Raw genomic sequence first — 144,179 nt, forward strand, 5'->3', positions numbered from 1 at the left:
AGACATATTTTTCTGAAGTTAATGATATGTATTACAATGCTCAACTTCTGTAATTTCCTATCCATGCCATTGCAATATGTTACATGCAGAACTGTTTTTGAAAACAGTTTATTTATTTCAATGCAGTCACATCATATGGGCTTCATAAAAAAATTGCTTGACAGTTAAGTATCCTCTTTGATCCTTTAGTTACTTTAAAAAGACATGTATTTTTATTTTATATATGATTTTTGTATTTTAACATTTTACTGATTTTGTAAGTCCCCATGGAATATTATTGAGCAGTGTATAAAATGTCTGCATCTATAGATCTACCTATACAGATACATTTATCTGTCATGTCCTCTCCATTCTAGTGGGTGTTTTTATTGCTAGCTTCAGCAATAATAACTATAGCCTGTTAATATGAAGGTGTGGATCAGTCAAGAGTCAATCTGGATTGAATATTTCAGATCCAAATTTGGCAACATTGACCAGAATTGGGTTTTCAATTTGAGGAGTTGAAAAAATTGATGAGGCTCTACTCCAAATCCATATACTTTTAATCTACTTTCCCATAATTGGTGGGATTCAAATTTTTTTACTACCGGTTCTGTGGGCGTGGCTTGGTGAGGGTGGCAGGGGAAGGATACTGTAAAATCTCTAGTCAGAGGTGGTATTTGCCGGCTCTCTGAACTACTCAAAATTTCTTCTACCGGTTCTGCAGAACTGGTCAGAACCTGCTGAATTCCACCTTTGCTTTCCAGGCATCCAAATTTTCTATAACTCTCTCCTGACATTCTATCACACAAACCTTGCTATGTGACATACCATCCTCAGACTTTATTTAACTAAGTTTGTATGCCAGACTTTACTTTACAAATCAGTGACAAAGCTCATGATAAATCAAAGCTTAAGAAGTTTCATTATGCTTATTTTGCCCCAAGCATCCATCTTATGCATTTTAAACAGGGCTTCTGAACAAATATTGTTGACCTGTTCTTCCCAAGATAGCAGGAACAGAAATTCAGCATAGATGAGTAAAGAAGATACTATGAGAAACCACCAGTGTATAAGACCAGAAAAAATTATAATAATATGTTGAGTGTATAATGTTATACATTTATAGCAGTGGCCAAACTACTTCTTATAATATAGGTAGCTTAGGTTTCTTTTATAACAAGCTGAAGGTTTACTTCCAAAATGTTTAAATACAAAAGTCATATTTTTCTATAAGGATTTTCCTTCTTGGTGCATTGCCATTTTTGAATAACAATCCAAAAGTACATAACAAGAATTTCAGGTTTGATCCTGCTATATACTCAAGAATTCCTCTTTGTGTTCTGAACTGTTTAAATTATGCTTCTTCTCCTGATTTAGTACACAGTTTTGTTTCCAGATTTATAGATCTTATAGATTTCCCTTCCATTTTTTTTTTTTAAGTTCTTGGGAAGTTTGATATATGCTTTCCACAAATCAGAATTCTGCTGATTTGGTGCTCATGTTCAAATAAACATCAATAAACATCTACAAAGAACCAACAGAAACATTAAGCTAATCAACAATCCACCTCTTTTATTTATCTTTTATTTATTTAGCTGTAATATTTTTGCAAAATTTTTGTTGTTCTGTAATAAGCATCAAGGAACACAGTAGGAAAGGTTTGTCTAATGACTTGATTTCATAGACTGTATAATTTCACCTTTCAAAAACAGCATGCAGGCACAAGTCCATGTTTAATTATTGTCAGACAGGTTTATAAACCTGGCTATGAAATTATGTTACCATATACAAACTAAATATCTTTTTTTCAATACTTCCTATATGACATTTCAAAAGAATATACCTCAGGGAAAGGAAATGAAAAAGAAGTAAACCGCTTCATATAATATATTATGTACTTTAAATATATTTGTTTATTTTAAAATATTAATAGGATGGTTGCTCAAAATCTATGTTTTAATTTGATTCATAAAAACCTTGATCAAAAGTCTTGAGGGGAATTATTTATTTGTTTGTAATTCATCCATATTAGTTTACTCTCAAGCAGATCATTAGCAAATACTGCACAATGTCTATGTCTATTAATTTGCAAAAAAAATTCCCTTGTCTTATTTTTTAATTAAAATTACTGTATGGTCACAGATTGCAATGTGTTAAATAGGTCCTATTCCAGCAAATATACTTGGTATTGTGGCCTAAATATTTTCACATTCTTGAAATGAAAAAGAGTTTCCGGGCATTTCACAGCTGCAATATAGTGTTCCCTTTGCCATTTAATCTTTATTACAGTCCTGTGAAGAGAATAGGCCAAATAAAGATGCCTGGTTTATAATTTGGCTGAACAAACATTTTATGATTGAATTTGCTTGTTTGGGCATCACAAATAGGAGTGCTAGAGCCTGTCAAAAACACTATTATAAACAGTGTAACATGTCCACATTATTAAACATCTGTTTTCCATCATAGTTTATTCACAATAGCACTGAGAAATTTAAACTAAAAGTATTGCAAGAATGTGTTATAATTTTTATGGGCAACCATCCCCCACCATTACAGTAATAACGTAGAGAATGACTCAAAATATCTATTATAGGTCCTTGCCATCAGACCGTTCTGATGTAAAATCTAACCCTGTTTTTAAAAGAAAAAAAGTCTAGATGATGATACTGTTATTGCATTTGGGAAATATATAGAACAGAATGAGGAAGTTATTGTTTCCATGGCAATTGGGTCTCATTCATTACACACAACTATAATGTAACGAATTATTTTTGAGAGAAAAAGTAGACGAGGAAGAAAGGAACAATGCTGTGTTTTTTTTTACCAACTAAGGATGGGTATCATTTCTTTTATAATTCAAATATGCTTCAAATTTAACCTCGAGGTATAATGAATACAATTTATATGCTGCATATATAGTAAGGACTCTTTAAGAGAAGAAGAGAAGATAGGTCTTTAGTCACATCATCTAAATCTAGCAAAATAATCTGCATATGCTAATAATGCTTTTGCAAAACTTGCATGCATGACCATTTGCTGCTTAATTATTTTGAGAACAACTGTCTGTCTGCTGAGGGCAAGACTATCTCAATTCTTCTTTTTGGTGCTGTCAGAGCTGACAGTACCTATCAGTTGTTGGGCAGCCATATGCATTCCTGGCACATCTATACAAAAGAAGGCATTGGATTTGAGTTATGGAGAAGCAGGTTTTTTAAAATTCCATTCCTTCATTATGCTTCAAATTAGCAATAGCTTTAAATTTCTTTGTTTCTTTTACGCCCTCTTTCCTATATGACACTTATATGACTGCATGTAGACAAAGCATTCCAACAACCTGATCTGCAATAGAGCAAACCTCCTCTTGCTCTCTGTTGTCTGCATGACTTATAACGATGTGCTAGTGAGCCTCTGAGACATGACCCAATGTGGCATCATTTCTACAGTGGAAGAAATGTGGCCATAAAAAGACTGCAGAGAAAGTCTCACCACTAAGTTACTGCAAGGGTCAGAAAGAGAGCTGAGAAAATATCTACAGACCCCTCACATCCTGGACATAACTTATTTCAACTCCTCCCCTAAGATTCGACAGACCAATGTATGCCAAAATGACATTTTTTTTCCTCCATGCCATCATTCTGCATAATTCCCACAGCACTGTCTTATGCCTAAGGATATCTAAACATATAGTAGGATAGTATTACTATTATCCTTTTCATCTTTCTTATTACCTCTTCCTACTGGTATCTTATGACTATATCTCCTTGTTATTTTATGCACATTGAGAGCTTATGCACTGGAGACAACCATACGGCCAATAAAAATTATTGTGTATTGTATTGTATAGCCTAAGTATGCAAAGGGCAGAATTTCTTTAATAGACATTAAAAAAAGGAAAATATCAGAAAACTCATAGCCATCTCTTAGTCTTGATGCAGAGGTTTCAGCTCTTGATATTAGGTATTATTTTGCCTGTTCTAGTTATCAAGCAAAATATATAGGATCTATTTTTTCCTTGTTGACCACTTATATTCTTCTATATAAGGAGAATTGCTGATACAGTTTGTCTAAAGGAAATGTGATATGTTTCCTATTCAGAAAATCTTCAACACAGTTCAATTGTTTGTTCACCTCCTTGCAATTCACATTTGAAAGGTCTACTTTGAACACATAGCCCAATCTAAGAACAGTAATGCTGGTGTTTCATTTGTAGTTGTGTGTAACTGCATAGCAATATGCCAGTAGAAGATATGCCAGCTTTTGAGTCAGTGTTATGGTTTCTCCAGATATTGTTCGCAAAGCATTCTGGAAACTTTGAATAAACCTGGCAGTCAATCTGTTGATAGCTGGCTAATGTAGTGCTTATGCTATATATCTGGTCCCATTTTTTTCTCCAGACCTGAAACTGTTCAGCTATGAATTGGAACCCATTCTCATTCTTTAGTTCTTGCACGGAGTTGTTGTCTAGATACAACCCTGGCCACTTTGAACACACTCGCCACAAAGTAAAAGCTAAACTATTAATTCAAGCAGCTTGTCCTTGTCTAAATGGAATTCCCCTTATGGCTTGAAGATTTAAAGTAGTGGTTAATAATGAGTGATGAAGGTCAGCTCTATTCCAGACAAGTAGGAGCTAAAACCTTTAAATCTCCATACCAATCCATGGCTTTTTTTTTTTTTTGTATATGTACAGAACTTTTCTCCACAGATATGAGTAAATATGGAAAGAAAGGAAATAAGTAACTGCAGTTTTGACTCCATTAATTGTTACTCTATTATAGGGGGTGGTGCTCATCTCCATTTTGAGACCATGAGTCAGTGCTGTCTGAAGACATTTCCAAAGTCAGGTGGCCAGCATGACGTTATGGAGTTTCCTCCCCACCGAAGTGGTACCTATTTATCTACTCGCATTTGCATGCTTTTGAATTGAGTAAGCATGAGGTATGCATTATTGGGCATTCATTTTCCTCTTTTATGATTAATGAGACAACTGTGCTGATACTTTATTGTGAAGCATCTCAAGTGAACTTCACTGCTAAGTGTGAAATTATGTGTGGATGTCACTGTTACTTTTGCTTATGTTAAAACTTGTTTGCACCATTTTGTCCCCAATCATTTTCTCCCCACTTTAAGTGAACTGCTCAAAGGAGCAAGTTTTAACAGCAGAAATCTGTTAAAATAATCAAAATTCCTAAAGGGAATTAGACCTGAGGCATATCATGTGGCTTCAAAATTGCTTGAGGTTGTTGTTTTTTTCTTTTCATACTTACATAGGACTTGTGCATCAATGGTGAGACCACAATGTATAATACTAGGATTAACAAACTCACCTTTGTAAAATCATACTGAAAGGTCATAATACACACCTTTCCCACACTGCTTTGAAATTTTGCAGGTGCACTTTATCATTTTCCTTAGTGACAATGTTATAATCCAAATAGCACCAGAAACATTTTGCTGAAATGTTATCTCCACAGCATGGTTAGAAAAAAAAATAAGAAAAGGTATTGCTCAATATGACACAGTGGATTAACAGTAATTGTAAAATCACTACAACTCATGACTGTTCTAACTGAGCTACTGGAACTCAGATGTAGCTCCTGGGCACAAATCACCTTTTGAAAAAGTATCTTCAGCTTCCATCCAACCCAGCTCAGTTTTCAATTTTTGGCATATCACATAGGGATTTGTGAAATTTGTATTCGGAATTCTCCTGCTACATCATTTTATTTTTGGTGTGCTTCACTGATCTGATGTCATCTTTGAAGACAGTGCAGTCTCATCCAGTGCTTTTGATGGCTTCATCTTGGTGAATTGCATAATAGGAAGTGTTACGTGCAAGTTGCTGATGGAAATCCCATCCAATGGAATCTTCCTTAGCCCGTTATGCTTGGCTAGTCCATTTCTCCACACAAAGTATTATGCAACAAGTCCAATATACCTTTCTGATCTTATATTGGCAATTAAAATTATCATTCCAATGAAAATGAACTTTTTATAATAGTATTTTTAATTGAATTTCTGATGACTTTTGTGAAACACCTCTGAAATGTTACTCAAATTCAAACTGTAATATAACTGGTATAGTTGAATTGTGCAATTGCATTGCTATGTTTTTGGCATTCACTTCTGGTATGAACCTGGAAGCCAAGAAAACAAATGGATCATCTAATAAGTCAATCCAGCATTCTCACTTGAGGAATAAATAGTCAAGCTCAAATTGTCCTACTTTAGACATATTTAGCTTTCCAGAAAAGGCCCTTATGCTGAGAAGAAAAAATGAGAATAACCAGAAAAAACTTGATAGATTCAGTTTCAGTAGAGATGAGTGCATACCATTGGTGGAGCTGAAGGACCAGGTTTGGGATGGTTCATGAAGAAAGTTATCTATATGGTCACTTAAAGTTGACAAAAACTTGATGGGGATCATCATCATTATAATCTGGTGTTTTGCTGATCTGATTTAACTTTTTATGTTATAGATTTGTGGATTAGCTATCCTTATTTCATTTTCAGTATAACATTCCTCATTTGTACCATATCTCATCCATTTCTTTTAATATAATGTATTAGTGAATTGTACTTATTGAATGATTTGCTTTTTCTATAATAAAGTTATCCAAATATTATATTTTCTTCTATTTTCTCTTTTAAATCTCCATTTAAAGGCGTTTATGGTGTGTGAACCTCTGCTGTGATGATAGCACAATTCACTTAGATCTGTGCTAAGTATCTGTATGCTACTGTAAGCCTATTTATATTGGTTTTTACTCCAGAATGCAACCCTATAGTATCCCTAGCAGCAGTATTTACTAAAATAGCTATTTCAAATGCTGTCTTAAATCTGCCTTTATTGTCTTTTAAATTTTATTTCATTTCAGAATTCTACCTTGCTAGTTGGTGAAGAGACTGCAGCATTGATCCTTTCACCAAATTGGTCCAGAATCCAGACATATTTTAATATTCAATCGCAGCAGGTTTTTGCCCTCTTTCAAGTTGTATTTATAAAAATTTAAAACTCTCTGCTATCAATAATAACCATCGATTTTGACACCAAATGTTCCTGCGTTATTTTTACTTGTTCTGCAAATGTGAATATGAAGAATTTTGTGACGCAGTTACCCTCCTTAATAAGATGTACACTTTGCCTCCCATAAACCAGTGAAACAAAAGAATATCTTTTTCAGCAACTATCTCATTTGCCTCAAAAAATACTCATGTCTCTGTATATAATGTCCAGTTATTTGTGATATCACCAAATATATTTATCTCTTCAAGAAAGCTAGCTATTATGCTGTAGATGCTGATTATATGCCACTGTCATTTTCAGTTTTTAGGTTTAAAAATTCCAATTTATTTTAATTGTATCTATATTACGTATGTTCATATAAATGAAAACTGTCTTTCTCTTTCCCTTATATATATTACACCCACACACTTCCACACACCCCATAAGTACCCACCTGGATGAACACAAAAATGCAGCAAAAAAGCTGAAACATACTTCCTCACTAGTCCAACACATGAAAGCAACAGTTCATAGCATTGACTTCAACGGCACCAAAACCCTAGGCGCTATAGAAAACCCCAGCCACAGAATTATCAGAGAAGCCATAGAGATTGGAAAAAAGACCCGAAAGCAGGAACTGAAGAGATGACTCCACCAGACTGTCAATTATCTGGAAGCCTGCACTCACAAATAAGAAAAATCTCCACACCACTAGCCAGGCAAACACCTGGCACAAACAGACCCCCCCGATACCTCCAGCTCAAACACACCCCAACCAGACACCCAGATGAAACCTAGCTTCATAATAAATGATAGCCGTCCATTTACTTGGAGCCAAGCTGCACTAAAAGCCTCCAATACAGGAAACACAATGTTGCCAGCCAATCAAGACAAAAGAAAGCTACAAAACAGACAGAAGATATTAGAAACACCAATCAAGCAGAACACAGCAAATTCCAAGACCAATAAACACAGACCAAGACTCCCAACCAATCAGGATGAAGAAAAAACTATTCTGGTACAGCAGTAGGCTAGCACCAAATTTAAAACAGAAACGGCTGTGGAAGTCTGACTCACAGACGAACACAATACAGAAGCCTGATGATGGCAGATGAGATTCTGCCGAAATGTTGCTACAACTTTAAAAGCACAACTATAATAACGTGGGAAAATACCTGAACAAAGCTGAATACCATACATACATACATACATACATACATACATACATACATACATACATATATGCCAACTTTTTGTAATATAAGTGATATTTGTAAAAAAAAAAACACTTAACATATATGATGACAACTGATATTTATAAGGAGTGAGAAATTTTAAGCTTTTGACATAAAGCAGTCGGAGATAGGGCTCAGTAAACAGAGAAAGCATACTTAATGACATTTGAACTTTGAAAAAGAAAGGTCTCAATGTTTAAACACAGATTGCTGCGTATTTTTCAAAAGTGCTTCCTTTCTCTGTGGGTGTAAATTTTACCTCTGTTGACAGCAGGTATAAATGGTTATTGTGAAGAATATGAATGTTTAAAAAGTGTAATTCCAGTTTCTTTCCCTATTGTACAGTTCATGATATACTGCAAATTTTAAGTACTTAGGAATAGAAGCTTTCTACAATATCACAAAAATGTTATTTTTAGCAATGCTTTGTTGCCAAAATATATACAAAACACATGGCCTTTTCAAAGAGTTAGTATTCTGTCATTTAAAATTCAGTCTTAGAAAACTGCTCTAAACTGATTACTAGAGTGTTAAGTGTCTTAATAGTTTACACAGAAATAAATGTAAAATGTATACATAATGTAATTCTCTGGATTATTCATACATTATTTTTTAAACAGATAGGTTCCACATTGACTTTGAGGAATGCAATTAATTTAGATTTTTCAAATGAAGTAAAGTAAATATTTAAACAATCTTCAGCTGTGAATGGGTTACGGTCTGCTGTGAAATGTAGACTCATTCTATAAGACATTTCATCTGTATTGTATGTCTTACTATCAAGCACTACTCCATAGTAATCTTCATAATTCAAAGCGAAGTCTTTTTAAATATACTTAGGAATGTACAGACAACATGCAATACATACATTTCTTTCCAGGAATTAATTTCTTTATTTGATTTATAAGCTAAAGGTAAAGGTTCCGCTCGCACATACATGCTAGTCGTTTTTGTCTCTAGGGAGTGGTGCTTATCTCCATTACAAAGCTGAAGAGGCAGCGTTGTCCGAAGATGTCTCCATGGTCACGTGGCTGGCATGACTAAACACCAAAAGCGCACAGAGTGCTGTTACCTTCCCACCAAAGTGGTCCCTATTTGTCTACTTGCATTTTTACATGCTTTCAAACTGCTAGGTTGGCAGAAGCTGGGACAAGTAACGGGAGCTCACTCCATTATGCAGTGCTAGGGATTCAAACCACTGAACTGCCGACCTTTCTGATAAACAATTTTATTTGATTTATACCCTACCTTTCTTGCAGAAGTTTCAAACAATATATACAGCACTTCTTCCTCCACGTTTTCTTCCAATATTAATGCTTTGTGGCAGGTTAAGTTGAAAGGTAATGAGTGGTCCAAATCTAATAATGACTTTTCATGGCTGATGGATAAATTAAATATCAAGTATAATCTGACACCTTGACCACTACATTACATTTCACTGTTTGTTAATTTGAAATGGCTGACCAAATACAAACATACTTTTCAAATAGACAGCTATTTAAAGTTACAATTGCCAAAACATCTTAAGGAGATAATCATGTGAGTGGATTCAAACAGCTTGACACAATGGTCAGATGTGAGAGATTCCACTCTATACCGTACAATGGACATCTCTGCATTTACCGAATACCAGAGGTAGAAAACCTGGCTCACATCCTATTTGATTGTTACCTGTATAAGAGGGTGAGAGACAGGAAGCTTGGTCTACATACTAAACAAATGAATCATTGGTATCCCTATATAGAAACAACTTTATGTGTGGCCAGAATCTGAAAAAAGCATTTAACACAGCACAGTACTTAAGCAAAATGGTTCAGCTGAGATCAGCATATGTGGGACTGATTGGGGTAGATTGTAGGGATGACACAGAAATATAATTTTATCATATTTTATTTATCTCTATATTAAATTATTGTATTTTATTCTAATTTAATTTTAAACTGTATTTTATTCTAATTTCATTTTAAATTGTTTTTATCAGATTTTAGTAATAATTTGTGTCTGGAACTCTGCACTTCGATATGGCCCAAGGGCTAATCAATAAAATAAACTTAAATCCAATAAAGTAAACTTAAACTGTTACCATTTAAGAGTGTAGATGGGAAGGAAAGCAAGCAACATGATTGAATATTCTTTTCAGAATAACAGCATGTACATTTGCTTTCTGTTTGCAGGGGTTTCGTCCCATTTTATGATGAATCAAATAAAAAAGGCAAGCCTCTGCCTGCCATTACAATCTACAATGGTTGGTAATCTATACTGAAGCTCAGGTTCAAGTTGGAACAATGCAAATTTAAAATAATTCATGCTACATGTGTACTTACAATGTGATACATGAATAAAGACATATACTGAGCAGTACATAAATTCCAGAGAAACTACCTCGGCTCTAAATCTGAAATCCAATGCTTTTAAGATCAAACATTTTTAAAAAAACCAGCTAAGAGGTCTGCCAAAGAACTTTTATAAGAAAAATGTACCACTAGTGATAATTGAAGAGGGACACCAGGAACTTTATGCATTTAATCATAAGGGGTGGGTTGGTATAAAGCCCCACACACACACTTTGTAGGACTGCAGTCAAGTCAAGAGAATTACTAGCCAAATTAAAGGTGAGGGCTGACATTTTTAAGTATTTCTAATGTTCACCATAGAAAATGTGGAACTCGGTGATTCTTGCTCCTATTAGGTTCTTAAGTTGTTTTGAAATGTTACTACATCTTTCAGCTGCACTTTAGAAAGCCAAGAATTTGAGTCTGAATTTGAATTTGAATCCCACAAAATGGGATTGTGGTTACATTTCCCAAGTCCAACAGCAACAAGAAGAGACACAGAATAAAATGCAGGAAGCAGTAGCAGAGTCGAGTTATGGAGCATACAACTGTACCATAATCCAAAACCTAGCAGGCTTGTGGTTCTCTATTTATCTTCCTTCAATATACATTTTAATTTGCTTAAAGACCAGTCCAACAATACAGTCAGCCAACAGAAACAAATAAGAGCCCATTTATATTTTCTTTTCCACTAGTTGGATGATATAGCATCAGTAGAACCGCAACAGTATGGTTCCCACCCTCATGTTCTCTTTATCTAGCTACAATCGTGTCCAAAAATCCTGCTCATCACAATTCAGATCCTGAGCGACATTACTTTGCACCCAGTCTAAAAGATTGAGTTCAGTACAAATCTCTTATCAGCCCCAAAACTAATTTGATAAATGGTAAATGTGATTTTATTCCCAAGAGTTGTTTCTTTGACTGCAATTGCCAGGATCCTTTTTATTTAATAAAATAAAAGACAACAAATTATCAAAAATATGAATCATTATAAAAATATAGCAGAAATTTCACAACAATAAATATTTATAATGTACACAGTTCAACACACACACACATGCACACACACAAATATGCTAGAGAATCTATGATCCCTTGGACCCTGGTTTCAGAGATATTTTCATATTTAAAAGGAGAAAGGGAAGGACCAAAGGCGGGCAAAAGAATCTGAGACTAGAAGAGACTACCTACTTCCTGCCAGCTTGAATATGGCTGACTACCCTCTGGCAGGCAATGGCAGGACCAGTTTACCTGACCTCCTTCCTCACTTAATGATCATAACTGGGACCAGAATCTCAGTTATTGAGCTAGATGCCTATGTAACTGCTTTGTTCAACAATTGCATTCCCAACACTCTCTGTTATGCTCATTAAATGATATTCTGAGTCATTAAGCAAGCAGGGCGAAAGAGTCCCTTGTTGAAGGATTTCAGCTCTTCTCCCTGAATGGAGTGGACATCCTTTGATAGGCTTCAGCCACGTTGCTGAAATATCCAGGCTATCAGTAGCTTCAGAAGAATAATTACATTTATCTTGCTTGAAACCAAGCTAGAATTTGTAGCCATTTTTCCCCCTACAAAATATATTTTGCAGTTGAAGGTTTCCCATTAATCTTGTCTCTACTACCTCATTCTTTGAACTGACATATCTATCCACTTATTTAAACACTGAACAACTAAAAAATAGGTGAAGTGGATCCCCACTCTTAAAGCTCCTTGAAAATTCCCAGGGGAGCAAATAATTACAAATAGCTCTGTATTAAAGAGCGTAAATTTTGCCCTGGAGCATCACAGTTTTATCGAGTGATGAATTTTGTAGACTTTGGAAGTAAATTATTTATTAGTTGTAACTTTTAGTGATTTATATGAAGCCAATAATATTGGCTGTTGTTCCACGATCCATGTAATGATTACCTCAGTCATGTACACAAAATGATAAAAATATAGAAATCTGTCAGGTTTTCTGATTCAGGCTACAAACTCAACCAAGTGCCAAGGATTGCTACTGCAGTGTCAAGCTTCACACAACTGAATAATCTCCTTCACTCCTTCTCTCTCCCTCCCTCTCTCTCTCTCCTTATTTACCTACCAATGTACTTACTATGTACTATGAAGCTTCAGCAGAACCAACTCTAAGTGAGTTATAAATTAAATAATAAAATAACCACAAACAGAAAACACAATGTCATATATTACAATAAAAAAGTAACAATTAGCACAGAGCCTCTCAATAATTGGGAAAATATTCCACAACATCATTAAGATCCTTCTCCAGAGGCTCTTTAAATCCACCAGGTATTCACCAACTTCTTAAAGATCATTAGGGAAATGACTGGTGTATGTTTTATAGGCAACTATTCCACAGGAGAGCCTTCCCCAGATAATGCTAATTTCTAAGTGCCCTTTTCCCCAACTTCCCAGTTGAAAAGGACTGTGAACATGCACTGTCTGCAGGCAGATTCTATGTGGAGCTCTCAGTCTTGGAGATAACCAGGTTCTAGTTAAAGGTTCTATAGATGGTAAACAGAACTTTAAATTGCATCTGGAAACAAACTGGTATCTAGTGCAGATCCATACGACAGGTGTTATGTGACAGGAATAAGTAAGAAACAGGAAACTGAATTCTATCTCAGTTGAAATTTTTGGATGGTTTTTAAGGACAGCTCCATGTAGATAATTTTGCAGTTGTCTAAATAAGAAGCAATATAGCAGGGCTGTCAAGCTTCCGGCCCTCAGGCTGAATGCATCATGTGCTGGTCCCACCCACGTTCAGTTTAGCAAAGGGGAAAAAAGTACTGATATGTCATGTGACACAGCTGTGATGATGTGACTTTGACACCCCTGCAATATAGGAATAAGGGCCCTGTGCCCCTATCCCAAGACAGACCTTTTTCCTTCCACTTCTACATATTCTGTCCTTAATTGAATTGCTACAAAATTCCCTTAAAGTTTGGTGAAACGTATGCAACAAAATAAGCATTCCAATTCATGATTGCATCTTGGTGTACCTTATTGTTCCCTTAGGCAGATTGATGGAGAATGATCCTTTACCCAACAGATTGAGTTCTCTTCTAACATTTTGGTGTGTTTGAATGTATCTTGTTGCCATGCTCAGAGAAAAGGATACTGTATATGTGCCCCAAAATAAGATGTGTATCCAGCTCGAAATGAATAATTTTTGTACTTGCAAAGGACCCTGAGCTTAGTTATGAAACAAATTATATTAAAATGTATACAAATCAAGTTGATTCATGCATGGAACAGAAACTAAATCACTACAATATAACTAAAAACTCTCTCATCTATAATTCAATTTTTGGTGACCTCATGGGCATATTCAAATGTGTTTTTATTTTTTTGCAAAAATGCAAACGTAGTTTACCATTGTTGCCTTCACATTCCCAGTCCTGCTGGCAATCTCCCATCTAAGCAGCTGTAACTCTGCTATGTTTCTCAAGATCAGCCAAGGTCAGTTAGATGCTGTCACTACAAATGCACACACACATAATTTGCAGCATATATGAAATCACGCCAGAATTCATCTCCCAAATGTTTTATTGTATTACTGAATGAATGAATGAGATTATTCATTATGAATCTGGGTTTGGTTATTTTTTATACAGATTGATGGCTACCAAGAAGAGATCAAGTTTTATTACAAAAAGACACTTTATTGCATAATTATATGCAAAATAGTATCAAACACACTATTTCAATCATTCTGAAGCTTTGTTTATTTATATTTATAACAGTTTGTTCTTTACTTTTCAATATTAATTAATCCCTTTTAGTTGGACTTCACTTTGAAAGTTACTTTATTTGTCTTTAAAAACTTTGCCTGAAAACTAACCTCACCCTTCTTCACCTCACTCTTCTTATTCTTACTTCTTGATTATTTAGCTGTTATGTCTCCTCTTGGAAATTCAAACGAACAAACATAAAGCAGCCGTTTCACAATCAAATCAAACTGAAGGAAATAACAAGATAACGACTGGCAGAAACTGTTAGGACTCCCCTTCGAAATTCAAACAAACAGAGAGCTCATTGCTGTAACGTCCTCATTCAAAATTGTCATTTTGTTCCTGGCGAAAAGCACCAGCTTAGCTGTGTCCTTTTATACCCATTAAGGCAACGTGCTAATTAACTGGCTTGCCCTTCAGGTTAACGTTTCCTGGTTCTGACGTCAATCCACGATCTAACAGTCATCAGAGTCAAAACTCCCAACAGGACCGATCCTTCCAATCACAACACTATCCCCCACTGCAGGGCCCTTCCCCCGAGTCTGATGATTAACTTGACGATGTTTCGTTGACAATCCCACTCTGTCTCCCACAGCCAATGGAGGCGTCGCTCGTTCCAATTGTCTCAGGTGGTCTACACATTGGAGACTTGGAAAAGAAATACCGTTCTGCGACCAAGCCACCAACGGATTGTGCAACCGCAACCAGGACATTCCGAGCACCAAAGGGAGATGAAGGTTCGAGGTGATATAAAAACTTATCGCCTCCTCATGATCCCCAATGATCATACGCACTGGCTGGGTGGCGAAACGAATGGGCCCAGACTTGAGCTCACGCCCATCCACGGTTTCCACCTTAATGGGTGGATGTACAGCAACCAATGGGATCCCATAGTGCATAGCAAAAGCTCGGTCCATAAAGCTGGTTGTAGCCCCTGAGTCCACCAACACAACAGCGGGAATTCCCTCCTTCTGTGACTGTAGAAAAATTCGAGTGTCCAAAAGTAAATGCTGAGGAGGGCCAGGATTTACTTCAGCAATTTGAGGTGGGGATGTGAAATGTGTCCGACCAAGGGTTTCCTTGAGGTCAGGTCTACCCTGTTTTCCTGACGAGCCAAGAGTGGTTTCAGGTACGGGTCTGCGGGTCCCTCTCCATTTGCAGGAATTAACAAAATGTCCCAGACCCCCGCAACAAAGGCACAAGCCTTCCTGGAACCTTCTCGAACGTTCTCGCACCATTAAGCGAGGGTGGAGTGCGCCTAACTCCATCGGCTCCTCAACATTAACCGTGGGTTGGAAAACTCTCGGTGGCGTGGGTTGTGCACGAGGAAACGAAGATGGTTCCATACCTAGCCGTTTGCGTCCACGTTGCTGTAAATGAGCTTAAATTCGTAAGCACTGAACTATCAATGCATCCAAAGTTAAAGCCCTCTCTGCATGGACCAGCTCATCTTGGATGGCATCAGACAAGCCTTCCTGGAATGCAGCCATATGAGCCGGTTCGTTCCAGTTAGAGTCCAAACACAGCAAACGAAATTCTGCAACGTATTCCTGCAGGGAACGTTTCCCCTGATTAATGTCCCATAACCGTCTGTCCACAGTTTGTATCTTAATTGGGTTCTCAAACATCACTCTCATTTGTTGAAGAAAACCCTGGAAATCATTCAACAACGGGCTATCTTGAACTAACAAGGGGGTAGCCCAATTAGCAGCCTGCCCAGATAAAAGGCTAAGAATAAATCCTGTCTTAGCCCGATCATTTGGAAAGTTTTCAGGCCTCAAGGACATAAATAATTGACACTGCCCCAGAAATGCTGGAAACATGTCCATTTGTCCTGAAAATTTCTCCGGCATGGATACTGGGCTTTTCCTCTCAGGAGGGGCAGGGGGAACAGCAGCAGGGCTTGGTAAGCTGGAAACATAATTCAGCAATTGTGTTACCTGATTCTGAAGCGTCACATTGCTTTGCAGTAGCTGATTAATTTGTTGTTGTTGCTGCTCTACCAAACGCTGCAGTTGATTTAAATCCATCTTGCTTGAAAGATGGTTTGTTTGGGCCAGGAACAATAATGTTATGTCTCCTCTTGGAAATTCAAATGAACAAACATAAAGCAGCCGTTTCACAATCAAATCAAACTGAAGGAAATAACAAGATAACGACTGGCAGAAACTGTTAGGACTCCCCTTCGAAATTCAAACAAACAGAGAGCTCATTGCTGTAACGTCCTCATTCAAAATTGTCATTTTGTTCCTGGCGAAAAGCACCAGCTCAGCTGTGTTCTTTTATACCCATTAAGGCAACGTGCTAATTAACTGGCTTGCCCTTCAGATTAACGTTTCCTGGTTCTGACGTCAATCCACGATCTAACAGTCATCAGAGTCAAAACTCCCAACAGGACCGATCCTTCCAATCACAACATTTAGCTGTGTCAATGCTTTCTTAATTGTTGAATTATTTTTGGAATTCTCTTCTCTCACTTTCTCCCTCTTCTTCCACTTTTTCTCCCCTTTCCAACTTCTTCCTTCACTTCTGTTGTTTCTTCCATCTTCTTCCTTCAAGCAAATGAGGTTGGTCCACCTAAGAGAATAGTAATTGTGGTTCTTTTATCAACATTCCTGTCTATACCAGCCTTCATCTTTCTCCTCTGTGGGAATCAGAAATCTCTCTTGATGTCTCTTGTCTTCTTATCTAGCTTCTTGTGGATTCTACATAGCTTTCAATTTTCTCCTTTGTCTAGCCCTGGCAACAATATTCATTCTTAATGGACTCTACCTAATAATGGGTTGGATGAAATAACAATACTAATTTCTTCCTCCAACCTTGTTTCCCAAGCCAGCTTTGCCTGGAACATCTAAGGCATGGTTGTCCAACTTTTTGGTTTGCCTGAGCGAACTAAAAGTGAAGAGGGAGAAAGTGAGTGAAGAGGAATTGTCTTGAGCCACATATAAAATATATCACATAAATATATTAAAAGTTTATGATCTTTCAGGGTCCCATAACTAGCTGTTCAGGACTGCATGTAGCCCATGGGTCATGGATTGGACACAATTGCTCTAACGTTTTCAGACTGCTAGACTGCTGATTATATCTTCTTCACACTGGTCTCCTTATTTACATCCATACCTCCAACAGCAATCTTCCTTCTCACAACTTCTTTCTCTTTTTTTTTCGGGGGATGTCTTATGAGCATTTTTTTATTAGATTTATGATTTCTAGTCTTCTGCATTCTATCTACCTTTAATTTGCTCTTGTGATATTCTTACAACCAGCAGCCTCTTTTTTAAAACTAGCAAATCTACTTAACTGCTAGGTTTCAGCTTTCATTATTTCATATTCCTTAGCTGCTTCTCCTTTCTAGAAAGGTGCTTATCCATGGGCTACATGGCATCCACCCTTGGTAGGAAAGACCAAGAATAGCTAATGATTTTGTTGAGAGATGTGTAGAGGCTTACAGAACTCTATTTATAGTTAGATTATTTTATTTATTTTTTTAAATTCACTTTGTGTTTACATGCTGTAAATATGAGTGAAGGAGTTACCAGGACCATTACTGCTTTCAAACAGTTTCTGGATGTTACTATCTTCAACAGATAGCATTATTTGATCTTATCCAACCAACACATTCCAAACTGGGGAAGTCACAAGGTTGCATCACAGATGCTTCATTGATATATAGTGGAAAACACTAATGTGCAAATTCAGGATAATCATGCAGAACACCTAGCCAAAGCATTGAAGCTTGAAATATAACATGTATGTTCTGTTCCACATTTAAAATAAAAGTTCAGTGCCATCATTTTGAGTATTTTGGATTGTTCTGAGCAGTGTCGCAGTATTTTTATTTCATATTTTCAGGTTTAGATTTTAAAATCTCTCTGTCCCTTTTTTCAATATTCTCAACTTAGATTATATAAACCAATGGTTAGTAAGGAGATGGTTAAGATCTGAAGACATGTTATAGGTCCTGCTGTATGGCTGCTAGCCGTAGGCACAAATTCAGTGGCAAAATTTGGGTTAGGGTTAGGTCAGAATCTCAGAACATACGGACCAAGATGGTTGAAGATGGGGTGAATTAACTCTGTGTTCCTTTGTTATTTATCATTTTTATGATGTTTGTCTACAATATGGTTAATCTGAGACATGTTCTTCTATCATGACCTATTCTTGTTCTCTCTTCCTGGTAGGCTAGCTACATGATAATCTTTCCCTAGCTCTATAAAACATTTCTTATAAATAACTATTCTTTCTGTCACAGTTGTATTGTTTCCTTTGTTAATCTTTGCTCCAATTCCAGCTCTCAGGAGCATTGACATACACATATAGAATGCTTCAATATCAGCATTCAGTAAATGTACAAGAAGGTTTCATAAATAAAACAGTGGGACTCTCATGAGCAATGAAGAAAAACTTGGAGAAAAAAAGCAAACCAAAAAGGAATCAAGAAATTTTCAGCCTGTTTGGAAGGGGCAAGGATCAAAACCCTCCCTCTGGTCATTCAGAGTGAAAATACTCCTTTGACATTCAAAGTGAAAATACTTTCTAGGAATCACCATTGTGCTAGACAAGGAGAGACGCCCAATTTAGGAATAAAGAGCCTGGGTTGCTGGAAAACACAGAGCAGCTAAGATTATCTGGCAGCGAGTGAAGCCGTTCCTCTGAATTTAAAAGATTTAGATCATGCCAAAGAAATTTGGAAAATTTTCTCAGACTTACAGAAAAAAGAATCCACAGTCTCCAAAATGCTTTTCAGAAAGCAATTTGAAACAAGTGTCTGGAGAATATCATTATGTACAATAAATCAAATAATAGATATTGCAAGTCAGCTTAAAAGGAACAAATGCCTCTAATGGGAGGACAGTTGGTTGTCTTCATTTTAAGTTCATTACCATTGCTATGGTACACGTAGTAGATGTGAAATATGAATGTGGGTATTATTTTCATCATAGTAAATCACTTGGAAAACTGTAATATGCATAACTATCCTGGGCAAGATGAAGTTCTCAGTCAAGAATCTGGCTGTAAAGCCAAGAAAAAAGAAAGAGATTAACTTCGGTCCCATGAAAATGGCCAAAGAAGTAGATAGAACAATTAGTATCAGAGCAAATAGACCTAACAAACAGCATCTGTTTTTATCCTGCAACAATTGTTAATTCTGTTAAAGAGAAAAAATGATCTATTGAATTCAGTGAGTGTACATCTTTTTATTTGGCACTCTGGGCAAACAATTACCACAACACAGAGAGGTCTATACAATTCTACTCTAGATTAGGCAAACAAGAAAGGGTGTAGTAACTATAATTTGTGTCACTTTTGTTCTGGATTTAGGTCTATCACACAAAAGGCAACAAAAACCGTTAAAAAAAAATAGCTTGCACTTGCTAAGAAGGTAGTCAGGAGTGGTAAACTCCATAAAGGATTAAAAATATTTCTTTTGACTATTTTTAATGCAGGTTGAGTCGCAGTCAGTAGCCATTATAGACAACTTCACCATATCCTTTTGTGGCTTTTTGAAAATGAAAATAAAAGGATCAGGGAGCTTATTCTGAGTTTCAACTGATTCCCATAAATTTAACATTTTATAACTTGTAACAAGTTGTTCAATTCTATACACTGAATTAGCCTTGAGATATAGTCCACCTAGAACGTTCTGATGGGAAATTCCAGGAGAGGGTCTTTGGTTGCACTCTTCAAGTAAAATGTTTTCCATTTCGTGGACTTCTAAGCTACAAAGTTTCTTATTTTTATTTTTTTCTTATTATTTTTTTCTTAAACAAGAATAAAACTATAAGAATCCCTTTGAGCAAAATAACTTAGCAAACAATTTGACTTAGTTCTGTAAACATAAAGAGAACAAAATATGAATCTACATAGGTAAACATCCTATTTAAAAGTATCCAATATCTTGACTGTCAATCTTTTAAAGTGTCATAATCAGAGGTGGTATTCAGCAGGTTCTAACCAGTTCTGGAGAACCAGTAGCAAAAATTTTGAGTAGTTCAGAGAACTGGCAATACCACCTCTGACTAGCCCTGCCCCCATCTATTCTCTGCCTCTCGAGTCTCAGCTGATCAGTTGGCTTTTCTTTTGTTGCCCTGCACAGGAGAATGGAGCTGGAAAGCAGGTTAGTGGGGTGGGGAGGGAATGGGATTTCGCACTAACTTTTCCCTGCTATGCCCACCAGGCCACGCCCACAGAATCGGTAGTAAATTTTTTTGAATCCCACCACTGGTCATAATCTTTGTCAGCCATTCAGTTGTTTCAACCCTCAGCCACTCTATGGATCAGCATTCTCATGCCCCTCTGTTTCATGTTGCCTCCTTCAGATCTTCCATAGTCATTGTAGCGTCATCTTTTATAGTGGGCAGCCAGTGGGGACTAGGGTGGCACTTCTCTTTTTTCTGCTGATCACTCCCAACATGATTGACTTTTTGAGTGAGTCAGTTCTCATGACATGACCAAAGTGTGACAGCCTCTGTTGGTGATCTTGGTTTCAAATGGTATTTTTTGGTGAAAGTCACTCTAGGGCTTATTTGTTATTTTGCAGTCTGTGGCATACTTAATAGTCACCTCTAGTACCACAGTTTAGATGCATCTACCCGTCTCCTTTCTGTCTTTTCCAGAGTCCAAGTCACGCAGCCATAGGTAGCAATTGGAAAAAAATATTGTGTTAACTAATCTGCATTTGGTTGTGAGATTGATGTCTTTACTTTTCCAGAAGTTATTCATGCTAGAGATGAATGTGGAGGGTGTCAAGGGTGTTAAACTCAAGGCCCACAGACAGGAACCAGCCCGCAGGGTGCTTAGATCTGGCCTACAGGGCCACTCTGGAAACAGTGAGGGACAGGCCCACAATGTCTCTGCCAGTGAAAACAGAGCTTTGTGTTTGCTGGCAGAGGGCTCCAGAAGGCCATCACAGTCTAAAACGGAGCTCAGGAGGGCCACACACAGAACCGGTCAGAACCTGCTGAATACCACCTCTGGACTGCAGGAGCTGTGTTTTCACTGGAAGAGGTGTGCAGGAAGCAGTTGCCATCAAAAATGGAGCTCTCCCTGGTCTTGCCTTCCTCCACTGGAGACAATGCATCCCCCATGCCCCGTCCAGGTCATCATAGGTGTCCCTGACAAGAGTGATGATGAGCTGGCCATGCCTACCCTGGCCACATCCACCTGGCCTCCAAGGTTAAACACAACTCTGATGCGGCCCTCAATTAAATCGAATTTGACAACCCTGTTCTACGTGATATATGCCTCCTGATCTCAGGGCTGCAGTCACCACTTTTGTTGATTTTAGAGACCAGAAGATGAATTCCTTCACTGTTTCAATGGTCTCATTGAAACAGCCAGGAGGTCACACTGCTTGGTACCATATCTTTGAACTGATCCATAAAGGGTTTTTTGGGAGATAGAATGGAGTAGGTCCCAAGTCTTTCTCCAGGACAGAGCTGTGTTGGGCAGTATAATAAGGCTTATACTGTTTACCCACCACCATTACATTGAGGTTCAATTGGACTTTGCGGGGGGTGGGGGGGGCTTTACAATGTAGTCCTATGCATTTCTACTAAAAAGCAATAGGCTTATTCTCAGTTTATTGTGGCACAGGCACAATATTAGTCTCTCTCAGATGTTAAGGGGACAGACTGTACGAATGAAAAAATACCACTTTTCTATGCTGATGATGATCTGCACCTGTTTTCTTTCAAATGCTTGAAGGATAATAAGCATTTTCATGAGTCTGCTTTCCTGTTTTCTAGAACAAGAATGCAACCTTCATGTTCTGCTGGAGATTCCGGCTGCACCAGAGGAGAAAACATTTTTCCATTTCTTCTTCAGTTTCGTCTGAAGAAGAAGTAAACACATTACTGTCTACACAATCCAGGCAAGACAAAGGACACAATTTGTAAAAAGGAATTGGATACCAAGGCTTGTGGCCAACTCACTTTCTGCCCAACCCCTACTTTATTGAATAAACAATGTCCAGACTCAGTATTACAGCAGCATTCAAAGACCCAGAATCTTAGAAGCCACGAGTTTAATTGAATTTTTAATGGGGAGTAGGGAGGGGGCAAAAGTGAGGGGGAGAAAAACAATCTCTTTAAAAGCTTGGGATGGAAAAAATCACACCTGTCAAGTATGTCTCTTTTCCTATATGCCTACATATGTGTTTGACTCTTAAGCTCTGCTGATCACATGAACTGTAGCTGTTTTCTCCTCCCTCTGCTTCCACTCCACACTCCTATTTCATTAGCTGCAACTTTTGCAAACTATTCCCAAAGCAGAAGCTCTAATTGCAGACTTTGCTCTTCATCTTGGATTTTACTAGCAAATAACTTTTTCTTTCTTTCTCTTTCTTTCTTTCTTTCTTTCTTTCTTTCTTTCTTTCTTTCTTTCTTTCTTTCTTTCTTCTTTTTCCTTGCTCACTTGCTTTTATCTTTCTTTTTCACTCTACTTAAAGTTAGTCTGGAAAAGTGCTACATTGTTTTAGCACAACATAAACATGATGAAAAAGGTTCCCATTTTCAAGAAATCCTTTCTTCAGTTCTACCTTGTCTTTTGTTATTTTGATCTGATACTGCATGGCTTTATCACATGGGCTCTCCCCATGGAGGACCAGGACTACTACCTACAAGAAATCCTCAATAGGAATCACTATTATTCTTATCCGGATCCCAATGAGGACTTGTCACCTTTCACAGAGCAACCAAGAGAAAAAGACTTGAAACCTTCTGCAGAAATAGAAGAATCTCCAAGATTCAAACCAGGCAAGAAAGAGTACAAATCAAAGAAAGCTATCAAACCAAAAAAGGATAAATCAACTCTGGAAACACCTCCAGGTAACTTTCTTCCTTTGTTTTCAAATTGTAACATTCTAGATGGGTCTCAAGGGAGCTCTACTTTCCAATATAAACTCATACACAATACAGCCTCTAATGCAAAAAAATTAAACAATTTGTAATTAAAAACAGCTATTACATTTACAAGGTAGTATAATCTCAAAACCTAGTAATTCTCTCTACTATTTTAGGAAGAAATAGCCTTGCTATCACTCTTTCTTTGGTCTTTTCACTTAAATGTTTTCAGAAATGTTTTCTCTGTACTCAGCTTGCTTTTCTCAACTACAGATGACATCTACTTTTCTGTTTAATATAGAGATACATATGAATGAAGTTTTGTTGTTAAATTCATAAAGAAGGAAGGATATGCAATTTCTTTCTAGAACAACATATGGATTTTGTCTTGTCTCATATGAAAGCTCTGCTCAACAACGATCAAAGGGGATATTAGATAAAATTCAATTAATGTGAAACAAAAAACACAAACAGATACAAAATAAAAGACTGCAATCCAGTTTGGACATTCATCTCTGATTTTAGCAAATATGTTATCATCCTCACCATCCTCACTCTTTCTATATAATGATGTTTAAGATTTTAAATGTTTATGTTGCTACAGAGTACTAAGACAACTGAAATACAATATTATGTTCTGATTTTTTTCAGATTCTGGTTTTATTTTTTTGAAAATATACTTTTATATTAATTTTGTTCTTTGTTTTATTTCTACGGTCCTGTAAAAAAAGATGTTAAGTCTTTCTAACGACAAACAATACAATGTCTTTACAAGGCGGTAATAAGAATGTAACATTTGTACTTCATCATGAAAACTGTCATATACATCCACATCAAATATTAAAAATAATATATTTAAGAAAAATAATTGAATGAATTTCCTCCCATCAAAGTTCTTAAAGGCCCCTTGCTTGTAGGCACTAACAATGTGAGTGCAAGTGTTTTACTCCTGTATTACTCCTTACACTTTTCTTTGATTTTGTTCCTGAACAACATGCTTAAATGCTGGACAGTTGGCACAATAGTCTAGCACTGTAGGACTCTTGGAATGTGTTGGCACATCGTGGACTGTTACATAACCATTAGATCTTGAAATGGTGTATTGTTGGATTAGTCTCATCTCAGCAAGAGACTTTGCTGCTGGAAGTGGAATGACAAATTACACCTGCCTCCTCAGGTCCATCTCTTCAGATGAAAACCAGACACATTAATATGCTGTTTTAGATAGCAATGTAAAAAAGCATTTATGCTACCCTTAAATGGTACTTCTGTTGGCCTAACTATGCAGGGTAGCCATGAATCTTAGCATAAGCAATGGGAATGCTGCCATTTCTTACTGTACAGCATCTTCAGGAAATACTTTGTGCACAAGTGATGTTTAGAAAAGCTCTTGCGTTGATTGATTGGATAGATTCCTCTGGACAAAAAAAAATCAGAACAAATCCAGGGATATTGTTTATATGAAGGCATAAAAGTGGAGAATTATGTAGTTAAGCAACAATTAATCTTAACTGATACCTTTGGTTCCAGATGTTGAGTTAATGGTCCATTTCTGTAATAAGGTATTTAAGAAAAACAGTAGATTAAAGGCTAAAGAAGATAATTCAAGTGGCAAACATTAAAAATGCCCTCCATTTCTTTTTAGCTTTATGGGGCTAAATGCATGTTGAATTAATTAGGTGTTTGTTGCAAGCAATCAGTTGGGTCTATGCTGGAATGAACCAAAGCCAAGGAATAAGAATTAGGAACATGTGATTTATCATTTTGTTGACAGCTGTTACTGATCATTAGTTTGCTTTGAATCAGAAGTGAACTAAAATTTATAATAGTCAGAAAGTTACAGCTTCTTCCATGCAATGCTCACATATGATTAGTGTGTACTCCAATAAAGATGGAAATCTTGAATGCAGCTGTTACAGACATCATGCTCACAGGAAGTGGATAGGTTTTGCTTTAGTTTTATTTCTGTTGACTTGAACAAAAAATGTATTGTGATGGGAAATTTAATTTACTCACATTCAAAACAAAGCCAAAAGAGCAGCTTTCTGCTTACATAGTCACAAAAAGCTGTGATCAGAAATAGCAGCTTTCCCCAAGTCTATCAACTGTACGCTTGTCAACTGTAATAAATTTGTTCTGCATCAGAGTGGCAAGAGATCTGAACGACCAACTAGTTGGTTGCAGTAATTGGCTAAATAGGGCTGAATATGGAATTTGAGGGTTGCCATATTGGTATGAGTGTCATGACCATGACTACCTTTCCAAGTCTTGGAAGCCTCATGACCACATAACTTTGGATACCGGGCCTCCTTTTAATATTTGTAGAAGTCTGAATTTTTTCTTTTTGGAGCCCCATGCTGATAATGGGCAAAGTTAAATAAGAGATCAGCTCTTCTTTCTGCCCTTTCTGTTTCTTTTTCCAAAGTAAGCTGCTAGGGGAAGAAAGTAACAGTCTTGCCAAAGGTTTGACTTGATTACTTTCAGAAGGCTTTTGAAAATAATTTCATGAACCACAGAATCTTTATCTGTGCGTTATGGGATGAGAATTAAAATGAAGATTTGGCAAGCATTTTTAGTGAAGGATATAAAAAGGTTGCAGAATGGAGAAGGGGAAACCTAGATTCTCTTAACACATGGCTGACCAACTTTCAAAAGATTAGAGGCCATTATGCAGTAAGGGTAGGGATAGTTGGTGAAGTTATAGCAAAGACATGATTTCCCATTGTCTTTTACTCTTTTTGATTATTTCTTTGTTATGTTTTCCCCCTTCTTCTTTGGTGCTGAGAGTTACAAGCAGGAATGCAAGCATCTGAATACAGAACAACAGACTTGGAAGGAATCTTGGAGGTCTTCTAGTCCAATCCTTTGTTCAAGCAGGTGATCCTATACCATTCAGGCCAAGTACCATTCTGGTCCAATCTCTTCTTAAAGCCTCCAGTGATAGAGCACCCACAATTTCTGGAGGCAAGTCATTCTACTGCTTAATTGTTATATCAGGAAATTTCTCCTTAGTTCTAGGTTGTATCTCTCCTTGATAAATTTCCTCTGTTCTTGTCTTGCCCTCAGGAACTTTGAAGAGGTTGATCACTTCTTCTCTATGAAAGGCTCTCAAATATTGAAAGACTGCTATCGTGTCACCCCTAACCCAACTTTTCATCAAACTAGACATACCCAGTTCCTGCAACCATTCTTCATATGTTTTAGCCTACAGTCCCCTAATTATCTTTGCTATTCTTCTCTGTACTCTTTCTAGAGACTCAACATCTTTTTTGTATTGTGGCAACAAAAATTAGGTGCAGTATTCCAAGTGTGGTATTACAAAACAGTATAAAGTGGCACTAACACTTCATATTAGTGAAGTGTTATTGACACTTCATGTGACACTAATATTATTGCTCTGTTGATGCAGCCCTCTGTAGGACTGCATTGGTTATTTTGGCAGCTGCAACGCACTGCTGGTTCTGGATGGATACCTTCTCCATTAACATGTTAAAGAAGCTTCCAACTTCACCAAATGGAGTCTGAATCAAATTGCTGAAATTTGGTGACAAAATGATATAGTGATGGCACAATTCTAGGCCAATTTGAGGATGGGTGTGGGAGGGTAAGTGTGGAAATGGTAATGAGAGGCCAACATTTATATTTTCACCTGTACTTTTATCGTTGTATTGCATGAAAATTTGAGAGTGCAAACTTGGGGTGTTGTGTTGCTGCAAATTGGGTGCATCCTATGAGTGGTAGATTGTCCACCTGTCCTAGCGTATCTAAGGCCCATGAGAAGGACAACTGATGAATGAGATTTACACCAATATGATCCATCAGTATCATTTTTATATACTCCCATCCATACCAACCAGCTTGTACATTCTTTGTCTTTAATCCTCTCACACACGTGCATCCTTCCATGCCCTTAAAAAGAAAAGGTAAATCATTCCTTCTTTTCCTAACACCTTATAAAATAACTATTAGGTATCCCTTAAAAAAGAAAAATAAAGGACTTATTTCTTCCCTCTACTGCTCACCAGAGAACAAATACAATCTTCTTTTTTTTAAAAAAAAAATTGTTCTCCATGCATTTTCAACATTTGCTGAATCTGCTGGCTGACTTCATTTAGGAGGTGGTGCTCCAGTAAGCTGTGAAATGTTTTGGAAAAAGATTTATTTCCTCCTGCTGACTGAAAAATGGAGCAGGGAGGAATGGAACAAGCAGGTTAAAAAATATTTTTCTGGTAGGTCACTAAGAGTGTAGGCCTGATTAACAACTTTGAAAAAACATTACCTGCTAATCAAATCTAGAGATTGAGTGATGTTTTAAAGTAAAATGGAAAAAAATAACTTCACATCTCTATCTTAGTGGCCTGATACTCAATGTTGTCTTTTTTTAAAAAAAACATCAACTGCCTAAGAGCTAGGCTTTGTATCAAGTTATGAACATATGGAACATATCATGAGAAATGTGTGCAATGTGTGCATGGATAAATGTCATTTATTGTCTACAAACATAGACCCAATAAGCTTTCAACTGGTGGGTCCATATTAGAAACTGTTCCCACATCCTTTATAAATCAGGCCTATATTTCATAAGTAGGCACACTGGTGCTTCCCAGATATGTTGAATTTCAATTCTCTTCTCATTTAGCATGAAAAGCGCTAGGCAACTGTGGAAGCCTGTAGACCCAAACATCTGGAGAACATCTGCTTGATATGCGTCATAGGATTATGGGAAGGATTATTGAGATGATGGTACATGAAAAGCTTTATACATATTTAGGCAATATCTCCTAAATCCTAGTTGCCAGATGCTACGTTGCTCAATGGGGCAGAAGTTGATGTTCAACACATCTGGGAACCACCAGGTGGCCTAGGTCTGAAATACATCATTTCTCAGTCTGATTTATACAGGATGTGGGAATAGCTGCTGAGATGGGACCACCAATTAAAAGGTTATTGGGTCTATGTTTACATATAATAAGTGACATACATCTACTGATACATACATTTCACATGATATATTCCTTAGATATACAGCTTAATAGAATGCCCTAGCTTATATTGTGGTGACCATTACCCTTGTTAGCAGAAGATGATGAGAAACATAGTTCAGCAACTTCTCAAGACTCAAGATTGTAAAATGCGACAAGAGGTTTTCCTGTCCTCCATTCTTTACAGTGTTCTGATCAGAGAACTATCCAACCATAACATAATCTCTTTGCCTTTTTTGTAAAGATTTTCTTGGCAGAGAAACATCGTATAGGATGAATACTATGTTTTCCATCCAAGTAAGCCTAGGACAAAAATATCTAGCTTGCATTGCCAGATGTATTTCATTTAAGGGAACATTCTTTATTCTACAATGCTTCCATGCCAAATGTTTCTTTTCCATACTATTACCTTCCGCGTCCACAAAAGGCATTTCAAATGATGTTCCTAATTTTTTCAGCCCCTTGAAAAGCCAAAAATGCAAATTTTTATAGAGCAATAAACAATAGTTCTTTATATTGTACACGTGCCATTATCCCAATTAGGTTGGGTCAACTGGGAATTCTGACAGTTGCTGTCTCATCTGCAGGCCACCTGAGAGAAGAAGGATGGTGAATGTCAAGAGATGGTCTTAGGGAGTATATATGGAGATCAAATTTAATTGCATCCTTAGTTTTCTCTGTGTTATGCTGCATGACAACAAAGCCTTTCTATTTTAGAATTAAACAATGTACACTTTAAAGGACTTTAAATATAGGTAGTCTTGACTTGCAACCACAGTTGGGACAGGGGTTTCAGTCATTAGTTGTTGGGGTCATGGCACCCATATGATTGGATCTGATTTTTTTTTGCAGTTTTTCAATAGTTGTTAAATGAATCACACAGCTCTCCAGAAAATCATTCTTCTGAATGGGCCTTTTTTGCTGTAAACCGGCAAAAAACACTATAAACATCTCAAATCATGTTAACATGACATTGGGATGCTGCAACCAACTATAAATGTGAGCTGATTGCCAAGTGTCTATAAGGCAGTTATGTGACTGTGGTGGCTGGGTGGCTGGGAACACACACAGCCATGGAGAAAATACTCTTTCTGAGGTCATGTAACTTTGAAGTATCATTAAACAACTGTTCACATGTTCAAGCCTCCATAGAAAGGAGCATTACTTAGTGTACAAGATATGCCTCATCCTGCTTAGAAAATGCAGTCTATTTTGTCTGCCTAGACCAGTAGTTTTCAACCATTTCTTTAGTCCAGACCCCCTTTAAATACCTTTTGTGGCCACGGACCATGGCCATGGACCATCAAGACTTAACTCAAGATTTAAATCATAACATTTCTTCAAGCCTCTTCAGATCCCCAGTGTTCCACAGGTTGAGAACCACTTACCTAGATGATATTCCCTGGGGAATCTTTTCCACTAAAGGCCCCTTTTCCTCAGAAGGTAATCTGGAGAAAAGGCCAAAATCAGAAGAGGTCAGGATACTGTAAGCCTTCTCTCCTGACACACGTTCTTTTGCTTTCTCATACAACATATTTATATAGCGATCCAAATACTAATAAAACCCTCAGTGTTTAAGAAAAGATAATATATAATATATAAATCAATTAAAAAACCCAATAAATTGAGGCTCTATGTATAAAAACCCATACCAACAAGATGTACCTACAAACCCAGGCTTTATTAACATTTCGGTTAACAAATCTCTGGAGGGAGGTTGAGATCCACAAGGGAAACATCACGATAGAGAAAGTATGCTTCCTACCATCCGCCAGATAACATTACTTCATCGAAGAGAATGGGAGAAGGTCCACTTAGCGGTTTATAGTGGAACAGGTATGTAAAAACCACAGGGGTCAGGGTTATGAGCAGGGGTGGGTTTCTATTGGTTCTGTCCACCTCTGTAGAACTGGTAGCTCTGAAGAGGAGCAGACATAGAACCGGTTCTATGTCTGCTGCTGTTTTGGCCCACCCACCCATCCAGGTTCTTATCTGACCTTTATTTCCCGATTTTTTTCAACTTCAGCTGCCGTGTGAGGCACAGCTGCAGATAAAAAAACAGGAAAAAAGGGCTTTTTGAAAGGCTGCTTCTCTGCACGCAGCATGCTGATGATGATTTACAGGAGCGCACCGCAGCGTGCAGGGACGCACATCGTAAATCACCAAACCTCGTAAGTGACCGAACTGGTAGTTAACCCTGTCAGATCCCACCCCTGGTTATGAGTCACAATTCAGATTCAGACTCTGAGTCCGATTCTGACAATGGTGTGCCAACTGAGTCTGTGGATTGTCAGCATTTGGAAACGTCAAGCCATGATACATCTGAAGAAGCTGAACAATCCCAAGCATCTCTCCTGATCAGCTGGAGCAGTCAGATGATGAGGCACAAATTCCAAGCCATAGATCTTGATGCATGCAGTGAAAAGCAGAGCTACACCGGTTCATGAGGCTTCTCACTAGGCAAAGGTCGAGGCCTGAGTAATTGCAGCCAGCTGGCTGCAGTCATATTTATGTAGCTGTTTTGCCTTAAGTTTTTATTGAAAACAACCAATTGGAATTCTAGTTCATGACTCCAATTCTTGTGTTTACTTACTCCTGGACCCTTGACTATTGGACTGGCTAGCTAACTGACTTGGCACTTTGAATCCTGCATTGAATTTGGACCATTCTGAACCAAACAAGCTTCTAAATACCATTCAAGAACAGCCCCACAGAGACTGCATTGCAATAGTTCATTGCTACCACCTTAGAGTCACTCATCCAGAAAAATGGCCTTAATCAGCAGCCGAGAAGGAAAAGATAAGTAGTTTTACAAACAGCTTAAATAAACTCTCACACAATGATTTTGTAATTAGATAAAAGCCTCTGTGAAATTAGGTTAACAAATGTATCAGATTCTAGGACTACAGGCTAACCATTTCTGTCATACATTTAGATCCAGATTTTTCTGCTCTTTGAAATTGCAAACTAACAACCTTGTTCAAGGTTTGACTATTTCATGCATCAATTTCTTGCTACAAGTTCCTCCTATAAAAATATGTCCTCCACAGACATGTACACTAAAAAAAAAAAAACCTACAGGAACAGTACATGTCTGGAGAAAGAGAGAAATTGCTAATTAGTAAATTTCAAACGAAGAGTATGCAATGGCTCAGGGATTAAACACACTGAACCTTGTTACCTGAAATGCCGGGTTCAAGACCTGAGCACTGTGCAATGGGATGAGCTCCTGTTACTTGCCCCAGCTCTTGCCCACCTAGTAGTTTGAAAGCATGAAAATGCAAGTAGAGAAATAGGTACCACTTCAGTGGGAGAGGTAACAGCGTTTCATGCGCCTTGGTGTACAGTCATTGCTTGGCCATATGATTGTGGAATGATCTTCAAATAATACTTTCTCTCTTGGCTAAGAAACAGAGATGAGTCAGACACAGCTGGACAGGGGAAACCTTTACATTTAAATTTAAAACTACAGAAAGGCCTGTATGAATAAAATAGGATTCTGTAACTGGATGGATAGATTTCAAGACCTTTTTTAGGAATTCTCTTCATCCTATAATTAAAAATTATGGGAAGCAGCTCCATATATTGCATGGATGATGTCCTTTCACTCATTTGTATATGTCCTGAGTTGGTGGGTAGCAGTGATGGGATTCAAATTTTTTTACTACTGGTTAGGGGTGCGTGGCTTGGTGGACATGGCTTGGTGGGCGTGACAAGGGAAAGATACTGTAAAATCTCCATTCCCACCCCACTCCAGGGGAAGGATACTGCAAAAATCTCAATTCTCCCCTACTCCTGGGGGAAGATTATTGCAAAATACTTATTCCCTCCCCACCCCGGTAACCTGCTTTCCAGCTCCGTTCTCCTGTGCAGGGCAACAAAAGAAAACCCCGCTGGATCAGCTGGGACTTGGGAGGCAGAGAATAGATGGGGGCAGGGCCAGTCAGAGGTGGTATTTGCTGGTTCTCCAAACTACTCAAAATTTCCACTACTGATTCTCCAGAACTGACCAGAACCTGCTGAATACCACCTCTGTGGGTAGACATCTGAAAGTCTTTTGATACGGTAGTTGTTAGAATAATTTATTTATTTATTTATTTGTCAAGTGATTATAAGATAACAGGTATAAGTATAAACATAGTTATGAATACATGAAATGGATACATATAAGAAAAATAAAAGAAACAATAGGACAGGGATGGTAGACATGTTGGTGCACTTATGCACGCCCCCTACAGACCTCTTAGGAAAGGGTGAGGTCAATAGTAGACAGTCTAAGGTTAAAGTTTTTGGGGTTTGGGGAAGAAACCACAGAGTCAGGTAGAATATTCTAGACATTGACCACTCTGTTGCTGAAGTCGTATATACAAACCCACATACTTAAAATTTAATTATAAATTAATTAATAACATAATTAAAACTTAAAACCAACTTTTTAACATCCATGAGTAAACATTTGTCATCAGAAATATGGCTCCCAGTTATAAGGGAAGAAGACACACAACAGGAGGTTCACCTTTCAGTGTGATATTCCTCTCTTTCATGTAATGCAGATGAACATACCTGACAAAAACTCTATTGGCCAACAACATTCTGGAATATTGGGGTGGGATATACTGGAATATTCCAGAAGACCATGCTAGTGTTGAAGTTACCTGGTCTCTAATTTTTTCTCTTCTATCTCTGTTATTTGCTTGATCAATGTTTCTCCTTCCCTCAACCCCTTTTCTTTATGTGAGAAAAAAAATAAAGATGAAAGTATGTTCAAATAATTTGAAGCCTGTCTGGTTTAAAATCTGGGCTACTTTCTGCCACAAGGAACTCAGCAAATTGGGACTTGTTGCAATGGAAAATGCTAAAACAAGGTAACAGCCACCTATTATGAAATTATGCTGAATAGGCTTTTATATAGAGAGATGTTATAATATGTTCTATTTGTTTGATTTTTTTGTAAGTTTGTTCCAGGTGGATGAAATAGAAGTGTTAAGAAAAATAGTAAAAATATTATCCTGAATTCATAAATGATAGAAAATTACTGGGAAGATTGAACTGTAATTATAAATTTATCTTCCCACAAGCTAATTAGCAGAGATGACAAATCTGTTTATTTCCATCTATATCACATCCATGTATTTTCAGGCTCAAATCTGTTCTGTCTTGTTTTCATGTATTTTTTATGTAAATGTGTTTTTTTGAATCTTCTCTAGTATAAACATTTTGAATTAATTATTTCTGATATTCTTTCTGAACAACTTTTTCTCATGCAGGTATGATACAGATAATTGTGCTTAATATGCATTTTTGTACATGGTTTTACACACTTGAAAATTTATAGGAATGTGCAATCTGGAAAATTTCCCCCAGCACCTGGTTTAAGAAATGCAAAATTAGTTCACTTAAAATGCAGGTAGAATGAATTCTCTGCAACAGCCTATCAACTGCTGTATTCCCAAAGGCTTACACCTCCCCACCCGGAATATACCAGTATGCATTTTCTTTTCCTTCTAAATATATCTAGCCCTCATGGGTTGTAATAAATATCTGATCAAAGATCATAAAGCAACATAATTTCCAAGTGCATTCTTGAAACACAGAATAACCATGACCATTGGAGGAAAAGGCTACCAGAAAAATTACTTTTGCTGCATTCCAAGCCATTTTACAAAATATCTTAAGAATGTGACTGGGAATATCCAGGCAGAGTTATTAATGGCAGTCCTTAAAAGGAAGATTAAGGGCCATAAATGAACAACAAAATCCTGAATGAGGGTTCAATATTTAGGATTTAACATGAAATGTCTCACTTTTGTAGCTCTCATGTTAGCCAGTTACTAACATATTTCAAAGAATAGTTCAGTGGTTTTTGGTTACCAGTAATGTATTCCTTGGTCCATCGCAAATTTCTGTTTTGCTGTGCTGATGAATCACATGCTTGTTTTGATTCTCGAGATCACTGCCAGATAAATCAAAAGCTCCTATACTTTGTGCTGACTTCAGCAGCACATGTGCTAAAAGCCCATCTAAGTTGCAAAAAAAAAATCTAAATTGGCATCTTAAGTACTCTATGTATATGTGAAGGAAACACAGTTTCTTTGTTTGTTGCCCAAAATGTATTTAAACTAAATCTAAAGTTTATAGTTTCAAAGACAAATTAGGAGGCCTGCCATGTTGCAAAAGACCAATCCCAGCTTTCAGTTTGCTTTTGCAATCTTTATTATTGCTGTTACTCAAGACTTAAGTAATCAGTACTTTCAGATTAACTTTTGGGATACCCTTATGGGAATAATTTGTCTTATCAACCAGTAGTGGGATTCAAATTTTTTTTATCACTGGTTTTGTGGGCATGGCTTGGTGGGCGTGGTCTGTTGGGCGTGGTAGGGATATATATTTTCCAAGATTCCCTTTTTGGAGAGGGATTCAACAGGGGCAGCTCCATTTGGGCATAAGCGCTGCTGAAAGGGATATTTTATATCACTCCCACAGGACTGCAGAAGTTGGTGCACCCAATCTAGCCTAGGTGAAATCCAGACAAAATTTCAGTATGAGAATGGAAGCAAGATAGTGATAGCAATAGCACAGTGCTTAACTGTCACTTCAATCTGACAAGATCTTGACATATCTTTCCAGGTTGCCAGATTTTGTGTCAGCTGTCTTATCTATGACTGAAATCACTACCGATTTTGGTGACTGTGATCTGTATTATTGTTATTTTATTAATATATATTTATGTGGTTTTATTGTATTTTATGTTTCCTTTTAGTTTAATTTGTCATTATAGGTGTATGTATTTTTATTGTCATGTTCTACGGCCTAAAAGCTATAATCAAGGTTTTTGTTTAAAACACATGTCAATAGATCAGGTAAAATGGCCTCCAAAATGCCAGTGTTAGCCAAAGCAAGAAAGTCTTGCTACATTAGCCAGCATTGTCCTCCCTCCCAACATGACAAGTAACATGGTACATTGGCATGGCACGTCATCAGTAGTTTTGATCCACCACACTGAATTCTTCTGCTTCAAATAACCCACCACCATTATTCTGCATGGTATTTACCAGTAGGTTGATCTGAAGTCAAATGTGTACCTACTAGCTAGCAAGTTTGGGGCAAATTATATTAAGCGGGAACTTCCCAGTATAGCTTTTCCTTACAGCAAGAGAGAAGTACTTTGCCTGATATATCCAAAATCTTGTAGTACTTGATTCACAGGGCTTTAGGTGGTGAATGAGAAGTACGCTAGGTTCTCCCTGGTCAAGCCTCCTTAACCCACAGATTAAGATTTGATAGATTAATAACTTCCTGTCCTGTTAAAACTGCTCTCTCAGCCTCAACACAATTCTGTGTTAGAAAGAACAATAGGTGGATATTTTCCCATCAGCAGGCGAAACTGCCCTGCTGTCAACTATTAGGACAATCCTACTCACTGGCCTCATTAACAAGGCAGAATAGAACAGGGACTGACTTTGAAGACAGAGGAAATGTATGCTGGCCTCCTTTTTTATGTCATGGGTAGAAAGACAGTACATTAAACCAGCTGTCTGGATGTGTCTTTAGAATGCATACCTTGGAATTGTGGTATTAATACGGCTATTGGCTAACAATGCTTGGAAAATAAGCTATTTCCCCTAAAGCTTGGGAAACAGCTTGGCTTCTTCTGATGTTGGTTTTAATTTAAATCAGACTCAGCTATGCTCCAGATATCACCGAGAGCATAGTAAGCTTTGCGTTCCCTGCCAACACTGTCTCCAGTGAGTGTCTAGTTTCATTCTGTCCATCTTCTAATCCCCACCTGATTTATTGTTTTAGCAGAATTCTGAGAGCCCTTAGTGCTGTTTTTGCCACTGGTTTGGCTGTACACCAGAAAAACAGAATAGCAAAAAGAACATTTTATTTGAAGCACATATTGTGAATGGCCAAGATTTGTACTTCTGAGCTTGGAAATCTTGATCAATGTCATAATAATGACAGTAATAACAATGGTAATCTTTTTTTAAAAAAACCAGGAGTTTCCCACACATTTATCTGCTTAGCTTCCTCTTTAAAACTTGTGTTGACACAGTAATTCCAGCTTTTTCTCATGTTTCACTTGATTTCCCCATTTAACTGAGATATCTACTATAAATTCACTATCCCATAATTATTCTACATTGTAATAAAATAAAATAAAATAGCCTTTAAATGGAGGGGATAGGGAAGCCAGGAAATAATGATTATCAAATGCCAACTCTGTTGTCTTGCAGAAGATTATGATGGTTCCATGAGTATCCAAAAAAGAATCAGAGAAATTTCTGGTAAAAAATGGTGAATTGATACTCTACTAAAAGCGGGAGACGTTACAGCTAAAAGGCAGCTGGATGCTGGATCCAGACTGCCAAAATTCTCTCTGCAGAAAGGAGAGATTTATTTGAGATTGCCCATAAGTACTCCATTCTTTTTTTCTTTTCTTTTTTTGTCAGTAGATGTCAGGAACTGACATTTTGGGGCCTCTTGAAAACTGCTGGGAGTTGCGGGATAATCAAGCTCAGAGCCACTAATACAGCCTGCTATGGACTTAATGTTCAACCAAGCCTCACTTTTTTATTCAGCTTCATGTTTACTTTCTTAATATTATTACAGCTTGTTAAAGAAAATTTTCAGAAGGTTCAATTGTGTTTGTTTTGTGAGTTCTCATTTAGTCCTTTAAAGAAGAAAATTGCAAGCTTTATAGGATTTACAAATGAAACTAGATCATGATTTGATAATTAGAAAAGATGTACAAATATATATATGAAGATGCGATTTTATCTCCAGTGAGGTTTAATGGACTTTTTATTGGATTGGATGATGATACTTCGAAAATTTTGTTTACCTGAAAGTGTTATAAAAGTGTAAAAGAAAAGGTTCCAAGTGGGCTAATTAATATAACTTGTATAATATATTGTTATTACAGATAATCATTAACATATTTCTACTGATTAAGATAGAGTGAAGTTTTAAAGATTTTATTATAGAGGATGAAATGAGATCTAGGATGAAGTGATTTTTAAGATTATGGTGATAAACTGTTAATGTTGACTATATTTGCAGGGGAGGAAAAGAGTTTTCTTTTTTTTTCTTTTTCCATTTTTTCTTTTTCTGCACTTCTTTATTTTTTATTTTCTCTTTCTTTTTTTCATATTTTTATTTAATGTAGAGCAGGGGTGTCAAATTCATGTCATCATGTCATCGTCATGTGACGTTATGATGTCTTTTTTTCCTTTGCTAAACTGGCATGGGCATGGCCAGTGAATGACACATCTGGCCTGCGGGCTGCAAGTTTGACACCTCTGGTGTGGAGTGTTAATTGTATTTTAATAGCACCATCCTTGGTAAACTAATTACCAAAAATTCAGATAGAAACATGGAATAGAAATGGGGCATTTTTCTAACAGTCAATCATAAAACAACAGAATGTAATTGCTAAAAGGAAGTTCTACTTCAGTAATATGTTTTTAGTTCAGCCCCCACTGTCCAATGTGGAAAAATGCCAGACCTCTGAAATCAGCATCAACTTCCATTAATGAAGAACCCACCTCTTATTTCAGCCTTTGTTCCCTTCTTAAACTGTTCTTCCCATTAGGAATGTTTTCCTGATGTCCAGTCAAATCTACTTCCTTGTAACTTAAACCCACCCTTTTTTGTCCTTTCCAACTCTGAACATTTTTGCTATGTTTTCTATATTAGGGGTCTCCAATCTTGGCAAACTTGTGGACTTGTGGACACCAAGAATTGCTGCCTGAGGAATTCTGAGAAATGAAGTCCATAAGCCTTAAAGTTGCCAAGTTTGGAGACTCCTGTTCTATATCACTGTCCTCAGATAATTGAAGATAGCTATCGTGTCTCTCTGCAGTTTTCTTTTCTTCAGGCAAACATATCAATCATCTCTCGTCATTGTAACTCCTTCCAGGTCTCACAAAATATTGGTTGCTTTTCTCTGGACAGACACTCTCTGAACACCTAAATCCTTTTTGCATGAACCGTTGACTAATAAGGTCCTTTCCATCCCATACTCATGCTGTTTATTTTTCCTATCCAAGTGCAGAATGTTGTGTTTTATTTCTGCTAAGATTCATTTTGCTGGTTTTTGAACAATGCTCCATCTTATCAAACCTCTCTAAATTGTGCCACTCTAAATCTAGAAAAGACTGTCCTTTAAAGTGCTGTTTTCTCCTATTCTTGTGCTGTCTGCAGATTTGATATATTCTAAGCCCTTATCAAAATCATTTATAAATATATTGAATAGTAAAGAGTCTAAAAAATCCCTATGTTATGTTGCCCAAATTTCAGTCTTGAAACAGAACCATTCACAAAACTCAATTCTTTACCTACTCTGTATCTATCTAATAGAAACATAGCCCAGTACATTTTTCATGTTCCTCACTAGAATCTCAAGGTAGATTTCTTGACTGCTTTGCTGAAGAAAGCATTCACTATGCCTACCACATTCTCATGGTTACTTTTATCAAAAAGTCAGGTTGGTTTGTTGTGATATGTTTTGTTAAAGTTATGCTGGCTCTTGCCAAGTGATGTAGTTTACAATAACCTGAGTCCTACGGCTCATCTCATTTGAAGATAGGGACAACACTTGTTCTTCTCTAGTTCTCTAGCACTAGGCTTATCCCTCAGGATTTTTCAAAAAAATCATAGAAATAGGCTTCAAATGACATTGACAAATTCCTTCATGAGTCTCAAAAATAATTATTCTAGTTCTGGAAATCTGAATCCAGGGGTGGGATTCTACCAGTTCGCATCTCTTCGCTAGAACTAGTTGTTAACATTCTAAGTAGTTCGGAGAACCGGTTGTTAGAATAAATTACTGGCTTAATCCTGTAAGGAAGGCAGGAAGGAAACATTCTGGTGTTGCCTCTCTATTAACCCTTATCACATTCTTGGCAGGACTAGACTTCCTGTCTCAGGAACGTCTCTGGAGGTTTTTCCCCCTCCTTTGCTGGTAGTTTGCTTGTGTGGAGTGACCATTCAAAGTTACAATGGCACTGAAAAAAGTGACTTATGACCCTTTTTCTCACTTACGACTGTTGCAGCATCCCCACAGTCATGAGAGGCCAGACGAGGAGATGTGTGCCTTGATGTGAGTGATATTGAGTTGGCCACACCCAATAACATGACCACCAAGCCATGTCCACCCAGTCACATGACCACCAAGCCATGTCCACCACCTAAGCCACACCCGCAGAACCGGTTGTTAAAAATTTGAATCCCACCCCTGTCTGAATCCATTTGTGGTCACCAGGTATTCTGGAATAAAGTCTGCATTTATTTTGGATTGTTTCAACTCCAAATGGTCTGTTCTACTTGGAAATCTGATTTCCGTTCCATTTTCTTCTGGGAAACTACATTTTCATCTTTTTAGATACTAAAAGAGTGCTGTCGTATGATCCAACCCCCACCTAGTTATCTTGTAAACTGTAGATTTAATTTTATTGCTTCAAAAGTAACAAAAAAGTGACATATTTGGGAAATTATGAGATCCCGAAGTTCTTTCTATATGCTTTTAGATTCCATTTCTCCCTGTAGACCTGGGATTACATCCGTACACTGTATCTTTCTATATGTGAACCAGATTCTGATATGCAAATCTTCCTTCAAGAAGAAAATATAACAAAGCAGCAGCAGCAACAATGACAACAACAACAACAGCAACAACTGGCATGTTTTCTTCACCTGGTGGATAGAACTTAATAACAATGTTATCAATATTTTATCTATTTATTTATGTATTCATTCATTCATTTATAGTCTGCCTTTATTAGTTTGTAAATAAGTCAAGGCAGCAAGCATACTTAATACTCTTTCTATTTTTCCCATAATAACAACCCTGTGAAGTCTGAGATAGAGGACTGAGGGCTGAGATAGAGTGACTGGTCCAAAGTCACCCAGTCAGCTTTCATGACTATATGGGACTATATCTCATGGTCTTTCAGTTTCTAACCTAGTAGGTGTCTCTCTCTACCAAACAACAATCTGTTAATGTTACTTGAAATTCCTAATTTCTCTTCAGTGTTGAAGTACCTGTAAAACTCTTCAACTTAATAACTTGTTTGTAACAAATAGAATTCTACAGCAGTGGGGGCAGGATTAAAGTTGGACAGCTTGAGTGGGAAACAACAAGGAGTGATTAGCACTGTAGGTGAATCTGAGAAATTGAAAAGACTCCCCAAAAGAAGCCAGTGACACAAATATCTACATTGTTGCTAGAAAAATTTACTTTGGCTCAATGAAGTCCTTACCTTTCAGCAAGCTAATCAGTCCTGGAGGATGAAAGTCTATACAGGACCAAAATAATAATAAAAAAACAACATGGAATTGGTACCACTTTCATTTGGGAAGGAAGGAGGTTTTGTCCTATTTTTCTTGTTTCATTTTGCTTGCTTGGAATGATGTTTTCCACCTCTGGCGCTTATATACTTTAGAGAGTAATTCTGATATACTGGGATAATACAAAAAGAAACTAACCTGAAGATTGTTGAGAAATCACAGAATCCCCAAGGATTCCCTTTGCCTTTTTCTGAAAAGTATCCAATGTTTATCTGTTTTTGAAAACTCAGGGAGACAAATGTGAACTCTTTACTTACTTTTTACTGGGAATTATGGTTCTTTTTTCATTGTGTTCCTTATGTTCCTCTTTCTGTTTGATACTTTATATTTGGGGAGGATTAATATCATGTGTTTCTTTTTTCTGCTGTCAGCTAAAAATGGTAACAAGAAAGGTGAGAAAAACAAGAAGAGCAATGAAAAAACACCAGATGGCGACTATGAAAGGCGAAACACTGATAAAGACAGCAGAGAAAGTAAGTGAGAATGATTAAAGGTTTGTTTGCACTTCTTTTTGGGGTGAACCCTTTCTTGGGACAAATTTTAATGAAACGAGAAGCAATCCCAAAAATAAATATTTGATCTTATGGAATATGGAGATGATTCATTACAGTGGTTCCTTTATACATAAGAACTTATCAAATTTCTTTGTGAAGTGTAAGAAAAGCACTTTAAGGTTAAAATGGATAAACGTGGGAGAAAGTGAAGCTAACAAGCAAAGGACTTTGAGTGTTTTGCTCTGGATTTATATATTGATTAAATTTCAGAGGAATAAATCAGAATAAGTCAGATCTCAAAGGCATTCAGATCAAAAGGAGTCAAAATTCAAACCTTCAGAAATGATTGAGCAGTGTTTTTTTAAAAAAATATGTAGACACGGACAATGCTTTTTTAAAGTGGCAAGCTTCTATGGAACACAAAGAGCAGAGAAGATAAGCAAGGTGGAGGAGGAAGGGGGAGTAATTTTGCAACTGACAGCTCTAGCTTTTAATTGCAGTATCTGCTTTAAAAGGATCTCCCGATTATAGTGATCTGTGTTGAAGAATGTTGACTGTTGAAGTAATATATTATATATTACTGTATCAGTATTTCACAATCAGAAAATAGGAATGTGACTATTTCAACCCATCATATTTGGCACACTTATTTTTAGCTGTTCCTCTCTGCCTGTTCCAACATACATTCTATCCCTTAACCCCTAATTAAACAAGATGGTATTAACTGGATGCATTTCCAGGAATCAACCTTTCCTTGCAGAAGTTTCTGATTGCACAATTTAAGTTTAATCCTGGCCCTCCAGCAGGCTACTTCAAGTTATCAGGACAGTACAGGAACCAGTGTTAAGTCCTGAGTCTGTTGTGCTTCTAGGGATATAGCTCTCAATTACAGCTTGCTGTTCCTTGTTGGCAGATGAGCACAAAGATGTTTCAGGCAATCAATATATGTGCCTTGAGGCTAGGAAGAAGTGCTTCTTCTATCTCTCAGTTTTACGTTGGGTTTAAAAACCCTCCATGTACTCATAATGATGGCAAACCAACACACCATTTTGTACAGACTTCCTCAGCTTGTCTTATTGTATCATACTGGTTTATCCAGGGACTGGGCCAAGATAGGAATAAGGAGTAGGCTCCAGTCCCCTGGTTAAAAACCCTATCCAAGAAAAATTAGCACTGTGCTACTGCCTTGGCCCCAACACTGTCTATTTCTATGCTGAAGAGTCCAATTTGCAGAAAACATCCTTCCCCATTCTTGCAGCGGGTGGAAGATGGGTCCAGGCATAATAATCAGCATAATTCCCCATATGGAAAAGTGAGGAAAATTGGGGCAAGGAAAACAAGGGAAGAAAAACTATGGATCTATTATAAATGAATAGAAATCCGGGTAAAACATGGTGAAGATGCACTCAATTTTGATTTATTTATTATTTTAAAATTAGATTTCTATGTCACATGTTTCTGCCAAACGTCTTCATATTTGGCACAGTCAAGGGATTTATATGGCCATCCACAAAAGGAAACACATGTGAAAATTCAGTCTTTCATGGTGGGAATCAGAATATTAAAGTGCATTAGCTACTATCAAGTACAGGGAAAAAGGGGCACATCAAAAGAGATTAAAGTTAAAGCACAATAAGTTTTTGGTTAAATCCAGAAAACTGAGTGAGGAGCTAGTTCTCTACTCTTTACAAAAAAAACCTGTAGCATAAGTTGACCTTTACTGTGTATTGGCCTTTTCCATAAATTAGTAGATAGTATGCTTCCAGACAACTGCATATAGGTAAACATTATAAATATTTAGGGTGCTCTCAAACATAACAGCCATTGTACTAGAAGAGAGAAAATATCTGCTTTTCAAAAACAACAATCACGGAATTTGGTGATTTTAAAAAAAGTTCTTTTTCTCCGTACAGTGGTAGCTTTATGAAGGATGACAGTTCTGCCCAGTTCTTGTCACCTTTTGGAAATATTCAAAGTTTCATTATTTTCTGGACACGTGCACAGTAAACTATGCAGATGCTAACATTTTTGCAAAAGGTTGGGATTATTTTATGGTTGATTTGTATATAATATTTAGGAAATTAATATCAAAACCTGCAGCAGAAGGAAACAAGCAGCTGGGATGACTGGACAGCCAATTATTCCTCCTTTAATCTCCTGGGAGATTAGACTTTATAGATACATTTTGAACTAACTTTGACCCTTGTCTAAAAAGCCAAAGCAACATAAGGTAAACATTTATCCTCCTCTCACCTTTTGAGAAAGGAGAGAAAATAGAAAGGAGTGGGAGGAATCTCTTCCCTCCTCTGGTTTTTAAAGAAACCAGAGCAGCAGTGAAGACACTGCTACCAATAAACTGATTTCTGGTTGTATTGTGAGCCATGGTGGAATAGTGGTTAGAATGCAGTATTGCCAGCTGACTCTGCTCACTGCCAGAAATTCGATTCTTGCTAGCTCAAGGTTGACTCAGCCTTCCATCTTTCCAAAATTGATAAAATGAGGACCCAGATTGTTGGGGGCAATATGCTGACTCTGTAAACCATTTAGAGAGGGCTGTAAAACACTGTGAAGTGGAATATAAGTCTAAGTGTTATAGCTATTGCTATTGTGATAATGGTGTCAAAACATCATTATATCTTGTCTCCAGTTCACTCTATGTTTGTCTTATTGCAATATAAAAGAATGCTGTGTTTGTTTTGATATAGCACAGTATTTACATGCATGCTTTAATTAACAAGATAGCTCAGTCTAACTTTTATGATCTTGTATAAGTACATTTAGATCATAATATTGTATTTTGGAAAACCAGCAAGAAATAAAAATAAACTTATTACTATTCTATCAATTTATATCTATCTATCTATCTATCTATCTATCTATCTATCTATCTATCTATCTATCTATCTATCTATCTATCTATCATCTACTTACCTTCCTATCTATCATATCTATCTAATCTACCTACCTACCTGTCTAGCTCTCTAACTATCTATCATCTATCAGTGTAGGGCTAGTATTGGAGTGATTCAAGTTCTAGGACTCCCTTAGGTAAGGAAGTTGGCTGGGTGATATGGACTCTCTCTCATCTCTAGACCTGGAAGTCCAAAACCATTTATTTACTACCCAACACTAAGCCAACATAGTAGATTATGGCCCATATTCTTAAATGAAGAGATCTTCAGTTTAGTTGATTGCTACAAGTTTTACTGCTCGCAGGAGAACCTCCTCCTTAACTTTTCTTTTACTGATAAAAATGAAAAGTAAATTATCTTTAGGGCTGAATTTCAGAACTGTGATCCACCTACCGTACATGCAACCAAGTTAGAGGCTGATTTAATAATTTGAGAAGTTTGGTGCATTCAGATTTTCATATTAACTTATTCAATGTATTCTTCCTGGATCATTATAGAATATGAAATTGGAAGTTTAGTATTTAAAGTAATCAGAATTCTGCAGTTCAGTTATCTAAATAAAAATACAATTTTTGGATTGCATTCATTTGTAATACAGGAAGGAAGGACAAAGAAGTCAGATACAACAAAGAATTTGAAAAATGAAAAACTACACAACCAGATTTGAAAATGTTAGAACTAACGGGAACCATTGTTTATGAGTAAAAGAGTATCTTCCGTATTCTAAACTATCCACTGGTTTTCTCCACTATTTTGCTGAAGGAAATTTCTTTTCTCTATAAGTGGTGATTAAAAGTTCACATAATCCTATGATTAGCTGCCTGTTTCTCTTTGAAATAAGAGCAGTGTTCATTAGTTACTAAGATAATAAAACATGGATTTAGACATAATTTATTAAAAGCTTTTTTATTGCATCCTTGAACCTTGGTTATAAGCCGTGGAATAGTCTAGCACCAAGAAAATTGAAAATGCAATCTTATGTATATGTGCTACAAATCTCACTAGATCCTTTGTCTTGACTACAAGTGGGTGTGAAAAAGACTTTGCACCATAATCATCACCATATTTTAAAATATACACAAATCCACTGTAGTTAAAGCTTATTTCACAATCCTATTCTTCCTTATATAATTAAGGTTTTTAATTAATATAGCTAGAAAAACTGAAAAGAACCAAAATAACTCGAGATATTTCAAGCCTGACATTTTAGAAGCTGAACAAAAAAAGATTTCTCTTTTCATCCAGTGTGTTAATAAAATTGAGGTCTGTCTGAACTGAATGTTTGAATATTCATTTTTTGACTTTCTACTTTAGGAAAATTGTTTTGAAGACTTACTTATGAACATGCTGGCTTATTATCAGGCATAGCTGTTCTAGTAGCTGTGGATGCTTTAGTAATGCTTGACTTAATTCTGCCCAGAATGGCAATTAAAATTTGACTTGCCAATTGCCCAAGCATTTACTTTCCTGTTTTATGAGATTAGTTATTTGCTAACAAGCTGCTATAGGATAAGTAAATTAAAAACTATATACCTATAATAATTCCCTAATTCATATATTTATTATTTGTTGCATGCAATGTTGAATGGAGTTGCTGCCCTCCCTCAACTGTAGAGCTTAGATCTGTATAGAGAAAAGTGAAATTGGGGATAAGGAAATTGTGAAAGACACTATAAGAGAGAGAGGGTCATGTTTGCTGAATGAAAACAGCTTATTTTTGAGATACACCTTGTTCTTAGTTACATAATGTTGAATCTGGGGCAGAAATCAGATGAACTGGACAAATTTCCTACATATTTGATCCAGTATGCTAGATTTCAATAACATATATGTACCAATAACACTTCCCTAAATGCATACATCATCAAGGATAATGTTTAGCATTTCTGGTCTACGCTAAAGCTCTAGGCATTTTCAGTTAAGCTGCAGTAGCATATGTATGCCTTGCAGAGATTTCTTTATGATAGGGATTTTAAATAATTTCTTATTGCTTTTAAAATAATAACAAAAAAGGAAAGAAGCAAAAGGAATAAAACACAAGAATACATACATTATCAAAATAATATGTAAGAAGTACTTAAAATAAATGAAAAAATATAACAGAAAAAAGATATAGAGTATAATATATTGTTAAAACAATAGCAGTTTCAATTCTGTATAATTATCTAATACTATATATAGTGGATTTATTAAAAGCAGAATCTTTTATATTCTGGTTAGGTGGTACAGAAAAAATATGGCTGAATTGCTTCCTTGAATTGCCACATATACTGCTTGCTAATGCATAGTTTTATAAATCCCCTTTAATTAACTTGTACACTTTATCATTCGTTAGTGTTCAATGAGAATGAGAATAAAATTTTATTCATCGTGCAAAGCTATATTAAGACAATAGGCAGAAATAAGGATTTGCTGGCAAAAAGCAAAGAAAAACAATTTGAAAGAGAGGAATAATCCTTTTCCCCCCAATTGATTTGGATGTAGACTACTATTATTTTCCTAACCATTGTGTATCTTTCTTTCTCCTTTCCCCCTCAGTATGGATTGTGTGTTTAAAATTTGTGATAGCTTCTTCCTTTTCATGAAGACTCTCTGTCACTCATGAAATAAATATCTAGCATTGGTGTGGAAAGGTTTTTTAGTCAGGTATGTTGAAAAGTTAATTGGCCAGAATATATTATGAATGGAATAACAGCTAAAAGCAGGGAAGTGAAAAAACAATTTGTTTGGAGTATATGGAGCCACAAAGCTTTCTTAATTTTCTGTAATTTCTTGATTTTCTGTAATTCCTTACTCTGTATCACCAAATAAAATTAGATTTCTAGCAATCTTAAATTAGGCCAACACTACTAAGTTCTGATCTATAGAGAAAAAAAACACAAAGTCCCCCCAAAAATCTACCACCTTCTTGCTGACTATTTTATTTTCCCAAACATTGTTGGTGACTGTCTACTCTTGATCTGATACTAACCAATGCATAGAGAAGAGCTGGCTGAAGACAGCACAAAGATAGGAATTCAGCAAATATTTCAGAAGACAGTATCAAAGTTTAGGAGGTTCATACAAACTACAACAATATGCAGACACTGGGAAGATGAATTTCAACAAGGACAATTGCAAAGTTCTACAATTGGTTAGGAAAACTCAAAAATATGAATATAGGTTTAATAATGATACTGACTTGCAGGACATTCAAAATGGAACTAGGGTTTATAGTGGAACCCAACTATGTATAAGCCAATAATATGATGCAGCTTCAAAAATATCGATCTAGATCATTGTTCTAGTCTGTTCTGCTCCTTGAATATGGCATTCAGATCTGGGCATCTCATTTTAGACAGTCCAGAGGAGAAAAGTCTATATTACATTATTGAGATGATCTCAAGGAGACTTCCAGATCTTTACATTCTATGTTTATTATTTATTATTTTCTTGGCATAAAAATAATATTGCTGACAGAGTATAAAAAACATGACAAGTTCAAAAGTACCCAGTTCCTAGGTTATCTTGTTGTATAATATGTGGAGCTAAACTAAATCTCTTGAGCCTTAGTTTGGAAAATAAATCTCATGGAAAAAAGATTTACTGGAAATTCTTGCTTTCAAGTATCTTAGAATAACAGATGCCCAGCATCAATTAAGAAATATATAAATAAAAGGATTGACTTCCACATTCAGCTGGAATCCAGAAAGCAAAGTGATGTGAACTCATTTGAAGCCCAATGAATAAAGCATTTTTTTTTCTAAATAAAGTAAACAACATTACTAATTATCTCACTGATGTTGTCATTATGGTTGTTTATAATTACATAAATGGTTGACATAAGCAGAAAGAATGAGTGATCATTTTCTCATATTTTGAAAAAGTACTCCACAAATACTTCCAATACATCAAAGTATTCATTTCTTATGTTATGGAAAACTGCACAATTCAACTCTACTCAAAGTACATAAAAACATAAGGAGTCCTTGCTTAACAATCCTAATTGGGATCAGCCACTCTTGAAAGAGACAAGACTCCTCAGTTTCATATCTTCAGATTTTATATCCTTCCCCCTTCTTTTGTAATGCTCAAGTGCCTGCTTATTGTCTTGTCATTTTGCAAGTAATGTGATCACAGCACAGCCTGAGGGTGAGAGACAGACTATGCAAACAACTTATTCTCTTGAAATCTTCTTGAAACTTTTCCACTCTGTGATGGGAATGGAAGACAAAACAAAAAACAAAAAAACCCCAAACCCAACAATTTCTCTGTCTCTTTTGCCTGACCCCCTCCCTGCAGTAGAGGGATCAGAGAGGGATTTCAAGAGAGTTCAAGTTTGCTCTCTACATATTGAACAATGCAACTGCACCTGCAGTGGGAGTCAGGCAAAGGAGAAATTGCCTATAAAAATCTCTTGTGTTCTTTCTCTCCCCCACCTTTGCAGAATGGAGCAATTAGATAAGGGATTTCAAGAGCATATGTAAGCTGTTTGGACAATGTCCCTGCAGCTCTCAGCCCCAGGCTACAGGCATGATCACATCGCTTTTGATGTGAAGAAGAACAAAATGGCTTACTTTCTTGAAATCTGAGATCAGTCACAGGTCATTGTGTATTGTAATGATGACACATGACTGAGAAATGTCATGAAGGTCATAAATAGTCATAAGTGAGCCGTAAAGTTAATATTTCAGTTCCATTATAAATTTGAATTATTGATGAATAAATGGTCCATCAATGACGACAACCTGTGTAAAAGCTGTGCTTTTGTTAATAATATCAGCTACTCATAGCTAGTCAAGGTCAAGTAGGCATGAACTACAGAGATTTGGCATCTAATGTTTGGCTGGAAATTCTAAGAATAATGTTAAGCCCATGGTGTGCTTAACTCAGGCCCGTGGGCCTGCCCTGGAAATAGCAAAGGACCAGCCTGCGGTGCCTCTGCCAGTGAAAATGTAACTCAGGAGGGGTACGTGCAGCCCTCCCAAGTTCTGTTTTCACTGCCGAGGGTTGCAGGAGGCCATCACAGCCGAAAATGGAGCTCAGGAGCCTGTTTTCACTATCAGAGTGCTCCGTCCGCCACAGGCATCCCTGACATGAATGACATTGAGCTGGCCATACCCACCCTGTCTATGCCTACCCCAGCCCCCTGAGGTCAAACACAACCTTGATGCAGCTTTCAATGAAATCAAGTTTGACACCCCTGCAGTAGAGATTTCATTAAAGCAACCACTCTCAGTAACTTCCCTTCCACCTTGGGATTAGATCTGCTTCTTTCTTCATTCTTCTTCCAGACTTCCTATAGTTTCTCACAAATAAGTAGCTGAAGATGACATGGAATTTCTGAGAAAGAACTTTCCAATCCTGGTATTTGAAATTAACATCCAGGTGGCAGCTGGGAAATATCTGTACATATAGAAAAGACCGATAAATATATTTTTAAAAGAAAGCTTGGTTGATTATTATTTGTGATACATTAGACATTTCCTGAGCATCTTACTATATAAGAGGCTTATAACTATTTTCAATAATCTATATATAACAATTTGATTCTGTGAGTGTGTATAGGCTTGTTTGAATTCATTTTAATTAATTGAAATTGGTTTTCCCAAAGAATTACATCATCTAACATAGAAAAAGAGCATTTTTATCAAGCTTCTTCTCATCAGCTTATTCCACAGTTTCCTTCATAAACACAGTGTGTTTGCTAATTACAGTTATACAGCTGAAAATATAATGGTCCAAAATGTGAGTCTATTTGTAGATTTTATTTAACTGAGCTGTCTTTGCAATTCTGTCTGCTTTTTTTGTCTTGCAAAAATAAGATAGCTGTCATATATGTACCAAACAATGCATCAGCTTCTTAGGTTGTAACTCTATCCACCTCTGCTAGATGACAGAAAAGTCTGTGGTTGTTTTTGGTAGCTATGATTTCAGTTAATTATGAAAACATAACATGAGTTCTAGCACTGAATTTAACAACTCAAGTTGTCATTATGTAAATCGATGGTGAATTTTCCAACTTGTGATATCAACCAAGGTGGGTTCTGCATGACTGACTGGAAACTCAAATCACTTTTATTCTGGGAAAATAAGTGATGTACTTTAAAAAAAGGTTTTAGTTTAACCTTCTTGTGATATTTCCATGGGTATTTGTAAAGGAGAAGGCAGAACTGGGAACTTCAATTCAGATGTTCTGTGAAATATATTCTCCATCTGTTTCAACACAGAACATAACTATCATTCTCTTGTTTGTAGAACTGAAATTTTGGTTAAAGATACAGTTTTTCCCTTAAATAACCTTTATTGCCAGTAATATAGAAATGTTACATCATTTCAGCATTTCATCTCTTAAATGCTCCAGAGTCAACATTGCTTACAAGAAAAATTAATGCATCTTTACAAAATAAGGGGAATTGAAGACAGTCAGTAGTCAAAATAACTGGCTTATTATATCAGTCAATGACTGGATAAATCTTCTGTATATGACTGGACATGCCATCAAGATGGCTGATTGTAGCTGTAATTCCTCCTCATTTCCTCCACAATTCTATGCAATTAAAAATAAAACAAACTGCTTCCATTACATCAAGTATGTTGTTCTATCTTATCCAACTTCCAGAAGGGCTGTCTGTGGAAATGTTTAACAACACTGCAGACCATATTTTCAGCTAAAAAAAAAAGTTTTCTGGCAGGAAATAAATTGATTAAAAGTATGACACATTTTAAATGGAGAAAAAAGGTCCTGCAGAAGAAGAGGAAGAGGAGGAGATGTTGGTGGTGTACCTGAATACTTTTATGGCACCATCCTTCCTGCAAGCTAATGTCTAATCATCAAGTGCAAGGCCTAAAGGGTTAAGTACAGAACACCTATTATAGAGGATACCTACTTCTGAAGAATACCAGTAACGATTTAATCAGTCATGTATTGCCTCCTACTGGCCAGTAACCAATAACATCTAAAGCCTTCATTAATATTTTTTTTATATGTATAAATTTCTTGAACAATAATTATATGGGTATTTTTGTTGACATGGTTCCCCAGTGTTCAGGTGACTCATGTTGAGACGTAGTTAATTGGAATCAAGTGACAACTGGATTTATTTTTTTGGAAGGATTTAATAATGTGATTATGTGGTTAGGATCCTGGATAGCAAATTAGCAAGCCCATGTTGGAGATCCAAGTGCTGCCCTGGGATAGGATGAACTCCCATCTCGTCCTGCCAGGGACATGAAAGGAGCCTCCAGTTGTGTGACCTCCAGGCAGTGGTGATGTCACTAGCTAACCCTTTTGAACTCAGAAGCACGAGTGCGATGCTATGCGGTTACTGCATTTTCAGGAAACAATGAATTTCATATAAATTACTAATGCTACTGCCAAGACACTCAGGTCTCAAAATTTACACAAAACAGTTACAAATGAAAGACAAATCTTTTTTTCACTGACAAGTATTTCCCTCCCTTTTGCATGCCCACAATAGAAGCATATTTAAGCAAAGCATCGCCAAAGGTGCATATGCTTTGTTGACTGCTTTCTCACTTAACATTTAAATATTTGCTTTTCAGGCTGTCCTCCCTTGGGTCTTGAAACTTTAAAAATTACTGATTTTCAGCTTCATGCTTCTACAGTGAAGCGATATGGCCTGGGAGCTCACAGAGCACGATTAAATATACAGGTAAGATTATCTTTATATATATATTCCCATGTCATTGTAGTTGTGCTTTTAACATTGTAGCAACGTTTCGGCAGAATCTCATCTGCCATCATCAGGCTTCTGTATTGTGTGAGATTCTGCCGAAACGTTGCTACAATTTTAGAAGCACAACTATAATGATGTGGGAAAATACCCGAACAAAGCTGAATAACATACATGTAAGTACCCGCAAAAACTTAAGAATATATCTGTATCTGTATCTGTATCTGTATATGTGTGTGTATGTATATATATATATATATATATATATATATATATATATATATATATACACACATACACATACAGAGAGAGAGAGAGAGAGAGAGAGAGAGAGAGAGAGAGAGAGAGAGAGAATATGAATCTTTTGAAAAGCCACTGGTAAATGCCTTTCATTTTTTAACCACTGTAAGAAGTAATACCATTTTAAACTGTACAAAGTTAGCACTAACCCGTCTCCTAGAAGAGTGAAATATTTTGGGAAATATTAAAAAGGGAAGAATATTGTATTTTTCTAAAAGAGATACATGCTCTTGGAAAGCAGCTCCCACCTTTGTCAATAGCCCTAGCAGAACTGGGCCACCAGTCATCCAGATAGGACAAGACCTTCAGCTCCAGAGTGATGGGATTAAGACATGACTCTCCAGGACATTATAGGATTATCTAGCAGCAGGGCTCACTGCATTGCAAAATCTAAGGACATTGCATCAGCCCAAGGTTTAACCAAACTTGATTCAGACAAACATGACCCTGCATAGCCCCATGGGAATCTGAAAGCAGCAAATAGAATACATTTTCTTGCACAGGAACAGGAAGCTCAGGTTCAAAGCCCAAAAGAGGTATAAATACCTCTCTCTCTCAACTCCATGTGATAGCTGCACTAGGACCATGTACTTGTTGGTTCTGCTTCATTAAACCATCTTTCCAATCAGCCTCCATGTTTCCAGTGTCTTTCTCTCTTCTTGGAACTGAACCAGATGAACTTTTGTTCCAACAAACGAAAGGAAATAATGCTATGTTGCTTAATAGTGAATACAGCAATATAGAAACCTTAACCCTTTGCTCCCACAAGTTCTCCTTTACCCCATTATTTGTTCAAATGTTGTATATTTAGCTGTCTTGAAAATCACTTCAAGTTCTTAGGGAGCTGACAGTATAGAAATGCAAAGCAATTAATTAGTTTACTCCAAAGCATGATTGTTGGAAGTGGGATCATACTTGTCCTGCAGCTCTAGAGGAAACAATATAACTCCTTCTTGGAATAATTTCTTCTGGAACAGATACAATTGTTAATTGGATTACTGTCACAATATCTCTACAAATCCCTCGTTGTCATGTAGATATGGGGAAACAGCATTGATCTAAGCTTGGGAGAGTTCCTGCATGTTGAAAACCTTTCTACAAATATTATGTTACAAGGAACTATCAACTCCTAAGTTGCTTCTTTGTCAGATGCATGGAATGAATCATTCCCCCCAAATTTTCTTAAAAGGGTAGAGAAACCACTCTTTAGTTTGATGCTGATCAGAAAGGCTGGCATTAAAATGTACTTTCTTAATTCTTTGGTGCTGATTGTACAGATGCTCATAACAAGAAGTGTCCAATTATGCAGAGTGTTTCTGGAGCAAAACATCTGGCTTGATTAGAAGTTTGGAGCACCTGGAAAACCCAATGTCAAGTCTTTTAATGAACCATTTAGAACTTTCTGAAATAATTATATTTGTGTGCTACCGGAGATTTGAGTCCATGCTAAGTAGAGCAGTTTCTTGCATCTGCAGCTGCAGATGTTCCAGGATTCATAGGAAAATGTGGCATTGCGGTGAGCCATTCTCAGTGCCATGCTAAGAAATAGGTTAGTTTTTATCTTGTATGGTAAGTTATTTATCGGAACAGATGTAAGAAAGCTCTGAAAATGATGGAAAGGATGAAACTCAAGGCTACTATGCACTCTAAGAGAATTATAAATATAACATCTTGTTTTGATTACCATGAAAGACATGCTCCTATGCTGCATGATGAGTGATCTGCAGCAAAGTATTCTAATTAAAAAAAGCCCAGAAAGATCTACAGATCAAAATCTTTGAATAAAAAAAAGCCAGAAACTTCCATCAGGTTAAAGGAATAATTATATGCAAGGTAGCAAAAGACATTTAAAGGATCTCCTTTTTCTTTTCAGATGTTCAGGGATGAAACTTAACCTCATGCAACCCTTTTCTGATGGAACTTTTTGCCTTTTGTTTCTGAGTTTTTGCTTTGCGGTTCAATCCTGCCTTCTGTTTAACCATCTGTTCCTGTTACAGACTTCAGCCTTGACCAGTGCTTTGATACAGATCCAGGTTTAGGGCTTCTAAGAGTCAACAAACAAGCATCTCTGAGCACCAGATGTGGGTGGGTGGGGGGAATGGAGGCTAGACTGCGCTATAACTTTACTTGAGCTTACTTTTATCTCTGAACTTATTTCTTTCCAAAAGGCATCTATTCAGATTTCTAAAGAGAGTTTTGCCTTCTCTTCAGGCAGGTGTTAATGAGAATGATTTTTATGACGGTGCATGGTGTGCAGGACGGAATGATCCCTACCAATGGATTGAAGTAGATGCTCGCAGGCTAACAAAGTTCACAGGAGTTATTACACAGGGAAGAAATTCTCTTTGGCTGTAAGTAAATATATCACATAACATATCGTATGCATGCATGCATGCATTTTCTAAGCAAAACCCAGATGTTTCAGCAAAAGTTTTATCATACAAATAACTGTAAAACTACAATACTTTTAAAACATAGTCAAGTTTGGAATTAGCCACATTGGCCCATCTAGTGGGTATAGTTGAAAGGCAATTTCATTAGGACTAATTCTTCTCATCCAGTTATTTCAATGGAGTTTTACTTTGCTAAAATAAATCTTGATCCCTTTTTTAATCAATTTTCTCCACAATCATAGTTAGCCATTTGGGCGACCTTGAGAACATTCAAAAGAAAAGGCATGTTCTTGATGTAAAACAGGGCTTCAAGTTTCAGGAATATTCTCCAGTTTGGTGCTGATGCTGCTTAATGTCAAATTCAATATTAGCAGCCGAGTTTCACTAATGCTATGTACTGAGATTACATATATTATAATTAAGGCAGCCTACTTGAGCATCATGAATGTAATTCTATTGGTAATTTATTCCTTTCTATAAACAAAACGTTGAGCATTCTGATACAAAAAAACCACCTCCATTGTTTCTTGTCTTGACTTTTGGTGCTTTGGTCAAACTTCTTTCCCAAGCACCAAAAGGCAAGATAAGAAACAATGGATGGAAACTAATCAAGGAGAGAAGCAATCTACAACTAAAGAGAAAATTACCAATGATTAGAGAAATCAACCAATGGGACAGTTTGCCTTCAGAAGTTGTGGGTGCTCTATCACTGGAGGCTTTCAACAAAACACTGGACAGTCATTTGTCTGAAATGAAATAGGGTCTCCTGCTTGAACAAGAGGTTGGACTAGAAGATCTCCAAGGTCCTTTCCAATGCTATTATTTTAGGTTATTGTATTTCACTGGGAAAAGTAAGGTAGATTCCAATGCATCAAACTTTGTGCTAGGTATTAAATCCTTCTAAGCAACCATTTCATATATTATGCACTGATCCTAGTAAATTTCAATATGATTGATTCAGAGTGCCTACGTCTCAGCAGCAGCACATATATCTTAATGACAGATACACAGTGTCAGTTAAAATCCCACATTTAAACTCTGTTTAATTGTCAGTTGTCATAGTCTCCTTTTAATAATAGTGAGGTTCCATTCCAACGCTTTTATGTCTGATAAAATGATGCCTCACATTGTGTAATCTCATTTGATCACTGAAAATTCAAGATTGACTTTTCAGCACCAAGCAAAGCAGCGATCGAAAGTTTCCCACATTAAATGTTAGGCTGTTGCAATGTTGATTAAAAGTACATAAATCCTGGCAGGAAAGGTTGATAGCCAAATAGACACTAGATTTTACCAGCAAAGTCTGGGGTACAACAAAGCAGTCCCATTCAGAAGAACAAAAAACAGAGAGCAGTGTGATAAAAGTAGCAATGGATAGAATTGTATGTAGCTTCAGATTTAGCAGCATGATAGACACAGTCCATGTCTAATCATCTGGCAAGAAAAAAAGCATGGAGAATAATGCAAAGGTGCTTTATTCTTCATTGCTTTTGCAGACCCATAAAAGGCCAAAAATACAAAGCAGCATTTTTAACACTATCTTGTGAATATGGAGGCAACATAAATATAGAACTAAATATCATCATATGGGTAGTAGTCATTTTTTCTTTCTGAAGCAATCTGAAAATATGTTATAGCCTACCTACCCCCAGACAGTCAGAAAGGAATGCCTTGGGGTGTGCATCTGGGTCATAGTGGTTGTGTGATTATGTTTATTTTTCACCTATATGCTTTTGTTACAGCCTTTTTAACTGGCATACATTGAAATACAAAAGGGCGTGTGGGGTTCCAGAAAACTGCTAAGAGAAATCAATAGTGGCCATTAGCCAAAACTCTGGAATTTTATTCTAAAAGGGGTCAGGAGCAAATTGTTAGTACTGACATAAATCCAATATACCTGTAAGTAAACACAATAAGGATAGAAGTGAGTCTCTCTTTCAACTTCCTTCTTACCTCAGATCTGAAGGTGGTTAGATACTATAGTAGATGAAATTAAGATTGCTTTTAAATAGTAACTTTATGAAACAATCCATTAAAAACCAATGAAATAAAGAGCTGTGATGGGCAAGTGAAGCAAAACATATTACACATAGTCCTGGACTTATGACTGCAATTGAGAACAAAATGTATGTTGCTCAATGAAAAAAAATTGTTAAGTGAGTTTTGCCCCACTTTACAACCTTTCTTGCCTCAGTTGTTAAGGGAATCACTGCAGTTATTAAATCAGGAATGCCGTTGTTAAGTGAATTTGGTTTCCCCATTGACTTGGTTTGTCAGAAGGTCACAAAAGGTGATCACGTGACCCCGGGACCCTGCAACCGTCATCAGTGTGAACCAGCTGTCAAGCATCCGAATGTAAGTCACCTGACTGTGGGGATGCAGCAACTGTCATAAGGATGAAAAATCATCATAAAATCACTTTTTTCAATGCCATTGTAACTTTGAAGTTCACTAAATGAACTGTTGTAAGACAAGGACTGTCACGCCTCCATCGGAGCCTGAATCTGCAGGGAGAAGAGAAGCTGGAACTGGAGCTGACAGAGATCGAGAGGGTGGTTTCGTTGGCTTCAGAGGAAAATGGGGAGGAGTAGGGCCAGTCAGGCCAAGGCCTTTCAGGATTAGGACGGCTTGTAGGCAGGGAGGAATAGGGGCAAGATGACCAAGCAATAAGCAATGAACATGAGAGACAGAGCTCAGGTGATGAGCAAGGACCTCCCTTCCTGATCCTTGAGCACGGAGAGTGGAGAGAAGGCAAGAACAGTGCAGACTGAGCCAACTACTCAGGAGGAGAGCTCCCTGCCCCTCTTCACAAGGCACACCTGGGGACTGAGACTTAATGTCCCCCATGCTGTGGGGGAGGGCCATTTGTCGGGAACAAACACAAAATTCCTGGAGTGTTGAATGCCAACTTTTGAACTTTCCTGGATTCCTTGCATTCTTTCTGGATTTCTGGATTACTTGCTATACTCCCTTCTTCTTGGACTCTTCAACTTACCTTGCTGGAATTTTTGCTATGCAGCTGTAGTGTTCACAGCACGGGGCTGGGCTATTTGCAGTCAAAAGCTGCTTGATGTGTGTGTATGTGTGTGTGTGTGTGAGAGAGAGAGAGAGAGACAGAGAGAGAGAGAGAGACAGAGAGAGAGAGAGAGAGAGAGAGAGAGATCACTTTGCTCTGGGACTTGCTAGAAACATGGAAGCATTTGGGAAAATTTGGAGCAAAAAGGAGCAGTTTGAATTGCCAGCTGCCTGTGTTATCTCTGTGCCATGACCCAGGTCATCACAAGGGCTACTTGTACTTCACTCAAGAAGGGCTGTGGTTTAGATGTTGGTTGAGGATGGGGGAAACTCACATTCAAATCCATTTTCAGGAAGGTCATTGGGTGACTTTGGGTCCAAGGGCTTATTTCAATCCCCTCTACTTTGCTTCCTTTTTGACTGCATCATAATGCATGGTGGAAGAACTTCATTCGGTCAATCATGTGAATACTATCATTTTTTCTTCACTAGATGGCACTGGATTTAGCATCTCTGAGAGAAGTGAAGAGATTTTTTTGAGTCAGTTCTGCTTTTAAAGGAGACAATAAGGTTTTTTGTGTCGCTTTTAGACTTTTTAGTCCTTCTTTAACAGGCTGCAAATGTTCAAGACTTGCAATAGAACCCTGAAATAAACTTCCATGCTGGGCTACATATGGTGATTTTCTCATAAAAAGGTCAAGTGTTTGAACACCATTTAAAAAAAACACACAATTGCTATGATGACAAATTTCACAGGCACACGTTTATTTAAATGCTGGCATTCTTTTCCCTTGTCATCTGTCTATGCACAGTAGACAACTTACCAAATTAAACTGTTAGAAAAGTCTAAAATGGCCTAATTATGATTAGATTAAATGGTTTCTTTGCTTTAAGCTTTCAAAAACTTGGGATGCGTAAAAACTTGTTTTTTTCAGGCCATGTTTGTTATGGGTTATCTGATTGCAAAATTGGATTTTTACGACAATTAAAAATAATGCCATCTGCAAGAGCTACATTTTTCATATCTTTCCCAATGAATAATGGGAAAGGGCATAAAACCTGACAGATAAATTGACCTGCATTTTTGTGACATATTCTTAGTTATTTTAGGGTCTAGAGCTAGACCTGCAAACTTACCTAAGCTAAAGAACTATTTTCATCTCTGGAAATTCCAGTGTCACACTCAGAATTTTCAAACACAGATGTTCAAAATGTTCAAAAGCTATTTTGAATGCAGGTGGAGAGGAGAAAAGGGATCATAATGTATTTTCAGACACAGGCAAGGGTGGGATTCTACCAGTTCGCACCTATTCGCTAGAACCAGTTTTTAACACTGTAAGCAGTTCGGAGAACCAGTTGTTAGAAGAAATTACTAGCCTAATCCTGTAAGGAAAGCAGGAAGGAAACATTCCGGTGTTGCTTACAGAAACTGCCTCTCCGTTAACCCTTATTGTATTCTTGGCAGGCCTAGACTTCCTGTCACAGGAACTTCTCTGGAGTTTTTTTCCCCTCCTTTGCTGGTACTTTGCTTGTGTGGAGTGACCATTCAAAGTTACAATGGCACTGAAAAAAGCGACTTATGACCATTTTTCACATTTACAACTGTTGCAGCATCCCCACAGTCATGAAAGGCTAGACGAGAAGATGCGTGCCTTGATGTGAGTGATATTGAGTTGGCCACACCCAGCCAGTCACGTGACCACCAAGCCATGCCCACCAACTAAGCCATGCCCACAGAACCGGTTGTTAAAACATTTGAATCCCATCCCTGGACACAGGTAATCCTTGACTTATGACCACAATTGAAACCCAGATTTCTGTTGCTAAGCAAGAAAGTTTTAAATAAATTTTGACCCATTTTATGACCTTTCTTGCCCCAGTTGTTCAACGAATCATTGCAGCTGCTATGTTGGTAGCATGGCTGTTAAGTGAATCTGGCTTCCCCATTGATCACAGGACCATTGAACCCTGCAATTGTCGTAAATATGAATCAGTTACCAAGCATCTGAATTTTGATCTCATGACTATGTCGATGCTGCAATGGTCATAAGTGTGAAATATGACCCTAAGTCACTTATTAAAGTGCTGTTGTAATTTTGAACAGTCACTAAATCAATGGTTGTAAGTTGAGGAGTAAGCTGTTTATTCAGCAGTGTTGTGAGAAGCAAATAGAGGCCCAATTGTAAAAGAAGCATTAGGTTGTGATATTGCATGTACACAACAAAAGGGGGTGGGGCTTATATTCCAATGGAGCCCCTTGTATTTGTCATTTTGATGAAGGCAGCAAGATCCTATAGATGCCTGAAATGTCATCTAAAATAAATACATAAGCAATCACAGTCACCTCTATTGTAACAATTATCTTTTTTTTTTGCATCAGAGACGAATCCTTTTTTTTCTACAATTAGGAAAGGCTGCACATATATTCTTAGTTGTGAATTCGGTTCAATTTCCTTGAATTTACTGGAGAAGGAAAAGAGGGGAAAAGGACAAATAGAATCATTAACCTAGTCTTTGAAACAGTGTACAATTCAGTCACGAAAATACAAAGTAGCATATTCATTGAATGAAAGCATGATCAGTTAATTTGGCTGCCAATCCCATTTATGGTCACATCCAAATGTATCATTGCACTAAACATGTATGAATCACTGCACATTTTTGTAGGACAGGATGATGTAATGTAGACCCAAAGAGACAAGTGGGGCTCATTTCTTTACTTGAAACAGAATTTTCTTCAGCCACGTTATTTATAGAATAGACTATATAGAATAGAATATTCTTTATTGGCCAAGTGTGATTGGACACACAAAGAATTTGTCTCTGGTGCATAAGCTCTCAGTGTGTTCTGACCAAGGCTTATGGAGAAACTAACAAACAAACATTAGTCCCACTCCCACCCCCTTTTTTTTATTTCAATAGCTGTGAATTTTAGTCATTCACAGCCCATAAGGAGTCTGAAACAGTTTGTAAATAGTCCCATGGAAGTCTGCCAAAGTCCTTCAGGATAAGGCTGATAACCACGCACCTTTATCATCCTTGAAATGCTGCCAATGACTAAATGTCCAATTAGTTATATGAAGTCAAAACGGAACACAAATTCAGCACCGAGCTTTAGGTTTCAAACTGACCAGTATGAACAAAGTTGCTTCCTGCAAAGATTCCTGTCCTTTTGCTCCTCCTTTATGTCTTATGGGAGGGCCAATCACCTCCAAGCCTTACTTCCAAGTCACCCTGTTTGTCTTAACTGTTCTTGCCTTCTAGCAGCTCTGCGCAAGCGTGCACTGGGAACAGTCTCCCCCTGTACCTCTGACTCGCTGATGTCAGATTCTGGGGGCTCCGGAGCTAGCACATAACTCTCAGATGGCCCTGGCCCCATCTCTGTGTTGGACACAGATCTCTCATCTGAGTCCTCCCCAGACTCCAGGACTGGTCCATGTTGCTCCCCAGTGTCCAACTCTGCTGCCAGCTCTGCAGGCTTCTGGTGGACCACAACAGATTAATTGTTCTAACTGTCAGGAAACTTCTTCTTAGCTCTAGGTTATTTCTCTCCTTGATTGGTTTCTATCCATTGCTTCTTGTCATGCCCTCAGGTGCTTTGTGGCAGCTCTTCAAATATTGGAAGGCTGCTATCACGTCCCTTAGTCCTTCTTTTCATTAAATCAGACATACCCAATTCCAGCAACCATTCTTTAAATGTTTTAGCTTCCAGTCCCCTAACCATCTTTGTTGCTCTTCTCTTTGCACTCTTTCTAGATTCTAAACATCTTTTTTTACATTGTGGTGACCAAAACTACATGCATTATTCCAAGTGTGGCCTTACTATATATTGAACTTATACCGTACCTGTGCATTTGAGGCTTTTTGTCTAAATGTAGAGCCTCACTTTTTTCACCATTGAATATAGAGGATTTTTATACTATTTAGCGACTATCTGGATTTTTTTTTTTTAGCCAAGATAGTGCAGCACTATTTTTAAATATTTTATTGATACTAGAGTCTTTATTTTTATTTTTTCCCCAGTACTTGTATACTTCTAGATATCACTATAATTTTATACCTCAAGGAGATTCACAACCCAAGTGATAAAACAAATAATTCAGTAATTCAAATCTAAACAGACTGCAGAAAAAAAAAACTTCCCTGCTTTTGCCCAAAACATATTTCAGATCCGGTCTTATGCCAGAATTGATTACCTTTGGAGATCAGGACTTGACCAGACCATTTTTAGATCTCTGTGTAGTATGTCATTGTACAAATACAGTATAAGTGATAGGGCAAGAAGGAAACGTTTTGATGGTTGTACATTATGTTTCCTACAAAAAGATACTACATACCCCAATACATAAATATATTATCATCCTTCATCATTTTAGCCATTGTCTACCCTCTTCCAACCAATACAGTCCTAAGCTTTCTTTTGCCAATTGGGCCCACAAAACTTGCTGATATCATCAATCCATCTTGTTTTAAGTCTCTTTTGTGGATGTGTTTTTTCCCGTGGGATCTCTTTATAACTGCTTTGGTCCGCATAAACTTATACTCAACTCAATAATTCCATAATTCTTACTCCTGTACAGCAAAATTACTTAACAAAGAAAAAATAGTAATACTTTCAAAAGGAAACATTATTTAAATCATGATACTTTTTCAAACTGTATTTGAAATTACCTCAGAAATTAGTTATACATAATTTAAACATGTTTTCCTTTTAGATTTTCCAGCTTTTCTAATAAATTATTTAAGCTAGGATGAACAAAATGATAGTTATGACAGGACTGCTTTTTTTTGCAAATTTGGACTGCATGTTGAAACACTTAAAAATAACCTTGATAATGAATTCATTACTTTTATGCATATGATTTTTTTCTTCTGTATTTTTGCATATTCATAAATGAAAAAATATATCTAGCATTGCATTTGAGAGATCAGTTTTGAAGAAATGTGGGATTATTTCCAGGTATATTGTTTATTATTTAAATACCAGATTTTTTAAGGACCTTTTTGAACTTAGCGAATGTTCTTTTTAAATATCTTTAAATGTAACACACTGAATCCACACATTCACAAAAACCTGGTCATAACTCTAGAGGATAGGGGAAATGCATCCCTTTTTAGTGATACTCAACCAGGGATGGGATTCAACTGGTGTTACTACCGGTTCGGTGACTATGTCTATGCTGTGTAAAGCAGCTGAGGTTGAAAAAGCAGGAAATAAAGGACAGGTAAGGGCGGGTAGGTGGGGCAAGTTCAGTGTCTGCTGCTCTCCAGAGCTACCAGTTATATAGAGCCAGGCTCAACCGGTAGCATCCCACCCCTGTACTCAACATTTTAAAACATACAAAAGGAAGGCTATACAGGTAGTCCTTGACTTACAACGGTTCATTTAGTAACTGTTCAAAGTTACAACAGCACTGAAAAAAGTGACTTAGGACCTGTGATGACCTAGGATGTGGCATGAAAGCAACACGGCCAGAGAACAAATCTAACTCCCCTTTATTGCTCCAACTTTGCCCGCAAACGTCCCTATGTTTACTATAAGCAAAGCTCTCACATCCACCTTCAGCAGCCTCTGGCTGTGAGTAGTTCTGAAAGCCAGGTTAGCAAAAGGTAACCAGGGCCAGCAGCCCAGCAAGCCAGCTTAGGTAACAGTAACCAGAACAAAAAGTTCAGTGAAGCAGGTAAACCGGGCAAGCCCCACAAAACAGAACACAGTAATTTCCAGGCATCAGCACACAAAGCTCCACAGATTCAATGCTTGTTCCTGAAAAATGCCCTTCCCATCAGCACCTCCGTACATCTCAATCACCAGGTCTGCCTTGTGAAAGGGGGGGCACTCTCCTCCCTCATAATTGGCTCCATCTGGCTATGCTTCTATATCTCCTACTTGATGGATAGGAGGGTTGTCTAGGATATTTGCTTGTCACCTGAGCTTTGTCTCTCTTGCTCCTCCCTGTCTACAAGCCTTTCTAATCCTGATAAGCTCTGCCCGGACTGGCTCTGCCCTTTCCCAGTTTCCTCCAAAGCCAACAGAGACGCCCTCTCGATCTCTGTCAGCTCTTGTTCCAGCTCATCATCCCCCACAGATTCAGATTCCGACAACAGGGGAATGACAGGCCCATTTTATGATTATCGTAGCATCTCTATGGTCACATGATCAAAATCCAGATGCTTGGCAACAGGTTCATATTTATGATAGTTGCAGTGCCCTGACCCCAGGACACTGCAACCATCATAAATATGAAACTGTTGCCAAGCAACCAAAGTTGTGTGACCTTCTGATAAGCAAAGTCAATGGAGAAACCAGATTTACTTAACCACTGTGTTACTAATTTAACAACTGCAATGATTTTCTTAACAACTGTAAGTAAAAACATTGTAAAATGGGGCAAAATTCACTAAACAAATATCTCATTTAACAACATTAATTTGGGTCTCAGTTGTGATCATACGTCGAAGACTACCTGTAGTGATATTCATATATACACACAGGTAGAAAAAGCATGGTGCCCAATGGCTAGAGCTTCATTATGAGGTCATGGCCAAAAACCTGTCTAACCATGCCTTACAGCTGACTTATAACCATCCAAATAAAAGTCCAAATAATTTTTTTATTTATGGGATTTATTCACTGCCTCAATTTTCATATATTTTAGGAGGTTAATTTCCATGTTCTGCTTTTAATTAATTAAACCTTCCAATTTAGCTAATTAGGAAGATTAGGAAGATGCAAGGTCTAGAAATAGAAAATATAAATAAATATTTTATCTAATGGGTAATATATAAACTATTTGGGATGGCAGAGTTGGTTTCAACTCTTTCTTTTTCTTTTAGTATTTTTTTCTCCGTTTCATAGTTCATAGTTAGATTTTGCTTTCCTTGGATTTTGGACTGGGTTCACCTGTTAATTTCCTCTTCTCTAATATTGCTGGCTGCAATATTGTACCCTTTCCTATTTTTGATAAAGGTATTGGACTCCCACTACTTTCAGCAGGAACGGTTATAGAGCAGTGGTGGTATTCAGCAGGTTCTGACCAGTTCTGGAGCACCAGTAGCAGAAATTTTGAGTAGTTTGGAGAACTGGCAAATACCACCTCTGACTGGAGATTTTACAGTACCCTTGCCCTGCCATGCCTACCATGCCATGACCACAGAACTGGTAGTAAAGAAATTTGAATCCCACCACTGTTATAGAGGAAGGAAAGGATATGTAGTCCAGATGTCTAATGGTACCAAACTGGTGAAATCTATAATACCACCTTTTAAATATCTTTGTAGTGGTCCTACTTTGCAATGTTAATCTTTTGGAGGGGAGTGTTTATAGTAGCATATTCAGATCATGTTTTACCTTTTAAATTGGGGTTTCCTTTACAACTAAAAGTTGAGATGTGGAACACTGAATTTTAACTGTAGATGTTTATTAATGTTCTTTTTTTAGAGCTGCGTTGCAACTTTTAGCTGACAATTGATTGGAGAAAATGGTTTTTTTTATTTGCATGCAGTTAAGAGATGTGTTATGTGATGAAAAGTTTTAAATTTTTGAATTAAGAAGAGATGAAGAAATTGTTTATTTGTTATAATGAGGGTGGAAAGTTGCTTTGTTCAGGTCAAGAGTTATTCTATTTTTTATTTTTTGAACTTTTTTTTAGAATTATCTTTTACATTTAATTAAAAATTTTAACAAAATTATTATCAAAAAAGGTCTTATCTTTGTAAGATTAGGTAGGACGATAATTTCCAATATTGCAAAAATGGAGGAATGACTTTTCACTGATTTTCTTTGAAATTTGGAATCACTAGTGGCTTTTTAAATTTATATTGAAAGATCTGATAAGTCAATCTTTTTTCCCCTTGAGCTAATAATTTCATGCAGTCCTTTGTTTGGAAATTTTGCACAAATAGGAGATGAATAAAAGGTTTAAGGATATTGGCTATTGTCATTAAAATATTGCATGATGATTAAATATCTATATGGAAAGCATTCCAGTTTTAAATACAAATTCACACAAAAAAATTTTCCTTCCAAAGCATAGCATCTATTAATAATAATAGAATAATATTTGTGCCTATTATTCTATTATTTTATTAAATGTTGACTAGGAAGAGGAAAATATCAAATTATTATAATAGTAGAGGGGAAATAACCTTATAAAAATAATCAATAGTTATTATCAGGTGAATCTCTAGCCATTTTCTAGAATGAGAATTTGGAATGAGGAGATGGAATATTATGTACTTTTGAATCAGTAGCAAAGGTTCTTAAAATCTTAAAAATATTGCTTACAATAACATAATGTGAGTAGTTCCAAAAAAGCCAACTCGAGTTCTAATGAATTGGAAAATTTAAGCATGGAAGGCCTGTCCAGTCAGTATTCCATTTTTATTTGATATTGGATATGGTGTTATAAAAATCACTATGATTTAAGGAGGTGACTGAGCTTCTGAATTACGGGGGAAAAATAATATTGACCTTTATAACCGTATTGTGCTTGAGTGAGGGTTATTAAAGATGATTCATGTTGTGAGGGAAAAAAACCTCTGAATGTACAATCTTGGATTATCAATATGTACTTCTTTACTGCTTATAAAGTAGCACTTTATTAATGAAGTGGGAAGAATGATCAATATTATTTTCTGTGGTCAAAAGTTCATAGTTTGTTTTAAAATTAGCCTTAATTTACTTACCCGACAGATGAGATACCATATATATTGTTGTTAGCAACCTCCCCCCAATTAAAAGATGCACTCTCAATTTCAGATAAAAAGTAATTTCTTTATGAATAAAAATGTGTTTGTACAAATAGGACTTAAATTGAGTTTGTGCATCCTGACCTTTATATCTGGGATGATGACAGTGTATGAAAACATAAAACAAACATGAAATAAGTCTATAGATTGTACTTATTTCTATTTCCTCAATAGCTAATGACAGACTCAGAAGACAATTTAAATCAAGGAAATGGTGTGTGATTCTCAAAGAAGTTTGTGCAATTTCCTCTACAAAGAAGGTTACTTGGTACCAGTGGTGGGATTTAATTTTTTTTACTACCTGTTCTGTGGGCATGGCTTGGTGAAGCCATGGGAAGGCGAAGGATATTGTAAAATCTCCAGTCAGAGGTGGTATTTGCCGGTTCTCTGAACTACTCAAAATTTCAACTACCAGTTTTCCAGAAATGGTCAGAACCTGCTGAATACCATCTCTGCTTGTACTCAATTGCTTTGAAGCTCATCACATTTGGCACTCAATACATTTTGATGCAAAAGTTTTGTCCCAGTACTCATTGTTTGTTTGGTATTTCACACACAAGCTAGAACACTGGTGTTGGCTGCCTTGTGCCACACTACATTATTCCTTATGGGAAAAATTTGTTTGGTACTCATCATTTTTGGCACTCATCATGTGTCCCATAACCAATCAACGATAAGTACCAAGATACCACTGTACTTATTAGAATCTGGGCATTATGTATTCCATTCGTGTTGTATGCTGCTAATTATGTAGTTCTTTTTTTTTCCAAAGAACTAGCAGATGATATATAAATTCTGCCAACAGATATATAAATAGACACATCCTTAAGGAAGCAAGCAATTAAATAACCATAATTGTCCCATCAAACTGAATATAACACACTGCAAAATAAGGTGGGCTTTGATATTCTCTAGAAAGCAGATAAAATGCATTTATAATCACTTAAGAAAACAATCCTCTGTTTTTTTTCTAGGAGTGACTGGGTAACATCTTACAGAGTTATGGTGAGCAATGACAGTCATGAATGGATCACTGTCAAAAATGGTTCTGGAGACATGGTTAGTGTCCCAAGAAATACCCTGTTTGTTCCCATTCAGCAGTCATATTTATCAATAAGGTGGCTTAATTTCACCATTCACCTCACCAAAATTTTAGAGAACCATCAAAAGCTAGCCAGATGAAATGATCAGAAAGCATATAATTAGCCAGATCTTGGTGAAATTAAGAAGTTCTCTGATAGCAGATGCTGAATTTTGAAATTCACTATTGAAGATCACTGCATACACCTTCCACATACATCAGCTCAAGTAGTCAAAGCTGCTTACAAAATCTTTCGAATCTCAAAAATCTCCATTTCAAAAATACAAGTACATTTGCTAGAAAAGGTTAGGCTGTTCAAAGATTTCTGGATTGCCCATTAAGTCTCGTGCCTCCCACTCTTGTTTGTCAATAGAAACCCAGTTCAAGTAATAACTTTTTATGAACAAGAGTACTGAGCTCTACAAGAGAGATGTGTGTTTTCCCAGTTTCCTTATAAGTTTTATTATGGCTAATGCAATATGCCAGACTTTTCAAAGCCTGTGACAATCTTACAGTTTGCACTATTTGTAAATGGTGAATTTATATTCTTACCCTAGTGCATTTTTAGACACTTCTAGATTAGGACCTTCTTTATTAACTGTATATTCAAGACAGAAAAAGTAATGGAACATTCTAGAAAACAGGGTAATAGGATAGATGTTTGGGCTTCCATCATTCATATGGTATTGGTCATGATGAGCTCACTGCACTATTTGAAATAAGAATAATCATGGCATTCTATATATTCAATTACATTTTTTTCCCCAAAGAGAGGCAACTCATACATTGTTCACTGTAACAGAACAAATATTTGTGCCATGAAGTTATCAAAGGGTAGAGTATGAATGCATGCCTATTATAATAATAAGCACAGTAATAGAACTAACATCTAAGAGAAAATGCAATTACTAAGTAGAAGAACCAGTAGTATATAAAGTCAGTAACCTGCAATTGATCTGAATATGTTTTTTCTTCTTCTTCTGACTTATTTTTATGTTAATTTTCCCATAGATGAAATGCAAATAGCAGTCTTGGAAGAGATCTAAAGCACATTTTGCAACCTATAGTTTCAAACTTCATACAGCCTCCTCCAAAGCTGCCTAATATGACAGAATTAAAAAAGCTGTGGAATATTTTAAATTCATAACTTTAGATATAATTTGTTTTTTGCTCTAGCTCTGACTCTAGCTATCTAGCTTGACCTACTTTTTCAGCTCAGGAATCTGCACCTTTTCCAACTAACACATTTTATTAAAATACATAATCTTTCATGAGCCTTTCCTTGCCAGATAGCTCAAGTTAGGCTAAATATGAGTATTAATTAAATATTAAATTACAAAGGATATAGAAGGAAAACTGGGTTCAACATCAGTTTCCCTTCTATATCCTTTGTAATTTAATATTTAATTAATACTCATATTTAGCCTAATATCATCCTTTCTCCAAAACTAGGAGAAAAAGACATTGCACAAGACATTTAATCAATTTTTATATTCCTGTAGTAGATTTATATCCATAAAAGCATCCTCTGAAATATCTAAAATTTATGTGCATTGTTTTCTTGGACAGCTTTTGGGTATCATCTGAAGGTCTGTTATCTAAGACTCAAACAAGGGTTTATGATGGGGTGTCAAACTGTGGCATCACATGACGTATCAGGACTCCCCCCCTTGCTAAACTGGGCATGGGTGTGGCCAACATGTGATGCATCCGGCCAACTGGCCGGGAGTTCAACAGCCCTGATTTATACCATCACCATCTCTCTACTTGTGGTCTCTCCTGGTTCTCATTTCACTGATATTGTGTCATCGGTGAAAGGCCAAAATATAGAATACTTTCAAACTGAATTTGCTTGAGAATGTTAAAAAAAGTTTTATTGGGCTAGTGGCATTCCCTTTGTCTCACTGATATGTAGCCCCAAATATCCCTTTTGAAGGCTATATTCAGCACTCACTCTACCCAAAGAGATTCTTCACCAAAAGACACATATTTGGTTGGATGAATATTTTTTTTTAATTTGTAAAGCAGTCATATTCTATCTTGCAAATTAATATGAAGACAGGAAGATGAGGAAGGGAAGTTTCTCTCAAACACAGTAATCCATTTTAATTTAGCCTCAAAAAAGGTCCCATTTAAACTAAGGAAAATGGGATAAGGAATAATGTTTTCTTGAATGGTCAATGTAACATCTAATTCTTCTAACTTTTCACTGGTTTCAGTTTTTCTTAACTATGCCCATTCTTTTTGTATTTAAATAGCTTTTTGAAGGCAACAGTGAAAAGGAAATTCCAGTCCTTAATGAATTGCCAGTACCCCTTGTTGCACGTTACATACGGATAAACCCTCAGTCCTGGTATGAGGAAGGAAACATATGCATGAGACTTGAGATCCTAGGCTGTCCTCTTCCAGGTAAAACCATGTTTAAGATCAGATTTGGCATAAAGTATTAAAAAAATCAAAAGAAAGTTCTGGGTTTATTAAGAGCTGTAGTGGCACAGTGGTTAGAATACAGTATTGTATTTATGCTAATTATGCTGACCGCCAGCAGTTCGACTCAATCGGCTAAAGGTTTACTCAACTTTCCATCCTTCTGAAATCAGTAACATAAGGACCCAGCTTGTTGGGGGGAAATATGCTGACTCTGTAAACTGCCTAGAAAGGGCTGCAAAGCACCATGAAGTGGTATATAAGTCTAAGTACTATTGCTATAATTTCAGGGGGTGAAGTTGCTGAATCTCTTTGAATCAGAGGACATATTTAGAATGTTGAGAACTTATTAGATATGATCTCACAAAATGGTAGATGTAGTATAACAGGGCGAACTAGAGATTTTTCTCTTTTCCATTTTGTCCAGCTAGCCAAGATATTCATCTTTTATCATGCCATTTGTCTCTTTGGAATTGGACACAGATTAAGCACTGGTTAGCAGCTAACAAGTATTCTGAATTTCTGAAAAATCTGATCTATGTGCTGAGTCAATAAAAAAATAGAAGGTAGAATTATTTTCATAAGTTATAAGGAGGATATTTTTTCCCGTGATGGTTTTTAGAGTTAATAATACATGAAGAAACTAAAGAAAGTATATGCATACTAGCTGTTCAGATTCTTTCTTGGTTTTTAAAAATTCTACAAATAGATACAGAATAAGACGGAATCCTGAAATGGAAATTGGTTGATTGATTGATTGATTGATTTAAATATATATGCCACCCATCTCACTATTGAAGCAACTCTGGATAATATTTTTCCCACAAAAATGTCCATGAAGATTTTTGCCCTGAGTGTAAGGATTTATACAGATAGTCTTTGACTTACAACAGTTCACTTAGTGACTATTCAAAGTTACAACAGCACTGAAAAAAAGTGACTTATGACCATTTTTCACACTTATAACCCCATGCTTACATGATTTACAGTTGGATGCTTAGTAGCTGGTTCATATTTATGACTTTTGCAGTGTCCAAGGGTCATGTGATCACATTTTGTGATCTTCTGACAAGCAAAGTCAATGGGGAAGTCAGATTCAATTAACAACCCTGTTATTAATTTAACAATTGCTGTGATTCACTGAACAACTGTGGCAAGAAAAGTCATAAAAATGGGGCAAAACTCTCTTACCACTTTTCTCACTTAGCAACATAAATTTTGGGCTCAGTTGTGGTCATAAGTGGAGGACTACCTGTATCTGCATTTGATTGATTTTCAGTATTTTCTCAACTTAACTTTCCTTGAAGTTGGAAAGAACCTAAGAAGTAAGTGATTAGTTTTCTAGACTTGTAGAATTCAATTTTTAGCCTGAGTCCTTCATCTATAGTGAAAATTGCTGTCATAATTTAATGCAGTTCACTTTTTGAACTAACTTTAAATCTAAGGATTAAGTAAACTGCCCAATTAGATTTCTCATTTTGAAATAATCCTCTATGGATTTAAATATGTACAGCAGTTGATATATCTGTATCAGCTACTATGTTATGTCTAGTTCATATTGGCATTGCAAAGATATAAAAATACTGAGTGAGAATAAAAATCAGAGAGTGTAAAGTGGACCAGTTATGTAAAGTTGCATCCCTATACCATTGCCGATTATGTAAAAGATCTAACTGATGATTAAATAATGACATATCCCAAGAAGAAGCTAAGTCTATTTTTGTACTTCACAGATCACTGAAAATTTTGTTCATTTATTTCTGAATACATGACATATAAACATCCTTGTGCTGGATAAATTTATCTAATATTACCTTCTGATATATTTTCCTAAACTAAATGTTAATGTGAATCAAATATGTAGATAAGCATACATAAATAACATGATGTGGATTATAACAAAGATCTGGTGGTTTCAATATAGATATGAATCTTACATCTGAAGAGTAATGTTCTTTGTTCCAAAGCAAAAATAAAATAAAATGAAATATGGGATAGGATGTTGAATTGTCACCTGCAGTCTGATTAAGGATTTTAAATCACCACTTCAACTATTCCAGTCAGCTCACTATTACAACATGATCTATATTATTATCATTCAATAACTGTAAATAAATGATCATGGTCAAAAATACTATTCTTTCTTTTTGAAAAATATTTATCTTTTTTTAATTACAGACCCCAACAATTATTATCACAGAAGAAATGAAATGACTACCACAGACAACTTAGATTTCAAGCATCATAATTACAAAGAAATGAGGCAGGTAGGATGCAAAGGAGCAAAAAAAAATGTGTATAAAGTTCCTTAAGCAGGAAATAAAGTGGCATTACTGAGAATAGTTACCCTGAAGAAATGTGAGGGGAAAAAAGACAATGCAGAGAATTTAAATAATACTAATGGGCTATTTGGTTATATAGCCTTAGGTTATAACCATTAAGCTCCATTTTAAAATAATTGGATGCGCTTACTGATCGGGTGATTTATAACCTGCTTCAGAAAATGGTCAAAAACTTAGTTGCCTGTAATCCACTGGGAACATAATTTAGTCAAGTATTTCTCAAAATAATTCTCCCATCTACTTTATTGCAAATTTTTCAATTTTGAAATGGACACTGTTTTTTCTAGCTCTTTCTCAATAAGGATCTTTTTAAAAACATTCATATTGGAGAATGACACATACCTATTGCCATAGGCTTACTATGAAATCTGGTTCTCCTTATGCTTATACTGAGTAAAAATGTAAGAAAAGCCTTCTTCATGCAGGAATTGTTCATATAATGAAATAGCAGAGTTGGAAGGGACCATAGAGGTCTTCTAGTCCATTTCCTGCTCTGGCAGGAAATCCTATACCATTTTAGATAAATTGTTGTCCAATCTCTTCTTAAAAACTTCCAATGTCAGAGTTTTCTCAACTTCTGGAAGCAAGTTATTCCACTGATTAATTGTTCTGTCAGGAATTTTTTCCTTAGTTTTAGGTTGCTTGATTGGTTTCCATCCATTGCTTCTTGTCCTTCCCCTAAGTGCTTTCTGACTCTTTCTTCTTTATGGCAACCCCTTGAGATATTGGAACACTGCCATCATGTCACCCGCTACTCCTTCTTTTAATTAAACTAGACACACCCTATTCTAGGAACCTTCTTTCTATGTTTTAGTCTCCAGTCCCCTAATCACCTTTGTTGCTCTTCTCTGCACTCTTTCTAGAGTCTCAGCATCTTTTTTTAGATGCAGTGACCAAACCTGGATGCAGTGTTCCAAGTGTGGTTTTACCAAGGCATTATAAGATGGTATGAACACTTTGCAGGTTTCTTTCCCTGGAATAATTCTGAGAAAGCTCTTGTGAATGTGCAACACTAATTACAGGTAGTCCTCAAGTTACAACAGCAATTGGGACTGGAATTTACATTGTTAAGTGAGGATGTGCAAGGAGTGCCAGTCAGAAGGAAATTTCAAAGACTGGTCACAACCACCATTGAATGCCATCGTAACCTCAACAGTTGCTGAATAAATAGTTGTAAGTTGAGGACTACATGTAGTCAAATGAAAGGTCTTAGAGGCCTAGCCAGAATGAAAGCCACCATGAAGTGTTCTGAGTATTTCTGTGTTCTGGTACACGTTACCTGTGGCAGTGTATATGGTCTGAACTTAATGTCATATATATTTATTCAAAATCATTCTGGCTTCTGTTGTCTTTCTTATAGATGCTCTGTATCCAGAATGCTGGAAAAATTTGAATATTAAGAATTATAGTGAAAACTTAATCAGATATGGGTAGCTTGGATGAAATTGTGAATTAAATGTAGCCATTCACCAGCCTTCACACTTTTCTGTAACTCAAAAAGTATCAAATAGGTTTATAAATGTCCATTCTGAGGTAAAATAAGCTTCGGAACTAATTAAAATATATAGTAAAATATTAGATACCTCTTTTATAGATTTGTATATGACTCTCTGTGTGTGTCTCTGTGTGTGCCAATATATTTTAGCAAACTGAGAGCAGTTTGGTCTAGTGGTTAAGACACCAGCTGGAAAACAAAGATATTGAGTTCTAGTTCTTCCTTAAGCATGAATACCAGTTGGATCACTTTGGACCAGGCACACTTTCTTAGTGCACAATGTGAGGATTTGGCAACCTGCTGTTTAACCAATTCTGCCGAAACATTGCTACAACTTTAAAAGCACAACTACAATGATGTGGGAAAATACCCGAACAAAGCTGAATACCATACATGTAAGTACCCGCAAAAACTTAACAAAACATATATATAGATAGAGGGGGCAGGATGTGCAGCAGACCAAGGTCTATTCTGCAGCATGTAGAAGTATTTCTGAGAGACTAAAAAGGAAGTGGGGTGAGGGAGTTCATTTAAATGTAGCCCTGGGCAACCATAGCAATTTTTCTAAGGTACAGTGGAAAATGTTGGATTTGTCAGCTAAGGAGGACATTTGTACTCATGATGACTCATCAGGGGTTCTAAGAAATAAGAAATAACAATTTTTACAGTTTGAGCAAGTTAAAAAAAACCTAAAGAAGAGGATTTTAGAATGGCACTTTCTTTATGGTCCTATGGATTTGATTCTACTAGATAAATGAATAGTAGACTTCATGCAGAGTGTACGGATAGCATTAGAGGCCACGGAATGCAATTTCATACAAAGGTTCACATAGATGAAAGTCCTTTCCAATTTATGTTTAGATCCACCAAATATAATTATATTCTTCACTTTAGTGCATTGAGTAATATGACTCTCAATTAATATCACCAGCAGTGTAGGTGTAGAATGTGCTAAAGATTTTTTTCCCTATCTTGTTCTCCAAATATGTTTAGAAATGAAGTATTTATCCTGGATGAGTCATCCTTCTTCCTTTTTTCTGAACAATTGTGTACTGAGTCACACACAGTTCAGAAGAGATTTCATGGCCTATATTTCCAGCAGACAGATTAGATGAGTAGGAACTCAATTGGCATAATTAGTGTCAAGAACAATAACTTTAAAAGCATTTTAGTGCCTAAGGTTGGTCAGGTGTGTGTGTGTGTGTGTGTGTGTGTGTGTGTGTGTGTGTGTGTATATATATATTTGTTTTCTGAGGTTCTCGCGGGTATTTGTATGTGGATCTTTGGTTGTTCGGGTTTTCTCCCGCGTAAGATTCGAAGTATCTAGGCAACGTTTCGATGAAGTCTCATTCATCATCTTCAGGCTTCTGTCTCCGGCTCTGTGCTTCTCAGAGTAATGGAGATTGCAGCTGCTTCCTCCTTTTAACTGCCAGTGGGGGTGGGACTTGATTGGGTGGGGGCTTGGCTGTGTTCTGATTGGGTGGGGGTGTGTTCTCATTGGTAGGGGTTTGGCTGTGTTCTGATTGGTTGGGGGTTAGCCGTGTTCTGATTGGTTGGAGGCGTGTTCTGTTCAGGTGGGGGCTTGGTTGTGCTCAGGTTAGTCTTAGTTGCTGGGGGATTTGAGCTGGAGAGTTGTGATCTTGCTGTTTGGCTTCTAGTTCGTGGTCCTGCTGCATCTTCATAGTGGGTGTCGGTTTGCTTCATGTATGGCTCAGAGGGGTTTGAAGTGGGTAGTGATGCAGCTGCAGTGCAGCTTCTGGTCCATGGTCATTTCTCATTTTCTGAATGGGTGGGAGTCTGTTTTCTACATGGAAGTGTGGTGGTGGCATCTTGTGTGGCTCTCATGGGTGTGGGTCCGGTGTCCTTCTTCATGTTAGTTACTCGTCTGTTCATGAGGGCGGGTTTCCAAATGGCTGGAAGGCGGGAGGTGTCATCTCGTTTGTTCATGCTGTGTGGGCGTTTTTCTATCTCTATGGCTTCTCTGATTATTCTGCTGTTGAAGTGTTCGGTTTTGGCGATAGTTCTGGTATTTTTAAAATCAATTTCATGTCCTGTGGCTTTGAGGTGTTGGACCAGGGAAGAGGTCGTTTCTTCTTTTTTGATTGAGTTCTTATGTTCTTCAATGCGTGCACTTATTCTTCTGTTAGTTTGTCCAACGTATGTGGTAGGGCAGGTAGTGCAGGGGATTTCGTATACTCCTTGGTTTTCTAATTCGATTTTGTCTTTGGGGTTTCTTAGGATGGTGGATATTTTTCTGTTTGTGCAGAATGCTGTTTTGATGTTGTGTTTTTGGAGGATCTTGCTAATTTTGTCTGTAGTGCCTTTTATATATGGGAGGAGGGCTTTGCCATTTTCTTGTTCTCTGTCTTGGATTTTGGTTGGGGTTTCTTTTTGGATTAGGTGGGTAATCTTCTTTCTTTGGAATCCATTGGCTGTAAGTACGTTGGTGAGAGAGTGTAGTTCGGTTTTTTGGTGTTGTTCATCGGCTAAGCATTTTGTTCTGGAGATGAGTGTCTTGGCTACGGAATTGATCTGTGCTGGGTGGTGGTGTGAGAGTGCATGTAGATAGCGGTTAGTATGTGTTTTCTTCTGGTAGATGGTGTGTCCTAGGGAGCCATTGGATCTTTTGTATACCAAGACATCTAGGAAGGAAGTTGATTGTTGGCTTCTGTTTCCATGGTGAATTGTATTTTGGGGTGTAGGCTGTTGAGGTATGTGAGGAAGTTGTTCAGTTTTTCTTTCCCGTGTGGCCAGATTATGAAGGTGTCATCTACGTATCTGAGCCAGAGTTTGGGTTTGTGGTCGTATTTTTCTTGAGCTTGTGTTTCAAAGTGTTCCATGTAGAGGTTTGCGATGACAGGTGAGAGGGGTGATCCCATGGGTGCTCCTTCTATTTGTTTGTATTTTTGTCCATTTTAGGTGAAGTAGGTATTGGATAGGCAGTGGTTGGTTAGATCTAGGATGTGCTTGGGGGGGTTGTATTTGTTTTGGATGGCTGTCAAGGCTTCTTTTATTGGCACTTGGGTGAAGAGGGATATGACATCGAAGCTTACTAGTAGGTCGCTAGGTTGTAAGTTTTGTTTCTTTATGATCTCGATGAACTGGAATGAGTTTCTTACGTGTGAGTTGATGGATTCTGCATAGGGTTGTAGTTGTTTGGCAAGAAATTTGGCCAGGTTTTGTAGAGGTGAGCCTATGGAGCTGACTATTGGTCTGAGTGGGGTTCCTTCTTTGTGTATTTTGGGGAGACCATATAGCTTGGGGCATCTGGATGATTTTTCTCTGGGTATGATTCCTTGCTGGATTTCTTCACTGATGGGGGAGGCTTTTATTTTGGATTTGGTAGTTTTTTCTAGGTAGGTGGTGGGGTCTGTCTTTAGGGGTTTGTATGTGGGGTCTTGGAGTAGGTTGGTTAACTTGGTTTGGTAGTCAGATGTGTTCATTACCACTGTCGCGTTGCCCTTGTCTGCTGGTAGGATTATTATGCTGGTGTCTTCTTTCAGGTTAAGTAGTGCAGTTTGTTCTTCTTTGGATAATAAACAGCATTCTGCACAAACAGAAAAATATCCACCATCCTAAGAAACCCCAAAGACAAAATCGAATTAGAAAACCAAGGAGTATACGAAATCCCCTGCACTACCTGCCCTACCACATACATTGGACAAACTAACAGAAGAATAAGTGCACGCATTGAAGAACATAAGAACTCAATCAAAAAAGAAGAAACGACCTCTTCCCTGGTCCAACACCTCAAAGCCACAGGACATGAAATTGATTTTAAAAATACCAGAACTATCGCCAAAACCGAACACTTCAACAGCAGAATAATCAGAGAAGCCATAGAGATAGAAAAACGCCCACACAGCATGAACAAACGAGATGACACCTCCCGCCTTCCAGCCATTTGGAAACCCGCCCTCATGAACAGACGAGTAACTAACATGAAGAAGGACACCGGACCCACACCCATGAGAGCCACACAAGATGCCACCACCACACTTCCATGTAGAAAACAGACTCCCACCCATTCAGAAAATGAGAAACGACCATGGACCAGAAGCTGCACTGCAGCTGCATCACTACCCACTTCAAACCCCTCTGAGCCATACATGAAGCAAACCGACACCCACTATGAAGATGCAGCAGGACCACGAACTAGAAGCCAAACAGCAAGATCACAACTCTCCAGCTCAAATCCCCCAGCAACTAAGACTAACCTGAGCACAACCAAGCCCCCACTTGAACAGAACACGCCTCCAACCAATCAGAACACGGCTAACCCCCCAACCAATCAGAACACAGCCAAACCCCTACCAATGAGAACACACCCCCACCCAATCAGAACACAGCCAAGCCCCCACCCAATCAAGTCCCACCCCCACTGGCAGTTAAAAGGAGGAAGCAGCTGCAATCTCCATTACTCTGAGAAGCACAGAGCCGGAGACAGAAGCCTGAAGATGATGAATGAGACTTCATCGAAACGTTGCCTAGATACTTCGAATCTTACGTGGGAGAAAACCCAACAACCAAAGATCCATATATATATATATATATATATATATATATATATATATATATATATATATATATCCCCACGTCATTGTAGTTATGCTTTTAAAGTTGTAGCAACGTTTCGGCAGAATCTCATCTGCCATCATCAAGCTTCTGTATTGTGTCTGTCTGTGAAAGCTTTAAAAGCACAACTACAATGACGTGGGAAAATACCCGAACAAAGCTGAATACCATACATGTAAGTATCCGCGAAAACTTAAGAAAACACACACACACACACACACACACACACACACACATATGAAACATTAAAGCAGGGGGGATTATTTCATCAGGTCTTATATAACAAATAAAAAAGCTGTGATAAAAAAGGGTTTACAATTGGCCAGTGGAGAGCTAATAATATGCATGTATAGATTATCTGCTTTAAGAGTTTTCAGAGTGTTCTTGTAATATACCAGTTTATTTTCATTGTCCCAAAGGTGCTTTTTCAAGAGGCAACTGGACTTACTGGGTTTTGTTCTTTGAAGCTTCTTGGATGAGAAGCGAAACATCTTCAAAGAAAAACTAGAAAGTCCAGTTGTCCCTTGAAAAAACACCTTTGGGACAACCATGATCTGGATGACTGAAAATCTCCAAAGACATTCATTTTCATTGATAGTGGGGGTTTTCTTCATAATCCAAGTATTTCCTTTAAACACTTTAATAAAAGAATTGTGTATATTTGAATGGCCCAAATGTTTGCTTTTCAGGCAAAAAAAGAGGAAAAAGGTAATACAAAATTACTAAATTATGTCCTTTAAGTCTAATGTTCAGCCTTCTTAAAATTGTTGTTCCTGCATTCTGCTGATATGGTTTCTTTTGCAGTAGCATTCACATCATTTCAATACTGTATTCTTTGCTTGTCTGTACAAGATGCCAAAGTTTAATTTAAATGCTTTTCTTTCTTGAAGACACATGGTTATACAGTAAGGGAGCTGGTGTACAAAAAAACATAATTTTACTCAGTGCTCTATTTTTTGTACAGAAACAAAGACAGATAGGGTGGAGAGAGGCCAGCAAGAAGCAGATGGGAAGATTCTAGTAGAGTTAATGCATCACAAAGATGATTCTATCACTGTTAGAGGAAACATAAAGAGGCTACTGAAACATTTTACTTTTAATATCATTTTAACAGGCATTTCTATGGCTCAGCAGGCATTTCAAAAGCAGTCAGGAATGTCATTGACAGTAATGAAAGTCAACTGAATTTTTTTAAAACCAATCAGCTGCATGGATGACCCCTAGTCAATCAAATCACTAATTGCTTCCACTCTCTGTGGGAAAAGACTTCCAGTCCCTGAAACACTGACAGCACACAAATATGTATACATTCTTGCAGATTATTAAATCTGGATATTTGTAATTGCTGGTAATAAAGATATACCTGTCTCAATCCAATAGCATTCTTCTATTGGCAAGACAAATGTATGGCTAAGTTTCCTTGCAAGCCCAAAATAGGGTTCCCAAAGTCTAGGAATAATTAGTGTACCTCCATACCTCCCCCCTCTCCTCTATTTCTATCAGCTCTATCAGCATCATATCTATCTCTATTTCTATCTCTATCTCTAAGTCTATTTCTTTCTCTATCATCTCTCTCTATATCATCTCTATTTCTATCCTCTCTATCATCAACCCCCCCATCGCTATTTGTAATTGAATGTTTTAGTCTAGACACACAGGACTGTACTTGTTGGCCCCTATTCATATTATCTTATGCCTTGTTGACTGGTCCATACTGTCCAAATATCATGGTAAGTTCAGAAGAAAGGATCCAGACATACCTATAGCTAATAACCATATGGCCTATGGCTCCTTCTCCCCAGATGGTTGTTTAATTTCAATATTTGAGAGATACACAGAAGGAAACATGACACCAGCTCAGAAATTCAAATAGTAATAGTAGTCTTTATTATGATCACTGGCCAGAACTCTGATAGTTAACAAAATAAATAAGTCTTCAAGAACAGCTATTGAAAAAGGATTATTATTTGGTTCACATAACTGCCGGCTATAAAAATATAGGGGTTTCACTTCTGAGGAACACATTTTTAGATACGACAGACAGAACTAATTGGGTTTCCCACACTCTAGCATATGATTCCTAGCAATTGTCTGGAAATGTATCTGCATTTTTCTTGGCAAAATTTCAGAAATGTTTTGCCGTAGCCTCCTCCTTAGGACTGAGAGAAAGGGACTGGTCCATCATCACCCAGATGACCTTGTGTCTAAGGTGAGACTAGAACGCCTGATCTAATCTGTAGCTTGGCAATTTAACCACTAAACCAAATTAGCTCTCCCTTTTCTAAATACTACATTAGATACTCATATATATAGTTATAGGAGCACCTGAAATATAGAGATTAAGAAATTATCAGTCAATCAGAATTAATCTGGGAGGGACCTTGAAGGTCATCTTGTCCAACCCTCTACTCAGGCAGAAGACCCTATATCATTTCAGACAGGCAGCTGTCCAATCTTCTTTTAAAAATGTCCAGTGATGAAGCACCTTCAACTTCTGAAGGCAAGCTGTTCCATTGGTTAATTGTCCTCACTGTTAGGAAGTTTCTCCTTAATTCCAGGCTGCTTCTCTCCTTGATTAGTTTCCAACCATTGTTTCTTGTCTTGCCTTCTGGTGCTTTGGAAGCTCAGTTAACCTTCTCTTCTTTGTTGCAGCCCCTCAAATACTGGAATGCTGCTATCATGTCATCCCTAGTCCTCCTTTTCTCTAGACTGGCCATATCCAATTCCTGCGACCATTTAAAAATTAAATTGCACACTTCTCAGAGGGATGAACTACTGAATTATACGTTCCCAGTTGAGCACCAAGCAAATGTTTCATGCTCATCTTAACCAGATAGAGATTTAACATTGCCGAGATATGTTGTGCCTCTCTGATGAAGTGGAAGGATTTTAGTCCAGCTAATCTGTGAATGAATGTAGACCTAGTCTTGGAAATGGAAAAGAAATAACCTCTTTAGGAAGGACGGTCTGTAATGACTTTGCAATCTGGTGAGACAGGAAAATGTGAGGAAGAAAAAACCACTTGCATTATTTAAAATGAAGAGAGAAATTCTAATGGACTTTCAAGTGTAATGTCAGTCCTTCAAAGTGGGCAAGGTCAAGAAACAGATGCAGCCAAGATTCCAAAAATGCTCTTCATGGTTGCATGGTAGAATTAAATATTATTAACTTATCTACCTGATAACTGATCATATCAATTGCCATAAGACACATATACTAGCATACAACTGTTAGTAGTGAATGTCAGTATGTAATCTCTGCTGAGTGTGTAATCTTGTTTGGCAACTATATAATTTTTGCTGACATCCACTAATAGGTGGCTGATACACTTGCGGTTGAAATACTGAAAGGAGGTAAACATTTTATCTGCTTTTCATTTCCTTCCAGTGATATGTTTGATCTTCTCTGCCCGTTGCTTCTGCCACTGCACTCTCAGAATGAATCTCTCTCTCTCTCTTATTTTGAATCAATATCCTCTCTTCCTTGAACAAACAAATTTGCATTTTTTCCCATCTCCACTCCATCTTCTCCACTTAGAAAAACAGGGTTTGGCAGCACTTGATAAACATTTCAGTTAGTGATAAATTATATTTGGAGAATCCTTAGCCATTTGGGTATTACTACCTTACAAAGTTCTGGAGGTATTATTAAATGCATGGTAATTTTGGAGAACATGAGATTTAAGCTTGTATCTTGCTCTTCATTCTGGAAGGTTTGGGCCCTTTCTTTTCTGGGGCCTTAAAGCTGATCTGAAACTTCATTTGAATCGTACTTCCTTGTTTGTGCGTTGCTCTGAAGTGGTTTGACATGAATTGTGAAAACTGAAAGGGTAATATTTTTTAGATACAAGTCAGAGGTTCATCCGTTTTTCACCTGTTAAATTTTAAAATATCCCCTTTTCTTCCTTGGTCTCTTCATGGGGTTTCCACAATCTGTGCTGCTCTTTTTCTTGGCCAAGTTCAATACATTCCATACCACCACCTTTTTATTCTACAGTATTTTGCTAAGAGATTGAGCCCGTCTCCCCTCTCCCTTAAAAAAAAAAGTCCTTTCTTTACAAGTCCGTAATCTCAATTAGAGGTAGAGTCAGAGTTCTTGGATGGAGATCAGCATTTACTGGCCTGATGCCCTTCGTGACACCATGTGGAGTTCACAGCAAATATGCTCTGGCAGCATATATAACAAAATTTAGATAAACAAACCTTTTCTTTTTTAAAATGGAAATATTGTAAAAAAAATCAATTTGCAGCTTTAAATATTTACAGATAAAAATACTTGTATTTTGGCATGATAATATTATACAGAATTTTTCAAATCGCAGATTGAACTATTTATTTATTAACTATATTTATTTATCAAATTTATGTAGCTGTCTATCTCATGAGAAGTGACTCTGAACAAGGTACAATACTCAATAGAAAAACCTATATAAATATCTGAACAACCACAAGGTTTCCAATTATTAGAAATACATCCGCTAAAAAAAGAAATTCCCATTACATAAAATACATAATTGCTGAGCTGCATTGTGAACTTGGATATAGAGATAATAAAGCTTAAATAGTAACACATATTGAACCATAAAGATTATGTTCTCTGTTACAGCAACTGCCTCTGGAATAGCACTAGAAATCTATGTGGCTCCAGTCTTGATGGCATAAGTCTCTCAGATTCAGGAGTAGAGACATTACTGAGCCAATGACAATATTTTGTGAATTTGTATCCAGACGTGTATCTTCTTCCTATTTTGTTTTGTTATTCTATTTTTTTTTCTATCTCTAGTGTCTGATAAAAATGTTTCTTTTTTTTTTTTCAACTAGCAAAAGAGAAATTTGGTGGAAATGGTCTTCCGAAGTGTGGGATCCAAAACCTTCTCTCAGGGAGTGTTAATTCAACTCAGAGATGCTTCCTATTCATAAGGGGATGGGTCATCTCTTCATTGCCAATTCACTTGTTTATAATACTTTATGGAACTTGTCTGCCTCCTAACTCTCAATGATTCTGGCTAACTCATATGAATCAAATAAAGAAATTACAATAAAACCAATAAAAGTTTTTTTAAAAAGACAATAAAAGCAATGGCTAGTTATGACTCACACAGAGAAAGAAAGTAAAAGTCTATTTATTCGATAAATAATTCATTTCAGGGTAGCCAATGATTTTCAATTGGGCAGGATTATCAAAATCTGATGTTACTTGATTTCAATGATCATTCTTTATTAGTCTGCCTTAGTATAACATTAAATGTTACAATTTCTTATTGAGATTCTCATGTTTGTTGCTCATTCATTTTTTAAAAACATTATATTATAAGATCTATAAGTGTTAATGTCAATTCTTCAGGAAACAACACAGTTTATGAATCATGTTCCTACTACATGTTTAAATAAATCATCGTATCAACATCAGAAGCAAGATGTTGAAGGATGTTTGAGTTATGGTTTGTACACCTAAAGGATCATTTCCAAAATACAGTTTTGCCTTGGTTCTCAATTGTTTTGAAATTTATAAAATTGGGTACTCAATGTATTTTGATGAGAAAAATTTGTCCTGGTACTCAATGCTTGTTTGGTACTTAATGCGCAAGCTAGAACTTGTCACTGTTGGTTGCCTCATGACTTGCAACCCTTTCCAGTTGAAACAAAGAATGATGCATTAGTCACATGGTAACTCGCCTTGTGCACATCCCCTTGCAGTCTTGTCTCAGACTTATCTGTGTTCATTTTGTGTATTTTTGCACTTTTTTCCTCATCAGTACAAGTAAAGTATGCAATGAAATTTCATTTTAATGTATGCCGATTAGTGTACATTCAAAGTTATTCTAAGTCTACGTGAAGTTTTTATTTAATTTAATTTAAGTATACAGTAATTTTTAGGTTTATTTTTCATATAAAGTAATGATGTACAACCCTATCCTCTTACATATTGCCTTAAAATGTGCATTGTCTTTGGTTTGAGAATGCATTAAATTTATTTATATTATTCCTTATGGGAAAATCTGTCTATACTAATCTTTTTTGATACTGATTGTCCCTCTCAGAACCAATTAATAATGGGTACTGAGGTAGCACTGTATTCATCTCAAATTTGTCAGTAGCAAATACTACTGGGATTACAGGAAATACAGATGAAACAAATAAATAGATAGATTGAATTTGGCTGAAGATCCTAAGTCAATCACTGAAATATAATTCATTATAAGTTGGCTCATAGCACTAGATTCTCCTCAAAAATTGTAGCTGGCTTAGATTTGCCAACTTTCTTCTGTAGCCTTTAGTACAATGGTGAGGTGCAACTGAATTAAGGTTTGGTCTAATTAATGGTTCCTTTAAGGAACTTATGCAGGAATTTACTTCCAGAATGTTAATAAAATAAATAACTATTATTATGAATTCAATTATTATTAATAATAATATTATAAATTTATAATAGTTGCCTCTGATTGAATCAACCTAGATATTGACCTTATAATTGTTCCAGTTGTTAATAGATATGACTACATAGTAAGAGACTATGTTTTTGTAAACACAAACAAAATAGAGTGTTTCATGTACCTATGGTCAGCTTGTATGGCATCTTTCAGAAATAGAAAAAGAACCAAAAGTGTCTTTTTTAAAAATTGTATAAGGTTTAAAAACCCATAACAATTTATAAGTGAAGAATAATAAATAATCCATTGTTTATTTACCTTTTCTATTAATTTTTTAAAAACATCTCTTAGGCCTAAATGTCAAACAGGTCAACAGATAGTAGTATATAGATCAGGGATGTCAAACTCACAGGCTGCATCATGGTCGAATGCATCATGTATTGGCCCCGCCCCCATCCGGTTTAGCGAAGGGGAAAAAAGACTGGATGAGTCACATGACGCCACCATGATGACATGAGTTTTGACACCCCTGATACAGATTATGACTATGTGAAGCTTTGGTTTGAAAATGTGATTCAAGGGTGAATAAATTAATTCTCCAAATTAAAACAGTTTTTCAAGCCAGGTCAGCAATTTTGACTGAAATACTAAATGCAATGAGATGCCTCCAATCAATTTGGAAAATGGAATTAGCTTGTTTTCCCAACTTGAATTCAATCAAATCAGGTCAACAATCCAAATTGAACTGACAGCTTGATTTGGATCAGAATTGATGTGCACTTTTAACAGATAACAACCACAACAACAAAAAAGCAAGGGCGAGGTAAAACTTTGAATCCATTTCCTGGCCAATTATTATATAAATATCTTATTTTGCTTGTGTTTTTTTTAAACAGCTGATGAAGGTGGTAAATGAGATGTGTCCAAATATCACAAGAATTTACAATATTGGAAAAAGTCATCAAGGGCTAAAGCTGTATGCTGTTGAAATATCCGACAATCCTGGAGAACACGAAGTTGGTTAGGATTACATTTTTACAAAAATAAATGTGACGGCTTTGGGGGTGATGATTTTGGAATGTTTAAAATTTTAAGATTTATATACGTATAGTTCTTGTGGTTGATGTCTGTTCATTTAGAATACCCAAATCCAACCTGGTGCCCTTAGATTTTGTAGTTCTTACAGTTCCTAGAATATAAATCTCATAAATCTCATAAATAAATAAACAAACAAACCAGTAAATTAATATCAGCCACAATGATTAAACTGAATACTAATAGGGTATATAACGCTTTTAGAAAAGAAAACAAATACCTCTTCAGGCCTCTACTAAAAGCAACTATTATAATATAAACATTGCTTTATTAGATATTCCAAAATGCTTCCTACAGCTTAAAGAATACCCTACATCAGCTGAATCATATGACTGATGTCTAAAAATAAGCTCTTTTTTAGTTCTTCAGGTTGAGTTGAATAAGACCTCCTGAGTTAATCCAGACCTCTTTGGAGAGATTCTGTACTTCCAAGAGGTGAAATAAGAGAAGCCTGCTAAAATGACTGGAATTAAATCATTCTGAGCAATTTGCTCCTCTTTCCCCAAGTCCCCAAATAATGTTCTGATTTTGTTTCTTCAAGAAGGAAAGGAGAGACGGAGAATGAAGAGGAATGGAATTGAGCTGACTTAATTAAATTGAATGACTAACAAATATATCTTCTAAATGCAGGAAATAGTTCATAAGTCACGTTTCAGATGCAGTGGTTTGGGGTTACTAGTTAGTTACATTTATTACTGGGATACTTTATGAAACCACTCATAAAGACCTTTACCTGAATACATATACACACAGACTCTCTGTCTCTGTCTGTCTGTCTGTCTGTCTGTCTCACACATACACACATTTATGGCAGAATTATATTGAAAAACAAACAGGACTATCAGGTTTTTATAATATTATTAAATGTTGGTATCAATTTTATTAAAACTAATCATAGACAATATCAGGATTCATTCTGTCTTTTTCCTTTACTGTGTTTCAGACCATGACAAGAACATTATTTTTGTTTTCTGCTAGGAGTTATCTTTAAAAAATCAGCAGGATAAATTTTTGCAACCATAGATTATAGATTTAGGGTGGGTCTCCCCCACCCCCAGTTCCACAGAGAATATGGATATTGGTTGGAGATTAAAAGACAAAAATGATCTCTTAAGATGAAAAAAAAATGTTTCAACTCTTGAACATAAAAAACAGTTTCTTTTAACTCCTTTAAATCCCTTAATGTAAACAAAAGTCTTGTCACTAAAAAGATGGAAAGGTTAGTGCAGCCAGAACACATGATTGTTCACCCCTGACGTAGAAAATATGGAAAAAAGACACCTGACTACAGCCAGGAACCCAGTTGTCCATCAAACAAGGGTTGATAAGTAGCTGCATTGCCTTAATCAAAAGAGGTATTATTCTGTTGCCTGAAGAATAGCTCTGTATAGTTTTTCTCAGAAGAACATTGGCAATGAAAAGTAAATTCCCTTGAAATCCCTTGTTCGAAAATGAAGGCTATGTGGAAAATATAAAAAAAAATAGTTGTTTGGACTATTTCATTTCAAAATATATAGAATGAAGATGAAAATCATATAAAGTGGTTTCCTTTATCTCTCTTTTTCCTTGTTATAAATTTTTAAAAAGTTCTGCAGGACCGACGGCAGCATAGGACTCATATTACAGCTTCCTTCTAGTTACATGTCCTTCAATATGTTTTTGTGAGTAATATCTCAACATATGACATCATATTTCTCCAAAGATATTCAAGTTGCTGGTTGACAGAGGCAAAAATGTTACTCCGCAGAATCTGCAGATGCTACTTCCTTAAAAGGACCCTGATGTCATATCATTCTAAGACATTTTGGAACATTCCACTGGAAAGAAATCATGAAAGAGCCATCTGTCACCCTGAGTAGCATGGAATGTCTTAAAATATTTTGAGAGTTAGAAGCAAAATAAAACCCCTTGGGTACCCTATAAGTTCAGGGGTGTCAAACTCAATTTCATTGAGGGCTGCATCAGGGTTGTGTTTGGGGGGCATGGCAAGGGTGGGCATGGCCAGCTTGACATCATTGGTGGGGTCACCTGTGGTGGCCCAAGCATTCTGCCAGCAAAAATGGAGCTCTGTTTTCTCTGGCAGAGGCATCACAGGCCAGTCCTTCACTGTTTCTGGGGCAGCTTCAGGGGCCAGATCTAAGCACCCCATGGCTGGATCTGGCCTGCAGGCCTTAAGTTTGATACCCCGCTCTAAGTGTTTATAGTCATCAAGCTCCTGCATAAATTAGAAATCCGACCTTCGCTTTCAGTGTAAGAATAAGTTGCAAAAACAGACCAAAGAAAGACTTGTTGCCAACTTTTTTTTTTAAATTTTGAATAGGTGAACCTGAATTTCGGTACATGGCAGGGGCTCATGGGAATGAGGTGCTTGGGCGTGAGCTACTGCTTTTGTTAATGCAATTTATGTGCCAAGAATATCTTGCTGGGAATCTACGCATTAAGCATCTCATTGAGAGTACCAGAATTCATCTTCTTCCTTCAATCAATCCAGATGGATATGAGAAAGCCTATGAAGGGGTAATGTGGTAAACCATCAATACAAATGCTGTTTTCAAATGTAATAAAATAGAGCTCAACTTCTAGTGGCTACATGAAAAAGCATGTGTACTGGTAGTCCTCAACTTATGACCGTAATTAAGCCCAAAATGTATGTTGCTAAGTGAGGCATTTGTTACATGAGTTTTGCCCCAGACTTTTCTTGCCACATTTGTTAAATAAATCACTGCAGTTCTTAAATTGGTAACCAGGTTAAGTGAATCTGGTTTCCCCATTGACTTGGCTAGTCAGATGGTCACAAAAGGGGATTGCGTGACTCTGGAACACTGCAACCGTGTGAATTAGTTGTCAAGCATCCAAATGTAAATCAAGTGACTAAAGGGATGACGTAACTGTCAAAAGTGTGAAAAATGGTTATAAATCACTTTTTTCACTGTTGTTGTAACTTCAAACATTCACCAAATGAGCTGCTGTAAATCAAGGACTACCTGTAATTTGGAGGTGAGATGGGGCAGCAATATGGAAGTGGTTTCTCATTACTATCTTCTTACAGGTAGTCCTCAACTTACGACCACAATTAAGGCCAACATTTCAGTGGCTAAGCAAGATAGCAATAGCAATAGCACTTAGACTTATATACTGCTTTATAGTGCTTTATACAGCCCTCTCTAAGCAGTTTACAGAGTCAGCATATTGCCCCCAACAATCTGGGTCCTCATTTTACCCACCATGGAAGGATGGAAGGCTGAGTCAACCTTGAGCCTGGTGGAATTCAATCTGCCAAATTGTAGTAGGAGTAGCTTGCAGTACTGCACTCTACCCACTGCGCCACCAAGGCTCCTCAAGATAGTTGTTAAGTGAATTTTGCTTCATTTTACAACCTTCCTTCCCACAGTTTTTAAATGAGTCACTGCAGTTGTTAAATTAGTAACCCAGTTGTTAAATGAAACTGGTTTCCCCATTGCCTTTGCTTGTCATAAGGTCACAAAAAGGGATCACACAACCCCAGGACATTGCAACCATCATAAACATGAATCAGTTGCCAAGCGTCTGAATTTTGATCATGTGATCATGGGAATGCTGCAACAATCATAAGTATCAAAAAGGTCATAAGTCACTTTTTTCATTGCTGTTATAACTTCAAACGGTCAATAAATAAACTGTTGTAAGTCAAGGACTACCTGTATTGACTTCCCAATCTAGTTCACAAGACAATATTTTCTGATAGTATTAATACATATTTTCTTCAAGATCTGCTAGGTGCCTGAGCACAGCTCACTTTATAGTAAAGGGGTATTTCTTTTTTCTTTTTAATTGAAAAATGTAGATGGTAAGGTGTCACTGCAGTTTTCATGCGCTTCTACCTTAAAATAGTCTGACATTTTGCTGTCCGTGTTTTAGAAACAACAACAAATTAGAGCCACATCTTTTTCCTGAAGCTTGCTTTAATTTGGATATAACCCAAAATGAGATGCTTTTTTCTAATGTTTACTTCATTCCCTTAAAGTAATCACTATGGGCATTACTGTATCTGCTGCCAAATGTTGATTTCAAATTGCCAGCCTAGTATTTTGAAATAACATATATATTCCAAGCTTCTAATGTCAAAATAGGAATAGTTTGAACCTTTAAGAGATTTTTGTGGCAGATCTTTGGGGAAGTGATTTGATTAGTCTTTCATTTCTTCCAGTAATTCACTTAAGTTGACATCTTGGTTCTTTAGTCAACATTTCTTTAGTGGCAAAAATGCCTAGGCAGCATATTGTACAATTAAAGGAAAAAGGTAATGTCAGAAGAAGCAATGAGAAAAGCTTTCTTAGACAACCTCTTTGTAAAAAGCAATGCTTTTTTAAAAAACCAGATATGCTGTTTGTTTCTTTTTTCTAAAGACAATATTTTATAGGAATATTATTGTGGTCCTGATTTTGTTCTAATCCACAAGTTCTCAATCATAATATTTATTACCAATTATTACCAATATTTATTACCAATTTATTACCATTAGCATTCAGCATTTAAGTTTATATCCTGCCCCATAGTGCTTTACAGTACTCTCTGGGTTGTTTACAATAATTATTAGCACATTGCCCCCAACAATCTAGGTTCTCATTTTACGAACCTTGGAAGGATGGAAGTCAACAGCTGAGTCAACTGTGAGCCCCCATCAGGATTGAACTCCAGGCTGCAGGCACAGTTGCCTGCAGTACTGCACTTTAATCCTTTTGCTACCAGATTATAATACTGAGTACTAGGTAGAAATGTGTTTATAAACATAATAAAGCATGTGTAAAATGTTTTCCTCCCAAACTACACTAGTCCTGTGGAAATCTGAAGAAATGGAACCTGTGTGACAGTTGTGGGGAGGATAAAAAGAGCCTATCTTATAAATGGCAGCTTAGTCCAGGTGGCATCTCAAATACTTCAAGAGAGTATGCCTTAATAATTCAGTATAGATGAGAAATTTATTATAGGAATTTCCAAGATACTGTATTTACTCCAGAATAGCATTAAATATATTTTACTGAAATCTATATAATTTTTGCTTCCTTGATCTTATGTAGCTATGCTGGGCTTTACCAACTATTACACTGAGGAAAGTATGTGCAGAATTGTCCTGCATTTGAAAAGAAGAGGATAGAATCCCTTAAACTAGAGTAGGGAAACTTTGGATCTTCAAGTATCTCCCTGAACTCCAGCTAAGAGAACCTAGTTGTGAGGGATACTACAAGCTAAATCCGTAACATCTGGAGAGCCACAGCTTCCCCATTCTATGTATATGTGCACATTATGTGTGAAATCTTCTTCAGGCTAACCTGATTTTTTGTGTGAACATGCTTTGTAATTTTTTGGCAATGATACAAAAGGAGCTTTCCCCTTGCCTTCTTTCAGAACACCATTCAACTTCCTAATGTAGCCTATGGCTTTGGAATGTCCCATGGGTCTCCCATCTAAATTCAAGCCATGTTCAATCCTGCTTAGTATTTAAGATTGGTCAAGGTTAGCTAGATGCTGTCACCATTACTTGCTCCATTTCTATTAAGTTATTAGTATTTGTAACTAAAATAATGTTGACAAAATCCTAACATCACATTTCTGGGAATCAATTATGCCAAAATTCAGTTGTGGCTGCCTCCAGATACAATTACTATTCAGTGCTGGGTTTTTTATTTACAAAGTGGCATTTTATGTTTTGACAGAATTCACATTCTTTGCTGCAGGTTTAATGATATACAGACCAGGACATTTGTAATAGCAGGGAAAAGAAAAGGGATCATCATATTCAAAAGTATACTGAGAAAGAAGTCCAACAAAATGTCAAAGTTTTGGGGATAAGGGGATAAATGTGAATTAAATGAGTCATCCTTGCATCCTACTGAAATGTGGATTTAAGTTAGACATGCTGTCCAATTGTTCAAATTATACTGTGGAGAAAAACAAAGAATGGGGTACAAAAGAATGTGGTATTTTAGTCAATCCATTTTCAAAACCAAAATGACTTATTTTGCATAAAGGAGATTAGTTTTATCACTATAAGAAAAGTAGGCAAAGTTGCCATTATACTCCCGCAATAAATTGCAGTTATAAAATAAGCCAAATGATCTGAACATTGCATTATTATTATAGGGTTCTGAATTAGGAGGCTGGTCTTTAGGACGATGGACTCAGGAAGGTATTGATATCAACAATAACTTCCCAGATTTAAATACACTTCTCTGGGAATATGAAGATCGGAGAAGACTTCTGAGAAAGGTCCCAAATCATCAAATTCCAATTCCAGAATGGTATCTATCTGAAAATGCTACAGTAAGTAGAAATTTTTACAAAGAAAAATGTCAAGTGATTTGGAGTAGCTGAAAATTATCTCAGTTCTGTTCACTACAAAATAGCACAGCACATTCTGATATGTATAATTTATAATTTTATAATTTAATATTATTCAAGTAAGGCTACTGACCTTTCTATAATCTTCTTCTAATGTTGTAATCTAAGATATAGATTTCAAGTACTTTATAATGTTTAATTTAGCATGCTCTGTTGTTGTTTTTTACCCATATCATTCTGATAGCTTTGGGCTAAAAATTTTCCAATGGGAGATGAACCAGAAGTTTCCAGAATGTTTTTTTTTTTAAGTCAAATGGTGGCTGTCTATGGAGATTCTTAGGCATCGAGGTCATGGTTGTCCCAAAGGTACTCTTTCAAGAGGCAATTGAACTTTCTGGTTTTTCTTTAGAGACATTTTGTTTCTAATCCAAGAAGCTTCTTCAGCTCTGACTGGATGGTGGGGACGTGATGTATGGCAGTGAAATTCTCTACCATCCAGTCAGAGCTGAAGAAGCTTCTTGGATGAGAAGCGATATTCAAAGAAAAACCAGAAAGTCCAATTGCCTTTTGAAAAAACACCTTTGGGTCAAATGCAAGCTGCAACAGAATTAGAAGCCATATGCCCTCTTACATGCTGCGACTTGACTTTTCTGACTACACCAAACACTCCTGAAGAATTTATCAAAAATATAATCTTCAATAATGCTAATGGAAAAGCTACACTGACTTGTGTAAACTGTTATTAATGGAAGATTTTTATTTATTTAATTTATTTATTTTGTCAAAAGCTTACAATACAACAGAAATAGGAATAAACATAAGTTTAAATATAAGAAATAGGAACTAATAATTGGGGACAATGGGACAGGGATGGTAGGCACGATTGTATGCTTACTCATGCCCCTTGCAGACCTCTTAGGAATGGGGTGAGGTCAATAGAGGTTAGTTTGAGGGTAAAGGAGTGGGGGTTTGAGCAGATGACAAGAGAATAAGGTAGTGAATTCCAGACATTGACCACTCTGTTGCTGAAATCATACTTCGTCCAATCAAGTTTGGAGTGGTTTACATTTAATTTATATCTGTTGTGTGCTCTTGTGTTGTTGTGGTTAAAACTGAAATATTAATTAACTGGTAAGATGTTGTAATATATGATTTTATGTACTATGCTTAAGTCCAATCTTTGCTGGCTTAGTTCAAGGTTGTCTAAGCCTAGAATCTCAAGTCTGGTGGTGTAGGGTATTCTGTTGCAAACAGAGGAATGTAGTACTCTTCTGGTAAAATACTTTTGGACTCGCTCAGTTGTATCTATGTCTGATATACAGTGCGGTTTCCAGACAGCAGAGCTGAATTCAAGTATTGGTCTAGCAAAGGTTTTGAATGCCCTAGTTTGCAAATCAGTATTACCAGAGGAGAAGCTTTGTAAAATTAAATTTGCAACTCTTAAGGCCTTTTTGGCAATACTGTTGCAGTGGGCTTTGGTGCTTAGGTCATTTGATATGAGAAGATGTAACATAGTTACATTGTTTGTCCTTATCCAAACATTGTTTCTTGTAACTATTACCTCCTAAAAGAGGATTTTTTAAACAGCTTATATTATTGTTAATAAAGAATCAGTGTGGTTCAGTTTTAGTGGAAGCCTTAAAATGAACATAGCCAGTTCTAACAGATTTGGGGCAAGGCTCCTTCCAAATCTGACCTTCACCAAACTCCTTTAGTGACTCCTTATTTTTCTCCATCAGCAAATTGTACACATTTATTTCCAAAGTGATTTGGAAATCAGACATTTTACAACCTGTTTCTGATTTTGATCATGCTGGAACATTTATGGTCATTTTAGCAAGGATTGCTAAAACTTCCTTTTATATTTCTTTTATCATTACTTCAGTTCCCTTTGATATTTTTCTTGCATTTGTTGACTGTTCCAGACTCCAAAATTAAAACAATGTGAAGAAACAAAGACACAGAATTGCCTTTGGGTTATAAACTTGCAATTGTGTCCATGTATTCAGAGACTCTCTTGAAAAGCTAGCTTAGAATTCTGTACACTTCATCTTTCCTAGGTAGCAGTGGAAACACGAGCTGTGATAGCCTGGATGGAAAAGAATCCTTTTGTGCTTGGAGGCAATTTACAAGGAGGAGAACTTGTAGTTGCCTATCCCTATGATATGGTCCGGTCAGTCTGGAAGACACAGGAGCACACACCAACTCCAGATGACCATGTCTTTAGATGGCTGGCCTATTCGTATGCCTCTACTCACCGACTAATGACTGATGCTCGGCGAAGGGTATGCCATACAGAGGATTTCCAGAAAGAAGATGGAACAGTAAACGGAGCTTCCTGGCATACTGTGGCAGGAAGTAAGTGGTAGTTCAAAAATAAAAATTTAACAACTTGTCAAACACACGTCAAATATATAAATAGGTCAGGAGCCATGGTGGCACAGTGGTCAGAATGCAGTATTGCAGGCTAACTGTGCCCACTGCCAGGAGTTCAGTCCTGACTAACTCAAGTTTGGCTCAACCTTCCGACCTTCTGAAGTCAGTAAAATGAGAACTCAGATTGTTGGTGGAAATATGCTGACTATGTAAACCACTTAGAGGTGGCTGTAATGCACTATGAAGTGGTATATGTAGTATTTTTCGGTCTTTAAGACACTCCAAAACATAAGACGCACATTAGCTTTAGAGGAGGAAAACAAGAAAAAATATTTTTGCCTCTGCTTCCCAGCATCCATCTGGCTAGCGTCCTTGCATCAAACAGCACATTATCACAGCCCCAGTACATGGCTCGTCAGGGCTCCACTCCATTGCACCCACCACTGGTCAGCTGAGCAACAGCTGGATTCTGGCCTCACATAGCCCCACCAATCAGTGGGCTGGCCAACTGAAAACATCGCCATTGCTGCCTTCTCTGTGTCTGCTACCTCTGCGGGGAATGCTGGAGCCTTCACTGGTGGGCAGCTAATTGGTGGTTGGATCAGCCTCCTAGAATACTGATGATCAGCTCTTTCTAAATGGCAGGGATCACCACCACCTATCACCACCACCACCTATGGCCACTGCTGCCTATTGCTGCCACTGTCATTCATGGATCGGTGGCGATGGTGATAGGCAGTGGCAAATGATGGCAGCAATCCCTGCTGCCTACAACAGCTGATCAGTGATATTCCAGGAGGCCAATCCAATATGCTCCAGCTTTCCCTGCCAGTTGCAAACAGCAATGTTGACAGGTGGCAGTGGTGACAGGCGGCAGTTGCGAACACCACTGCCACACCAACCCCTTCCCCCTGCCATAATATTTGCTCCATAAGACACACAAATATTTCCACCCATTTTTGGTGGGGGGAGTGTGTCTTATAGACCAAAAAATATGGTAAGTCTAAGTGCTATTGCTATTTGTTCTTGTTTTCTTATCCTAACTGTACATTAAATGGCAGTCATCCACTAAACAGCAGGAAAGCAAAACTTTGTAATTATGTCCCAATATAAGTCAGGTTTTGAGTTTTGAAAGATGTTCCTGGGCTAAGGCAGAAGTTACTGATTTTCCTTTGGCTTTTCACATGAGTATTTTTATGGAATAGAGGGTTTAAATGATGTCTGGTTTACATAAATAGAATAGAGGCTATGCAACACACTTCAAACAATTTTTTAATATGCATCTAAAGGAAGGAAAATGAGATAACTCATTTAGGTATTGCAATAAATAAAGATATATGTGAATAAAAGAATTGCAAAAGCAATAAACAATAAGCAAAGAAGCCATAATTCTTGATTAATCCTGATATACTTTAGGAATTATCGTCAACCTTTTAGAGTGATTTGTATATCTTAAAAGTTGAGTGTTTTCATGTACTATTTTACCAAAATGGCTGCTGTGGTCAGCATATCCAATTTACTGAATGCAATTCTAAAAATATCGGAAAGATTCGCTGATGACTTTGCTTCATACTATTCCTCTAACTTTCCAAAATTGTCTCAATAAACTCAGCTTATCATTTTTCTGGCCACAATTCTAAACTGGATTGCTATATTTAAATTCTAAGAATTTTTCTGCTTGACCACATTGGACTCAGAAACATAGATGGAAAAACTTAGTACAATCATTAATTAGAAACACACAAAAAATCAAAGAGCATAACATGAAGCATACATTCCTAACCCATAGACATCATGCATAATTAAAATCAGAAGAGCTCTACAAATCATTCAATACAATTATAATTAGCTAGAAAAGAAATGTTGAATTCTCAGTATGGAATGCTACAAGAGGAACAATACAGAAATGTGTTGGCTGATTCCAGCTCTTCTTTCCCATATAGGCATGGTTATCAATTTGAATTTGACTATGTCTACTTGCGACCAAAGCTGGTAGGAAGGTCTTAGTAAAAATCTTGTCCACACAAGTGTAAACAAATAAATTAATTTCACATTAAAAGGTAGTATGCCTTTTCAGCCTAACTCTCAGACTTTACTACCAAGGCACCTGTGTTGAGTATCTTTATGGCATTGTGCCTTAACCTGCTGCTTAATCATTGCCTTAGCTTTATGGAATTCATGATTGACACAAGTTCTAGCTAAAGGCCAGAACTTTTTTTTCCTCCAAGAGGTTCCCTAGGTAAACTGGATGCTATTATGTAGAACTAGTGAGGTCAGACCAAATAAGGAAATGACCCTATTAGTCAAACATAACAAAACAGTTAAAAGATACAAAGCTGAAGCTCCCACATCAGTTACTCTAAACCACTTATACATGGGAGGTTGAATTTAAGACACAGCTTAACAATTGGACTGAATTTTCCCTTTTGTAGAAAGTTATATTTCTTGTAAATAAATTCTGGAATTGAATGGTGGCTTCAGCGTGAAATATTTGGTGGCAAAAATAAATATTGGCCTACTTTTGCCCAATAAGAGCTAAGGATAGCTTTTTTGAGCATTCTTAGCTGCATATTTAGAATGTGTCTCGACAAATAACATATTTTTAAAACAGCTTTTAATATTTAAAAAGCTTCCTTTTGTGCTTGCAGAGAATTTTCAGGGAGGGAAGCTTGTAGTTGCCTATTCCTATGATACGATCCAGTCAGTCTGGAAGAGATAGGAATAATGTTAATCTACCATTGATCCTAATGTCCTAACTGATACTGGTAACTTTGAGCATTCTCTATCAGCTTCATCCAGGACATCATATCTAGATATTGCTTATTTAAATGCCATCTATCTAATTTGTGCAGAAATATTCTTATCATAGGGAGTGTGATAGCTCAATGGTTAAAGACTCCGATCTTGTTAGCTGGAGAGATGACAGCCCAGGTTCAAGACCCAAGCTCCATGCAATGGGTGAGTTCTTACTACTTGCTCCAGCTTCTGTCCACCTAGCAGTCTGCAATGCAAGTAGATTAATAGGCACCACTTTAGTGGGAAAGTAACAGTGTTCCGGGCATCTTTGGCATATAACCATGCAGGTCACTTGACCACATAAATATCTTCAGACAATGCTGGCTCCCTTGGGCAAGAAATAGAGATGAGCCCTACAGTTGGACACAACTGATAGAGAAACTTTTATCTTTACTATTCTTATCATGCTTGAGGCCAATGCTATTTTTTGTAATTGTCTGCAGGGAAGGGGCACACGTAAAGGGCAAATTATAACAGGTGCTTGATGATGTAATTACACAAATGACATCACTTATATGGGACTTCATCATGGTTTGTTTTTTTTAGAAGATGATATCACACACATGCCATTAATTTGACAGTGGGTTCTTCTGGTTACCACTGGTATGCTAAGTTCCTATTTTACAAAGGTATCACACAATACATTTAAAAAAGAATCAGGTAGGACTAGGTATGTAATAACTGTGTAACATATACCAAGGACAAGGTTATCTAATTACTTTCTTACAACATGATTAGATTAGCACAATCAAGAACAATTGCATTTACATTAATGAATAACTAACATTTATATTTGATCTCCTCATGCTGCGGGTACATATATAGTCTACAGTCCCTTTAAAAAGAAGGAATTAATGCACTACAATTCTGAAAATATCTGGGGGGGGGGGGTGGACTGAAGCTAAGATGCCATGCAGGGAGAATAATATTTAAGTAAGGAAAGGGCAGTAGATTCATTAATAAGATTTGTATTTTCACTGCATTAAAGGAAGGAAGTATTTAAGGGATTTAAGGATTTGGGGCTTGATGTAGCAAAATATTTTGCCTATGATTGAGTTCTGTCAAGTTGGTGAAGATCTGATTACTGTAGTATTCTGTCTTAGGAAGCAAAATGTTTTGGGCCATCTCTGTAGAACAGGAATGAAAAAAAGTCCTCCTTTTTTGCCTTCTGTTTAAAGGTTTGTCCACTCTTGTATATTTGTAACACAGCCAAAATTGATATCTCTAGTTCAGTCAAACCTATTTATACAACTTAACAACAAAAGAGACTTAATTTCATTCTGATCAGCTGGGAAGACTCCTAGGGATATATTACATTCAATTCTATTTCTGTATGTTGTCTAATCAAATGATACTTTAGAAGTGCTCAACCTCTGTCTTGACTCAGTCTGGTCTAGATAGAGATCGATAAACTGAAAATGAATCCTGGTGGCAATTCATAGACCAGGGTAATTATTTCAGATGACCTTGCATTTTCTTTATAGAACTAGGTGCACAACTTAGAGTGCTTCTTAATCTACCACTGACCCTAGAGACCAACTGATACTAATAACTTTGAGCATTCTCTATCAGCTTCATCCAGGACATCAGCAATAATATTTGCTATGTGGAAAACAATTTTGCTCTAGGAATATCTGTTTGGCCCACTGTAATTAACATATTTGAGGTCCTGAATAGTTTAATTTTTCAAATTCTGCAGAAATTAAAATTTGAATTTGATTTCGATCTAGATGAAACTATCATATCAATACTTAAGGAATTTCATTGTCTCTCTGGCCTCTAATTCCCTTGGTATAGGAGTAAGATTTATAGTAAAAACTTAAATGGCACGAGGTCCAATTCTATGAGCATTTTTTCCCATCTTGTCCTCTCTCTGCAATATGATCTTCTAGGAATTTCTCCTTTATGTAAGCTTGTTACAAGAAGCGTATTATGTCTTACTGTGGTGGTGCCTTGACTTTGAATGACTTTGCAATTTTTTTGATTGGCATAAATTTGTAGCTATTCACCTCAAATGAAAATGCTCTTTTCAACTGAGCCCTTTAAAATTTTAAATATGCTTTTCCCACCATTTTGTTTCACTGATTGATTTGTCAATTTTACTATGGTCAGTCTCTGCAGAAACTGGCCTTTATAAAACCATCATCAAAATTTCCTTTAAATTTTATTTACTGTGAATCTCAATAACATTAATTTGAGATGAAATGTACATGTGCACAACCATTTTGTTAGTTCCTGTTATTGTTGAGCATTTTTGGTAAGCAGATTATCTAGAAACTAAAAGCTGTATTAGGTTTGCAGTGGATCACATAATATTGCCTTTACTATGATGATCTCATAATCTAAAATACATTTTTCATTTTACTTCTGTATTATACTCTAGAGTTATTTTTAATTATTGGTATTGAATTTCTATAATAAGTCTTGTATCATTATGCAATATGAAATTCAAAATGCTGATTCCAGTTTCTTATCCTCTCTATGTGTTCTGAAATTCAGCTGTTCTGAAATCATACATCTCTACTAATTCTGGTCTACTGTAAACCCACAACCAAGAATTTGGGTTAGACTGATGATGATGAAAGGAATAATCTTTCATCATAATCTTTTAATAAACTAAGTTTCATAATTACCTTTTGAATTTGTTTTCCTTTGGTCACACAATACAAACTGTAATAAGACAGTTAATTTTTAATATGAAGACAATATAAAAAAATACAAATGTTGATTTAGATCTCCAGTTTACATTTCTATAGACAGTAGGACCTTATTCTAGGTCTTAGAAATATAAACTTTTTCCTTAACATTTCAAAAGAATACGGATAAGCAGATACAATGACTCTGTGTTTTATGTGATATTTCAAGATATTTTAAAAAACTGCTTAAAACATAGCAGATAATTCATTTTTTGCAAAATATTAATTTCAAATCAGCAAACCTTTGGCATTTAACTGAAAAGGGAGACAATTTTAGCAGAGCTGCATCAGTCATTGCTCTCACATTTTAATCATTTAATCAACCCCCAAATTAACATCTATGTTATATAATCCACCCCCACATACTTTATGGCTCATTAAGTACCCAAATATTCCTGTATAGTAATGTAATCTTTTTTCGCTTGTAATATATTTGCATTATTTTTACTATTATAAAATAAATGAATCTAAGAATTGTTAAAATGTATAGATGTGAGGGAAGAAGGTAGGAAGACCAGTGAAAGGTTTCAGCAAAGAAAGATCATTATCAAAACTTTATGCAGGGATCCTCAATATCCACGGCTGAAAAGTGAGGAGCAAAAATTTCTTACGGCATATGGATGCAAGATTTAAACCTGGAGTTAACATATAATTATAGCTAAATTCAGGGGTGGGCTTCAAAAATATTAGCAACGGGTTCTCTGCCTAGTTGCTGTCTGGGAGTGGCCATAGTGTGTGTGACCTAGTCAGCCTCCTGTACCATGGAAGGCATTTTTCCCTCCCCAGGCTCCGGAGGCTTTCCTCGAGCCTCCAGGAGGGTGAAAATGGCCTCCCTGGGCTCCGGAGTCTCTCTGGAAGCCAGAAATGGGCCTGTTCCTGGTTTTCCCAAACTTCTGGGAGGCCTGTTTTTCCCCTTCCATGAGCCTCCGCACATGCCCTACACTTACCTGCATCCAAAATGGGCAGCGTGGGGACTCCTGAGAGGGTGGGGTGCAGGGGTGGGATTCAACAGGTTCGCACCTATTCGGTAGAACCGGTTGTTAACATTCTAAGCAGTTCGGAGAACCGGTTGTTAGAAGAAATTACTGGCTTAATCCTGTAAGGAAGGCAGGAAGGAAACATTCTGGTGTTGCTTACAGAAACTGCCTCTCTGTTACCCCTTATTATATTCTTGGCAGGACTAGACTTCCTGTCTCAGGAACTTCTCTGGAGTTTTTCCCCCTCCTTTGCTGGTACTTTGCTTGTGTGGAGTGACCATTCAAAGTTACAATGGCACTGAAAAAAGTGACTTATGACCATTTTTCACACTTACAACTTTGCAGCATCCCCACAGTCATGAGAGGCCAAGCGAGGAGATGAGTGCCTCAGTGTGAGTGATATTGAGTTGGCCACGCCTAGCCAATAATATGACCACCAAGCCACTTCCACCCAGACACATGGCCACCAAGCCATGCCCACCAACTAAGCCACGTCCACAGAACCGGTTGTTAAAAAATTTGAATCCCACCCCAGTGAGGTGGACGGGATCAGCCAGGAGTAGGATTTGGGGTTTCTCCAAACTGTGCAGAATCTTACCTAGAGGATCTCCCGAATCCCTATGAATCCCCAGCAGCCCACCCCTGGCTAGATTTCTAGCTAGAGACCCTGGTAGGCATCAGGCCAGAAATCAGGAGACCTTAAATTGCATTCTCCCTTTAGGCACAAAGCCACTCTGTCTCAACCCCAAGAAGAAAGCAAGGGCAAACCATTTCTGACATCTTGCCAAGAAAACCGCAGAGTATAATCCAAGAACTTTTCAGGAGTTAAAAACTGGTTCAGTGGCATGCATACTTGCACAAGGAGGTTCTTAGTTTACCATCATTGAAACGGTTTCTTTTGTGTTTGCAACTTATCTGAGCTTTGCCCACCGTTTGCACTATTAGGAAGAGATTTATTGCCATATCCATTATGAAGATCGTATAATTGGAAAGCAATAAATGGATCTTTTTTTTCTCTAAATGCAAGTGTGATACTATGTTGGTCAAATAGGTGCTTAGGAAGTGATCTTAATGCAGTGTTAGTATGCCACCACATCAGCCATATAGTGCTTATTCACCTACCAATAGATCAGCTTTTTTGAAGAGATTTCATTGCAGTCAAATGCATAGTTGTCAGCTACTGGTGAGAAAATGTAAAATCCATTATTTTTATCCTTATGGAGAAACGATAAAAGGATCTGTTCACCACCCAGAAAAACAGAGGCAGAATCTGCAGGTGAGCCACTCAATTCGGCCAGTTTTGAGGGTCCTACAATGAACATTGATTCATTGATTAATTGACTGATTGATATTTTTCAGTCTACTTCTAAACTTACTTTGCTTAAAAAGGACACTTTTATAACAATGAAGTTAGGAATATTCATATGGATCTGTAAAGGGTAAAGGCTACTCTGAAGTATAATGGTTTAATTTAAACATGGGCTACAGAAGAAATGAATGGTGGATGATCTAGAAAGTCTCAAACCTCAACCAGTCATATAAAGTCTGCTGACACTGTGGATTGATTTAAAATAAAATAATTCTCACATTAAAAATCACAACTTTCTATATGTATTTGTGAGATTATCCTGAAATTATACAAGCATGTCAGTGTTGGTGGGTATGGATATAAATCGGAAGCAAAACCTACTCTCTGCTAGAACTGATGGTGTTATCTAGTTGGGTAATGAAATGACTGCAAGAAAACAAACAAGCTTGAGAGTACCTTTCATTTCAATCCTTTGTCAAATCCCTTTTCCTCACAGAAAGAGATGATAAAATAAATTTCTACCCTGACATCTACATTTCCAAAATATATTTATATTGCAGAAAAAAAAGACAACTGAATCGCCAGAGTAGGATGAAGCAAGAATTCCTATTAAAATGAAGTCAGACCACCCACAAGCTATATGGAATTTCAACGTTGCAAATGGAAACATCATTGCAATAATTTGCAGTAAAAACAGTACATAAAATCCCAGCTGTGTTCTATAATGGGACACAGCCAATGCTGTATACAATCCTGTATATTTTGTGTGTGTGTGTGTGTGTGTGTGTGTGTGAGAGAGAGAGAGAGAGAGAGAGAGAGAGAGAGAGAGAGAGAGATTGATTTTAGAAAACAAAATAAAAACCCCTTTATGGGGCTAGGAAGCAATATCTTTGCAACAATGAGAAACTATAAAAAATCTTCTCTGATTGTTAGTCTTGAAACAATAATTTGCCGAAGCTCAGAAACAGGGAATCAAGACATGACAAGAAATTCCATTAACGAGGAATATGATTTCTCATGTCTGCAGGGTTTCGGTATTACCAATGGAAATACTCCTTTTTGTGCCATATTAAAAACACAACATTTGAAATAAGTGAGTTCAGCTTCTGAAGCAAGATTAGTTTAAGAATACACATATTCCATAGTTGATTCTGACCAAGGCAAAGGCATTGTGTAGAAGTGTCAATAATTAAATTAATCCAGACATTAGTTCACAAAGTGTGTGTCAACCCTGAAGCTGGCCTAACCAAAGCCATTTTTTACTGCTTCAGTGTTGTGCACCCTGATAGTGTGTTCTTGTGCTCTTTAATTAACTTGGACATTGATATGACTATTATGTGACATTGACCCTATATTGTTATTCATTAATCTTCATATACTTTGTAGGAGAGAGCTTTTTTTAGACTATGGCAGCCAAAACCCAGGAGATGTCTGGTAGCATTTGTTCAGATTAACAAATTGAATTGAAAAGCATACATTTTTTGAGCTCATTCTAATTCATGAATCTTTGCTGTTAGTCATATCTAGAATCTTAGGGTTAGAACAACTGATTACCAACAGGTACATATAATGAAACATATAGCTACTTTCTCAAGGAAAATAACAGCTTTGAGAAGGTTATGAAAAACAATGAGGGAGGGGAGAAATTATCCTTGTCCTTCCTTCAAATTCATCTGGGGAGAGCCAAGTTGAAATTTAGAAGTTAGGAGAAAAGATTAAGAGTCATCCTTGCTCATAGTCTAACTTCTACACATCTTGATCAGAGTGCTAGAAAAAGATTTATTACAACTATGTGCATGATGGATAGCTAGCACTCAAAATGCATTTTCTGTTGAAAGCGTTGATCCCTGGCTGGATTTCTGTTATGGCTATTTTAAATCTGAGAGCTTGAGAATTTCTTCTTTTTTAAATTTTTCAAATACTGTTCCTCTAATAATAGAAGCTTAGTTGGAGAAGCTCTTTTTCTGAAGTACTTTTCAACCAGAAGATGGTTTGTTGCATTCTCAATCATTAATATGCAATATCCTCTGGTTCAGAAAAGACAGCTTTTGAACCTCTGAAAAATGTGGTAGTAAAAAAGAAGTTGCAGTTTCCTAAAAAATGTTTTATATTAGATTTATGCATATTAGCTTTGAACTTGTTTCAAATTTGGCTCTGAATATGTCCTCATATCTATAAAGGCAAGATGTTTACATGCCAGATCATAGCCATAGTTTTATGGCCCTAATTTAATGTTCCACTACAAAAACTTTAATGCTGATTTAATATTATGTGACTTCCTTTTAATTAAGTTACTGATATATTTTAAAATACACATTCTAGAAATACCAAATCCATTTGTAACTATTACGATAAATGCTTGATTTTTTTAAAAAAAACAACTCTATTTAGTCTCAAAAGAAATGACAGTTTATTTTTTTGTTCTTTTCATTGCACTTACAGGCATAAATGACTTTAGCTATCTACATACAAATTGTTTTGAATTGTCTATATATGTTGGCTGTGATAAATACCCTCATGAAAGTGAATTACCAGAAGAATGGGAAAATAACCGGGAGTCACTTATTGTTTTCATGGAACAGGTAAGTAGCAAAACAATATAGTTGGTAAAGTTGGATCTGTTTCTAATGTAATTCTTAACAGGAATGGGTGAAATTTGTTGATCATAATTTCTTGCCAAAGGTGTTGTTTCTAGGAAACAGAAAGCAAAGATTTTATTTTAGTTTTCAAACAAGTGGACATTTCAGCCTCTGATGTGAATTAGCATCCTTCACTACTACTCACAAATACATAAATACATAAGAGGGAGGGACTTCCGGTTTGAGCTTCTTCGGTGACAGACCGAAACCTCGTCTCTTCAAGGCTTCGATCTGTGCTCAACACTGGAGCGCCCCGAGCCGGCTGGTTTCAGGGCTAAGCCACCCTGTAGAGGTGGTGAAGAGGGGGGAGACTGCCTGCAGGGTTGAGGAGAGCCTCATCTCTCCTCCCCAGCTGGCCATTCCTCCCTTTCCCGAAGGCGGTTGTAGCGGTGGTCAGAAATGGCCACTACAAAGAAGAACTCGACCAGAAAAGAATGTGCAGGAGGAAGATAAGAGAAAGTTTTGGTTGACCGCGTCAAACAGCAGAAGCAACAAATAAGGTACCCTGGAATTTAAACTTAACAACATTGTTCCCAAAGAAGATTTTGAAGCTGTGAAGGAGAGAGAGAAGGGAAAGGATTAGGTTTTTTTTCTTCCCTTCCTTATACTGACAGCTAAGAGACTTAAGCAAGAAAATGAAAAAAACAAAACAAAACACTTTGACATTAATAGGCATCTAAGCTGAAAATAAAAGTCAAAGGGATAAATAAAGTTTTCTGGACATTTAAAAGTTTTTAAAAGCAGGAAAGGAGAAAAAAAGAATAGAAGGGCAGGATCTAGAAAAATAGAGGAGACTGCCTGGAATTAAGGAATGGAACTGTAATTAAAAGGAACTTAAAGTGAAATTTTAACAAGATTTCTCAAAGATACATTTTAATGGAAACTTGGTAACAAAATAATAGAACCTCAGGAAGAGAAAGTGGAAAAAAGAAGCAAGTAGAAACAGCCTTGGGTTATTTGGATTACTTGGTGATTTGGGGTTTTTGCATCTAGATGACTAAAATTAACTGGGTGGTTGTTTAAAAGTTTTTAAAATGGTATCACTCTTAGAAGAACTAAAAACGGAACTTAAAAAATGGAAAGAAGATGCACAAGAAGGGAGAAGTTCTTTTGGCTTCATGTTTCAATTCTTAGAAATGGAGATCTGGAACTATGAGAAGCAACAAGAAATGCTTGCAGAACAAGAAGATTGGGACAAAGAAGAAGCCACCTTTAATGATCAAATAATTTTAAGTGGGGAGAAAAAAGAAAGGGGGGGAAAGAGAGTGAAAGGCTTAAGATTAGAAAAAACAATGAAAAAGAAAGAACAATTTGAAAGATAAGTATAATATTAGAAAGCAACAGAAGAGGGGATTACAGATGAGAGAGTTAGAAGTAGAGAGACGAAGGGGTAAAAAGGGGAGGGAGAAGAAGAGGGGGAAGAAGGCAAGGAAAAGAAGTTGTAAAAGACAGAAACAAGAAATGGAGAAACAGGGAAAAGATGTAAGGATTGTAACCACAAGTTTGTTTAGAGATAATGGGTGAAAATTTAATTGTAAAAGGGATTCTGCAAAGGTACATAAGATAGCTTTGTTATATTACAAATAGAAATAACTTTAGAAAATATGATGGATAAAATATTTATTGTAATGCAGTGGGGTGTTAGTTAATAAATAAATTGATTAAAATGATTGAGAGAATTAAAAAGGGAACATTTTTAATTATTAGTAATGATTTATAAAAATATAAGTGAGAAATATGGGAAAAAAAGAATTAACTATGGAAAGTTTATAAGTGTTCTTTTCAACTGAAAAGAAATGTTAAAGATGTTTATTATATATATAATGTTTTCTTTTTAAGAATATAGTATTTTAAGAATGTACCAAACAGAATTTGATTGGAAGTTATGTATTATATTGAATGCTATAATCATAAAGCTATACATTGAAGCTTAAATAAGAGCTTGAATGGATAAAATTAAAGGATATAAAGGTGTCATACTCTAATTGGTAACTACAAGAAAAAATTTGTTTAATAAGAAAAGATAATGTGAAATTGTAACAGGACAGACAAAAGTATAAATATAATGATTTGAATTGAGATAATCAAAACAAAGTTGAGAAAATTAGAAGAGGGGAAAAACTATATAGAAAATATAAAATGGTAATAAGATATGGAACAGAATATAAAAATGAGCATGAAATTGAGTTTTGTGTCTGTATGAAGAAGTGATAACCTGGGACCATGCTATTTTCAAAAAAGATGTTTTATTTGTATTTTGTTTTTGTGAAAACCCAAATAAAATTTTCAAAAAAAAAAACCATAAGAGGGAAAATGCTTCCATAACCAGTTCTGCTAGACATCATTATTTTTTTTAAATAGCTCATGGATACCTTATTGTGTATTAAATAAAAAAAGTATTTGGATTTCGGCTATGGATAAACACTTCATGTTTTGAATGATCTGTCATACAGGACAGTAGGAATTCAAAACAAGCTCTTTGTTCTCTTATTTTTTCACCCCAGTAAGTATATTATTATTAAGCCCATCTTAATAATAATGCACATTATCCAACCTACACAGAAATGTTGCTAAAGAGCTATTTTTTATGGCATATTTAAAATCCTGCAGGAAGAAAATTTTAAACAGGCTATTTTCCCCAGTTTGTGGTTATAGCCACAGAAACCTTAACAAAAAGCAATACACAGCTTCATTTTCTTGAACACTTCCCATAAACAATGGCACAAAATCTATATTTTTTCTGGTTGCTGGCTGAAGAACTTTTCCTAACACACTGCACAATGGTTGTATCTGCATTTGATGAGATGTCAGCAATTTTCAACAAACTAAAGCCACATTGCCTTTAGCACACAGCTTGAAAACTATTATTAATAAATAAAAGTGTAGACAATACACACACCACAACCCAACAAAAAAACAACAATACAGAATCTGTCCTCGTTTGCTCTTTTACCCAGGAATGTAAAAGAATGTTTCTGCACTTTATCATGACATAATAATAGTCTGATAAAGCCAGCCTTCTGTTTTGGTCACATGTCCTACTTCATCTCATCCCCAGTTCATTAGGAAACCAATCCATCAGTCAGAATAGAGTTGGAAGGGATCTTGAAGGCCTTCTAGTCCCGACCCTGGTCAAGCAAGAGCCCTATTTGAGATAAGAGGCTGTCCAGTCTCTTCTTAAAAGCCTCCAGTGATGAAGCACCCACAATTTCTGAAGGCAAACTATCCCACTGTCCTCACTGTTAGAAAGTTTCTCCTTAATTCCAGGTTGCACTCTCCTTGATTAGTTTCCATCCATTGTTTCTTGTCTTGCCTTCTGGTGCTTTGGAAAATAAGTGGACACCCTCATCTTTGTGGCAGCCCGTCAAATACTGGAATACTGCTTTAGTTGGGCTAGTGCCAGCTGAAGAAGGAAATTCATCTATGTGATAATTCACATCAAATAGGCAAATTTTCTTCTTCAGCTGGCACTATCCCACCATAGCTTCAAGGTGTATAAAATAAAAATAAAATAATAGCTTGTCCCTTTGGAGGCAGCATCACCTGGACTTCTGTGAAAATGATTAGAGTTGTCACTAGCCAATGTCCTCCATTGCCATTCCTCTCCTCGCTATTCAGACCAATTAGTGAGGAAAGACTCAGAGATATCAGTAGGAAGCAAGCTGAGGTGCTATGTGATTGCAGCCCCCATGGGCTGCACTTCCTGGGACAGGTCTTCATATATACAGCTCTATATAAGTAGTGCTGAACAATTTTATGCTCATTGGTAAGGAACAGAATCACAAGTGTAAACTGCAGCAAATTGTCACAATATAAAACCCTGCTGTTGCAAATCCTCCATTTTTCCAACCTTTACAAGGAATTATTGCTGATTTTTTTTTTCATCAGCAATCACGTTGCATTCCATGGCAACTAAGAATCTCAATCATCACTTTTTTTGATTTGCTTCTTTTTTTTAAGCTCACACTTCCCTGATGGCTGCATAAGCAATGACAAAATGAAGTATCTTTTGAGCTGAGTCATTCTGCTGATTACGTGGATATCTATGTAGTTTTCTTTGCAGCAGTGGGATGTGATTCGCTCTTATGTGCTTCTGTTATTCCTTTCCTTAATTTCCAGTCTAGCTTGCAGCTAGAACTTCATGATCTCCCATTTAAATGTTAACTAGGTATAACCTAGTTTAGACTGAATATTTGAATCTATTAGCTCCTGGCAGCGAATTATAATAAACAATGGGCTTAAAGTTTAGAGACTAAATGTGAGAAAGAGAAGGAGTTGTTTATCTTAACCACAACTTGTTCTCTGCTGCTTGCTTGTTCCTCATGTAATCCTTATGATTTTGGAGAGTTATCCGTGTTCTTGTTTGCTTGGTGATGCTTTCCCAGAGAAATGTTAAATATACTCAGTTTGTATTGGCATGAATGAAAAATTTGAGCCTTCAAAAGTAGTATCAAATTATTTTCTTTCCCGCTCTCATCGCCCCACCCGCAGAATGGAGCTATTTTAGTTCAGACAAAAAAACTATTTTCTATAAGTAAGTCTAACCAGTACCTTGAAGTGGGTTTAATAGCTTCTTATATCTCTGACCTTGGCAATATTTTTAAGATGATGGTTTAAAGCTGGTACAGAATATACAAACAGCAATTTATCTGCTTATCTATATATATTTAAATCATTATTTTATAGTTCAATCTTTCATAATAAGTTGAACTAGGGAGGAAACTCAGGATCAAATTCTATTAACTCAGTAACAAGTTATTTAATGGCAAATCATTACAGCAGACCTGTAAATGTGAAGTTGAATGACTTACATTATGTCCCTATTATGTTCCAAACATAATATAATGGAGGTCATTCTATTATTAATAAGAGTTTGAATGATCTATTCAATACGGCTATGCAAATTCACAGTTCAAGGCTACAAAATCTTTGAAACAGTGAATCAAATTATGTTACCTGCAGTCTTTTTAAATGTTTCCCAAATTCCATGTTGCTTCTTACTTCTGAACTTGTTGTTGTTATTATTATTATTAATTGCAGTTGGTCGCATAGCTAGCCAGATGTTTAGACTGGATCTGACAGTTTTGCTTACCTATTGATTCCTTTCCAAGAACATGGGATGGCAAATGGCATTATTATTGTGCCTCCTAATCCCTGTAGTTTTCATGGCAAGATTTTTTTAAAAAAACATTTGCTATTGCATTCTTAGTATTCTGAGACAGGGTATCACTCGCCCAAAGTCATCCAAGTGACTTCATGCCCAAGACAAGATTAGAGCCCTCAGCCTCATGGTTTCTAGCCTGGTGCCTTACTCTCCTTAACATTTCAGGTGTCCCATTAAAATAAAGTCAAGATGGATTTGCAAAGATTGAACATGTGACCTTGATGGAAACTTGTGAAGCACATACATCCCATTCTCACAAATCTTCAGCATTATTACCAGGGGTGGGATTCTATCAGATCACACCTATTCACTAAAACTAGTTGTTAACATTCTAAGCAGTATGGAGAACCAGTTGTTCGAAGAAATTACTGTCTTAATCCTGTAAGGAAGGCAGGAAGGAAACATTCTGGTATTGCTTACAGAAACTGCCTCTCCATTAACCATTATTACATTCTTGGCAGGACTAGACTTCCTGTCTCAGGAACTTCTCTGGAGTTTTTTTTCCACTCCTTTGCTGGTACTTTGCTTGTGTGAAGTGACCATTCAAAGTTACAATGGCACTGAAAAAAGTGAGTTATGACCATTTTTCACACTTAACGACTGTTGCAGCATCCCCACAATCATGAGAGGCCAGGCGAGGAGATGAGTGCCTCGATGTGAGTGATATTGAGTTGGCCACACCCAGCCAATAACATGACCACCAAGCCACACCCACCAACTTAGCCACACCCACAGAACTGGTTGTTAAAAAATGTGAATCCCACCCCTGATTATTACCCTTGCATTTCTACATAGATACTCTCTTTTTCTATGCATCCATAGTTTCGTCCTCTGCCTATATTTGCATATGTTACTTTGCATCTCAGCTGCAAAAGAGCACTATTTTTTGCCTAGGTCTGAATTACTTTAGCAGGGGCTGGACTAAATGACATGTGGTGATCTGAATCTATTCTTATAACACTACAAACTTTTCTTGGTAATCCTAAATTAGTATTCCTTATTACAGTTTTGAATGTAGCCCTTTTAGGAGATTGTGTATAGAATCCTCAGTTGTAAGTATATATGCAAGCTTAGTGGTAAATGGTACCGTCCCCCATACACATGCAGGCTGCATTGCATACCAGACCTATGAGATTCCACCCCCGCAAAAAACATACAAACTACTGAAAGTGCCCTTGTAGGAAAACATTCACAGCAAGCTGAATTGAATGGGAGTGAAGAGAGAGTAGGATCAATCAGGATCATGTAGCCCAGTAAATCAAATTGTTTCTATCTACCAACCAAATCTCAAAGATAGTATGGCTAGCTTGCTGACCTAACAGGAAGGAACAAATAATAACAAGCCAGGCATACAGGTTTGTCTAAAATATTCTAATGTCACACTGTGATTTTCAAGGTGGTTCATCCATTTGATTTCTCAGTATTTTGTTTTCCTCTAAAATAGGACTAATGTCAAGTTTTCTGAAGCTGTTTATTCATTGGGGACCTCCTAAACCTTGAGATGATAATTATGATGATGATGATAATGAAGAGGAGGTGGACATTTGTTATAACTGCTCATGCCAAAGACTCTTTTCCTTTTATATAAAGATTAAATGAGGGAAACTTGCTAAATTTGTTTAAAGTCATTAGCCCATAATAAATTATTCAGCTTTGAAAAACAGTCATGAGCATGTAATTCCTTTTTGTATTGATGCTGATCCTTATTTGTCTTTATTATTTCACCATCAGGTGCATCGTGGAATTAAAGGCATAGTCAGAGATCAACATGGGAAGGGAATTCCAAATGCAATTATTTCCATAGAAGGAGTGAACCATGATGTCCGCACAGGTAAATACACCTTTTTGTTATAAAAAGAACATGAAAAAAGGACAACAAAACAGCCAACACTGATTTACACAGACCAGTTCTCAGCCAGTCCTTGAGTATTGAAGATTTGTCCTGAAATGAATACAAACTCCGGTTCCTTTCTAGTGCAATGGTGGTTTATTCATTAGTTCAGCAAACAACAAATACTCTTCTCTGATGAGAAAGGCTAAAAGCCAGGCAAGGCTAGAGTTGGATTTGAGTTTGCTCCCTTTCCTTTTATTATCATTATCATGACCCACCACACTCAGGCCTATATACAGTTCTAATTCTGCCAATTATCCCTAAATGCTATTAACCCTATAACATGGCTACATCCCTACCCTATTCTGACCCTCAGTAACTGATCCCCACCTGGTGCCACGTTCACCATGTTTTAACCTAAGGCTTAATTACCACCTGTATGTGCCCCAACTTCCTTTGACAATATGCACCACATCAATACATGAAAAGAGCCATTTTCCAGCAGCCCCGCAGTTGTTTCAGAATCCATCCTCCATCTCTGCAGTTGTTGTAGAATCCATCCTCAGCTCTGCTGAGTCATTCCAAAGCCAATGGCCAGCACACAAGCAGAAATACAGATCCAGCAGCAGCAGAGATAAGGTGACATGGCCAGCTGACTTGCTGCGATGCATATTCAGAGCTGATGGGCTCCAAGTTCACTCGGGGCCTGACACCAGTTTTATTAAGGGATCATTTAACTAATTGAGGCCAAGGTGGTATAATGAACAATAGCCCAAATGTTTGAACATCAATCTAGTGGCATGTACAAACCTGTCAAGTTAAGTAGCCCTATCCTTGCCAGCCCAACAAGTTAGACCAGTTTATTAAACCAATGCCATATTAGTCAGGACAACTTTTATTGCAACAGTTATAGTAACAGAATCTTGAAAGTCTCCTTCCTTTCCTTTCCTTATCTTATTTTTTTAGCTAGGAGAGGCTTGTCAGAGATGTTTTCTCACTTTTTTTGGCCCAGACTCAAGTCCCTCTTATCAAATCATTGCCTTAATAGCAGCTCTTCCTCCTACCATCAAGACAATTGTCACTGCTGCCAGACTCCACAAGCTCCAAAGGCTGATAGTCTCTGGTAGTCCTGGCCCCATCCCTGCATCAGACACAGGCCCCTCGTCCAAGTCCTCGCCAAGCCTCCCTGACTGGTTCCCTTTCATCCTCACTGTCAAAGACCACAGCCATCAGCATCTGCTGCCGGTGAACAACAAGGACTAATATCTCCTTATGGAAGTTCACTATACGTGTCATATTGAATATCACTGAGAATTACATGTTTATCATACACAATACTGCTTCTTTTTGTATAGTAAAATTCATGATAGGTAAATGTTGCAAATGGAATCTATTTTTAATCTCACTGTCAAAATAATGCAACCCTCAGAAAAACATGTGTGTATATGTCTATTTGTATTATTATCACATATAAGTTAAAGATCCATAGTACCCAGATAGACATTAGATTTGCATCAATACGTATTCTTGCATATATTGTTTGTATCATAGGTCAATCATAGTTATTAGATTAGAATTTAGCTGCCCATCATGAAATTGCTTAGTATAATATTTCAGATGCCGTTTTCAAAAAATTTAATGTCTCAGTTTCTATTTTAAAACATTTGTAACATCTGAAAACTTAGTAATTCACCTCATTATAGTGGTCCATCAACTGACCTTTTTCAGGAAACAGAACTGAGAAAGACCACAACTGTATTCAGTCACATATATAGTTTGCAGATGAAACGTCAGGTTAGTTTTTCTGGTGTTGGAAAACTAGGAGCAGGGTATTCTCTGGATAATTTATCGTCACTTTGTATTAGCTCAGTTATGCCATTGGGTTATTACTGTGAAGATAAATTAAAGGAAACTTCATGTAAGATGTCAGAGAACAGGCAGGATAAATATTCATCAAGGAAAAACAACAGGATCATAGCTTGTCCTTTGCAATTGATCTCAAGGTATGTAACTGCTTTGTTTCAGTGCCTAGGATGTCAAATTTGTCACCCTAAAACCCTCTAGTCCAACAAATGGTTCCACTGGGAATGACAAAGATAATCAAATTCTTTTGCTTCTGCCCAGAATGGGACATTTGTCCCTAGATGACTTGCCCCAGATGACTCACTGTGGACAACCTGCTGCAGAACAACTTACCATGGGAAAATTCAAGGTGGGACAACTCAAGAGGTGGGACAACTCAAGAGAGGGACAACAGGGACTAGTGACTGCATGTTCTGGGTCACCCCTCGACGACTTCTAACTGGATAAGATTCAGATCTAAAGCAAGACAAGTCCCAATGCAATTCACATGTTCCTCTCTTGAATTATCCTGCATTTAATTGTCCCTGTCAGGGGAGGCTCCATTTAAAATCCAAAACCTTAGACTCCACTGTTTTAGAGAAAAGGACTTTTACTGAGAATTGATATGGTAGCACCAGAATAATACAAGATCTGAAGCAATAGGCATTAAAATCGCATATAGAAAGTTACCCCAAGTTCCCACACCCAATAGTTAAAACTGGCCACCCAATCTGAGATGTGTATAATGTCATGTGGGGCATCTTCAGGTGGTATTTCAGACATCTGGTATGCCAAAATGGTTGACCTTGGCTTAGGCAGGTAAGGGGCTACATCTGCGCAGTGAGTAAGTAAGCACAGTTAAGAAACATCCCAAACTTTACATTTCATCAACTCAAACCTCCATCACTCTTCCCCGCACAAAGTCCAATTATTCTCCCCTCACCCCATTTTTATGGCAGCTGGAAAGATAAGCAGAAGAAGGATTCTTGGAAGCTGACAGTCCCATGGTGAGTTGGATGGAGAGTGGTGTGGTAGCCTAGAGAGGGAGCTCTCACCTCACAATCAGGAGCTGTGAGTTTGATCTTAGGTAGAAGCAGATATTTCTCTTTCTGGACACATTGAAAATATATCTGCTGAATATAACTCTGCATTGGTGATAGGAAGAGCATCTGGCCAATAAACACTCAGCTGCATTCAGACTCCACCCCGCAAGGGATTATGGAATTGTTAAAAGGAGATGATGGTGATGTGAGGGAAGTGAGTTGACTGTAGTGAGATAGATGGGGGGAGTTGGGCAGAGTGAATCAGCCATGGCGAGTTGTCCTACACTCCTGACTATAACCTGAGTTGATTTTTATTTCACATGGTGTCTTATCTTCCCTTTCCTTCATGAAAAACAGACAAAAATGACCCAGACAAATATGCAGCATGTGTCATTTTGTTCACTGTGCAGGTGATTGCTTTAGTATTTTTCTAGACCGGGGACCCCAACCCCTGGTCTGTGGACCAGCATTGGGCTGCAACATGCCAGAAACTGGGCTGCTCAAGCAAGAGAACCCCCATCTGTGGGATACAGCCAGCATGTGAAACTACGCCCCCACTAATCCATGGGAAAACCTCTCTCCATGGAACTGGTCCCTGGTGCCTAAAATGGGGTGGGGGGCAACTGTTCTAGAAACATAATTTTTTACTGTCATCCTTTTTAAAAATAATCAGTAAGTCTGCCTAACTATCTAGATATTGACTTCTTATAACTGAAATTGAAATATCCTTGGTAATAAAAGGTAGAAAACAGTTTTAACACTAGGAATTTAATTATTTATAGTTTAGCTCAATCTAGGCTCAGACTAGCTTAGCAAGAAGAAACAGAAGGAAAAAAAATCATCATATTGCAACATGGAGACCGATGCCTCAGCACTTCACATTGTCAGATAGATGGATTATTATAAAGGCATTCAAGGCATGTACACTGATCCTTGTGTGTAAAAAATAATTTCTAAAAGCCTCTCATATATTCCCACTTGTTGCAGAAAGGAAAATATGAAACATATAGTTTAATAAAGTTACCTCAATATATATGATTGAGCTGCACACTAAAAGGTTGCTGAAATATTTCCAGGATTAAAAGCAACCCAGCCTGAGAAATAATTAATTCCTATACCAATTCTTAATAGCAATCCTAGAGCGATCATCAAATATTTAAGCAAAAGTAAGCCTTTCGATAAGGGGATGTGGTGGCTCAGTGGCTAAGATGCTGAGCCAATTGATCAGAAAGGTCGGCAATTCAGTGGTTTGAATCCCTAGCACCACGTAACAGAGTGACGTCCCATTACTTGTCCCAGCTTCTGCCAACCTAGCAGTTTGAAAGCATGTAAAAATACAAGTAGAAAAATAGGGACCATCTCGGTGGGAAGGTAACAGTGTTCCATGCGCTTTCAGCATTTCATCATGCCGGCCACATGACCATGGAGATGTCTTCAGACAGTGCTGGCTTTTTGACTTTGTAACAGAGATGAGCACCGCTCATATCCATTACAAAGGTGGCCCTTTGATTTCACCTGGAGCCAGAAACAACTAGCCCATATGTGCGAGAGGAACTTTTACATTTTACCTTTAAGCCTTTAGATATTTTTTTAAAAAAACAAGATAGTACTGAAGGCAAATGTATTTCAATATTCTATTCTTCTTTGATTTCTCATCAGCAAACAATGGAGATTATTGGCGGCTTCTAAATCCAGGAGAATATGTGGTCAGCGTAAAAGCCGAGGGCTACACCACGTCTATGAAAAATTGTGCCGTAGGATATGACATAGGTGCAACCCAATGTGATTTCACAATCAGCAAAACCAACTTGGCCCGAATAAAAGAGATAATGGAGAAATTTGGAAAGCAGCCAATGAGCCTCTCACTTCGACGGCTCAGACAACGAGCAAGGCAGAGACGCCAGCAATATAGACTGCTTTCTGCAATGTAACAAATAATGCTATCAAAACTCTACCTTTAAACTGAAACCCGCTCTTGTAGTAGAATATATAAATATTATATTTATATGGGTAAATATTTTTAATATGCCCTTTTTTATTCAAATTACTGTTAAGAATTGTATCTTGAAGAATATTTTTGAATGCACCGTTCATTGTTTACATTTGTAAATTCTTGTGAAATTATTGGAATTAAGACGCTGTCCTCTAGAAAGATACTATAAACTAAAAGGTATATATATATATAGTATCTTTAATCCAAATGGAAAATATATATATCACCAAAAGCCGGAAAGCAATCCAGACTGATAAATTAATGGATAATTGGCTTATTATGATTTTAAACAAAAACTATTATGCAATGTTTGTCTAACTTGTTATATTCTGATGAAGATTAAAATTACATCCAATTTACATTCAATCACAAAAATATGAAATCACTGCAAGTAGGATATTGATAGTGGACGTGCAACATTGTTGATTTATAACTTCAATTAGCTCTATTACTTTACTAATCTGCTTATGATAGTACACTAAATGCTCTGAATTATTACAGTTGATTTAAGTAAAGCAGTGAATAGCAATCACTGTGTATTTCCTAGTTAGTTTTTTGAGCTGTAATTACCCATTTTGTTTTTCAATAAATGAAACTTTTGTAATTGGCTAAATCCAATACAGCAGCCATTTTGTAAATACTGTTTGCAAATACCAGTATGTGGTAGCCATTCTATGTAAGGAAAAAATACTGCTCAGATGTGCTAGCATTTCTATCATTTAATATTTTGTTGTGCTCAGTTTGTTACTAGTAGTAGTTTTCCAGGATTTTAGGCTGGGGACTTTCTCATCATCTACCATTTTCTTATCTTTTTAATTGAAGATCTCAGTTATTGAACCAAAGTCTTTTTTTCTAGGTGCTCCGTTAAAACAATAGTGACACTTTTGTGTGGTATGTATAACTGTTGGAAAAAGAAATGACCTCTTTCTACTCTGACAAGGAACCTATCACATTCATGTTTTCAATATAGCTAGCAGTGGACTGAAGTTGGCTGGATTAAATGAGATGGTTATCATTTGAGAACTCCAACATCAAAGTGTGATTCTTTCCTGAAAAATGAACTAGCACATTACCACAGTTTATATGAGCCCTATAAAGACAGATAGATAACAGATGGACAGAGAGATAAGACAGATATGCATAGATTGAATACTTTCACATACAGTGTCTTCTTTATGGAATTTCTACATAGGAAACTACTTAAAATATACCCATTCAAAATATTTAAAATAGTAAAAAAAAATCCCTGGCTGAATCATTGTAAACAAACATTCTTGGCATCAAATAATTTCTTGTATTCAAATATCTTTGCAAAAGGTTAGAATGTAGAATTAAATTGCTTTGTTTTCCTTTAACGTGTCAAAAGAGATTCTAAACAATAAAGCTGTGCCTGAAGGCAGTGAATCCATTATGCTTAATGCAATCGTGCAACCATGCAGATGTGAGTCAAGAATTCTAAATGTCCAAAGACTTGTTCTCATTCAGGCAGGCTTTATCACCTAAATTCACTATCATTTGTCAGAATTTGTTACTAGTGGATTGCTGCCTTGTTCGGAAGGCATTTATTTAGTGTGGTATGTGAACTTAGATTTTTGTATAGACTGCTTAAATCATTTCTACTCATTCCCCTGACTCCTTTATCAGGTGTTTATCATATTTTATCATGAGGTGTACTGATTTAATGGATCAATGTCTTTATCAGCTCATCTAATGAATTTATCAACCTTCTTGCTTAAGGAGTTGGCTATGCACTGTGGAAATGTATATAAGCTGCAAAATATACTTACTTTCCTAATTTCACTAATCTCCACTGATCTTACCTCTGTAAGTCAAAACAACTGAGTGTCAGGTGGTGCTCCATTCAAAATTCAAAAAAGAAATACTTAGACTCTTTAGATTAGAGAGAAGATATCTTTTACTGAAAATGAAGTGGTAGCATCAGTAGATTTCTGAATCTGAGAAATTAGGCACACAGATCACATATACAAAGTGATGGAATTGTCTCCACCCCCCATAGTTCAAATGATTCTTCCAATTAAAAGTTGTGAATATGATCATGTGGACATCTTCAGGTGGTGATGAGGCCTCTGTCCGTTGACCTTGGCATATTTTGATAAAGATTTGCAGCTGCGCAGAGAAAAGAAAGCTAAGCGAGAAATAGAAACCTAAGCAGGAATTTATACTCCCCCCTCTCCTCATTTACACAACACAAGAATGTAACACCTCCAGCTCTCTTCCCAGACATTGCCCCCTCCTCCCCCCATTACTTATGACAGCCAAAAGATGCAAAACAGTAGTAGAAGATCCCATTGCCCTTATATCAACCTGAAAGTCTATTGTTTTATCTTTCTGCTCAACTTCCCTTTACTGAAGAATTCGTGTGATGTTTTCAATTTTCTCTAAAAATAGTGTGTGGAGATAAGAATGTCACCTTTACTTAAGTCCAGTCAACATATTATTATCCCATCCCATCAACTAGGAATAAAATGCAATGTATTGACATATTCTAAAGATGAGTCACCTATATTTTCTTATATCTTTTGGGCTCTGTATATTAATCCCTGGTTTGCAATTAGTTGTCTGGATAAGATAAAAGAGTTAACATTACCAATAAATGAAAAGAAGACAAGAAATTTACAAACCTTCAGATGTGATTATTATTGCAGATGTTATGGTCTATTTAGGTTGCTATGTTGCATTAAATACTTCAATATACTGCTAACCATCATACAAATTCTTAGATGTGAAATAAATGAGTACATTATGTTCATTTTTAAAATTATTTCTTTAAGTATCAATGTTTGTAATATATTGTATGAGACTATATATTTCAGTGTCAACATTGTTTACACAGATTTAATGAGAAACAACAAAATTTCTTTTAAGGAATATACTTATTCAAATACACGTGGACCCCAAAGTGAAATCTGACGAAAGTAGTGATAATTCCTTCAAATTACACATATTTAGCATTATAAATGAAACTTTATAGTTAGCAGTAACAATATCCCTTGTGTGGCTCTTTTGAATAAAATTGTGTGACCGAGGTTATTAAGTTCAGTTCTTATATAAGTATCTTAAATACCTGGAAATGTAGACTAACATAGAAAAGAAGTATTGCTGAAGTAGTGTTTTGAGGATAACTACTTTAAAATATGATTGAGATTTAAAAAGGCACAGCTGTCTTTTTTCAGTAGAAATCACATTATAGTATAGCTTGTCTTTTGGCCTAAACAAGATACTGAACATTAAACCACATTGAAAACAAAATTATTTATATCTCATGAAGTGAAATCAAACCATTTTGTTTTGTTCATTTGTTCAATCATTTCTTGCTCTTTGTGGACTAGTGGATCTAATTTCACTAGAAATTTCAGCATCCTGTCTCCTGCCAGCCTCTCTCTTTTATTGCCTTCCATTTTCCAAGCATTACATCATTTCCCAATTATTATATGTATAAAATATTTTATATTCCAATAAGAAATCTGGTTTTATTTCACCTAGTATTCAATTTTTTACCCTGCCCACCTAATCCTAGGAATCTTCAACAATTTTCTCCAGTGTCAGTGAATTTTTGAGTTTAGGAAGAAAAAGTTTGTTATTGTTTTGACTTCTCCATCAATTTGCCATAAATTGTTAGCTGTATATGTACAAGTGTCTCTGTGTGTGCATATGTGTGCATATTTTAATATTGAGCAGCCAAATGGATTTTACAATATTTTGTATCCACAACAAAACAACCCTTAAGTTTTCTTGCTTACATTTACCATATTGGTATCATTAGCACATTTGAAAATTTTAAACAGAAACATATCTGCCCACTGAGAAAATGCTCATCAATGCACAATATAACTAAAAAGAATTAACAACATCAAAAATTAGCAGACTGAAAAGAATTAGCAACTTCCTAAAATATTGAATGGATACTTTTAAAAAGTTTTTTTTAAAGCCTCTTTCTAAAATAAATTTTAGGGATTTCTTTTTTCATCGAATAAAATCAGAGACAAAACTACTGATTATAATATGAGAACCATTTTCTTAGAAGACAAAATGATTGAACATCAAATACATATAGATGTTACTTATTCTATTCTTCCACTGGGGAAAAATAAACCTCTACCACCAAACAAGCAAAGAATTCAAGAAAAAATAAAATATGGCATGGAAAATAACAAACACAAACACCAATGGGGAGAAATAAATTGCATATTAGTATGTCCTTGATGTTACTAATCATTGCTATTATTGAAATAATTAGTGACATTTTGGTCATTAATTTTAACAATATATACATTTCCATATGTTAGATTCTCAGTACATCTGTTTATTCATATTTATTGTGGCCTGCAGAAGCATTCTTTCACAGAAAGAAGAGAGATATTATTAATGATATCTGAAAATAGTATTGAAAATACAATGACACCATATGCTTAATACTGGATTATTAAACATTTTAGATCTGAGTTATTAATTATAGCAATCCCCTTGGAAGTCTGTCATTTAAAGCCAAAGCTTGAGTGTATTGTTTCATGGTGCTTAAGCAGAAATTCAACAAAAGCAGCCTCATAAATCTAAGTTTCAATATTCACTTTTTAGATTTACTCCATTTCATTGGTTTTCTATATATACCATTTTGCTAGTCCCCTTTGTATTCTGTTCAATATCATGAGATTTCAATAAATATATTAACTGGGCATAAATTTTACCAAAGTAAAAGGAAAGAGCTCCTCTCTGAAGGAGATGGGCAGTTTAAAAATGGGAAAACAAGCAATATATTCTTTATCATTTAAAATTTTTCATCGGAATAGAATCAAACTACTATGTAACACAATAAATGCAAGAATATGTTGATATAAATGGATTTATATTGATTGCAAACCTGGGGCAAGATACAATGCTAAATGTTATTGCTAAAGTGCTTGTGAAGGTAATGTGCTGATCATGATATTCTTAGACAATGTATTTATTTTTAGGGAAGGGATGTATATAACGTACAAGGATACATGACAGTTTGGCTTATTATGTTCATGATATCTTCAGTAAAGTAGCCAATGAGCTGCCATGGGAAGCCTGTAATAAACCAAGCTTCTCTAGGCTGAATGGACAGGGAGACTTCAGAAGGCAAATCATGAAAAAGTGTGGTATTAAAGTGGAGCAAAGAAATGCACCCCAAGGTCATTTGAAGGTAAGTGGGGGATTATTAGAGAGTTGTAAATCCAAATACCTGTCCATTCTGGCATGAGGATGAGTACTGCAGAAAAGATCACTTGAGCCAATCTGTTAGCTGACTTCTTGTAGCTTATTAGTTTAATATTCTTGATCCTGCTTGATCTTTCAATGGCTTCAACATTGTCTAGCACTTTATTCTCTTCGATCCTCTGTGTGAGTTTGGGATTGGAGGCTCCTATTATAAGAGTTCCACTCCCAGGAGCAGGGAAACTCAGAGAACGATGCTTCTCCATGCCAGGGCAAAGCCAGTGTCAGAAATGATTATTTGGTTGGGCAATGCCCACGTCAGAATTGATTCAGAAGTGCTTTGGACCTTAACTAAAAAGAAGCACATTTCTCTACTATTCATTAGTGCAGCCTGACTGTTTTTCCCCTCAGGAATTAACTAATAACTTTCACTTAAAAAAAAAAACTTTATCTACTTTATATTCCTTACCTTACTTTGTTCAGGAGTGCCCCTGTCTTTTTCCTGCTCCTTTTGTGAGTCATACTGCTTTGTTTTCTTCCTGGTAATCTCTTCATATGGCTAACAAATGTATGCGTGGTTGGGATATTGGATCATTGTATCAGTTTTTGTACACCTATTGACCACATATATGCAATGAATCTAAATGCACCATCATCACTGAAATGATGAAATGAATTCCATACCAACTGGAGTTCTGGAACAGGCAGCTTGCAGAAATACCAACCTACTTGTGTGCAGCATGAAGAATATTAAATGTGCCCTTTCTCTGTGTATGCATACTCATGTATGAATGCATGCATATACATAAGGACAAAACATCATGTACACTAAATATTAAAAGTCATAAAGTAGAAGGTTGCCCAGTCACAATTTCCAGAATCCTTCATCACTGACCTTGTTATATGGGACTCAGGAGCTAACATTTAGCAAAAATTGATGATTGCTCTTCCTTTTGTCATTTATTTTTCTGCAATGTTAAGAAGGTATAGGGATCTATGAGTATTGTAAAATGAAACAGTCCAGAGACCCTTTTTAATCTTGTTATCAAAAATAGCATTTTTGAGAGTTGATTCTCAATAAGTGATAGAAGAGAGTTTTCATATACATGGAGTGTATGTATTTAGAAGTACAGTATATGTATATGCATATGCCTGTGTGTGTGTGCCTGTGTTTATGTATATGAGTAAATAAAAAGGGTAGAATAAAAGGAATGTAGTAAAATTGGAAGGGTTTTGGGTTAGCTGTCATAGAATTCCTCCCTTGAAAATTTGTGTAAACTTCTCCTAGGTTACTGCAGTGCTTTCCTGTTCATTCACTGGTGTAGCATCTACAGTGGCACCTGACAAGGTGAAATGATTGTTCTTGTGTAATTTGAAGTCATCTATTTGTCCTTTGTTACTCTCTAGCCATTGGCATTCTAAATAAATTATTATCTTTATTTTCCTGTTGGCCAAATTTGTTTCTGATTCTATTCTATTCTATTCTATTCTATTCTATTCTATTCTATTCTATTCTATTCTATTCTATTCTATTCTATTCTTCTTTCAATATCATCCACTGTTCTGTTTCCTTTTGCTTGCTTTTAGTTCGAGGCATGCAATTATCATACGCCCACTCTCTTTCCTCTCTCCTGGTCCTTTTTATGGCATGCTTAATTCTTTGTGAAGGTTGATGTTTCCAGCTAGCTTAAAACCTGCAATTATTTGAAGACACCTAATGAGATCAACAGTGATATTCCATGCTAGGCAGAGAAAAGGTTTTTCTTTTTCTCCTCCCCTAATGGAATAAACAAGGAGAGATGACAGCTAAAGCACTGAAAGCAAATCTTCATATTAGACAACTGGAAGGAAAGGTCAGTCTTCTAAAAATGAGCATGCAATCAATTATTGTGCAGTTGACTCCTTCCAAGGATTTTTAACCAGGCTATTTTTATTTGTACCTTTCAAAACCTAATTGGAAGACCTTGGTAGACTTTAAGCTGTAATTACAGGTGATGTTAATGCTGCATTTTAAAACCTTTCAGTTCCTGCCCTACGTTCAAAACAAAATAAGGTAACACCGTGTCAAGGTTAATAATAGCTTCTACTTCAAACATACAGGCCATCCGGGTTTGTAAATGAACTGAAGGAAAACTGCTGTTGATTTTTAAGATGCAAAGTGTAAAGTGAAAGCCAATGACTACTCTAATAACTCTAACCGTATACAATTTGACAATCTGGAAATCCTGATTAAACAAAGATAATTTATTCTGGGAATAATTCTTTCCATTTCAGATGTGGAGGCAAATCTCAGAGCTTCTGCATTGTTCAAGCATAAGATTCAGGGGAAAAAAATATAACATGAAAGAATCATGGGATTATGATTTAATGGGGAGCAGAGGTGGTATTCATCAGGTTCTGACCAGTTCTGGAGAACCAGTAGCAGAAATTTTGAGTAGTCTGGAGAACCGGCAAATACCCCCTCTGACTGGAGATTTTACAGTATTCTTCCCCTGCCACACCCACCAAGCCACTCTCACAGAACTGCTAGTAAAAAAATTTGAATCCCACCACTGGTGGGGTGGGAGATATACTGTATATTGGGTTAGATGGAAGCAAAATAGAATAGACTGCTGCCCTTAAGGCAGTGGTGGGATTCAAATTTTTTTACTACCAGTTCTGTGGGCATGGCTTGGTGGGCGTGGCATGGGAAGGATACTGCAAAGTCTCCTTCTTTCCCCACTCCTTGGGGAGGTTTATTGCAAAATCCCATTCCCTCCCCAGCCAACTAACCTACTTTCCAGCTCCGTTCTCCTGTACAGGGCAACAAAAGAGGACCCAACTGATCAGCTGAGACTCGGGAGGCAGAGAATAGATAGGGGCGGGGCCAGTCAGAGGTGGTATTTGCTGGTTCTCCAAACTATGAACATTTCTACTACCGGTTCTCCAGACCTGGTCAGAACCTGCTGAATACCACCTCTACTTTAAGGTATAATCTGTGATACCCGCTGTGAAATTTTCTTTTCTATATGAATAGAGAAAGACAAGGACCATGTTTATTCTGTATTTGGCCACCTTACTGTATATTGAGCACTAAATTTGTTTTTGGTGCAGATCCTTCTTCAATATTTCAAAATTTAGAATTGTGGGTACCATCTACAGTTAGATATCCTGTGACATATAATATAATGTTAGAGCAGAGGTGATATTCAGCAAGTTCTGACCAGTTCTGGAGAACCGGTAGTGGAAATTTTGAGTAGTTTGGAGAACGGGCAAATCCCACCTCTGACTGGAGATTTTACAGTATCCTTTCCCTGCCACGACCACCAAGCCACGCCCACAGAACCGGTAGTAAAAATCTTTGAATCCCACCATTGTGTTAGAGATTCTATGCAACCCGTAAATGCATGGAGCTTTTCTGATGTATGTGGACTGTGTCAGAAGTTGTAATAATATGTGGCAAAGATCTTGGATATGGAGTGAAGAGATGCTGCTTAGAGAACAATCAGGTGAGAGACAGCATGGCCTGTAATTCCATAGTGGTAGAACAAGAGGCTAACAACCGATTACCCCTCTTCCCTGGTTCTCAGACTATAAAGAAGACAGTGGGAGAATTGTACTTTCAGGCTTGCAATATTCTGTTAATGTGTCCCAAAAGTGTTTTTTCGAAAAGTAACTGAATTTTCCTTTTTTTCCCCTTGAAAATAGATGAATTTATATTCTTTGTGACCATTTTTCTTTGAAAATGGAAAAAAAATGGAAGGATTAAAATGTTTCATTCCGTACTAGTCAATTAGAACTGAAGAAGCTTCTTCAATGAGAAACAAAATGTTTTCAAGGAAGGAATCAAGAAAATCCAGTTGCCTTTTGGAAAAAATACCTTTGGGACAAGCATGACTGGGATGATTGAGAATCTCCATAGACATTCTGTTAATGAAGCTTTACAATAAAATAGCACTGAAGATGTTACCTAGTTTGGGTAATGGAATGTCTGCAAGAAAACAACTGAGAGAACACCAAGGACCCCTCAGACTTAATTTAGCTCGTTGTTCTCTGTCTTGTCTACATGTTAAGGCTAACAGAAGTTAAAAGACATGACACATACTAACTACGCAAACTTTTTGAGGCGATCAATCACATATGGACAAAATTACAATATCTTCAGTAATGTTGGGCCAAAGTCCAAAGATAACACAATGAAATTCGATCAAGTCCTATCCTTTATTTGCTTATACATAATGGACAGAATCTTGTCAAACTAAAGCTATAACCTTCAACCTTAGCATATATATCTTGAAAGATTTCAGAGTATGGTTACCCTGAACCTCTTTTCCTTCCCCTCAAGGCTATGCAGTCTCTTGATTCGGGCTTTTTCTCTGATAGATGTGTATCTTCCTCCTTGGGAAAGCTTTGTGTTCCTAAAACTCCTCTCCCTGCTTTGTTAGGTGCACATTCCATATATTTACTATGTTTAGTTTTATTGGATTGCTTATGTTATTTATAAATTTATACAGTATAAGCAAAGCAAGGTTAATGGCACATATAGTTTCTGCAAGGCAACAGATCATTATTCCATTTCAATGTCCTCATTTCCCAAGATTATTTCAAGATGATTTGCTGACAATGATGTGAAGCTCTCTCTCTCTCCCTCCCTCCCCTCCTCTCTTCTTTTAAAGCAATATATACGGGATACTATTTCAAAACATAATTTTTGGGTGGATCCCAATTCAGGGATTAGGATTCACTCATAACATCCATAACAATTACTAAAACATTAACAAAATTTGGCAACATTCTTGTTTAGAGTAAATAATTGCTTATAGGCAAAATTAAGTCATATCCATTCACCATATATAATGATGTGCATATACTGTATTTTACATCCTATCTTTATTACATTTGTATGCCATCATATCACCAGAGGCAGCTATATTAATTCACATTTGCAACAAGAATCAGACATATTACAGATACCACTGCTATCATGGAAATATGATAATATCACAGGACAATATAACTAGTCATATCTGGCTACATGGTCACACTACAGTGATCCAAATTAAGAATGTTTTAGTTCTTAATAGGTATAGGCTTTATAGAAACAAATGGACAACTGAGTCATCTTTTCAGAGATATTTCTTTATTTAAACAGAGAAACAGAATAACCATGGGCAGATTGCTATTGTTTTGCTTTTAAAAGAAGATAACATTTTATTAAAGAAGAAAGATGCATAGCAAGATAAATATATGTATTTTTATATTTTTGATGACAACCTTTGTAGTTGATCTGCCATTCTTTAAGAATAGTGAATCATTTTCACTTCTTTTCCCTCAGTTCAAAGCAATATTCAGCTGATCATGCTGAAATACTGGTTTTTCCATATAAATCAGTACATTCTTCATGATTTATCCTTGAGTTTTATGTATAGTGAGACCCTGTATTCAGAACTGTGCACAGTGAAGAGGGACATCTTTACGTTCTGATAAATTGAGTGTAATTCTTGAATCTACCAATGTTTTTCTTTACTATAACAAAATTGTTTTGGGATTCTTCCACAATCATCTGTGTTCCAAAGTCTTGAAAAATCCAAGTTCCTCAATAAAATGATGGTAGATACTGTCTTCAATCTATCTATCTAGCAAAGTTACTATCTTTGCTAAATCACAAAACATTGTTATTTTCCATTCTCTAACAAAATAAGAAATAAGAAATCCCTTAGGCACTGATTTGAGAAACTACCACACAATCTTACATCTTGTCTATCTGACATATACTTTCCTGGGGATTTGTCACTAATACCAAGTGTCTTCTAAAAATTATCTCAGTACTAGTAATTGTGAAAAAATGGGCTTTCACCAAGTAAAATGACAGCAAAAAGACAAATTGTTTTATTTTGTAATCTTAACTGGCTTTTCAGGCTTTCCTAGTTTATAGTTTAGAACTTCAGTGTAACTGGAAAACAAGCTGAAACTGCTACTCTGTTAGGGGATTACACACAGAGACACACACACATACACACACACACACAGACACACACACATGAGGGAAGGGAAATAACAGTCTTTGAATTGGAAAATCCCTTCCCTCTTAAAGATGTCTTAATAAAAGAAAGAAGGAGTTATTTCCAGTAAGCACAGTAGGAATGTTGTTGATCATACAGAATAAAAGCAGTACTTCCTTTCCACTTTTCTTCTCTGAACAGCATAAGCAAGAAGAAAGTCAGCAGGAATTGGTGATTTCTCCACAGAATAGGAATACACAACAGTGAGGAACACACAGCTTTGGCTATGGCACTAAAAGTGGCAGAAATATTACATTGGACAAATTGTGCATTTTGCCTTGCTCTTTCTCCAATGAACTCTTCTTATTTAAAGGTGGATATTGTCATATTGAGAAATGTACTCAGTAATTAGTGGCCATATATTCTTGAGTTGTTCTTCCTTTTCCCTTTCTTCTTTCAATTCTCACTAAGCCATAGAAAAGAAAGTTGTGCCATCCACATGTTTTGGGCTACCATTAGCCCAGTGAACCTGGTCAGTAGTGACTGAATATAATTGGAGTTTTAGCACAAAAAATGAAAGGCACAAAAATTTATCACTTGATATGAAAGGAAATCTAAATTGTATAATCTAAACCTTATCTAAATTGCAGTTTCTTTTTCTTTTGCCAATCTAAAATTTGGTTCCGATATCCAGTGTTTCTCATTTTTGTTCATGTATACTGGATTGTCAGAATTTGTTCAAAATATCAAGAGGACAACATCAAAATTCACTTCAATGCTTCTGAAATCATACTGCTTTATCCTGAAAATCTTGCCATTGTGTATTTGTGTCCCAACATCTAATTTAAATAGGAAATCATGGCATTTGTATGTTATGATCTTTTTGTCATGGGATTTCCTACCTTACATTTGCACCTTGCTTGTGCCTACAAACAATAATCAGCATCAAACTAGAAAAGATATATAAAGTTTGTTTGCTGATATAACAATAAACCTTATGCAAAACATTTCTGCTTCTGTTCTGACTCTTGTCAAACCAAAAAATCACATTAAATTTTTTGTCTCCTGTGTTTTATTTGGGGTTGTTGGAAGGAAAACTCATCTGATTCAATTCCAAGCTGGGAGAAAGACGTTGGAAACAACATGGAGGCTGATTGGAAAGAAAGTTTATTGATGAACAGAACCACACACAAAGGCAGCATGCAGTTCTGGGTCAGCTGATCAACTAGCTGAGTGAGAGGAAGGGTTCTTATACGTGTTTTTGAAGTTTGGGATTTGTGCAATGTGGGCTTTGTGTAATTGTGAAAGGGTGTTAGGCAATTCCCATTATGGTTGATGGCTTATGTCCTTTGCTGGATTTTGGGTGAGAAGCTGTTTGTATTAATCCTATTACTCAGCTGTTGTTAGCTGTCAAACTTTGCTGTGAGGGGTTTTGAAATACCCTGTCATGAATGGACTTCGGCTGGCAGTATTTGCTTTGCTTATGAATGAAGCCATCTGGATAGTCGGCTTCCTCTTTCAATATACTCATTATCCCCTTAAGTGTTGGAATCTGCTATGGGATATTAAGAAAGAATGGGAGCTATTTTTTGCCTGTAAGAACATGTTTGTCCATTTCTCCTTTGGGGAAATACAATATTCTGCCCCAAAATATTTCATTCTTCTAGGAGTGGCGGGCGGGGGGGAGCCTTTCCACAGGGTACAGCAATCATAGCCCCATTTCACATTGGATTTTTTTTGGCTGATCCAAATTTCTCCTTGCTGAACTTTCTAGGAATATGGTATTGCACGATTGCTATCATTATTATAAGGTTCTGGGTTAGATTGTATAGTCTATAGCCAGTTTGGTCTAGTGGTTAAGGCACCAGGCTAGAAAGCAGGGGACTGTGAGTTCAAGTCCCATATGTTCAAGTTCTGCTTTAGCCATGGAAGCCAGCTGAGTAACCTTGGACCAATCATTTTGTGTCAACCCAACCCCATCTCACAGGATTGTTATTGTGAGAAAAATAGGAGGAGGAAGATGTGTTGGATATGTTCACTGCCTTGCGTTTGCAAAAAATAATAAAAGGCAGATAATAAACAAACAAATAAATAAATAAATAAACACCCCCACGCACCCCCACGCACCCCCACACACTTCCACATACACACATACTGCTTATGACCATTAAATGGCGCTGTCCTGTCCCACTCTACCTTCACTACAGCTTTTAGAATGTTTTCCCTTTTGTAACTGCTTCCTCTTATGCACTGTAGACAAATCTGTTTTTGTTTTTGTTTTGTATCTGGCAGTAGATTAATAAAGTTCATATGCTGGATATTTTCTTTACAAAATATTGCATCTGGAGGTCACATTGACATGTAACAACAATTTCCCCTTCTTTACATAAAAAAGCAGGGACCTATTTTAAGGACTTTGGCTATCGAGGGCTATTCTTCCAATTATCTTTTGATTTAGCTATTCAACTGATGAATCAGAGGTTGAAATGAAAACAGTATAAACAATTTCTCTGTATTGAAAGTGCATAAACAATTCCTGGCAAAGCAGGGATTCGGTTGCTTATCTCTGCTATGAAAGAAGTAATAATGGAAACATTAGCAGGAGTAAAATTATGTAGGTGTTACAGATTCAAGAAGAAGAAAAGTGCAGAATAAGTGACTCAAGGCTCCCTCTATGAATTCCTTCTAAGAGTCAGTAGGAAAACATGGCTCACCAGAAGAGAAAAATGTTCTGCAATCTCAGCCTGTCTCATCTTGGTCATTCAGAAAGAAAGAGCCTTCAACTGCATGCATAGCGAAAGGAATAACTTTACTAAAGCCAAGTGGTTACAAGATAGAAAAAGTCAGATCTGAAGTTTGAGTGCGAAAGCTGCCTACTTACTTTTCCCTTTCCAAGGTCCTCCTTTGCCCCACACCAATCCCCCGTGTGTCCAATTCAATTCAGACAAAATTGTTCTGGTAACAGTCCTGAGGTTTGACGGGGATTGGTGATTATCTACATTCCATTCCCACGGTTGTGACCTTGGGGTCACTGGCCAATGTCTCGGGCAGGCACTCAAAGTAGTTTCAGTTTCTTTGACCTTCCATCCTGCTTGCTAGCTCCCTCCTTTTGTCAACCCAGGGATTCATGGCAGTGTTGTATCAGCGAAGCAGCAATGGGAATGAAGGAAGATGGCAGTGCTGACACAGCCTATTTTGGTCCAAATGCCATTGTTTTAGTACATTAGTCACACATTAGATGCACTCTGTTTTTGTTTAACTCAATCCTTAAAACTTCTTTATTCCCATTACTTTTTAACTTGTATTCTGTTGACCTTTTTGTGTCAATAGTTTGTGTAAGCTCTGAAACTTTAAGTCTTGCAATGCTTTACAACTATGTGTGACGTTATGCGATTTTACATAGATTTTACATAGACTTTACAACTATGTATGCACCTGCGATTTTAGCAAAACTGTGATTTAGCAGTTAGTGCTGAAGGGAACAATTCAATGGGCAGTGGAAGTAAAATAATGTGAACAAATGAGATTTGAATTCAGCAGGAACCCTTCTTAGAGGATGTGTGATTCTAAGCATCTGCCAGACAGCTAAAATAAGACAGAGGAATTATATAGTAGAAAGTCCATTAAGAAGAAAAATGCTCCAAATAATTGCTTTGCCTGCAGAGTATATGCTTAGCCTGTCTGTCAATGAATGTTAACAGACATTTATTGTATTTGAAGAAAAACTAGATTTATTAAGAAATATCTAAAGCAGAGAAACCTTCCCTTTCAGCTATGTCTTATAGTGAGTGAGTTTCCTCTTCTCTCTTAAACATAGAGACCCATTTTTCTTTTTCTTTTCTTTTCTTTTTTAAAAGAAAATTTTATTGAACAAAACAATTAAAAACATTGAACATAGTGGAACCAGTTTGACATACCTTTTGGTCAATATCACATAGATATATATCTTCCTATATAAAATTATTCAAATATATGCATATATACGTTTGTTCATACATATATTGCATTTTCCAGATTCATTGATCTTATTTTCATCTCATGCACTCATTTACTCTCTCAACAATTCTTTTCTTAAGACCTTCCTTTCTACCCCCACCAATGGTAAAAACTATTCCAAATTGCGTAATAGTCTGACTCGTCTTTGTTTTTCATCTCTAAAGTTAGCTTGTCCATTTCAGCGCATATCAGAATTTTGTTTTTTACTTTGTCTTCACTCAGTATGTCTTTCTCCTTCCAGTTCTGGGCAAATGCTATTCTTGCCACAGTAATAACATGTATAATCAAATCAGAGGTGGTATTCAACCGGTTCGCACTGATTCGGGTGAACTGGTGGCAGTGATTTGGCATGGGTCGCCAAACCGGTGGTGACCCCTGGCTGGCCATGCCTCCGACCTGGTCACCCAGTCACCTGGTTGTCTACTTGCCCTGGTTGCTCTCCTAGCTTTCCCTACCATGTGGTGGCTGTGGCACAGCTTGGACGGATGTCCCAGGACTGCACATGCACACTGTGTGTGCAGCCACTACACATGCAGTGTGTATGTGCAGCAGCTCTGGGACATCTGCCCTCCTGCCTGCCCTTCTGAGGCACATTTTCTTCCTTCTCGTGGTGGACGCACCTCTTCCATCCCGGCCCAGACTGGCCCAGCCAGCAGGTGGGGGGGTGGATATCCCAGGGCTTCTCGCCCCTCTTGTCATGAGATGCCTGCAGCTGCTGCATGCTTTTTTCAGTGCGGCTGCAGTCCACAGCCACACCGAAAAAAGCATGCCCTGTTCTATGTGGCCCAGCAAGTCCAAGCAGCCAGCCCACAGAACAGCGCAATGCCGGACCATTGGAGAAGCAGAGCAGAGCCGGAGATCAGAAGCCACTTCTTTCGCAACACAGTAATCCTCCCTGAATTGGTCGGCTGGTCTCCTCTTTCTCTGCCTGTTCGTTTGGTATGGCCGAGGAGGAGGAGATCAGCTGGCCAAAGGGGCGGCTTCTGGAAGGGACTCTTTTTCAATCTCCATCCACCTTTTCAGCACAGAAATCCTCCCCAAATCGACTGGCTGATCTCCTCCTCCTCAGCCATACAAAACAAACAGGCAGAGAAAGAGACCACTGGGCAATTCAGGGAGGATTTCTGTGCTGGGAAAGAGGCGGCTACTGACCTCCAGCTCTGCTGTGCTTCTCCAATGGTCTGGCACCACCCTACTTTATGCGCCGGCTACTCGGACTTGCCGGGCCCGGCACATAGAACAGGACATGCTTTTTTTGATGCAGCTGATGGATTGCAGCCACACTGAAAAAAGCATGCAGCAGCTTCAGGCATCTTGCGACAAGGGGTTGAGAAGCCCCAGGACATGTAGTCACCTGCTGGCTGGCCAGGGTGGACTGGAAGAGGCACGTCTGCCAGGAGAAGCAAGAAAGTGTACTCTGGGAGGGTGGGTGCCATGCAAGCGGGCAGATGTTCAGGGTCCTCTTAAAGGTCAACTTTAAGAGCAGTCCAATGGAAGAAGCCAAGAACCAGGAGCAAACTTAGTGGCGGCTGGGGTGACAGGAGTGTGTGTCCCTCCACAAGGAGTGTGAAGGGAGATAGACATCATGCCTCTGAGGAAAAGAGGAGGTGCTGAAGCCCTGGCTGTCACCCAGGAGGGTATTGCAGAGGGACCCATCACATGCCCCTGTTGCCCCCACCACCACTGCTACTTTTGCTCTCGTTCTCGGCTTCTTCAATGGGGGCTCTCTTAAAGTCGACCTTTAAGAGCTGGAAGACATTTTGTTAGATTACCACCAACTCATCATTGGGAGAGGTGTAGCCCCTGAATTCACGCAAAGTCTTGGGCAAAGTTCTCTGACTTTTAAAACTCATCCACGCAGTATCTGACTCCCTTCATGCTCCTTGTGCATACCAGGAATGCCTAACCGGAGTGAGAAAGAGCAAAGTTGACTGCTATGATGTGAGCACCTTGGCTTCCCCTCTTGCTCCTTACAGTTGCCCTGAGCCATTGCATTCTTTACTTGGGCAGCCAGACAGTTGCAGCAGCGCCTGCAGCAGCAACAGGCAGAGCCGCAACAACGAGGTACAGTAAGATTTGCAGGTGCAAATTTATCTCCAAGGGGCTTCTGGCAAAAAATAAAACAAGCCACCCCAAAACAAAATCCATTTGGCAGGCAGACTCAGCAGGCAGTAGTGATCTTTAATTGGGAGGGGGGGAAGGTACGTAGGAAATCACCCTGTCTCTGAAGCATTGGTCATGTGACAGAGTGGGCATGTCCAATTCAACATCACTCATAGCAAGATGCCGCATCATCTTGCCAAGCTGGCCATGCCCACCCAGTCACATGACCACCAAACTATGCCCACCAAACAAGCCACGCCCACAGAACCCATAATAAAAAAATTTGAATCCCACTTGTGATGACCCAGAGTATATCAGAAATATAACAAAATCCAAAACGTAACTAAAAGTCCTTTCGTGCCTTCAACTTGGCCTCAGTGTTTAATTGTTCACGGTGGAGGAGTAAACTATTTTCAAAATAACACTTCAAAGAAAAGAAACACAATTCAAATTCAAAGAGCCAATAACGAAGCAAAAACCAAAAACAAGCCACAATGAATAAAGTTCCACAACAGACCAGGATAGATAATTGCCAACTTCAGGAAGATAACCAGGGACAGTCAATTGGAAGAACGCCAACCAAGATAAACCTTCTTTAGGAATAAAACACAAATTTGTCTGCAGCATCTGTTAGCAGGCAGGTCCAAATTCTTATGCAGATCTCACACCTGCGACCCACGAAGAGGATCATGGCCCTCTCCTCCTGAGTAGACCATGTTTTACCCTGCTCCTCTCCACCCTGCGTGCCTTAGGATGGATAGGGGATGGGCCTTGGTCCTCCTCTGACTGCTCAGCCGGCCTCTGCCCTTCCCCAGCCTCCTCCACCACCTCTTGGAGCCACACTTCCTTTTGGCTGTTCCTCCTTTTCCTCAGAGTCAGTCTCCACCAGGGGCATGACATCACCACTGCATCAAATATATCTCATCCTTATTATATTTTTTGATATGATTCCTAATAAAAAAAAACATTCTGGTACCTGATCTAATTTAAGACCCATTTTTCGAATAGCCTAGTAAGTGAAACAGGGACAACATTTGAAGACTGGTCCTCTTACATATCTGTGTCTCAACATTTACTCTAGTAGTCAAAACAGCCCATAGGTACAAAGAGATTATGTAATCTCCCAAAGATAATCACTAAGTTGTGGACCTGTTGAATTAGACCGAAGAGGGGGAAAATATTCTACTAAGCTCCCTAGAGATCCTTCTATTTCCAGCTAACTTGGTTGCGTTAGATTAGAATGGATGACCTCCATGGTTTTATAAAAGGAATATGTTTTAAAAAGAGAAAGCTCGGTTTGTAATTAGTGTTAACTCTGCCATTCTAGAGAATAGTAAAATATAACTACATTAGAACAAGTGGGGGGAAAAGTGAGGTTTTGATTGACTTCATAATAAGATTTTGAGATGAAGGTTGGAATCGCTCACCTGGGATGCAAGCAAGTAAAGGGTAAGTGACTCACCACTAGCTATAATGAAATGATAATTGATGCTAAATAATTACATCTCTTTTAATAAAACAAAGCAGTATAATTCCTGAAACAAACCTAAGGAATATGATGAAAAGTGCTTTCATATGTTGCCTAGGTGAAGTGTGTAGATGGTTATCAGACTGTACCCAGAAGTAGATTAATATTAATTACAAAATTTCAAATGAAAATACACAACCTAAGATAGATTCAGTGTACATTCTTCTCTTCTATATCCACTTATTTTGATTCTTGCGATTTATCAGTAATGTTTGCTAGATATTTCAAACAAGGTCCAAAACTGTAGGCAAACTTGATTGACTCAGAAAGCGTCTCTCTCTCTCTCTCTCCCCCTCCCTCCCTCCCCCCCTCTTCCTAATCACTGCTTCAATGATGTAACTGGTAATCAAATATATCATAACTGTTTAATGTAATTCTGCATTTTTGTTTACTCCCTGAAGCAGTGCTTCTCAACCTTGGCAACTTCAGTGTGGACTTAAACTCTCAGAATTTTAGAATTGAAGTCCACATATCTTGAAGTTACCAGGACTGAGTGACACTGCCCTAAAGAATAAGTGTCCCAGTATTTTTTAATTTCCAGCAATAGCCTTCTTTTAAATTCAATCTTCCACAGCTTTTAGAAAAATGATGCATCTTGGGATAAGGCCTGAACCTGGAATAAATTGAAAAAAGTTTTTTCTCCAAGTCTTAGATTTTAATTTTGGATTTTCCCAGAATCCTAGATGTTATTTATTGGTTATTTTTACCTTAGTGTCTAAACTTTCAAAGAACTATGTTTATTTTTAACTCTCTGCTATTAATATTTTAATGCCAATAGCAGTTGGTTTAGTTTGGTGGCTTAATTTAGTTGTCAAGAAAAATGGTTTCCTCACCTTTTTATAGCAACTTAGTAATATGAACTGTATAGTTTCAAGGCAGCCTGTGAGTATGGGAGGCCAGGAACCTTTACATTATCTCTTCCAATAATAGATAAAGTCACTATTAAACATACAGGCTTTTGCAATATAGTATCTTCTAGATGTATTCAAATCCCATAATTTCTGGATTGCAGCCCATTATATCTAGATAGCACCTATATACCTTAGGTTTGACAAATCATTTTTCCTTGAAGCCTCAGGTGCTGTACCAAGTGATTCAAAAGTTGTTACAAAATTATAATTTGTAATGTGACAGGAGACAAATATGTTAAAGACAATAAACATTAACTGCCTATAAGTGAAATTAAATGTAAATGAAATCAAAATTTCTCTGTATTTTGAACAATTTATTGGAACATAGCAAACATATACTACTCAAAGGCCAAGAGTGACCATGGGTGCAGCAAAATGAAGTCCATCCTTAAACTTAAATTTTGAATGTCACCTGAAAATATCTCTCTGCCTAGCTATAGGTTGATGGAGTTATTTTCACTACTGTATTTCTCCTTTGTGTCAGGAGATCCATATCTTGAATGAGAAATACTGACTCAGAAAATAGTGATATAGGCTGACCCATGTTCAATACCCATCTAATGTATTGGATTATGTATTTAGCAGTTAAACTTGTTCTTTGTATAGGATTTTAAGAGACTGTGGGAAGTGAGAATAATACAGATTGAACCACTGCTATTTCATATACCTACGTAACTGTGAGGCTGAACATTTGCTATAAATTAACTTAATCTTTCAAAAGACTGAAGGTCCCTTAATATTACTAAAGCTGTGTTCACTGTTTACCACACTAAATGAAAAGAAGGAATTGCTACACCCACAGCAATTCACAGCATTTAAATGTCAGGAATATATTTTCTGCTTGGGTGGCATGTGGCCTAACCGAACATTAAAGGAATTAGTCTCTTCATAACAAAGTAATAAAGAAATGTTGATTCAATGCACTTATACATATTGCTAGTCATTTTGATCCAGTTAGGAGAAAATATATTTGTAGGAAGAGTTGAATCAGATTTTCATTAAATTAACCAAGCTTTATAAAGTTATTGGGTTTTTTTATTTTTTGCATTGTCCTGAAATTAAAGCTAAATATTAAGGAACAATGAATAAATAAACAATGGAAGAAAATAGGAGTTTGATAGGTGGAAAATATTCCTGGACATGATGGAAGACATTCTCGGTTATCCAGATCATGGTTGTCCCAAAAATGCTTGTTTTTAAAAGGAACTGGACTTTCTTTGTTTTCTTTGAAGATGATTTGCTTCTTATCCAAGAAGCTTCAGTCAGAACTGAGGACTTCTGGGAGCTGAAGTTCAAACATCTTAAAGTTGCTGAGCATGAGAAATGCTACTATACACATTTCATTTGCAATGGCAAGTCAGAACTGAAGAAGGTTCTTGGATGGGAAGCAAAATGTCTTCAAGGAAAATAAAGAAAATCCAGGTGACTTTTAGAAATCAGCACCTTTGGGACAACTATGATTTAGTTGACAGTATTTTCATAGACATCTAGGACAGAGAAGCAACAGTTACTTTACCTTTGGAGGTATAAAGACCAACAGATACTTGATCCGCCTTTAACACTTATCAGAATTTGTGGGTCCATTGTAAAGCAGAAAAGAAGATTGAAAACAGTATGGACTACAACAGCTGGAAAGTAACTTTGGGAGCAAAATGGATATATCATAGCCATATTATAATATAACATAATTTAAGGATACTATATTATAACCATCGGGACCCAAGGTGGCACAGTGGTTAGAATGCAGTATGGCAGGATAAATATGTCAACAGCTGGGAGTTCGATCATGACCGATTTGAGGTTGACTCAGCCTTTCATCCTTCTGAGGTCAGTAAAATGAGGACCCAGATTGAAATATGCTGAATCTGTAAACCACTTGAGCTGTAAAACACTATAAAGCAGAGTATAAGTGCTATTGCTGTTATCTGTTTGTGAAAATATTTCCTCTACTTTCTTTTGTTCTCCATATAAATAATTGTACCAATATATTGCATCCCTGAATTGCTTATATTTTTCTTCACCACATTTATTTATTTATTAGAAAATTTAGATTGCCACCTATTTGTACATGGCAACTTAAGGCTTACGGGGATATAAAACATCATATACATAAAATAAAACTAATAAAATAAAATAATAACATAGTAACATAATATAATAGCTCCCCATCCTTACCCTGGTGACAACATATTCCACAAGCCATTTAATGGTCTCCATCCTACTCTGAGTTTCCCAGGCCCACTGGCAAAACCAGGTCTTCAGCGCCTTCCAGAAGAGTGTTAGAATGGGGGCCATTCTAATTTCTGGGGAATTATGTTCCAGAGAGAGGGAGCCATCATGGAGAAGGCCCTTCTTCTGCATCCCACCAGGTGTATCTCCTTAGGGGAGGGCACCCGTAACATTCCTTGCCTCCCTGCTCTAGTAGGTCTGGTAGGTGTGACTGGCAACAGACAGTCTCTCAGATAACCTGGTCCCAAGCCATGAAGGCTTTAAAGGTGACAACCAGCACCTTTAATTGTACCCAGAAGCAAATTGGCAACCAATGCAGCTCCCACAGGAGAGGTGATACATATGTACACTGAGGTCTGCTTAAAATTATGTGGGCTGCTGCATTTTGCATAAACTGGAGTCCGCAGATGCTTTTCAAGGGTAGCCCCATGTAGAACGTGTTGCAATAGTCAAAATGGGAAGGTACTAGGGCATGAGTGACTGTGTGTGACATTGCCAGGAAACAAGGTTGCATCTAGTGGCTATAATTGGACCACCTATGTCATGTTTCAGAAATTGTAATGTCTTTGCTTGATGATACAGTTTGAACGTACTGTAGGTCTGGTCTATATGGTTCCTTGATATTTGCCACTGCAATTGAAATGCATAAGGCAGTGCTTCTAAGCTTCAGCAACTTTAAAATATTTGGATTTCAGCTTCCAGAATTCCACAGTCAGCCTTAAGAAATGTTGATAGATTTCTCCTTGCTGAATCACAAGGGTGTGTAGGCAGGGCAATCAATCAAATTATCTAATATAAATTTAAGAGTATAAACTTGGATGAAATTATTACAGGAATATTATACTAGTCATATTCAAAGCTCCCCACATTGTGAAATTAATTCCAAGAAGTGCAATAAAAAAATACAATGAATAATTTGCCTGCAGATTCTTTAATCTAACCTGACTTTATACCTTCCCATCCATCCATTCTGGATAAAGAGAAATGTTTAATAAAGGCAAAAAGATATACATTTTAAAAGCATTATTCTACCATTCTTGTAGCATTTGAACTGAGGTTTAATTCAAATCGATGAAGATTTTCATTGCTTTCATTAGAGCTGAATTATTTCAGCTGAGATTCTGATCTGCTATGAAAATCAAGAGATGGAATCTTTAGCACTTGAATAGAAATTAAGTATTATACAGAAAGAAAATCAGTGGTATTTCATTCAAGAGCAGAGAAATTGAAGAATAATATGCCATAGCAGTTGTAATTAGAAAGTAGTAGGATCCATCAAAAGTAAATATACTGCATGCAAATGGAATGTTAAAAAATAAAAATAAACTGTGCAGAATTCATTTGCAGCTATTTAACTAGACCTTACTGAAGACAGTATGACTGTTCATCAGGAAATCTTTTGTCAGCATTTAAATTAATATAAGGGATAGAAAATTCAGTGACAGTAATGTTTTTTTCTAGGAAAGATTAAAAACAATATCATGGGATGAAAGGAGTTATGATCTCTCTGTCAATCAATAGACAAGGAATTAACAGGGCAATTAGATGAAATGTAATCAAAATGAATTCCAAAAGATTTAAAGTCTTCCAATCACAATTGACAATGTACATGTGACAATTCTTGATATAGGTGGTTTCAGGCTTCATAGCTACATTACACTTTGGACCTAGGATTTTTGTTCTGTTCATCTACAATTATGAAAGTAGACACAGTCTTTCAAATGGGTGGCAGCATCTACATTACGTAGTAGAAATTTTCATAATTGCAATATAGCAGCATGATAGACATCCTTACATTTACCGAAGAATAAGATTAATTGAATTCAGAAAACCACATGTGTGTGTAATAGCAATAGGACTTAGACCTATATACCGCTTTACAGTGCTTTACAGAACTAAGCAGTTTTCAGAGTGGCATATATTTGGATCCTCACTTGGATCCTCATTCTACCCACCTCCAAAGGATGAAAGGCTGAGTCAACCTTGAGCCTGGTGAAATTTGAACTGCCAAATTGCAGACAGTTGGCAGACAGCAAAAGTAGCCTGCAGTACTGCATTTTGGCTCATAATGAGCAATAAAGGACATATACTGGATCAGCCTGCACAGTTCATTGACTCCTATATAAGACTTCGGGTAGGTGTTGAATTAAAGAGCTCCTTGATTGCTCATTTTAAAAATGCCAGAAGTGCACTCTTCTAGGTGAGATGGGCCAAGAAAGTATACATTACCAATAGTAAAAGCAAAAAAATATTTTATCCAGATGGCCATATTTGGAATATCCCCACTTTTGACATCAGAATGCATTTGGTTGTGCACAGTTAACCATTGCCATTTACTGTATTCTGGGACAACAGGTAGAGAGGATTTCATTCCCCATTCAGTGTGATTGTTGGTCTGTTGTATAGCCTTGGTAAAGTTCTTGGTCACATTGTAGCATTTTTAATCTGTTATGGTAGTTATTTATTTGTTTTATTTTATATATCACACAATCCAATTTTCAATTGTGAGGTAATAAAGTGGCAACAGTATATGATGATGATTAAGTTATGTGGAAGATGAGTAATGGATTCATTCTGTTTTTATCACTTGATTGAATGCAAAGATGTGGGTCCCAGGATAATGTTTCAGGATCCAATCTGAGTCGGTCACCAAAATCCAAGGTTTATTCTTCCAAACTTTCAGGGTCATGCTGGAGCCCATCGTCATTCTGGACACATTCAGACATATTCTGGAGAAAGAGGATGGGCTCCAGCATGAGCTCAAAAAGCTTGGAAGAACAAACCTTTGATCCTGGTGACTCAGATTGGATCCTGCAACATTGCTTGAAGTTTAAAATAATGTAGCCTAACCTGTGAGCAGAAAGAAACCCCAAATGTTTAATCATTCTCAAATACAAAATCTTCTCTGGACAACACTATTAAGTGGCCAGATTTCCTAATGCAGGGATCTCTCCAGTTTTGCTGGCTGGGGAATTCTGGGAATTGAAGTCTACCAGGCTGAAAGTTGCCAAGGTTGGAGATCCCTGTCCTAATGCATTCAGTTGGTTCCTTTGAATTATGTAAAAATATTTTTAAAAAGGCCTATCTGTACAATATCTATGAGATCAAAGGTGGAAGTTCTTTTTTCCAAAGTCCTTTCTGGCAGTATCTTCAGATGTCATGTGTCAAAAAGAACATGACAGTTGCAGGAACCATCTTGACTGTTTTGAACTTCTCTGTGGCTACCCTTGGTCTCTCTTCTTTGCTGTGGTCATGCCTTTTCTTTTATCATATTTCACCATGAAGATGGTCTTTCACTTGTCAGAATAACAAAATAACAGAGTTGGAAGGGACCTTGGTGGTCTTCTAGTCCAATTCCCTGTTCCCCCAGGACACCCTATACTATTTCTGACAAGTGGTTGTCAAGTCTCTTCTTAAAAGCCTCCAGTCATGGAGCGGCCACAACTTCTAAAGGTGAACTGTTCACCAGCTGGTTGATCTCACTTTTAATGCATCGGTGCATTGTAATCCTTACAATTTCCCCAAGCATTACCTGACAAACTGCTAAACATAGACAAAATTTGTTTGGCTGTCAGAAATTTATTTAATTAATTTTGATTTCTTTTTCTAGTGTTGTCTATCACTGAAATTGGCTGAGGAAAGAGAGGGGGAGAGGGAGAGAGGGAGAGGGAGGAAGAGAGGGGGGAGGGAGAGAAAAGAGGGGAAGAGGGAGGGAGAGAGATTAAATGAAAACAAATACAAATTATTTTGAATCAGGAAAAAAATGCAGAAATCTCTATATATAGAGAGCAGGAATTACTGTAGTCTTTGCTTTTCATAGATAAAAATATCTGCTACACACACTGTACACTTAATTCATAATTTATTGCAATGTTTTTTTAACACTGCAGCATTTTCATGTTTTAATATACATGTTTTTTTTACTGTTTTGATAATATTTATAAGAAATGATGGAGAAGGTGAACAATTGTCTCCCTGTGCAGGAATAGGATGGTACATGTAGCTGTTGACAGAAATTCTGGAAGGATTAATTGGAAGATCTTGTCTCATGCTTCCAGTTAATTTATCAAGTATTTATCAAGAAGCAATAGGCACAAGTACCTTTTCATGGGAATGGCTCTTGAAAGGATGAAGCCAACCACTTGAGTGTCTCCCATAAAAATAACATGGCAGTTGGACAAAGATGGTTTCCAGTGCTCATGATAAGAGTATTGCCTTTTTGATGTGGATTTAAGAACCTTGAAATAAATGAGTTTTCTTTCCTATGCAGCAGCAGTTGTCATTTAGCAGTTTTGTAAAAAAAAAAAAATCCAGCTGTTTAGAGTTATGCACACAGTAATTGGAATCTTCAGAGAGTGGTTGCTTTGTTTGCTTTAACCTCAGTGAACTGAAAAACAAAACAAAACAAAAAGAGCATTAAAAGATGTGTGTAGGTATCTTTCTCTGGCAGTTGCCAAAGGAGCAGATTCCAAGAGCAGATTTTGTTAGGAAGTTTGTTTACTTTACACAGGTGATGCAAAGAATGTAGCAAAGGACAGGAGTGTCAATCAATACAGATGATGGAAACTGAGCCCAAATTCAGATTGATGAGATGCAGAAAAAGCTGTTAGTCATTTCAGTTGATAGTGTTTGATAATAAAGATTATTATAAATACGTATTTCCCTGTTATAACATGTTATTTTCTTTTTTTTACCTAACAATCCTTTAGTGTATGCCACATTTTGGCACATTTCTCACAAATGAATCTACTTTATTTTTTTAACCAAATGAATCTGAATTTCAATAAAATGCAGTGCTATCATTAGTTTTTCAGCTCTGCTCCCATTAAAAATGTGAGATTTCTTTTATATTCTTAACTTCTCAAGTTATTATCTTTGAAACTTCTTAAGAAATTGCAATATAACTCGAACTGCACATTGTATTTTTTAAGCATACTATATGCTTTAAAAAGTTTAATTGATTTGAAAGCAAAGTGGCTATAAGATATTAGAAGGAAATTTCATATGTCTCTAAGATTAATTTCATTGGGAAGAACTGATTGAGAATAGAATATTAACAGGGAATTTTCCTGAAAAATAATCACCTTCTAAATTGGCTAACTAGTCTTTAGAGATAACAAGTCTTGCATTAGATTTTTAGCTGCTCCAAATCTTAACACAGGTAAAATCATGCAAAAATCACTACTTCATCTAGCTCTTGATCAGATTTGACAAATTTGCTTTCTGAAAATCTATGGCTATTATAATTTGTAGAGTATTGTTCTGTTAGGCATGCATAACAGTGCAGAGACAGTAGGCAATAGCTTGAGTCTAGACATGGCAAATATTACCTGTCTTCTTTCAATAATGGAAGCATCAGACTTTTAAGTCTGGGAAAAAAAATAGCAGTTTATGATTTGAAAGATACTGTGCATCAAATAGCATAATCTGTGAAATTCATCACTATATATATGGCACACACACACACACACACACACACAGAGAGAGAGAGAGAGAGAGAGAGAGAGAGAGAGAGAGAGAGAGAGAGAGATATCAATTCTAATGAAAATTGTTCTTTTCAAGTTTCTATTTGTCATACATAAAGTAGACTAGAGATAATTATAGAATATTCTTTTACCAGATTGTAAAACTAGAGTCATGTGACAGCAAGATGGGTGATGAATGAATGAATGAATGAATGAATGAATGAATGAATGAATGTTGAAGAATCTTCTTGGATGAGACGCTTCAAAGAAAAACAAGAAAGTCCAGTTGCCTCTTGAAAAAGCACCTTTGGAACGAGAATGAATGAATGGTTTTACACATCCAGAGTCACTTCCCATTAAACTGTTCTATAATCTGTGGTTATTTAG

General features: G+C 36.9%; 1 protein-coding gene across 2 annotated transcripts; it reads left to right on the forward strand.

The window, feature by feature from the left end:
* Positions 1–22,393: 22,393 nt before the first annotated feature.
* On the forward strand, positions 22,394–119,024 carry CPXM2 (carboxypeptidase X, M14 family member 2). 2 transcript variants are annotated; one of them, XM_087932565.1, is made up of 15 exons: positions 22,394–23,128; positions 40,848–40,949; positions 51,428–51,537; positions 54,070–54,209; positions 66,989–67,073; positions 69,354–69,504; positions 71,701–71,789; positions 85,201–85,324; positions 87,720–87,916; positions 91,520–91,699; positions 93,778–94,075; positions 104,314–104,453; positions 111,406–111,505; positions 114,307–114,354; positions 116,050–116,137. In XM_087932565.1, exons 1-14 carry the CDS (start codon positions 22,792–22,794, stop codon positions 114,342–114,344), a joined length of 2,091 nt encoding a protein of 696 aa, XP_087788691.1. In that variant the 5' UTR covers positions 22,394–22,791; the 3' UTR covers positions 114,345–114,354; positions 116,050–116,137. The 2 variants fall into 2 exon arrangements, with proteins under 2 accessions (XP_087788691.1, XP_026560715.1); XM_026704930.2 differs by lacking the exon at positions 114,307–114,354 and adding an exon at positions 118,684–119,024 and having other exon boundaries at positions 22,404–23,128; positions 116,050–118,227.
* Positions 119,025–144,179: the final 25,155 nt, after the last annotated feature.

Source organism: Pseudonaja textilis, chromosome 4 (genome assembly GCF_049901715.1).
Source record: "Pseudonaja textilis isolate UNSWEBS1 chromosome 4, rPseTex1.2, whole genome shotgun sequence".
Taxonomy (NCBI): domain Eukaryota; kingdom Metazoa; phylum Chordata; class Lepidosauria; order Squamata; family Elapidae; genus Pseudonaja; species Pseudonaja textilis.

Bases quoted from the DNA above. Each gene is read 5' to 3' on its own strand.
- CPXM2 (XM_026704930.2), top strand. From the start codon at position 22,792: ATGATGAAAAAGGTTCCCATTTTCAAGAAATCCTTTCTTCAGTTCTAC. The intron at 51,538-54,069 runs GTAAGATTATCT...CCTTCTCTTCAG, and splicing joins GAGCACGATTAAATATACAG to GCAGGTGTTAATGAGAATGA. The intron at 94,076-104,313 runs GTAAGTGGTAGT...TTGCACTTACAG, and splicing joins CTGGCATACTGTGGCAGGAA to GCATAAATGACTTTAGCTAT.